Source organism: Caenorhabditis remanei, chromosome IV, assembly GCF_010183535.1.
Source record: "Caenorhabditis remanei strain PX506 chromosome IV, whole genome shotgun sequence".
In the NCBI taxonomy this organism is placed as follows: Eukaryota; Metazoa; Nematoda; class Chromadorea; order Rhabditida; family Rhabditidae; genus Caenorhabditis; species Caenorhabditis remanei.
In genome coordinates this window covers 12,442,748-12,575,410 of record NC_071331.1, presented here as the reverse complement: position 1 = coordinate 12,575,410, position 132,663 = coordinate 12,442,748, and the positions used below count along the sequence as shown (strand labels likewise).

The 132,663-nt window shown below is 37.2% G+C and overlaps 23 protein-coding genes across 23 annotated transcripts; 12 read left to right on the top strand and 11 right to left on the bottom strand.

Moving 5' to 3' along the window:
* Window positions 1-16,618: 16,618 nt before the first annotated feature.
* GCK72_013568 (uncharacterized protein) lies at window positions 16,619-20,457 on the top strand (the record flags this gene model as incomplete). The annotated part of the gene is made up of 9 exons (XM_053729894.1): window positions 16,619-16,820; window positions 17,001-17,308; window positions 18,212-18,352; window positions 18,486-18,596; window positions 18,811-19,053; window positions 19,214-19,396; window positions 19,586-19,839; window positions 19,883-20,012; window positions 20,236-20,457. 9 exons carry the CDS (start codon window positions 16,619-16,621, stop codon window positions 20,455-20,457), a joined length of 1,794 nt encoding a protein of 597 aa, XP_053584666.1.
* Window positions 20,458-27,429: 6,972 nt separating this feature from the next.
* GCK72_013567 (uncharacterized protein) lies at window positions 27,430-32,231 on the bottom strand (the record flags this gene model as incomplete). Its single annotated transcript, XM_053729893.1, has 8 exons — window positions 27,430-27,582; window positions 29,445-29,582; window positions 30,020-30,222; window positions 30,379-30,593; window positions 31,015-31,272; window positions 31,406-31,728; window positions 31,776-31,876; window positions 32,174-32,231. The coding sequence occupies 8 exons, from the start codon at window positions 32,229-32,231 to the stop codon at window positions 27,430-27,432; spliced, it is 1,449 nt and encodes a 482-aa protein (XP_053584665.1).
* A 6,894-nt stretch (window positions 32,232-39,125) lies between these two features.
* Window positions 39,126-41,655, bottom strand: GCK72_013566 (uncharacterized protein; the record flags this gene model as incomplete). Its single annotated transcript, XM_003089361.2, has 8 exons — window positions 39,126-39,182; window positions 39,231-39,347; window positions 39,395-39,489; window positions 39,538-39,627; window positions 39,673-39,823; window positions 39,929-40,678; window positions 40,725-41,290; window positions 41,343-41,655. 8 exons carry the CDS (start codon window positions 41,653-41,655, stop codon window positions 39,126-39,128), a joined length of 2,139 nt encoding a protein of 712 aa, XP_003089409.1.
* Window positions 41,656-42,327: 672 nt separating this feature from the next.
* GCK72_013565 (uncharacterized protein) lies at window positions 42,328-45,929 on the top strand (the record flags this gene model as incomplete). Its single annotated transcript, XM_003101332.2, has 11 exons — window positions 42,328-42,396; window positions 42,449-42,574; window positions 42,620-42,680; window positions 42,729-42,775; window positions 42,822-42,927; window positions 42,981-43,069; window positions 43,117-43,482; window positions 43,526-43,642; window positions 44,591-44,736; window positions 44,783-45,498; window positions 45,808-45,929. The coding sequence occupies 11 exons, from the start codon at window positions 42,328-42,330 to the stop codon at window positions 45,927-45,929; spliced, it is 1,965 nt and encodes a 654-aa protein (XP_003101380.2).
* A 12,891-nt stretch (window positions 45,930-58,820) lies between these two features.
* Window positions 58,821-72,286, top strand: GCK72_013564 (uncharacterized protein; the record flags this gene model as incomplete). Its single annotated transcript, XM_003101273.2, has 8 exons — window positions 58,821-58,943; window positions 63,097-63,295; window positions 68,540-68,643; window positions 68,919-69,093; window positions 69,748-70,114; window positions 70,189-70,880; window positions 71,009-71,925; window positions 72,101-72,286. 8 exons carry the CDS (start codon window positions 58,821-58,823, stop codon window positions 72,284-72,286), a joined length of 2,763 nt encoding a protein of 920 aa, XP_003101321.2.
* Window positions 72,287-74,043: 1,757 nt separating this feature from the next.
* On the top strand, window positions 74,044-74,561 carry GCK72_013563 (uncharacterized protein; the record flags this gene model as incomplete). Its single annotated transcript, XM_003101349.2, has 3 exons — window positions 74,044-74,203; window positions 74,251-74,355; window positions 74,425-74,561. 3 exons carry the CDS (start codon window positions 74,044-74,046, stop codon window positions 74,559-74,561), a joined length of 402 nt encoding a protein of 133 aa, XP_003101397.2.
* A 427-nt stretch (window positions 74,562-74,988) lies between these two features.
* GCK72_013562 (uncharacterized protein) lies at window positions 74,989-76,249 on the top strand (the record flags this gene model as incomplete). The annotated part of the gene is made up of 4 exons (XM_003090237.2): window positions 74,989-75,309; window positions 75,352-75,758; window positions 75,960-76,147; window positions 76,194-76,249. The coding sequence occupies 4 exons, from the start codon at window positions 74,989-74,991 to the stop codon at window positions 76,247-76,249; spliced, it is 972 nt and encodes a 323-aa protein (XP_003090285.2).
* Window positions 76,250-76,948: 699 nt separating this feature from the next.
* Window positions 76,949-78,178, top strand: GCK72_013561 (uncharacterized protein; the record flags this gene model as incomplete). The annotated part of the gene is made up of 5 exons (XM_053729892.1): window positions 76,949-77,272; window positions 77,317-77,765; window positions 77,827-77,907; window positions 77,969-78,006; window positions 78,054-78,178. The coding sequence occupies 5 exons, from the start codon at window positions 76,949-76,951 to the stop codon at window positions 78,176-78,178; spliced, it is 1,017 nt and encodes a 338-aa protein (XP_053584664.1).
* An 863-nt stretch (window positions 78,179-79,041) lies between these two features.
* Window positions 79,042-83,929, bottom strand: GCK72_013560 (uncharacterized protein; the record flags this gene model as incomplete). Its single annotated transcript, XM_003101327.2, has 18 exons — window positions 79,042-79,322; window positions 79,406-79,522; window positions 79,627-79,700; window positions 79,824-79,915; window positions 80,091-80,165; window positions 80,256-80,576; window positions 80,714-80,836; window positions 80,884-81,000; window positions 81,051-81,156; window positions 81,205-81,282; window positions 81,455-81,749; window positions 81,800-81,968; window positions 82,181-82,430; window positions 82,570-82,710; window positions 82,874-83,034; window positions 83,088-83,204; window positions 83,249-83,435; window positions 83,613-83,929. 18 exons carry the CDS (start codon window positions 83,927-83,929, stop codon window positions 79,042-79,044), a joined length of 3,021 nt encoding a protein of 1,006 aa, XP_003101375.2.
* Window positions 83,930-99,150: 15,221 nt separating this feature from the next.
* GCK72_013559 (uncharacterized protein) lies at window positions 99,151-100,480 on the top strand (the record flags this gene model as incomplete). The annotated part of the gene is made up of 6 exons (XM_003101386.2): window positions 99,151-99,258; window positions 99,316-99,438; window positions 99,566-99,802; window positions 100,044-100,136; window positions 100,185-100,259; window positions 100,316-100,480. 6 exons carry the CDS (start codon window positions 99,151-99,153, stop codon window positions 100,478-100,480), a joined length of 801 nt encoding a protein of 266 aa, XP_003101434.2.
* A 306-nt stretch (window positions 100,481-100,786) lies between these two features.
* GCK72_013558 (uncharacterized protein) lies at window positions 100,787-101,924 on the bottom strand (the record flags this gene model as incomplete). The annotated part of the gene is made up of 3 exons (XM_003101267.2): window positions 100,787-101,121; window positions 101,174-101,797; window positions 101,846-101,924. The coding sequence occupies 3 exons, from the start codon at window positions 101,922-101,924 to the stop codon at window positions 100,787-100,789; spliced, it is 1,038 nt and encodes a 345-aa protein (XP_003101315.2).
* A 617-nt stretch (window positions 101,925-102,541) lies between these two features.
* On the bottom strand, window positions 102,542-104,613 carry GCK72_013557 (uncharacterized protein; the record flags this gene model as incomplete). Its single annotated transcript, XM_053729891.1, has 7 exons — window positions 102,542-102,664; window positions 102,726-103,322; window positions 103,370-103,555; window positions 103,617-103,738; window positions 103,835-103,992; window positions 104,088-104,206; window positions 104,554-104,613. The coding sequence occupies 7 exons, from the start codon at window positions 104,611-104,613 to the stop codon at window positions 102,542-102,544; spliced, it is 1,365 nt and encodes a 454-aa protein (XP_053584663.1).
* Window positions 104,614-106,424: 1,811 nt separating this feature from the next.
* On the top strand, window positions 106,425-107,523 carry GCK72_013556 (uncharacterized protein; the record flags this gene model as incomplete). Its single annotated transcript, XM_003088143.2, has 3 exons — window positions 106,425-106,503; window positions 106,552-107,175; window positions 107,228-107,523. The coding sequence occupies 3 exons, from the start codon at window positions 106,425-106,427 to the stop codon at window positions 107,521-107,523; spliced, it is 999 nt and encodes a 332-aa protein (XP_003088191.2).
* Window positions 107,524-108,812: 1,289 nt separating this feature from the next.
* Window positions 108,813-109,166, bottom strand: GCK72_013555 (uncharacterized protein; the record flags this gene model as incomplete). Its single annotated transcript, XM_053729890.1, has 1 exon — window positions 108,813-109,166. One exon carries the CDS (start codon window positions 109,164-109,166, stop codon window positions 108,813-108,815), a length of 354 nt encoding a protein of 117 aa, XP_053584662.1.
* Window positions 109,167-109,587: 421 nt separating this feature from the next.
* Window positions 109,588-111,402, bottom strand: GCK72_013554 (uncharacterized protein; the record flags this gene model as incomplete). Its single annotated transcript, XM_053729889.1, has 6 exons — window positions 109,588-109,795; window positions 109,969-110,048; window positions 110,095-110,277; window positions 110,327-110,389; window positions 110,652-110,792; window positions 111,328-111,402. 6 exons carry the CDS (start codon window positions 111,400-111,402, stop codon window positions 109,588-109,590), a joined length of 750 nt encoding a protein of 249 aa, XP_053584661.1.
* Window positions 111,403-115,728: 4,326 nt separating this feature from the next.
* Window positions 115,729-116,232, bottom strand: GCK72_013553 (uncharacterized protein; the record flags this gene model as incomplete). The annotated part of the gene is made up of 3 exons (XM_003101294.2): window positions 115,729-115,831; window positions 115,994-116,090; window positions 116,136-116,232. 3 exons carry the CDS (start codon window positions 116,230-116,232, stop codon window positions 115,729-115,731), a joined length of 297 nt encoding a protein of 98 aa, XP_003101342.1.
* Window positions 116,233-116,403: 171 nt separating this feature from the next.
* On the bottom strand, window positions 116,404-116,947 carry GCK72_013552 (uncharacterized protein; the record flags this gene model as incomplete). Its single annotated transcript, XM_003101286.2, has 4 exons — window positions 116,404-116,474; window positions 116,519-116,637; window positions 116,683-116,755; window positions 116,806-116,947. 4 exons carry the CDS (start codon window positions 116,945-116,947, stop codon window positions 116,404-116,406), a joined length of 405 nt encoding a protein of 134 aa, XP_003101334.2.
* Window positions 116,948-117,315: 368 nt separating this feature from the next.
* GCK72_013551 (uncharacterized protein) lies at window positions 117,316-119,016 on the bottom strand (the record flags this gene model as incomplete). The annotated part of the gene is made up of 9 exons (XM_003101338.2): window positions 117,316-117,396; window positions 117,445-117,531; window positions 117,577-117,672; window positions 117,727-118,377; window positions 118,422-118,522; window positions 118,569-118,683; window positions 118,733-118,810; window positions 118,859-118,935; window positions 118,992-119,016. The coding sequence occupies 9 exons, from the start codon at window positions 119,014-119,016 to the stop codon at window positions 117,316-117,318; spliced, it is 1,311 nt and encodes a 436-aa protein (XP_003101386.2).
* Window positions 119,017-119,259: 243 nt separating this feature from the next.
* On the top strand, window positions 119,260-120,160 carry GCK72_013550 (uncharacterized protein; the record flags this gene model as incomplete). Its single annotated transcript, XM_003101380.2, has 3 exons — window positions 119,260-119,376; window positions 119,642-119,860; window positions 119,972-120,160. 3 exons carry the CDS (start codon window positions 119,260-119,262, stop codon window positions 120,158-120,160), a joined length of 525 nt encoding a protein of 174 aa, XP_003101428.1.
* A 1,550-nt stretch (window positions 120,161-121,710) lies between these two features.
* On the top strand, window positions 121,711-122,707 carry GCK72_013549 (uncharacterized protein; the record flags this gene model as incomplete). Its single annotated transcript, XM_003101277.2, has 3 exons — window positions 121,711-121,890; window positions 122,004-122,530; window positions 122,584-122,707. 3 exons carry the CDS (start codon window positions 121,711-121,713, stop codon window positions 122,705-122,707), a joined length of 831 nt encoding a protein of 276 aa, XP_003101325.1.
* Window positions 122,708-123,187: 480 nt separating this feature from the next.
* GCK72_013548 (uncharacterized protein) lies at window positions 123,188-123,643 on the top strand (the record flags this gene model as incomplete). Its single annotated transcript, XM_003101352.2, has 2 exons — window positions 123,188-123,268; window positions 123,497-123,643. 2 exons carry the CDS (start codon window positions 123,188-123,190, stop codon window positions 123,641-123,643), a joined length of 228 nt encoding a protein of 75 aa, XP_003101400.2.
* Window positions 123,644-125,047: 1,404 nt separating this feature from the next.
* Window positions 125,048-126,174, top strand: GCK72_013547 (uncharacterized protein; the record flags this gene model as incomplete). Its single annotated transcript, XM_003101291.2, has 4 exons — window positions 125,048-125,312; window positions 125,524-125,665; window positions 125,716-126,042; window positions 126,090-126,174. 4 exons carry the CDS (start codon window positions 125,048-125,050, stop codon window positions 126,172-126,174), a joined length of 819 nt encoding a protein of 272 aa, XP_003101339.1.
* A 272-nt stretch (window positions 126,175-126,446) lies between these two features.
* Window positions 126,447-130,546, bottom strand: GCK72_013546 (uncharacterized protein; the record flags this gene model as incomplete). The annotated part of the gene is made up of 13 exons (XM_053729888.1): window positions 126,447-126,612; window positions 126,669-127,101; window positions 127,202-127,258; window positions 127,304-127,543; window positions 127,596-128,087; window positions 128,172-128,706; window positions 128,756-128,930; window positions 128,975-129,507; window positions 129,555-129,878; window positions 129,928-130,077; window positions 130,124-130,204; window positions 130,254-130,307; window positions 130,364-130,546. 13 exons carry the CDS (start codon window positions 130,544-130,546, stop codon window positions 126,447-126,449), a joined length of 3,423 nt encoding a protein of 1,140 aa, XP_053584660.1.
* Window positions 130,547-132,663: the final 2,117 nt, after the last annotated feature.

Here is a 132,663-nt window from a genome sequence, read left to right as displayed (position 1 = left end):
CAACAATATTCATAAATGAAATGGTAAGTGATGAGAAGAAAGATCGAATGGTAATTAGATGAGAGAGAAGATGTTTTTGTATTCTCAAGGAAACAGGTGTGAATTGAATAAACAATATGGTTTCAGGTAACTGAGAAGGTGATATTCACACCTTCACGAACTCTGAGAAAGTACTGTTTCAGTTTGGGAATGAGTTGGTGGATGCGTCGACGAGGATAGTTGGAGATTCCTTTTTTCCTTTAACGCAAAACTATCCTAGATCAGAACTAATGTACATGTCACGTTAATGATTAAAAAAAACGTTTGCCACAGGACTCACAGAATCCAATGAGCTCAAAAATCAGAGCTATACGGTCAGTGGGTCATGAGATATGAGCAAGTTCTGATATATTCAAGCACTGATCAGACAGAACATCAAAACCACTAAAGAAACAGGACTCAAATTCAGAGGGAATCTAGGAGCGAGTCGTAATTCAGAACCTGATATATTTCTTATGATAAGAAATATTGTAATCAAAAATAGGAAGAGCACTGAAAAGTTGTTGTCAACAATGAATTACTACTACAGAATTTTAAGAAATGGTTATGGACCAAATGAGAATGGCTGGTTTCACAAACGCAGAGATACAAAACTCGAAAACGCAACCCCACTAATACAATAACCACTCACTCACCCCAATTTCCAGGAACTGTTTGACAAAGAAATGTGTGGGAATGTACACAAATCAACAAGAACACAACTAAATGAGTTACTCAACAAACAAACAAACAAACAATCCAGTTACTGAAAACAATTAGAGAGGGAATTCTATTAGAACTTTGGTTTACTGTTACGCAAAAGTTATAAAATCATGAAGGGCTCGGAGTTTCAGTGCCATGAATTGCATAAGTGTATATTGCTTTTTCTTACTTTAACCTTGCGTGAGTTTCCAGCAATCAATGATTTACTGTTACCTAAAACTCACAGGCTACTAGACAATGTGCTAAAAAGAAGCACTGCTGACCAGTTTGAGATTTGAGATCCTGACCTGGATCCAAAAATCTCATCATTTTTTAACATTTATATCTCCATGAACACCCTCTCCAGACCACCAGATCATCAGATCATCAATTCAGCTCCACCCTCTCCCATTCACCTTTTGAAATCTCTGTTTCCCTTTCTTAATCTCTTCAAAATCCTTTAGTTTTTGATGCACGCCACGTGCCTTTCAATTGACGTGGACAGATAAAAAGTGGAAAGTTTCGTGTGATTGTTTGTGTGTTTTTGAATGCCAAAACATTGGGATTAACCCAGCTATCAAATAATTATCTCACTTTTCTTCCAACACAACACGCTAGAAGATAAAAAAAAGGATAATCCTTGAGAGGGTGGTGGTGAGCAAGAGATTTGTGAATGGGGGGATATGGGGAGGCGATTGCGTCAAACATCTTGTGAGTAAGGATAAGACAAAGAGAAGACGATGAACTTGTGGAAGTAAACAAATGTATTCATATGGAATTTGGGATGGTGATCTTACAAATGTTTCATAAAAACAATGAGTGTCTGGAACTAGAATACTGTGTGCGTCCTCGAGATTTGGAGATTTCAAGGACAGAAGGTTTAGAATCTTAATGATAGAGACATTACGAAATGTGAATAAGTTTGATTCTCAAAACAGTAAAGGTTGATTTTGTGATAGTTGGAATTTTTCTATTCAGAAGTCAAGCAAGATTTGATACTCATATTCAGTACATATGCATTCAGAATTTGACTTGTCAGGAAAATTATGCACAAAAATTGTTTACTGTAGAAAGGACTTCCTAAGCTTGATCAGAATACCGTACAATCAATGCAAAGTGAAACAGAAAAAATGATGGTCTTTCCGGCGGACACTATACCTCAAACTTGAATCAAGAAAAATATAGAAAAAAAACTTAAAATTCTAAATTTACAGTTGCAGAAATCTGATTACAGCCATCAGTTGAAGATTATGGTCTATCAGTTGAAGATTATGGTCTGTTTAAAAAGTTTGAGCATGAGCTAACAAGAAAAAAGTGATAATATATTCAAAAGGTCCATAATTTCCAAAAATTTTCAAAACCAATGGCGGGAAACCGTTCAAATTCATTCACCAGACCGTATGTCCTTCGAGACTGACACCTCCTCTTCGTCTGGTAACTAACAAGTTTCTCGATGCCAGAAGAAACAAAAAAGAATCTTCAGCCGGGAAAAGACAACACGAAACCTCATCTATCAAGTTGTTTACTTCTCCCCAAAGGTCATCACATCTCTCTCGTCCGCGTAACCCCAAATGAAAGAGCACAATGAACGTAGTGACGCAGAGAAAATGAGACAATGAAACGATATTCTGTTGTCAACAAAAATCGAGAAGGATGACACAAACAAGAGTAGGAAAAGACAAAAAGATGCAAACTTCTTCCAGTGTATCCTCTCGAGTGTGTGGGGGTGTGACGTGGCAGACAGACAGAAAGAAACAAGAGAAGACAACAGCTGTCATCTTGAGATGTCGTCGTTTGTAGAGAAAAACGTTTTGGTGGAAGTGGTGGCCTTGTAAAAATGGGGTAAATGGAGAATGGTGTGTACTTTTTAAAAGTGCATTCTGTCTGGAGACGACGATATATTTCGAAACATTAACGAAAGTGAATGACCTACGTACCCAGATGTGCCTAGTAGTACCTAACAACTTGATGACAAATAACAACGTTCCGCAACAAAAAAAGAATAATTAGAACGTCTAGACAGTAATACTATGAGATATATGGAAAGAGAGGATAATTGAATTTTCAGAAAGATCAAGAAAACAATAACAAGTACAGTAATCCATCTCTTAATAAGTGTCGATGAGAAGCGTTCAAAAATCCATTTCCTCACATGATTCATCTTATCACCTTCGCTTTTCGAGTGTCGTCGAAAGCCAGAAAAAAGTTCTGAAACTAGATAAAAGTGATAAATTGAAGAAATGGGAAGAACAGGAATTTGTTTGTGATGCGGATCGCGCTTGGATACAAAACCCCAGGCACGGGATGCAGAAATTGAGGAGGAACGAAAAAAAAGGAGTGTGACAAGATACGGGAGGTGGATGGACACTTTGGATGGATACGGGAACATTGATGGAGTGTGACTTTTATGGAAAAATCAACAATTGAGTTACAGTTTCAGATGGAGGTGAGATCAGAATGTGGTTTTTAACAAGGGATCGATGAGAAAAAGCAATTACTAGAAAATCTGAGTTCTTCTCTGAGGAAGGGTTGATTAGAACATTTTCCGACAGGATATGATAAGAAAAAGTATCCTGATCTTGAAAAAAATTCAGATTCTTTAATATCAAAATCAAAAAAGATACTGTTTCAGACACTAAACAAAGCTCTCAGATATCTCGGCAGAATTAATAAATGGACATAATTTCCTGTGCACGACTGTACTGCAAGAATCCAAGTAAGAAGACTGAAACTTCTTCTTCCTTTTCCCACTCTCTCTCTCCAAAAACTGAAAAACAAGGAGAATTCCTGGAATCACAAGTACCATAATTCGCTTAGCAGCTCCCAAAGCCTCAATACCGTAATCTTGCAGATCATCACTTCCCCATTCAAATCTTTATAAACTCTCACAAAAACACAACACCTCTTTTCAGCAATCTATCATCAAAAATCATTGGATTCATAAAAAAGTACATCAAAGTCACACGTCCTTTTGCGGATGACGCGCGGATTGAGAAAAGTGGGCGGGATTTGATGGGAAAAAGCGGAGAAGCCAGAAATTGTGGGTCATCCGTTCCGAATGTTTGCCGAATGAACAACAACAAGAGAGAAATAAAAAAAATATAGGTAGGAAAGGGGGGAAGTTTGAGGAAAAGAGGATCGGAAAAAAGTATGAATAAACAAATCGAAACAGAATATAAACACAGGCAAATATTAAATTTTAGGGAGGAAGTTATGATAACATCAGAGGGGAAAGTTCGAAGTTTATTTTGGTAGACTACTAATGGCACTGTTTGCTTTTTAAGGACTGGAAATGAAGGATAGGAAAAGTTAAAGTTAACTTTGGAGGAGATTCTCTGAAACTTTTGGAATGGAGGTTTGATATATGATTTTGAGATATGTACACTACAGCCCATATCAATCATTTTTGATGATTTCAAAACTTCGAATAGGACCTTGAATCTTCAAAAGTGTACCTGGTACCCCAGACATGTCATCTCTCTCTCTTTTTTGTCACCGTTTCAATTATTTCTCCTTCCTCTACAATGACTTTCTCTCACTCGTTTCGTTCTATTTTCTTTTCGGGTATCAATCAGCTGACCCTGTGGAGTGGCAGCAAAAAGACAAACACGTGAAGTTTCGAATTGAGAGTGACAAATTTACGAAACAAAATAGATAGGATGATAGGACGGAAAAAAGACAACAACGACACTGAAAACAAGGAGAGAGGGGAGAATTGACAACAGGTGACCTAGACACCTGGCACCGTGCCAGATATCTTATCAGCTGATGATCAATAGGGGTTAAGTTTATCAACAAAACACAAACACGTCAAAGTTCTCGGTTTTTGAAGGGTCTGTTTACAGGGTTCCCGGAGGGATTTGGGATGAATCAACAAGGGAGATATGTAGCATCAAAAGTAGAAAATATTACTGTTACAGATACTAAATTTTTCGTCTGAGCTCAATGGTATTTCACTACACACTTATAGCTATTGAAACCAGAATTTAAACATAATTATTACGCATCTGGAACAGTCAGCTAAGAAAGTTCGAAAGGAAGTGATAATCGGAAACTATTCCTAACTCACACTACATATATGAAACAAGGATCTCTGTGGGCCACCCCTTCTTCCAGAAGCTTTTGTATTTTACGGCATTGAAACGTAATCTACTAGACGATTCTTATTAAAAAATTTCTGGAGATGTCCTCTTATCGTGCCGCGAGGAATAATTACTAGTTCAGAAACTTCTGTTCACAATCAATTCATGGTCCCAAACCGCTTCCTCTTCTCTCAATGGCTCTAATCTGCTCCAATCTAATCTGTGTCACGTACAATCATAGAGTTCACAGAGTTCACATTTTTCAAAATACAGTTTCAATATGTTGCCAGATTTGCTCTGAGAATACAATCTCTTGGTTACTAATGAAATCACTTGTAACCAAAAAGAAAGTTAACGTTCGAAAGTTAGTCCCTTTCTAAATTTCAAATAATTTTAGGTAGACACAGTGCGAATCGGCCGAAAAAAAAGAAGAAAAAATTGAAGAATCAACTACGGCAAAGTGCATGTCAACAGACACCTCCATCGACACATACACACACTCCGTCGTCTCTGTGATAAAGAAAGATGACTCGATGATCACTCCAAGAGGAGTAGAAGTAGACAGTTGGTTAGTAACTACGGGGCAAGGTAGATCACAAGATGCTCAATTTTAGAAGAGATTGAAGAAGAGGTCACGAGAGAAAAAGAGAAAGTACTTATGGAGAAGATCATAAGAAAAAAAAGGAGTACTGTAGGTGGGAGTAGGAGTAAATAAATGGAAACAATTGGATCGATAAGAAAACTAAATAAACTGATGATTATATGTAGGACAACAATTCCGATTGACAGGTTATTAAACGAAATGACTAGTTAGATAAACAAAAAAACGGAGTTGCAAAAAATGAATTTGAAGAAAATATTTACAGTTTCAAGTTTACCTTATGGAAAACCAGCAAGCTTTCAAATGGTTTCGCATGCGGCACTAAAAGTTGATTTTTCATCGCTTCTATTATTTCAGTACGAGAACCGATCAGAACTGGGAACAAATTGAGTTGTTTACAGGTCACTTTGAGTGTTTAATTACAAAATTTCTGAATCAAAACATTCCTACTGTAGATCCGAGGTTAGAAGAGAACAAAAAGATCCTGAAATAAGGTGGACACAGGTGTTGATCACTGAAAAACTGCATTTTTTCTTTTCAATTAATACAGATCTCTAGTAGATGTTTATACGAGAATAGAAGCTCATGAAACATTGTACCATGCTCGAAACCAATCAACAATATAAATTATAAAAATACATAGGGAGAGCTGGTAAACAGTATAAATGTATATAGTTATTTGTTACCAGAGCTCAATCGAAAATAGAAAAATGAAAAGAATAATAGAGTCAACTGTTTCACGAACGGGATAGCGGGAGAAATTGTAACGATAATGTTGGAATTGAATTAAAGTAAGGGAACCGATTGCAGTGAGTTCAGGAAATTAGTTGTAAGAATCGAGGTCAATCAAAAACGGAAAATTTTTCGTGAAGAATCCATTCTAGAGTTTTAATTTGGAAATCCTTTTTAGGTTGACATTGGATAAAGGGAGATCACTCACTATCAGAAAAGAAATGGTGCATGGGTAGGGCATCTAACTGGTATCCAGCTAGGTAAGGCGTGAGAAAAGTACTAGAAACTTCTTGGACAATTGGCATTAGGACCAAAAACTCAGGAACAACTCGAAATCAATTTGATCTAACTTTCTGTTTCAAGTCGTTGATTTATATGAGATTCTACAAAGAGATCGTTTGAAAACTCTTTTTTGCCTTAAATAAATTGAGCGATCTTAGGTAGAATCTGATAAAAATCGGAATTTCAACCAACTTTCATTCGCCTATCTCAAGTTCTTGTATCTATCCATCTTCTTCTAAACGTCTATCCTAACTCGAATCCTACTGTATCCCGTAGATCAGAAGCTCGTTTTCCAGATAAACATGAAAGAGCACAAAAAGAGAAAAATAAAAACTGGAACGCTCTCTCTCTCTCTCGTTTTCTGAAAGAGACGTTCCTGTTGTGATGCTGTGTTGTTGTTGCCATTTTTCTCTTCATCTTTCGACGACATCTCGCTCGCCGTGTACGGAAAAGAGAGAAGGTATTTTCGTTTTTTTTGTCTATTGAAAGAAAACTGAAAACCTCTCCTCTCATGGGGTAGTTTTCCAGTGGTAGACAGTTAGGAGAGCGAGTCAGAGCCACACTTTTTGTGTATGTGGACATAGAGACAAAAAATGGAAAACAAAATAACAAAAAATCGAGAGAGAGGTTCTTCTCTGGAATTTTTGGGTTGATCCAGAGATTTAGAGATAATAGAACAACAAGAGACGGAGAGAGAACGGAGAGAGAACGGAAATATTTGGCAGTTTAGGATATAAACACCCGCTCCCTCAATACCAAAATTAAACACAAATAACCTTGTTTTTTTCTTCTGTTTTTTGTGGATTTCGTCTATTTGTTTGGAGTTGATGAGGAGGAGGAGGAGAAGATGATGGGATGATGGTGTGTTTCAGATTGAAATGGACAACACATACTACTGAAAATAAAAAGAAAAACAGAACAAAACAAAACAAGGAACTAACAACATATGTGTGTGGCACACTGAAAACACAAAGGACTACGGTAGGTCACGGGCATTTGTAGACGAAAAGTAAACAGTTTGTGAGGTTGGATAGGAGGTGGAGATGAGAGAAAGGGGGTAAAATTGAATAGGGAGGCTACGGTAAGAATCGAGGAATTTGTGGAAAAAAAGTGCAGGAATCGATGTGTAATTGCTGCTTCGAGATATATGTAACTATCGAAACTGTGATCTCAAATATATAGATGTGTCAATCTCTCAAAAATTATCTGCAAAGTTTAGTTATCGGTAGAGGACGCCTAATAATTGCGAATGAATTGAAACTTTAATAGGCGGAGCATGTAAAAAAGATTCTCTGAAAACTGTCTCTCCTTTTTGTTTGGTAGCTTTGAATCCATAATTAGATGGTCAACGATGTTGAATGGGGACCGGTTGAGCCTCAGACTCATCTCACAATCAGCATCGAAAAGATAGGAGTCGATTTTGATTCCTGTTTCAAATGAGTCATGTTTTTTGAGTTAGTTTTACTGTTTATTAGATGCTACCGAAATTCGTATTTTTCTCCCATAATTACTTGAATCCGCAGGTTGGCAGCATGGTATATCGTATCGCAGAGTTTCTATTAAAAATTTTTCTTGACCATTAAAAATCCGAGCCTATCGTTGTCAGGGATCGTATCTTAAAATCTATAATATCTGCTAGGTCAGCCCAACGTCCATGATCGTAACTCCACTTCTCAGACTACTTCATAAACAGAACAGTGTTCTGAAAAGTTGCAAAACCAGACATCTCCTGGAAATCAGCATTTTTCAGTTTGCAGCTCAAATGACCCGGAAGAAGACCGCCCATTCCAATTCTCTCCTTTTTCAGCCAAGTGAGTCAATCTCCGAAGTGATGACGTGGCAACGGAAACGAAAAAGGGAACGACAATTCAGGCAGAGAGAGAGGGACAACTCACAGATCGTCGTCGCGCGAAAGAGAGACTGAAAGTGGAGATCACGAGTTGTTTTTATTATTTTGTTATTCTTTTTTTTTGAGACACACATTGCTACGAGTGTTCCGCGTGCCTCATCTCCTCTCTCGGTGTCCCCAGTCAGTCTGTTTTCATGTTTTGGAAAAGAGAGAAAATTCAGTCTGTGTGGACGACGACGACGATGGCATTGGAGAAAATAGGAAATAGAAAAATAGGAAAACATCTCCACAAAAAAATACGCGCAGAATAAAAAAATACACACACAGATACATACAAAACATAGGAAAATAAGAGATAGAGGATACACAACTACCGTAACCCGAAGAGAGAGAAAGGGATGGAGCTGATAAGGACAACAAGACTAATCAGAAGAGTTTCTGAAACATTTTCAGCAGAGACGGAGCATAGGAACACAACTTCTGGAGCACTCCTCTGAAGTGTCTGAGCTCAACGAACTAAAAAACCGAAATAAGAATTCGTGATTTGATAATCGCCAGACAGCCTTCGAAAGACAGGTGCAAAAATCAATTTGATAGGAATATAAATGTGTGTGTATTGACAAAAGAAATAACATCAAGAGTGAGAGTAAGAATATGAGTAAGTACTTGCTCTGTGATCATATTCATATATTAGAAGAACACTTGACAAGTAGATACTGTCTGATTTCCATGGAGTATAAATTCAAAAAATTGAAAAAAAAACTCTGGGAAATTTTTAATTATTCCTAGTAAAGCGTACTAAAAGTTTCAAAAATCGAACAAGAAATATGATGTAAGAGAACTCAAAGAGTTCCTTGTTTAGATTTAAAAAAATTAATTTTCAGGATTTTTGCTGTTTCTAAGAAATTACTAAAGGTTTTATCAGGGAAAGGGATGCAGTCGGGTTGAACGAGCTATAGGAAAGTGAATGAATGAATAAACTTTCAAATTTAAATTAATATGAGATCTCGACTAACAGTTTTCCAAATTAAAAAATTAGATGGCATTCAGATAAAGTTTCTTCTGAATTGTCTAAAAACAATGCGATCGCAAACTTATTATATTATTGAAACAGGATTGAATTAACTGAGAAACGAGAACCTCACAAACTTTTGAGAGTATCGTAATTGCAGAATAATTCTAATTTTGCGTAAGTTACATACTGTTCCATATCTTGATCACAGCAGATTTTGATAATTTAATCTCCTCAATCTGATCTAGTTTAAATTTCAAAAAGTCAGTTTCCGAAAAGAAAGAGCTAAAGATGGATCGTCATCAGACTCAAACAGAAGATACTTGAGTTTTCAATGGAGAAGAGGGAAGTCGTAAGCAAAAATAAAAGAGAAAAAAGGAACACAGAAAAGGAAAACACAATAACAGACAGACAAAAAACAACTTGGGTTTGTGTTTTTTGTGTGTTTTTAACTGACTTACCTCGATTAAAAGTTTTGAAAGACAAGTTGGAACAGATGGAGAATTCATAAGAGATTGATGCATTTGAAGGAATTGTTGGACTGTTTGAAGTGGATCAATCTTCAATTCATGACTCACTCCACCAGGAAGATTCGAAGCTGGACGGTTTGGACGAGGATTTTGGAAAAATCCGAATGCAGATGACGGTCCAGTGGATTCACATGATGATGATAAGGGACCAGATGAACCAGAGAATCTTTTGAGATTCGAGTCACTACAAGTCTTGTGAATTCCAGATCGAAGTTCAGAAGCAATTAGAGGTCTGAAGCTTCTTCTGAGAGGAGTCGTCTTCAGATTCTGCATATCAATTTCCATTTTCATCTCCTCCATGTCTTCTTCCTCTTCTTCATGCACAACATCAATTTGTTCTTCTTCATCTTCCGCCAATAAATGATTATTGTGACTTGTTGGAGAAGTTACTGTAGATGATGAAGACATGTGTTGAGCTGGGGTTAACGGAGGTGTTTGGATGTAGAATGGCATGTCAATTGGTGTGTTAAGATGTTCTGAAAATATGAGATGATGCAACGTAGGAAGAAACATCAGAATGAAATGAAAAGTATCAAATATAGGTATAGCAACAGAAAAATCTGGATTTGATATCACGAATAATTCTGGAATAATAGGAGATATGTTTTGAATAACTAAAACAAATTTTTATAGTTCAGAAATAAGGATAATAAGAAAGAAAACTATTTTTATTCTCTGATTTACTAGTTAGCCAAAAGTAGATTTTTGTTTCGTAAACAGTCTTCGATGGATTCGAATGATATCACTTTTTGATTTTATATAAATCAATTTCTCAGGAATATGAGAAATTTATGTTAGACTCACAACCAGCAATTGTTATGATAATTGTAATGTCTCAAGGACTTATTGAGCCGTAGAATCACTAAAACGTCAAATTTAAATGAAATTATTTTTCGGGAGACTGTCACAAAAAACAATGGTGATAAAACTTTGGAGGTTAATTTGAGTTTCATTTGAAACGTTTAGAGTCAAAATCAGTGAAACAAATTTGTTGGAAGAAAGATTGGCAATAATTGGCTTCCAACCGTTCGGAATAAACAATATAATGAAACAGTAAGCTTCTAAAAAGTAGGTTTCATCGAATATCCAATTGAAATGGGGAATCATGTAAATCTATGAATCCAATGGATCCTTTAGTAATTGTTAAATCAAGAAAAATGCCAAGAATGAGAGAACAATGAGACTATATTTGAGAAACTGTAAGAACTGGTCATTAAATAGAAAAAAAACAGCTGATAAATGAGAGTCAACTGACTTATTTCGTATAAATCGTAATCTAGAACAAAAACTCGTGGATTTCAAGAAAAGATTTACGATCATGATTCAATTGATAATACCTAAATCTTATGAAAAAATAAGAAATAAAAAACAAAAACAACAATACAACAAGTTGGGAAAACTTTGAAGTTTCAGAAAAGAGACTTCTGGAAACTTTTGTTTTCAAAACAAAAAAGGATATTCGGATAAAGAAAAAACTCGTGAATTCTGATGGAACATGTTTACCCTATCAGAGAAAAAGTCAATTACTCCTTCATTTTTATTTCGACAGGTGTCTGACGGTCTCTTGTTCAACCATTAGAAACAAATATTAGGTAATGTTGTTTACGAGAGAAAGAAACTTTTGTTTTACCGTTTTGTCGGGAATCATATCACATGAGGTCACTTGACAACTTTTGGGTTTTTAGGGAATTGAAAGAAAATACTGGAAAAAGTGGAAAGTCGTGACTTTTCAAAAAGAGCCTTCGTTCCTAAAGAAAAAGTGCAAAAGTCCGACGGGCTCATTCAAAAAGTCCAACGACTTCTGGGAGTCTGCCTATTTTCTTTTTCAGATTCTGTCTACTAACCAATGCTCATTTTCAGATGATAACCAGATGAAGACTACTTACACCCAAAACAAGAAAGTCCTTAACAAAAATGTTGCGTAAGAGAAAAGAAGAGACAGAGAGAGGAGTAGATTGGGCACTCCAAGAGAGTAGAAAAAGAGAGAAATGGGCGGAGCCTGTCGGTTTTTTTCGTCTGTCATGCAGTTCTGTCTCTGCGTCTCTTCGCCTTTCCAGCCTCTCGTTTCGACGTCCCGTGTTTTCAGTTTTCAGAACACACATGGCTTGGCCGACGGACTGGCAAGGCCTAAAAGTGCAGACCAGTGTCTGAATGTCTGCGTCTCTCTTTCTCTTGTCTGTCTCTAACTGTCAGTGGTGGTCTCTCATCTGACGACAACGACGACCTCCTGCTTGTGTATTCTGTGTTTTCTTTTTTCTTTCCTCGTTCTTCTCTCGCTTCCTCGCTTCCTGATGATGCTTTTTTCCAGAGAAAATAGGGAAAAGAACGAGAAAAAAACGGAGAAAGAGAAAAAGGAATGTCTGAAAAAGGAGCAGAGTGCAATGTGACTCATGGCGCCGTCGCGGCGGCGTCGGCTTTGAATATTTTCTTGTTTTCTTTTCGCTTCTGGAGCACCGGAGATCATCGAATAGAACTTGGGCAATGCCGTCTGAATATTAGTTTCAGTTTCTCAGAACGTGCCAGTGATCACGTCGAGCTGACGAATATTTAAAATTCTTTTAAGCATTCTTAATATGTCTGTTAGAATGTTGATCTGGAAAAACAGATATCAAAAGTTTGAAACTTTTTTTAGGACCATTGATGATGATTCCTAGAAAAGAAGGTGCCGGAGTACTCAGGAAATCTGGAAATACAGCAACATATTATGGATCTCCGAAATTCTGAAATTGAAAAAGGAATCAACGTGATCAGCCAAAGTATTTTTAATGAACTATTAAAACAGCTGGATTCATATCGAACGACACTTAAATAAATATGTTTCATCAAGTTATGAAATATCAAAGTTATTCGAACAATCTTGTTTATGTTTTCATTGGATATGTTAGTTGTCTGAAAAATATCAATAAATTGTGTTCGAAGCACGAAAATCGTAAAAATTTGCATGTTGTTTTTTTAGTGTTCAAATGATAATTTGTTCTTCAGAGCTTCTGATGAAACAGAGCGCTGAGCTCAAAATGAAACAAAATGGGGCGAATTTATGATCCGCCATCAATTACTAAGGCGCTTTATTGGTTAATGAGGCACTTCCGTTTCTAAAGTTTCTTGGTGAATCTGACATTTTTGTTATAGCAATTTGCTGTTTCTCCGAATCTACATTTTCCATAAATAATTCAGAACCAGTCTTCTGATCTTAGTTCCAACAAATATCCTCATTTCCCCATCCAGAAAATGCCCTTGTAACCCTGAAAGTGCAACCCAATTCTGTCATTTGTCAACTCTTTAACTCAACCAACAATCAACTCTTCCCCCATAAAATCTCTCACACTCTCTCTAAATCTTTCTCTCTTTCAGTCCCAGCTGAGAGTTGTCCTTTTCCGATCAAAGTCCTTTCATCGTCTCCATCTCATGAATGTGTCTATGTATACAAAAACAGACAGAAAAGAGACGCCAAAAAAACGATAAATGTTGATTTTTCGACTGTCTATTTTACTCTTTTTCTACTCCTGAATTCAGTTTCCCTCCGCCACAAAAAGTGCAAATTCAGGACTACTCTTGCATTCTTTTCCCTCATTTCTTCCTCTGACAATCCGTTCTTTTGTGTGTATATTGTGAGGCAAAAGACAACCACAACGAGTTTTTTGTTTCGTCGAAAAAAGAAATGAAGTACGGTAGGTGACAGAGGAATCATATGGAACAGGACTAGAGAGAGGGCAGGTTTCATGCAAATTAGGTGAGAGATATCAGCCATCTGTTCGCGTGAGAAAGAAGGTCTGGATTCAGAAATGAGATGAAGTGACGGTGATTAGTCAGCTGAACTTTGGACACACACATGATTCGCTTTTTTCCGATTTAGAGATCAGAGAAAGATCAAGAATTCAGGGAAATCCGGTGGGAACCTGGTGGGTGAGATTGCTCGAATCAACAAGCTGGGTGGCTGGAAAACGGAAATAAACAACGTCAATTTATGTGGAGAAAATAAAATGACTCTTGGAAAAAATGAATGAAAACAAAAAGTGCAGGATAATAAAAAAGGGAAATAACAACTGAAATATAAAATCTAGGAGGGGGAAATAGTTACTGTTTCGCAGGTGTTTCATAGATTTTGGTAACTTTAATTTTTTGATATAGTATGATAAAGTACGGTAGCCAATTTTCGAAAGTTAGGAACTAAGATTGGAGAAACCTTTTTCCTTCGAAAATCGATTGGAAAATCGACTTCGGCGACTTTTTTTGGAATCTAGTTTCAGTTTTATATCAGTGCCATCTTCAAGACAGTTTTACTTCTGTCTTCTCTGGTTTTTTATCACTTTGAAGTTTCAAAATCGTCTATTCTATACACCTCCAAACGAATCTTAATCTGATCTGGGGAATCAATAACCTCTTCCAAGAAACAGACCAAACTTAAAAAGAAATTCTGAAACCGATTCCAATGACTCATAATTAAAATCCAAAACTTAAATAACATGGACTTCCGATCTTTCTGGGAAACGGAACTGATCATCCTGATATCTGGAAAAATGTTCTTTTCCACATCAGTTTTGTCGATTTGAATATCCGTTTAAGTATCTTAAGTTCTGAGAACCACCATATTTGCTAAGGCATTTCCTTTCCGTTTTTATGTTGGAGTCCTAAAAACTATTCGGGACGGAAGAGGGGGAAAATGATTACTTCAAAGAGGATTTATGATTGGAGATTCAGGTTTTCAGGACCTCTAATCAATTCCACTTCTTCTCTTGTCCCAACTTTTCTTCTTCTTCTTCTTTGACCATGTTTTGCAATTCTAAAGAGCCTTACTCACACGGGAAAAGCTCTCAAATGTCACTTGTTGTTGTTTACAATCTTCTTTTTTCCCTTCTTTTCCTTCTTTTTTCCAGCATTTTCTTCTCTAAACAATGAGAGAATACGTGAGGAATCGAAGAGGACCCAGAGAGAATTATTTCAATGCCTCAGAAATTCCATTGTACTTTGAGATTTCAGAATGGAATTTCGAATGAAACTATAGATAGAAAAGGGGGATTATGATGATTAAAAGGTGAACAACTAATGAAAAGATTAGGATTTCAGTTATAAATACATCTGGAGTGTCGACACTTTCTATTTTTTATTTATTACGAAATTGCACTTTTAAAAGCGAAGGATGACTTGAACTTTGTTGGTTTCTAGCAGTGTAGAATGGGAAAAAGTACTAGGAAAATGATGAAAAGTGAAAAAGATATGAGGAGGAGTACTGAAAGTGAGAGAAGAGAGCGAAAAAGTGCAGATAGGGGTCGGATTTTGAGAACGAAGAAGCAGAAAGGCAGTTGCAAGGTTCTGAAACATTGTACGGAAGTAATGTAATGGAAATGGAATTGATGAAACAGTAATTTGTTAAATCCTGAGGTCATTGAAGCTTGGAGTATTTTCTTTTTTTTCCGATTTGGGTAGTCTGACCGATTCATCTTAAAACTTCCAGTCATATTGGATAGAAAATGTTAAAGAAACTTATTTGACCATTCAATATTACGAAAGAGTATATTGAAAATCCTGCAAACGAAACGAGTCTGATAAAGTTTCCTGCGCGGAGGTAACTCGAACCAGCTGAATGAAAAAAGTAGATATTGAGTTATAGTGGATCTCAATGCAAATCTTAGAATTGTCAGTTATCCTTCCAAGGTTCGCCTGATTCTTTACAAATGGCACCCACGAATTCATAGGCTTTTCCTTTCCAAACAAAATTCCAAAAAGAAACATTTTGAGCTTTCAAACTACAGAAACATTGGCGAATCACGATGAACATACACCTTCTCAAGTACTATCTTTTTCCTTTGTTAGTTTCAATCTTTGCTCCGTCGACTCATTGGATATTCTTGTTGCGAAAAAGCAATCCGCCCCGTGATTCGAATATCCGTTCGAAAACCATATTGACCATGTGTAGATTGAGTTTCGGAAAAAGAAAATATATGTAGGTTTGACCGGACTAGAAAGATCTCTAAAAAGGATCGGAATCGTAAAGGCAACCAAATCAGATTGTTCTCAAAACCGAATAAATCATTAACCCCTTGCTGAAAAGTGGAAATTTTGAAACAGTAATGTTTTTGTTCGTAAAAAATGTGATTTTTTCACACATTCTTGTTGACTTTTCAGCATCAGAATCTGGAAAAGTTCAATGATTCCGTGTTTCATTACTTACAAAATATACAGAAATTTTGTTTGTTTCTTATAATAATCAAGTTTCAGCTGTCTTTTACGGCTTAGTCACCGATTGTTCTTATTTGAGAAGGCACTTTGCTCGTTTAGTTTCTCAATAAATGACCACCACCACAAACTTTTTCCATCATCATTTTGTCTGTCTTCGTTTGTCTATTTACCTCATTTCAAGTGGTCACTCCATGCTACTGATTCGGGAAAACCTAAGATAAAAAAACAAGGAAAAATAATCTGAACACAAACAGTTTCTCTCTGCTTCTCCCACGCTTCATCCCATTTTCTTCATCATTTTTCTCCTTTTTCTTATTCGAGAGAAAACGGTAACTTAATATTTGCTTGCTCGACGAAAACGGAAATGAAAGTTCTCTCAAGTACCGGTACCTCTGAGGTCACAACACTAGACAAACTCTCACACCCTCTCGAATCTCAATCGGACTGACTGCTGCTGACCATCCGAATTGAAACTGAAGAAGAAGAACTGTTCAGTGTCTTGAAATGAAGCTACTCTTCCTCGTTTTACTCGTTTTCCGGTTAGGTTTCAGTTGGCCCCATCACATTATTCCGCTTTCTTTTGATCTTTTATTCAAACTCCCAATTCATGAATTCAATGGTTTCACCGGTTCGATGGTTCTCCATTTCAATCTTTCATCTCTTTCTGATAATATTACTTTGGATGCTGTCGATCTTCATTCATTCCGGAATATTTCTTTGATTCGATCATCTGATTTGACGGAACCTTCGTTGAAATCAATCAAGATTCTCAAAGAGACCGTCGAATTCAAATTCGAGAAATCTCTGTTTCCAGGACAATATTTGTTGACAATTGGTGAGTTATTCGTTAATTAAATCTAATAAATAGTTTATTAAAATCACTGAAAACATGAATAAATTTCAAACAATCAAGTTTGAATGACTCATCATTTGGAAAATTCTGAGAAATTCTGTTTCACGAATTCTAGGCCATAAATTCAAGTTTTTTTTTTGCTGAATACAACATTTATCTTAGGTGAATACAATGGTCGCATCGGAAATGCATCAGAAGGACTTTTCGAGCGACGTCGCCCACTTCTCTACACTACTCACCTTCAACCAAATCATGCTCGAAGACTATTCCCATGCATCGATCATCCAGCTGTCAAAGCTCTATTCCGCTTATCAATTGTTCATCCAACTGATACAGTTGCTCAGTCGAATACAATTGCAATGGATGTTCATGTGGAGAATCGGAAATGGCAGAGGACAATCTTCCAGGCGACACCACTGCTTCCAGCGTACTTGGTTGCGTTTTCAGTGATGCCTGATACGAATTTGCAGGTGTGTTCCCTTTTTCCAAAGGGGTTGCGAGTTGGAGAAGAGTGCAACAGTTTTTCAGCAAGTTTATGAAAATCGCTAAGTTGTATTACTAAGTTTTGGGAAGGTTTCCAATCTATTAAACCTACTGAAGCACAATACTCCACAAAGTGAGTACATCTCACAGACCACGAAACTATTACTGTTTCGATGTCAACTTATCATCATGGTCACTAGTTATTTTCCAGAAGTTGTATAGGAGAGGTTTAAAAAGGTTATTCTCGTAATTCGTTATCACTTGCATAGTCTTGGAATATGATTACCCCTTTTAATAGAACAAGAAAGCGACGCATTGAAACAGTTATTTTTCATTTTTCAAGGGAAAACTACAATTCTTACTTTCAGTTTTCACCCTATTCCACAGTGAAAATTCTCCCAAAAAATCAAGAAAACAACTAGCGTTGTGTATACAAATAATACTACAAGTGAGTAAAAACAAAAGGTGTTTTTGTGTTTTTTGAATGAGTAATCAATGCTTATTCAAAATAAAAACAAAAACAAGAGAGAGAAAGAAAACAAAAATAAGGAGTATTTGCATGGATCCATTTTCCTTTTTGTTTATTTACTTTTGCTCCACAAAACTCGTGGCATTACTACACATAAACATAACACTTTCAAAGGTTTTTGGAGATTAAAAGGGACCAAGGTATCAGGATCTGGAAGAGATATTAGACAAGAGCGATTAAGTTGAAAATTTCAGAAATCAGATTTGAATCAAGGGTCTGCTTCAACCAAACGATTCGTGTTACAGTCTGGTTTCAGATTCTATTTAAAAATCCTTTTTAAAAACTAACAATAACTATAAGGAGCATAGCTTTACCAGATCTCTATCAAACGTCTACAAAACCGAATTTTTCTGAATTTCAGCTATCCCGTCAAACATCATTTGGAGTGACTGTTCGTGTCAATGGAGAGTCTCGTGGAATCGTACTTCGTGTATTGGATTGTGCTCTTGCTAGTTTCGAGATTTTGGCGGGATTAATTGATGTTCCATTGCCACTGAATAAAGTCAGTTTGTTGCGACAATAATTTGCATGTATTTAATGTTTCAGCTTGCTTTTTAAATCACTTTTCATTCACTACTTTTTTAGTGTTTCGTGAAGAGTTCCATATTCACGTTACTATTAATCCAAATTTCCAGATCGATTTCATTCTTGTTCCGGATTACGATGGCGGAATGGAAAACTGGGGACACGTTACAGTTTCGGAGACACTTGCCACTTCTGGGGATGATGCTCATCTCATTTATTTGGTATGTATTTAGAAAAAACAGTTTTTTGTTGATAATTTTCATTAATTCAATAACTGTGTATTTGTGGAGGTTAAAAAAATTTTTTAGAGTAGTTAACAACCTCATCGAGTTTTGTGGCATACTCATAATCAGAGCTAGAAACAGAAATTTCCATAATCCAATAATTTCCAAAATTTTATATAGGGAACCTGATCTCAATTCTTATAATTCTCAGATTGCCCACGAAATAGCTCATCATTGGATTGGAAATCGTGCGACAATCGATTCGTGGAATTGGATTTGTCTTCAAGAAGATCTTGCTGATTGGATGGCATTGAAAGCAGTCAAAGCATTGTTGACTGATGAGATCAGACTGCAAAGGTTCCAATTGGCACAATATGTCGAAATCCAGTTGGTTGAAGACTTTTTGAGTCCAGGGCATTCATTGTATATGCCTTCAAAGATCAATCAGGAATTGGTTAGTTTTGCCTTCATTAGTTGTAATGAAACCTTCTCGGAGCCTTCAGTCTTGTGTACAATCTGAAACAGTTTTTTATTAGTTTTCACATTTTTGAAATTGCTGAATCCGATCCCTCATGAATTCCATCACGAATTCTATCAACAAACAACTTTTTTAGATCAATCGTCACTGTTACCTGAAAGGAGTTGTCCTTCTGGACACACTGGAATCAGTTGTCGGAGAACAATTCATGTATTCAGTCATCAAATCACTAGTTGCATCTCATTCAACATTCAATTTGACAACATTCACTTCATATTTTGATCAGATTCGTGTGGATCGAAATGCGACTGTTGGACAGGTTAGTTCAGTTTCACTCGAATATGAAAATAAGGGTCTAGCAAGAGCTGCTGACAGATAAATAAAATACAGAAACTTGCAGTTTCTAGAAACGTCTGAAACTGTAAAGTTTGTTTAAAGAATACAGAGGGCTTCTACTTACTTGTATCTCGATTTAACTTCATTTTGAAACTGAAAATAATTATTTCAGATCTACGAATACTGGTATACAACTGGAGGATATCCATCAATTCTTGTTGAAAACAATGGCCCATCATCTCGTCTCCAACAACTCTCCAGACCACTCTGGCCTCTTAAAATGACATCAACTCTTTCGATTCCTCAATTTGTTTTCTCTGAATCCATCGTCTTCGCTTCTGAATCCGCTCCTCTTCTTGTGAATTTAAACTTCACTTCTTTCATGAGAGTCAACTATGATTCACTCACATGGACTGCTATTTTCAAGTGAGTTATTCGATCTGGTGTCAATTGTCATCGCTGTTTTCAGATACATGTTCGAAGAGCCCGAGCTGTTTTCAGCAGTTGGACGAGCTCAATTGGTATCCGATTTCTGTTTTTTCTATGCAAATGATGGTGTGGAGAATGGAGTGATTCTGAAAGAGGCTGTGGTGGATATGGTCAGTTTTTATGGGGAAAAGGGAACAGAAAATTCAAAAAATATTATGTTTCAATGCTATGATTTGAAGCTGTGCAAGTTTTCGCCAGAGTAAACAAACAAGTTAGTAAATTAATTCACCAATTGCTCATTTCAAGAAAGTTTCAATAGTTTCCATAACGAATCACTCAACAACGAAAATCGTATTCCTGTTCATCATTTTTAAAAGTCTAAATAATTTCCAGGTCTACTCGAAACCGGAGTTCTTCGAATTGTGTGATTGGAATCTATACTGGTGTCATTCTCGATCCGATCAATCACTTTTCTCCCAAATCGTTCGTAGTCTGGCCCTCCGTTTCTCTTCTGCCACATTCGAATCTTCATCTGCATTCGGATGTAAAAATGGAATGGCTGCCAGGAATATGAATCAATTTTGTGAGAAAATATTTGGAAGGAAGTGCATTTAATTCCTTCATTCCATTTCCGTTTTTCTTTTCATTTCCCATGCATCTCACTAGCGAATCTAGTCAAAACATCCAGTTGAAACTGTTCAATTACCGGTCTTATCTCTTTCAGTTTTCTGTTTCAAACTCATTTTATTTGTGCCATTTTTGAATAAAATATTTATTTATATATTCGTATAGAAGAAGGTAATGAAGACGTCAAAGCAGATACACATCGTAAAATCCACGTTAGGTAACTATGAAAACTTTTTGTTTTTCAGAGCCGAACCAGCATTTTTGTGACATTTAGTTCTGTGAAAACTCGATTAGAAAAAAATGTTTCAACTGGGCTCATCATTCTGTTCTAAACAGTTTATTGCATTAAAAATCTGAAAATAAAACTGAAACACTTCGAGAACAATTCTTCTTTGAGGAGTCATTTTCGATAAACTCCCCAGTATGATTTAATATCCTCCATATTGTTGTCAGAATATTCTCGTCAAAAAAAGAAGCACTTCGACCTGTAAAACCAATTAGCACCAAACAACATTCAAAAAGTGAGTCTCAAACATTCGCCTGGTTGCCACCGGCTAACTCCGCGATTTATCTGATAAGATCGCGGTGTTCGCGAGTGCCAAGCAGTCAAAAGGGACCTTGATTGGGAGAAGTTTACTGAAAACGGAATGCCGACATGCAAGAAAAGTATGTTCTGTTTCACACATAGCTCATCTCAAACGATATTATTCGTTTCTGTTGGACCTTCTGTAAGCTGTGGTTATGCAGAGAAACTATCCCCCGATGATCTATTCATTAGAAATAATATTATCACAGAGGGTTGGTCTAGATCTTGAATGGTTCAAATGACACAGTTTTCAGTTCAGGTCAGATAATAATAAGAATTGCAGTCACTGTAGACTTCACGAACCCTCAAGTTGCAGAATGGAAGCGTGACCTGCCGAGCCGGCTAGATTAGGTTGCCACACTTGATATTTCTCTATTTCATCCAGTGTCGAAATTTCTTCTTTCAGAAACCAACTATGACTTCTTAGACCGACTCATCCTAAACCATTTGACCCCCTTCATACCTCTACCTGTCTCTCTACAAATGTCCAAAACTACCATCTTTTCCTCTCTTTTCCGTCCTCAATTTTTATTTCGTTTTCCCTCTTTTCCCTCCGTATTTGGTATGAAATGCCGCGTCGCTCCCCCCGTGTCCCTTCATCTTCTTCTACTGCGCACGCACCATACATAGAATGATATTTGTCGGTTGCCGACGCCTCGAAATGCAAACACCTTTTTCCCTCTCTTTTTCCTATTTATACTGGTTACGGCGATGGTTGCTGAGGAGGCCCGAATTCGTTGTTTATGCAGGTGTATTTGTGATTCAGGACGAATGATTTGTTATGAATTGATTGTAGAAAATGATGAGACGACAAGAAGAAGAATTCTTGATAAGAGAATTCAAGAATGAAACTGCGCTTGAAAACCGATTGAAAAGAAGACGTGTGCGATGCGTCAGGTTCCACTCAAACACGATGAAAAGATAAGATCTCGGTCGCTCTTTTTCGAAATTCGGTAATGAAAAGGAAGGAATGGAGTGAAATGAGATGACACTTTCAGGGAAATAAATTGGAAAAAAGATAATGTCAGGTTGCGAAACGGGGTCATATTCAGATCAGTTGGTTTGAAAATCACATCGTGACAGTTGGAAGTGTACCAAGCAGGTTCTGCACGAATCTGAGTTCCGAATAGAGTAACTATTTTAACTGTTTCACAGTCTGCATATGCTCCTACTTGGGTTTAGGACACAATCTGATACCCTTCACTTCGTTGAAATTCGGAATCTCCGAAGATGTTTCAGTATCAAGTCGGGTATCTTGGTGGTTTCTACCATTCCAAAAAGCCGAAGTCTTCCAATAAAAGGATGTCTGAATACTGACCCAGAGAAGATTATGTTCTCTAATGAATTTCTTGCTGAAATACATCAAAAGCAAAAACGAGAAGAGATATGAACCCGTAAAATCACTCTGTTTGGAAGTCATAAGTTCCTCGGCGAGTTCTACGGATTCAACAAGCTACCAAATCGTCGAATTCGATTTTAAAACAGAGGGCATTCTGTATGAAATCCACTATTTCACTTTTTTTGTCCCCACAAAAAGCAGAATAGATTTCCAACACGTGGTAGTGCAGCTCCATTCAACACCCTCTTTGTTCCCTCCAGAAATTCCACCACAGATCAACACATTTTCGTATCGTATTCAGAATCAAAAGATATATTACCATTATTCTAGTCGAGTCACCATCACATACAAAAACCCCGCTCAAATGTCTCTTTGTTTCCCTTCTCCTCCGGAATTTGACCGGAGACCTCGGAGCGGTTCGATTCGATTGCTAATGCGAAAATTACCAGTCTCTCTTCGGGGTCTTTCTCTCGCTTTCTTCATCTTCTCAAGTGTCTCTACGATCGGAATAAAGTGAGGGAAATACGAAGAAGAAGAGGTAGAAGGCGCCGATGTCCTCGAAGACAACAGAATGAAAAGATTGGCGCACGGAAGAGACAGAAGAGTTGACCCGTGGATTTGAAGGTATAGAGTATGAAAATCTGATAGTGAGCTCGTCTAGATGAAGCTGTTTCAGTTTAAGAAAACAATGCTCCAGGTACAGCATTGGGTGCGTTAGTGGTACAGATTTCTGATGATATTTAAAAATCTTTGAACTAGTATGTCAGAACATGAAATAATGTAAGAGATGGTTTTACATATCTTTTCAGAACCTTCTGAAACAAAAAAGTAAAAATATGGCTATGTGTAAGATTGTTCACCCAGAAGCTTTTTCTGATTTGAAAATCGGTAGAATTCGTCTCCTGGCTTCATTTTCTATAATTCCGATTCGATATTTGGTAGTGTCATCTATTTTATCTTTCCAACTTTTCAGTTTTCGAAATTCAACGTTCAGAGTTCTTTATAAAATAAACTATATTCATAACCTAAGTTTTTCTGTTTCGACACTTTGAAATAATGGAAAACATTTCCCAACATCCACTGTGTCGTCTATTTGGACCCCTTTATCCCAGGACCTCTATTTTCCTTCACCTCAAAACCAATTCATCCCAGTCTTTTCCCCTTTTCTGACTTGATATTGTCAGACTTGTCACGGGCCGGGCCGGGCCGAAATCAGAAAAAAATCTCGGCCCGTTTTGAAACATTTTTTCAAAAAATTTCTTGTTTTTCAACTTTTTTTTGGAAATTTTTTGAAATTTTTTGAACTTTTTTGAAAAAAGTATAGTTTTTGAATAAACATTTAAAATTGAATCAAAATGTGAATATGTATGATAATCAAAGCATTTTTACTCTTTTTTTTCGAAAAATTTCAAAAAAAAATTGGTAAAAATGGGTACCCATTTTTGAATCCGGGCCGACCGGGCCGGGCCGGGCCAAGAGAAATTTCGGCCCGGCCCGGCCCGGCCAAGAAAAATCTCGGCCCGGCCCGGCCCGGGGGCCCGGCCCGGGCCGGCCCGATTTTTGACAAGTCTGGATATTGTTGTGGATTATTTCCCAATCCGTCTACGAACTCTTCTTCTCATCCATCTCTAACTACCGTAATCCTTTTCCCTCTTCAATTCAGAATACAATTCGAAGTCAATAACAAGGTCAGTAATATTGTCGTCATCGTTCTGTCGTCTCTTTTTCCTTTTTCTAATTGGATCCAATCAGAATGGAGCCAATAACTTTTTAGGGAGAAAGAGAAAAAGAAGAGTGAGAGAGTACAGAGAATGACCGTATTTGAAGTGAAAAGTGCATGGCTAATGGCTCGGAATCGAATGGTCATGGGAAAGGCGCCTTCATTTGAATCACAAAGAAAAAGGTTATGCAAAAAAAGAGAGAGAGAATTGAGTCATTCTACTCACTAAAGGTGATCCTTTGTTCAAAGAGAAAGGGAGATTCATTTGAATACTTGTTAGCTGGGGCAGAGAGAAAGTTGTAATGAACATTTGAGCTTTGAAACGCTCGTGGTTCTATGCAGAATTAGAACAGTTTTCTCGATTTCTTGGAGTTTAGGACCGCGCTTGGATTGTGTAAAATTGCAACTGGAGAATATTCGATAACCACTTGAAACATAAAACTTTTTTCCATTTTGGAATGGAGTGTGCTTACTGTTTCGAAATGCCATGTTAAAACTTAAGTATCGCTATTGAGTTTAATTGCCAAACTTTAACCACATTGACGATTTAAAAAAAAAAGGATCGAACGAGTTCATGCTGATTCGAACTTCCATTCCGGAGATTTCAGATTCAACCATTCCCAAAGAATAGGTCATCTGCTCCGGTCCCAATGATGCAGAGAAATTCAAATAGAACTCTTGTATCATAAGTTACTTCATCCGTGAATATTCTCCTGGGAAGAACCATTGAATGTGGCTCATCCTGGATTATGAAGCTCGCATATCATACATATTTCCAGAGAAAAGCCATCCGATTTCAACGGATTCTGAGATAATGGCACGTCTGTTAAAAATCCTGCCGCGATTTCACAAGAGAAGAATTCAGAACTACGTCTTAAGAATTCAGTCAATTTTTAAAGACTCAAATCACGAAGGTCTTCCTGCTGACTCCTCTAGACAACTAATCCCTTCCAGTTCTCACATACATCTCGTGTCCCATCCTACCAACAAGAAGTCACCCCAGTGCTTCCCAGTATTAGCAGAAATATCCACGAATCTACCCCCAGAATCACCTACCAATATTCTCAATATCTCACCACTGTCCGCTATGGTACCGCATGATCCGCGGTCTGTCGCAATGCATCCGTGAATTCATGCAGTGCCATTGCGAACAAGATAGGATTCTTTCCAGAGTCTCGCCAGTATTTTTCAGATGAATACAAAAAAAGAATACTGACGGAATGACGGTCGACATCAGAGACAACACAGGCAAACGAATGACTGTATGAGGACTAAAAGAGGTGGAGAGAGAGGAGGCGCCAGAGAGAAGCAAGCTCCGCCCACTTTTCTTTTTTTCTCTGTAAGAGATGGGCGGAACTGTCTCTCTACTCTCTCTCTTCTCTGTCCTTCCTCGGTCTTTCGATTTCGAAAATTGTCGATTCGATTGGAGTAGAAGGAAGAGAGAAGTAGGAGGAGGGACGGGGAATGAGGAGACGATTTTCCATTGTTCTGTGTGCATTTGAAATACTGTCGAGGTCGTTGCGAAGTGAGAGAATGTTGTGAATTGAGAGAATTCAGATGAATGAAGAGAGAGCGACAATTACACCATCCGAAGAGGTCGGATTGAAAATGAACACATTGAGTTTTGAGAGAGATTTGAATCCGTTCTGGAGGAGACGACGGAGGAAATGAACTAGGAGAATTTCAGACGAGAACCGAATCGGGATGAAATATATAATTAACCATGGACGCTAGGATTCAAGGAATCGTGTGCACTTTATGAAAGCGAAGGCTCAGTTAATAGGACAACCCGACGAAGTGAAGAATCTGGAAACTCTCGAACAATTCTGTATTCTGTTTTCTGAGAGGTTACAGTGAAGAAAACTGAGATTATCACGATCGGTCAAGTCGGTCCATGTCGACCGCTATTCGACCGCAAGCCTAGTGAGTCTGGAAGTCATCGAACTGAATGTAATCCTGCCAGATATCTCCCTCATAAAAATCCGTAGTGATCTGGTAGAAGATTCAAATACGCACACGTGAAGCACACGTTTTCAATTATCCAACACAAATGAGTACCATGAAACAGTACTTGTCGAGGAATAATGCTCAATTTATTCAAAGACAACGATGGACCAAACTTAAAATCCCATGTCTCATGACTCTCATCTCTTCCAGATTATGAATCCCTTGAAACAGCAAACATCAGATTCCCAATTGAGCGAATACTTTCGAAAGAGTCATAATTCGTCTCTCAACAGTGAGCTAAATCAGATTTTCTGTGATCTCCGCCACTGTGATTTCCCTTTCGGACGAGAGGTTACTGTACCGCAATCAAAAAGGTACGGAATAACATATAATTTACTATTCCGACTACACAAATTTAAACCTTACAGTGGTCCGAGTAATTTCTTTCTATGGAATCCCAATTTCAGTAGGAAACCGCTCTAAACCTTCATTGAAATCATTGAACGCGGAACCAAGTCAGATAAAAAGAGACGATTTTCAGAAGAATCACCTTCTCTTTTACTGTTTCAAAAGATTATTTAATTGAAATTAGATTCTTTTACATACAGCAACTCCCACCACAATCACAGCCCCAAACACCAAGACTCACCTCTCTCCGGAATAAAACGCCGATTTCGAATATGTCGAATGTCTTGAATGAGCCCTCTCGAGAAATCCTTTTGCTCCAAAAGAGGGCGGAGCTTCTTATCATGAAGAGATTATTAGAGTCTCTCCGGATTATCTCCTCCTCTCAATCTCCACCTCCTCACATTCAATCAGCTCGATTATTGAAGACGAAGAAGGAGAGAGTGAGGAGAGATTAGTGGTGTCTCTATGTCAGGATACAAGAACAAGAACAGGATAATATGTATTCAAAATGTCAGGATAAGTTTAGCAATGATAACAGTGATAACCATGAAATACAAGGCACTAATTGTGAGTGTGTGGGAAAAAATCAATCAAAATCCTAGAAGAGTACTTATTCTACATGAAAAATCGGGGGCGAGAAGAGATCTCATGGAATCCCAAATTATATATTATACACAAGAAAGATAAAGAAAGTCACAGAGAATTTGACAAAAAAAAACAGAACAAAAAACGGATTTGTTGGGATCACAGATGGGCATTGAAAAGAGCAACCGAAACAAAAAGTGGTTTTTGGGTTTGATGATGTGCATTTCACAGTATTAGAAAGGGGACGAATCGATTCAGAAAACTGTTTTCGATGTGAGTGAAGGGATGGAAATTAAAAATAAACCCATTTGAAGTGGAGAATGAGGTAAAAAATGTGAATGGGGGGAAGGAAACAATAAAACATCTATTCTAAATCTAGAAAAAGAAATCATGAAGAAGCGTCTGTCGTTTGTGTTCCGCACGGTGCATATGTGCTTCCAGAGCTCCACGAGCTGTTCCATCGGCTCTTTCGACGGCCCACGCGAGCTCTTCGACCTCCTTTTCCAGTTGGGCTTGTTGGTATTCGAACTGAAAAAAGTTAACTTCAGATCTTTCATATTTTAAAAACTTTGCGGTTTGATCTTTGTTTTACTGAATTTGAATATGATTCATGTCTAGACAGTATACATTCAAGGTTGTTCGTGTTGTCTTGAAACTTCAAAGAGACATTCATCCTTGAAAATTTCTTCTTCTTCGAGACAAGGACGTCTACAAAAGAAAGGGCATTCAAATTTGCAGAGTCGTCTACAAGCTTCTCGAGACACGCGGTAAGAACGAGGAATAGGAAAAATTAACTTGAATTTTCGATAGTGGGCACTCTATCTGGTGGTATTCTGATTATCATTATTCCTACGTGTTCCTTGTTTTCCATTCCCATTCCAGTTGATCTACTAATCCTCTATCTCCTCCATATTATCGTGGACACCTCATGTACTCTAGTAATATAAATGAGACTTCTTCTCCTTCTTTTTCTTCTTCTCACACATATAGTAGAAGTCCATTAATCAGGAAAACGAGAGAATATCCTAAAGTCTTTCACACCCTCTCATCCTCTCTTACTTTTTCTTCTTCAACTAATCCGCCCGTGTCTCTGAAATCCCCTGCGCGCAGATTCGGCCAGATTTTGTAGTCGTCGATTCGAAATAAAGCGAGAAAGTTAGAGACGAGGAGGGAGCGAGAGCCGGATTATCGCCGGTATATTCGTAGATTTTGGGCAAACACGGGTATACGATGGATCGGATCAAAAAGAGAGGATAATGAGGGAGAGATTTACAGATTTATTATTGAAGTGGATGATTATGAAGGTGTTGTTCTAGTTGATGGAAGGGATGAGAAGGATATTGGGTGGGGGATATTCGAGATGTCCAAAGTATACTTCTAATATTTTGAGCATGAATATCCGATCACACAATGTAAGCTGCCTGGTTTTGTGGATGAAGAAATCGAGCTTTATATCTAACTACAGTAATCAGAGGGTACGATGTAGCTAGAAATGTGTTTGCCTGACGAACTATGATTATGGAGAAGTTGGATATTCACCCGAAAAAAGCTGTTCATACCAGGGACCATCCACGAAATATTCGATATTTCTCTTCGGCAATGAGTTTAATTACAACTTAAAGCCATTGTGTCAATATCTGCCTGAGCATACTAAAAAGACACTTTTGACTTATCTTCCACCATTCCATGGTTTCTACAGTACTCCCAACGTCCGCCGATTTCGTCGTTCATAAATCATCGCAATTCATAAATCTCTCATTCGAAACTTCCGCCAGTTTCACGAATCATCAATCAAATAATCAGTATTCTCTTCTCAAGAGAAAACTGGCTTCTTTCTCTTCTTCACATACCACCCACCGAGTTAACTGACGGCACCATACTGTGAGCGGTCTCTACCCGAAAGAAGAATGAATTCTCTTCAAAAAGTGACACTTTGAAACTGATACATTTCTTGATTCATGGAAGATTTCTGAATTCAGGGGTTTCTATTCTGATAGATATCTAGTCAATGACGCAGATTGTTTTCCACTCCATCTTTCTCAAAATTCCATTTTTGAGTCAGTCATCGGTAACAAGAAATACAATTTTGAAATGAGAAATCGGGAGAATTGTATATTTCTGTCTGGATACGAATGAGTATTTAGAGGTGGTTTGACGTCGACGACCACGCAATACATACAAATACGCTCGGCGTCGTTGACGATGTCTTCGGGGTACTTCAAATCATCGATTGGACACTTTTAAACGAGAAATGTTGCCGGAAACTCTCAGAACCCGTGTCAAGAGATTTAAGTTCAAAGTAAGAGTTGAACTCTCAGAACAAACAGAAAATGACGAGGGATCCAACTCAACCATCTCGAATTTTCAGATTTTCAAAGTCAAAATCTCACCAAATTCTTTCGTGGGCCGGCACTGAGATAGTAGGCAAACGGATAGGTGTACTGTAACGTGTATCGACATTTCGTAAGCAAAGACACTGATTTGTGAAGATACTGCCAATCGATCCATGTACCGTTGTGCTCATTTACCTGAAAAACGCTACATTTATTTCTGATTCAATGGATTGATTAATAGACTGATCAAGAGAAGCAGTAGAATTGATCTGAGTGGAATTATTACTAAGGGTCGATGAAACTGTTTTTCTTCTTATTGTACTACACGAATCGACGTTTACTGATGATTTAAATTCTTAATATACCGTTAAACTGAATTACAACGGCATGCCGTTATATTTTTCAACAGCTTCACAGATAAATTCTGTGCTTTCAGGAACTCATAAATGTTCAACGGAAAAACTTTTTTGAACGCTTTTCACAGATCCCGTTCTATTATAGATACCGTTATAATACAATTTTTACGGTAATCTGATTTCGGAGATATAAGCAGTTTTTCAATTCAAATCGTTATGACAAGCTCTCCAACATAAAAACTTTCGTTCCATTTGAAATTCGGTTCTTTCTCTCACCTTATCATCAATCTTCTTCCTGATTTTATCTCTCAATTCTTCTTCCATTTTTAACGATTTCGAGTGATTTTCGAATCTCTCGAAGTAATGAAGATACTTTTCCAGAGCTCTTCTTGCTTTCACGTGATTTGCTTCAGCGGCGACCGACGGATTCTCTTTGTATCGACTACATTCGTAATATTCGCTTCCATGACTTTTCCAGTCTGAAGAATGAACTTTCTAACGAGTGAAAAAGACGGAAAAGAAAGTTAATCAGACTGAACAAGTCATAAGCGTTAAGGAAAATGATGTCGCTAAACTCGTTTTTTGAAATTTGAACTGTTACAGTATAATGTTTATTTTATTTGAAACCAACTCACCACCAAAACACATCCAACAGAAATGATGTCGACACCGTGTACATTGGATATGATTACAGCCTCCAGCCTTCTCGATACAACTATGACATTGTGGACAATCTTTAGTGTGTGCACTGATATAATTCGCAGTTTCACTGTCATCCGCACACTTTGTCATCCACTGACGAATGGTATCACATGAAGTTGGAGCATGGTAGTCGGCACCACATTTCACGCTGAAAATTATGATGGGGTTAGGATGATTTAGGGTATAATTATATAAGAGTGATTTTAGAAACCAAAACTAATAAGAAGGTTGTTGTTAAAAGAGATCGAGCGAACTTTTTCATTAGAGCTTGTATTTTCCCTATGAACCATCAAGAAATGAAATTCCAAAGAATTTTTAACACAGCCATTCCGTTTTACAGGAACCGAAAGCTTTTCAGAACTATGATTCACTTTTTGAAAGTTACAATTCACAGAATGAACGAAACCACTACGGCTTTCATTCTCGGATCCTTGCTGATAGCCATAACTTTGTCCAAAGAGAGATTTTCCTATTTTTGGAGTATCACGAACACAACAATTTTTCCGCATTACTGGTCTCTTTTTGACGATTGTGCTCTTTCTATGCCAATTTTTAGAAGAAAAACTCACCAAAACGATGTATGACACGACAGACAGGTTACTCTTTTCGGTTTTATTTCTGTCGATCGAATAATCACTTGACAATCATTTCCGACACAGAACTTCAGATGAGGATGAGAATTGACCATATCTCGGAGCAGAAATCGTTCATATTTCAGTTTGAGTGCATTTGATGACTTGATGATTTTAAGAACGAATTCAGCTGGTGCGTAAACTTCACAATTTGACTCCATACATTCTATTCGGGCAGCAACTCCTTCCGATAGTCTGGAAAATGAGATTTGTGCTTCTGAAATAAAAAAATGAAAATGTTCCATTACTCTTTTGAGAATTTGGAAACACTTGGCATCGAATTGAATCTAAATTTGGGTTAATAAAAAATGAAGAAAAAATAAATTACCTTGATTCGATATGACTTTTCCAGCAATGTTCACAAAAACAGTGTCCACACGACAAATGTGGCAATTCTGAGTATCCATCCATCGCGCATACACTACAGTATCCTTTTGCAATTGATGTCGCTGTTGCAGACAGTTTTCTTCTTGGTTCTGGTCGTGCATCAATATGACTTCTCCTCATAAACTCCGTTCGATCCTGGCGAAAATGTTTGACGATTTTCTCGACGTCCCATTGATTTGCTTCTAAAAGTATTCTAGCAAATTTCTCGTTTACTGGAACTCGTGATACAAGTGAATTGACCCCGTCAGTGAATACCCGTTCAACCTGAAAACAAGAAAGAAGTTATTTCACAAAAAGGAAAGAATACTCACCTGATTAACATTGAGACACTCGTAATCGGCTTCTTCTGAATGCGTCGGTGTTACTGCCACGTCATCGGCGGCGTCGACGTCTGCTTCGTTGTAATAGTCTTCTGGAAAAATGCATATATGAATTATGAAAAACTTTGAATTTTGAAAAAAGTGTTTTATTTCGGAATTTCTGGGAACAATGTCAGCACAGTTTCAGTTCAACCGATTAGTTCAAAAATTTTTTTGAACAATTGAAAACACGATTTTTCAGATTTCTCTTCGGAAATTTTTTTAACTATTCATTTTTCTTACTTTTGGACATGAAAAAATTGTTTTTCGATTATGTTTCGTCAGCAAAATAATTTTTTTAAGTGTAGTTAGGCGCATTTATTCATTTTTCAGCTCAATAAAACACTCACCGTCTCCATAACCACCGTAGTCGTCGCCGGACGTGCAGCTCATGTCTTCATCGTCCATTTCTGTGTGTCTGGAAATAAAATTATAGACTGGTGAAGAAATCAGGAGACCGTGAAAATAAATAAGGAGAAAACCAAAGGGTAAACATGACTTTTCTCAAATGAATAACAAAATTATAAACTCAGAAATTGTCAACATCAAGTGATACTTTTCAGCTGCTTTTTATTTTCTTCAAATTAAAAAAGTATACAAAGTGGTAGGTGAAGAAAAGAAAGCAAAAAAATGCGTCTAACCGGCAATTATTACAGCAGACCCGAGGCTTGCGAACCTGCAGTTTTCATCGTCTGCGTCTCAACAGTCTATAATATTGTCTCGCCTATTTGTTTCCTGCGCGTTCATTCCTTCACCTCCAAAAATTGAAATAAAGCGAAAGGAGAGAGGGTTTCCGGTTGGAATGCCACGTTATAGGATGAATGATGATAGGTATGGAAACAAAAGAGACGGAGAGAAACGAAAAAAAACGAAGTGTCTGAGATCGGATTTGTTGTCATGGATACTCTTTCGGCTAAGCTGCATTTTTCGTTTTTCGAGATTCAGAAAGAAGAAATTGAAAGCAGTGAGCGGCAAGAAATAATGAGGAAAAATAATGACCAGAAGAAAAGTGAAATGCGTAGAAATATTTGCATTCGATCTCTGGTCATCAATGATCTGAAGCAGTCATATTCGAATCCTTCATTCATTAACAATGATACAATGTGTCACTGGGAAACGTGATACTTTCTTGGCTGGAAATATGAGGAGTGCAGAAAAAGTACTAATGGGGGATAGGGTGGATCTTTCAAAAAGAACAAGAAGGATCACAAAAAACATCTCGAATCTCAAGAGGCAGTGTTTCTGACACATGAAATATTCATAAGCAGAAATTGAAGGGGAACGTGTAATTTTAGCACGTAATTGAGTATTTGAGAGAGAAAGAAACATCTCGAAACTGATGTATATTTGTTGTTCAAAACCCAGATTTGTTTACTAGCAAAACGAGTGATTTAACAAACATCGAAAATTACATCTCACCTAATTTTCGAGATTTTAGAATTTGAATCTTTAGTTTCTCGCGGGCGTTGTTTGGATTTAGGTATAAAATTTCAGACTGATTGTGAGGGCCTTTTTATGGTTGATTGAATAATTATAGAAATATTTACAGTTTGAAACTAGATCTGAAATTTATAGTTTCCGAATCGCGAGCTCTAATAAAGTTCATAAAACCATAACATGTCTCCATCTCTCTCCGCCAAAGTCTATCAGATTCGAACAGTCTCTAAATCAAAAGAATAATTGTATACACACTCACTACATCTATATTTCGATCACGGGTCTTCGGGTAGGGCGGAAAGGAAAACGAAGCAAAAGAAAGGGAAGAGTGAATGAGTGAGTGCGGAGAGAAAGGACGAATTGATCGGTCGCCGGGGACAAGTTGAAGAAGAAAAAGACGATGAAGAAGGAGAACACTGGCGGCCGCGGCCGGGCTTTTCCCCAAGTTTTCTGATTTTAGGTCTCAAGTGTTCGTAGTAATGCTCGCTTGTGAATGCATACTTACACATACATTTTCAAGACTTTTTCTTTTTCTCTTTTTTTCATTTCTCGCTCTTTTTTTGAGTTGTCGAAAAAGATAGCGTTAAGAAAATGAAAGACGCAGAGTGGACGGAGAGAGTAAAGAGAGACAATGTTTTGACAGCTTTCGGTGTATATATGTGTATGTGTGTGTGCCTGAAGAGAAATAAGAAAAAGAAAACACGTGAGAATCTTTGGTGACGTTGGAAAAGAAGAAGACGAAGACAGAATAAAAAACATGAGAGAAGAGAAGCAACCGAGGAGAGAGAGAGAAGAAGAAAACGAAGAGAATTTACATCATTTTAATGAAAAATTTATTTGAAAAGTGAAAGATTTTAGTGAGTTTAGTGTGTTTTTAGTCTCTGTGTGCATATTTGTGCATTTTGAGAAGTGCGAACCAAGTTTCAAAAGAAGAACTTTTCGATCACACTTTTACACCTTGTGATGATAAGAGAACTCTTATCTTTTAATTGGGTTTTAGAAACCTGAAACCGGTAGAAAACGGCAACTGTTACCGGTCGGCACGTAATGAAACTGGAAAGACAAAAACCTATCAAAAACTTTTTCATTTTGGGTTCAGAGAGAATAGTACTTGTCACTGAAGTCACAGAACAAAGACTGATTATTAGAAAGACAGATTCGGGATCCGTAAAATACTATAAAACTTTTTGGGTGGGATAGGGGACACGTAATAAAAAAATTGCAGGAAAATATGAGATTGGCGGTGGGGAAGAGAAAAGAGATCTAGTTGGGAAATTCGAAGATCTTAGAATACAAATTTCAATTAAAACTGTGGCGGGTCGATAGGTAAAGCAAAGACCGAGTGAAAACAGAACAAAATGACTGAAAACTGGTGGGAAGAGAAATGATAATTGTACAGATGATAAAGGGACGATTTACTGGATGGGGGGGTTCAGAAAATATGATAACACAATCGAAATCGGTATAAGAGAGGGAACAAAAGGGACATAAACAGCTAGATGTTCTTTTTGATAAATAGAACTTGAGTGACGAAAGTCATCGGCTCGGTGAACTCTCCCCTTATCTCAATATGAGCATTTCCAGGAACGACCAAACTTTTTTCGCATTTACTGTTTTCAATACAGTAATACCGACATCCAGGTGAGCTGAATGGCGTCATTTCAATCAATCCAATGTCGGCATCGTTGGCGGTTAGACCTTCGCCTTGGCGAAGTAGACTGAAAATTGAAAATAAGACAAACAAATTTAAGGTTTATTTAACTCACGTTAACTTTTCAATCATGATTCCATCGTCACTACGTACATGTTTGAACACTGGAAGAGCATATCCATCCGGTACATTTGCCTGATACTCAATCTCAACACGGAACAAAGCTACAACAAGGCGACCTTGTTGTTCAGTGACAAGCTTCTGAAACTTCTGATGTCTCAATTTCAGATTTTTCAAATCTGCGATGGGAATTTTTGTATCGACTTCAAGCCCATTACGAATGCCGACACCTAGTGGTGAGAAGAGACACGCAAGTACTTGATGTGTTCCGTCACCAAGATTTCGTACGTTGTTAATAGGTGATGCGCGAAGTGTGTGAGGATACGTGAGATCCACTGAAAATATGGCAAGTTAGTAAGCGAAAAGCGAACAGAAAACATACAATGAATCTTCCATCTCGAATTCATCCGACTTGCTAACATCTCATTGACTTCTGTCTTCAAAAATCTCTCCATCGACTCACTGGTTAGTCGCACCATTTCAAGAAGATTCTGGTAGTACTTCTTATATCTGTGAGTAGAACCAATGTTTCCATCGATCCAAATTTTCAAATAATCTTGGAGTCGATAGACTTGTTTTGTAGGCATATGAGTGGCGAGCGCATTAATGTCAAGACCTCCAATCGACATATAAGATGGAATTCTTTGCAAATTTCCATGTTGAACAGCTAGAATATGCATAACATCTACCATGTAATCACCTTCAATTTCTTCTTGAATGCCGATAGGTTTATCGAATTCGAAGAAGAGACGCTTTTGACATTCAGCACCGGATCTCATACATTGGAAATACACATCGTCACGGAATGGACCATCATCTGTAAATCAACTATGTCATCTAACTATTTTCTGCGGAACTCACCTCCTCGAACACCTTGAAAACAACGTCCTGACGTCTCCAAAAATCTCAATCTACTGGGAACTAATTCCAAAAACAATCGCACCCAAGTACATTTTCTATGATTCAGGCTGCATATATGTTCTTGTTCTCGGACACCTCCCAATGTGTTCGACTCATCAGATTCCATCAATTGCGTTCCTTTCGGATCGGCGTTCCATTTACGGTGTCTACAGTAGGTAATGATCATGATGATTGCAGCGTATCGATGAGAGTCGAACGATTCGCCGGCGAATCCAGAGAGAAAAATCTTCTTGAAACGAATATTGTCATCTCGGGAGTATGCAGTAACCAAAAGTTCCATGAGTTTCTTGAAATTCTTGTGATAGCGAACTTTGCCTTGAAGGACTTGTTTCATTTTCAGCAGATTCTCTTTAACGATTTCATCAAAAAGAATATTCTCTTCTTGCTCTGACGATAATACTTTCTTTCCTCCCAACCATGGTTCAGTCGGATAGACTCTGATAATTGGCGCCGGTACATCGCTCTCCACTCTCACAGAACGTTCGTAGTTCTTCCCGAAAATCTCCAAGTCAGCCTTACTATTGAAGAATTCATTGAGCCCTCCTTCTGACTGACAACGACGGAACTTTCGAAGATTCAGAGCGTGTGAAAATGAACGGGAAACACGTTGTACTTTGATCTTTTTCGGATACTTTTTTAGTTTGTTCTCTAGAGCTTCCAGTTCTTCTTCTGCTTCCTGAAACTTTAGTCGTTTAAAGAACGCATTTGAGTCTCACGTACCTGAATCTTTTTATCGAGATTGGCGTCTACAAGTTCAACGAAATCACTATCTTGAGATGGTGTGCATGTAGAAATTCTGCTGCTTTCACTGTCTGATAGTATCGCTGAAGCCTCAGAATTTATAATTTCGTACTCCCCATCCGCCGTTCTCTTCATTTTTATTCTGATCGGTTCTGCAGTAGAAGTAGAAGAGCTCGATGATTCAGCTTGAACTTTTGGCGGTTCCATAATCGCTGGACTCAATCTCCCAACAGTAGAAGTCCCAGAAGTGGATTCAGGACTCAAACTGTTCGATTGAGTGACTTGAACGGTTTTCTTCTGAATACGCGGAGTATGCTCATCGAGTGGTTTGATTCCAGGAAGAGCATTTCCGGTTTTCTTAAACTGTCAAAAGTTGAAAATGAAAAGAAGAACGATGAACTGACCTCCTTATCACTATCCGCGAAATCTTTCGAAGTTCTGGTAGAAGTGACCATTTGTGAGGTGCTGGGCGAGTTGTTGTTTTCCGTTTCATCCAAGACCTGGATTATGTTTCTGATGGTTAGAATTTGATCTACTCAGGCCTTTTTACGGAAACCGTACTCAGAGAAAATATAGTTTATGGGCCTATTAGCTGACGGTGAGAAACTTATAAAAACAAGATCAGTTGTAGAGAAGTCAGAACGAAAGGTATTTTGATCTCCGTTAATATACACACAAAGTAGCCACCTACCACTGTAACAATTTCTTTTGGAGGTGAAGGCTCTGGTGAACTTTCTATAATTATTTTTTTCTTTGGAATTCTGAAATCATCGGGAGAATCTTCTTTCGACTTTTCCTTATTCTTCTTCTTCCTTTTCAAAATTGCTTCTGGATCCTCTGGCGTCACCATTCGCTCTCTTGGCTTCTCCTTGTTCTTCTCTTTTTCTACTTCATCTCTGTTCGCTAGTTGTTGTTTTTTTAGTTTTTTCTCTTGAACCTCCTCTGATGTCATCAGATATTTGTAGCCGATTACTTTCTCCGAGGCCAATCCAAGATTTCTCCAAACAGCACTACCGTATTTCTTTTCAAACTTCTGATGGCCATGAGGCATGCTGTGCTCATCCTTAAACTTTTGAAGTGCTGCACAATTTTTAACATTAGACTCAGGTTCCCAGGTTCTTTCTTCTATGGGGAAACCTTTCCAGTGTACCTGTAATATGACACTGAGGATTTCAACCAAAGTTCACATTTATTTACCAAATATGCATATTTTGAATGTTTCGATCGGCCTTCCTCAATCGAAGCAGGCGTAAATTTCGCGTTAGACGCGAGTGCTTCCTCTAGAAGCCGTTCAAAATCTTTCCGTTTCAAAACGGCTTCAACTTCGTATTCTACTTCTTCATCCTCCGACATCTGGAAATGAACGTTTTAACAGTATTCAAATAGAGGTAGGAAATAGTTAAGAAGGTTGAGAAGTAAACAAAAAATACATAGTTTTTATTGATGAAAAGATGCATATAACCCAGATCGAAGAAGTTTGTACCGTTCTATACAGTTATGAACATATTCGCGTTCTCGCGCCAGAAAGTATTCCTGTGTCTGGGGACTCGAACATTTTAACGCGGGAAAGCGACCTCAATAGTTGCAAACGGTATGTTTTTTGAAATGTACAGTTTGCTCGAATGTGAGAACTCCTTAACAAACACACAACTAAAAAAGTTGAAGTATTTAACTTTTAATTTTTTTCGAATGTCGCTGTCGTCGCGACCAAGGCTGTCGCACGGCCGGCCGCGGCCCTCGGCTTTTAGGGCCGCCGAGGCCGCGGATCAACCAAATGGGCTGAATTTTTGTACATCGACTAATCTTTTGGCCCTCTACAAGGCCGCCTGAAAAAGCGAAAATTTTCCATGGCTGGGAACTGAGATATAGAATCGGGCCACGGCCTTTTTGACAGCCTTGGTCGCAACACAATGAGAATGCCCGATGAGATCAATTTTTTCTAGCAGATTAAAACAGATGGTTCTGCAGGAAAGAAAAGTTTCAAAATATATGAAAATAAGAAAAAAAAAATGAGGGAAACACTCAAAATATGGGGGAACAATCTGGGTAGAAGCAACAGATTGAGAAAATAGAAAGGAAATATTTGATTAATTTTGCACATCGAACAATTTTATTTATACCTTCTTCCTTTTGTCAACATTTCTTTTAAAAGCAACAAAAAATCTAGAAACTACCAAACACCGTGATTTTTTGAAGAGCACATGGGTTAAATCAATTCAATGGGACAGAAGATGGACTGAGATCATAAGAAGCGGGTAGTTACCGAACTAGAATTATCATCGAGGTGAAAAAAAGGCTAATAATGAATATGAATAAATAGCGATTGGGAAACAAAAATTGAATTGATCATAAATAAAATAGATCCTAATCTACATTGTATATAAAACAGCTGAATATTGTGTCGTTGGAAGTGGTGTACTCGGTTTACCATTTCACCAAACTTGTGTCTCTCGTACTTCACTTATGATAACGCTGGCTTGTTGAAGGGCCTGGAAAGTATACATCATTCACAATCAATCTGATAACAATATGCTCACCTTCATCGTCTCGAGAGTATCTCGTCTTCTCTGTGCCATATCTTCAGTTTCAGCCAACAAATCGTCCATTTCGTCTGGTTTGTACAACTGCCGCACGAGTTCGGATTGCAAATTGTCCTATAAAAAAGTTAGCGTTTATATCTAGAAAGATGAGGTCAACCAACCCTGACAAAGTTCACAAGCAACGCCATAATCGCTTTCGGCACGCTATCTTGGATGTTTTTGCGGACGATAATGAAGTAGTTTCGGATGAGACGTTCTGAAGAAATAGGTGATAAGGTTACCTTTTATGAGTTAAGGAACCAACCGATAATGGCAACATCTCTCTGTTCGCGACTTGTGAGTTTTCTTCCCAATTGAGTCTCTGGAACTTCTGGCAAAAAGTTAGCGGATTGCTCTGAAACAATTTATTTGTAAAATTGGAAATATTTCGAACGCTCACTTTCTTGTGGAGAAGACTTGTTGCTAGTGGATGTGTTTCCGAATAATCCAAGGAAACCAGATCCAGCCGAAGTACGTGGATTTTGCTGTTGTTGCTGTTGGAGGGCGGCGTTGAGGTCGACTCCGTTGATTCCGGGAACCGGAGCAATTTGCTGTAACTTTTCAATCGGTCAAAAACTAGACGAAGGAACTAAAAATTTAATGGCTTTCGTTAATTCATACAAGGCTCAAACCCAAACTACTCTATCACTCCCCACCTGTTCTCCATGAGCACTGACCGCCCGTTCTCCAGTAGATGCGTGTCGATTCCGACTGCGACCATGTCGATCTTCCAATGACAATTCCTCTTTCAGCAAAGTCACCAGATTGGCTTCGGTGAATTCTGGATGTTTAGTGTTGATGTAGGCAAGTTCAATAGCAACGAGATTCTCAACCAATTCATTTGTTGGTTTCAGACGTTCCTTCAGAACTCCACTGATAACCTCGTTAATTTTATCGTAAAGTCTTGGGAATCGGATCATTTCTTGTTGAGTAGTGAATCCACAGTGTTGAACCATTCTTTGCATTTCCTCGTGAACTAACTCAACACATCTCAAAGAAGGTTCTTCAAGTCTTTGAATTTGTCTTTTGACAAGCAATTCGAATGAAACTTCAGGAACAAAAAGTGCCGGTCTTGGTCCCGTCGCATTCCTTATCGCTGTCAAAATGTCCAACTGCGTGAGGTTTTCAAGAGGATTGACCAACTCCAATGATCTTCCGAAAGTATCATGGAAGATATAGCATATGCGGGCACCCCCACAAAGTTCTGTAGTTTCAATATTGCGAGAAGTTCCTTCAATTGTCGATGTGTAAGCAGTGGCAAAGCGGGTTATGATTTGGAGAAGTGTTCTGTTTTTGTCTTCAACTGGTTCTCCAAAAGCGACAAGATCCGATTGACACTGAGCGTTCATAATCGAAACACGGGCTTTGAGAGCTGGGAGACAGTTTCGAATGTGATGCATGAGAAGCTGAAATAAATGTGATTATCAAAGTTCGATAAAAGTATTCACTAACCATATTCAAACGTTTCGCAAGATAATGTGTTCCATTTCTGCTGGCCAATGTTGGATATTTCTTTTGCATGAAACTCTGCTCGTCTTTCACTGCGTCCACAATCGCTTTATTATCGAGAATATTCTGTTGTGAACGATTGACAACTCCAATGATTCCTAACTTCACAGGGATAACTTTTCCCATCAAAACATCCATAGCGTCAGTTCCCTGATCCATCAAATCTAATTTCGTGAGAACGGCCAACGTCCTCTGACCTCCCGCATCTACTTCTCTGGCAAGTTTTATTGGCTCAGATGTGGCGAAATCTTGATTAGCTGGTGTTACTGCGAGAATGATAGAAGAAGGGTTGGAAATGTAGTGAAGAATCATGTCTCTGATTTGCTCTTCAATGTTGGCTGGCTGATCTCCGACTGGAATTTTTGTGATTCCTGGCAGATCGACTAGAGAAAGAGAGACAACACGATGTGAGTATATTTTCAAACTGATCGGTAGCAGAGAGATGCCTTTATTCACGCCAGTAACTCGGTCAGTTTCGTCTTCAATCTCTTTTCGGACAGCGTCGAAATCTGAAAAAAAGTGTAATTGATTTTCAGGTTCTCCATCTTTTTACAGTCTTACCTGTGAAAACTTTTGATCCTGTATGCTCGAACATAGCCCAATCATCAGTGAGTAGTGTACCATTAGTCCGTCTTCTCTTGGATTCTTCATCTAAGGCAACATGATTGAGTTGAAGAATCAAAGGCCTCCGAGTCACGATTCCGGTTCCACGAGGCAGGAAATCACGGCCGACAAGATTCTCAAGAACTGATGATTTTCCAGCAGACTGTGATCCTACGACTACGATTTGTGGCAATTGAATTTGATCTTCCTTCCGACCTAGAGTGGCAAATACATCTTGTAATTTATTGACTACAGGAATGAGATTTTCCATCTGTAAGAATATAAAGTTTGAATGTGGTCAAGAACAGATGGGAGTGCTTTTAAAATGAGAGATTCATGATATTTTTTAGGGTTGAAAAAAAAAGAATGATGTGAGGAAAGTTGCGAAACAAAAGTGACGAGGATGAAAAAGACAAAGAACAACTGCCACCAGCGGAGACATTGAAAACAGTGCGTTTGGACGCAGTTTCTTCCCGATCAGTGATAACAAGTGATAAAATAAACGCGAACAGACACTGAAAAAGGTGCATTTGATCTTTGATTGACTGGGAACGCTCACTTTTATATCATCTTTTCAATCCCACCACTTACTCATTTTTTCAGTGAGAGAATGTCAACTTTCGGGAGTTTATTGATAAATTTTGCATCATTCTACGTAGTTTGTTCCGTAGAGTGACACAAATACTTTTCCTTTTCAAAATATGAGAACGAAAAAGAAAAAATGGGAGGAATTAGAACAGTTTTAAGAGATCAGCCTGATATCCGATATTTCCGCTGTCTCAAAAATTTTTTTGAGCAGTCCGCAACTTTCGTCACGTCTTATTGCAGACAAAACACCAGACTTGACGACAAATCGCGCTCTTTTTTTCTGGAGCTTCAACAAACTTTCAACAAGATTTCTATTGAAGGAATTAGACCGAAAGGTCGTAATTTTCTTTTGGAAATGGATCCCGTTGGATTCCGATCAGTTATTTACAATGCCTGTGAAACGGGACAACTGCAAAGAATTCGGGTGAGTCATTTGATTAAAACATTAAAATTGATTTTACACTCTTCGAATTCAGATTTTTATGGCCAACAAAGTAGACGATAAGAACTGGATTCACGAAGTTCTCAATTCCAGTGGACTCGAACGATATCCGATTGTGATAGCGGCGAGAAACGGTCACGTTGCTGTAGTTGAGTATCTGGTAAGTTTTTAAAAAAATTTTATCTCTGAATTCGTGTATTTTTAGTTGACTGTGGGCGCTGATCCATCGGTTCGAGGAACCGTCGAATTTGACAATGACCAGATACGTAAGTTCTATTCATTCAATATCGAAAAGCTAATAAAATTTAATTCAGTGGGAACACCTCCTCTCTGGGCTGCTTCTGCCGCCGGCCACCTTGCAGTGAGTTTTCATTTTTACTTCTCTGATATCTGGATATTATTTTTAGATAGTAAAACTTCTAGTGGAAACGGGAAAAGCTGATGTAAATCAAGCGACAAACACTCAAAGTACTCCATTGAGAGGTGCATGTTACGACGGACATTTAGACATCGGTAAAGAAATTATTTTAATTTCATAATAATAATAATGAATGAGTAATTTTCAGTGAAATATCTCCTCGAAAAGGGTGCAGACCCCCACATTCCAAATCGACACGGTCATACATGTCTCATGATATCAGCTTATCGTAACAAAGTGAGTGATATTTTATTCACAACGTTCATTTGTATTTTTGTTTTTAGGTTGAAGTTGTGAAAGAGCTTCTAAAAAACGATATAGATGTGAACTGTCAAACCGAAAGAGGTAATACAGCTCTTCACGACGCCGCTGAAAGTGGAAACGTCGAAGTTGTGAAAATTCTTTTGAGCCACGGAGCAATATTGAAGAAAGATCATCAAGGAGTTGATCCACTGATGGGATCAGCACTCTCAGGATATCCTGAAGTTCTGAACCTTCTTGCTGATGAAGCTTCTTCTTCAATCCCTCGAAGAGATGCGTTGAAACTTCTTGGAAGTACATACCTTGATAAGAAAATGGATGCGATGTCAGCCATGGCCTGTTGGAGACAAGCGATTGAAGTTCCATTGCATTCCGACGAAATGAAATTTGTAAGTTTGAACCTTTAAATCAAAAGTTTAAAAGTTATTTTAGGTTCACGAACTTGAGACGTTCTTCGAACCGCTTGCAGTATATGAATATCAAGAAGAAGCTCAAACTATGAACCAAATCGAATTACTCGATGGAAACATTGAAGCTCAAAGAATGCAGGTTGGTCCCTCGCTTTTTTTTTGCATCTCAAATGTCGGCATTTTTGAAAAGGATTATTATAAAAGGAGTCCTTGTGTTGTTTTTATTCCAAATCTGAATCTCTTTTCTCCTCACACTATTTCTCCCCCTTTTCACACTCTCAATTGGCTGGTAGGTAAAATGTTTTCGGTTTTCCGGTCAATTAACAGTACGGGGTACTCACTTAATTGGTCCCTCCACGCGGGTTTCCCACTCGTTTTTCTTAGATTTGTCGGGGCGGAAGCCAAGTGTTTCAAGTGATGTTCTTCACCCGATTGGCGGCAAAACCCCGTTCACATGAATCTCAAAATGAGCTCATTTCCTCGAAGAAAGAGATCACGCAATCCGAAGAGACGCATACGTTCAGAAATGGCTACTAATGAGTGTGACACGCAACAATGTCTCTCTTTGAAACGGAGCAGGATGTGTCAGTTGATTTACGACAATTGGGCATTCTGAGCATCACTGGCGGCAGTTCAAACGTGTCTCTTTCTTCTATTCAATGAAGATTTAGAGTGTATGAACACGAGGCGCAGTTGCATAACTGAACGGAAGTCGCTGTGTAATGGGGTAATCAGTTCACTCTTTTTGTTTGGAACTCGCCGACTTTTGAGCTAACCGAAATCAAAAAAAAACTGCTGGAACTTCGTAACATTTTTTGAGAATCCCTTGTGTCTGATTCATTGATTTTTCCTTCCCCCTTCATAACCCATTCATAAGATTTGCTACCGTGTATCCACATTACGTCACCCGTTTTCTTCTTGAAGAGCCATTCAAGGACACTCTTGATAGTCATGGAGAGTGTATGCGTAATCTGTCTTTGCCTATCATCTATCTGAAGACAAATCAAACAAATTGAGTTATCTGATCTTATTGAGTGATTGAGAATAAGCGACAGGTGGCCACTTTTTAAAATTATTTATTTTTTAGTCCCTTGTGATTCGAGAGCGAATTCTCGGAGGAGCCCACACCGATGTTCACTACTACCTCCGATTCCGCGGAGCGGTTTATTGTGATATGGGACAAATGAACCGATGTTACGAACTGTGGAAACATGCGCTGAAATTACAGCAAAGGTAGGAAATCTTTAGTCAATATTTCATCAAATTTTTATGGTTTCAGTCACTTTGCGCCTCTTTACTTCGGTACAGTAACCACTCTTCAATCGTTCCAAGAGACTTTCTCAATGACTCTCAACGACTATGTGAACAATCATCATGCGAATATCAACCTTCGAGTCAAATCCACCTGGGTGAAATACGTTTTCGATCAAGTCTGTGAGGAAATGGAACGAGCTGCTGAATGGAAAGGAGCGGCACTTCTTGAAGATACCGAATGCTGTGGAAAAGACAAGTGCCAGCATTCTACGGTAACATCGGAATTCAAGAAGCTGGTCGTAATCGCTGTACACTTGATGAATGTCCTCGAACGTATCTCACTCCCTTCTGCACGTGGCGATGAAGTTGGTGACGACAAAACACTATCGTTGAATATACCAAGACTTGTCAAAGTATGCAGAAAGCTTCGTGTTCCGCTTCTGCATTATGCTCTCGAAGAGAAGACGCCAGATCAAAATACTTCCGATTTGGGACTTCCAAAAGCAGCAGTTCTTGAACAACTTCTTGAACATGATTTGGATGTAAACGCTGCCGATGATGAGATGAATACTCCGATGCATTTAGTTCTTGGAGCCAATGAATTCCGGAAAAGTTTAGTCAGAGCTCTTCTGAATTACGGCACCTGGATATTCGCTCGAAATAAGAAGGGACAAGTTGTTTACGCAATGATGCATGAGTTGGCAAGTACTGAGTCGATCAGTTTCGATGATATGCGTCTCGGTGAGTTTTCTGCTCTATTCTATCGGTAGATTTCAATCATTCCACTCAACTTTAATTCAATTCTCTCCCATTTTATTTCTAACTCCTTCTTTTATAATCAAGTTATTCATATTCCCACAATTCGAAGCTCTAGGCGTTCAAAACCTCCGAACAACTAATCACTCTCAATTATGCGTTTCCCCTTCTTTCCCCTCCATCCAGTTGTGGAATAATGTGTGAATAGGATTAGAACTCTTTTAAAGGTGCATGAGATTACTCAACTACATTCTCCTCCTCTTATTCCAAATGACTTATTTTCTTTCTTTTCAGGCCGTCATGTTACTCTCCTCGGATTGGCTTCCAACGCAATGAGAGTTCGATACGATGGAATGTTTGATGGTGTTGAGAAGGATTTCCCACTGGAATTACGCAGATTTTATTTAGCACATTAGACTCGCCTGTACTACTTTTCTTCTGTTTTTTCATTCAATTTAGACACTAGTTACTGTACACTTTCTCATTGTTTCAGCTTCCTCCGGTGCTAACCTGTGGCATTTTTTGTACTTTTCTTTCATTTCATTTTCAAAGTTGCTTCACACTTTAATAACCGTAATCTCTACCCCCTTATCCAAACCTTTAGTCCTTTCATCGCTCAATGAGAATAATTTGATACTGGTAGAAATGCACCCCTTTACCTGTCCCCAAATATTTTTCTTTTAATAATTTGCCAATTTTTCGAATATCGTCGTGTAATAAAACATTATGTAAGATCCAGATTAGTGTGTCGATTGAGATAAGAATCTAAAGCTCTACATTCATAAGTTTATGGGACCCTGGAGAGAGGATAAGAATGGGTCTCATTGTAGTTTTGGAGAAGAGGAAGTATTGTGGATCTGGATTTAGGAAGTAGCTTTTTGGTTTGTAATTTTAGTTGTGAAAGATTATGATTTTGAGAGTTTAGTTCCTTGATTATATAATAACGTTAATTTCAATAGTTCATCTACGTTCGAAGTCTCTTATTTCGGACGAATTGGTTGTAAATTTCTGATGAGGAATGTCATTGGATGCTAGTTTTCAATGTGTCGGACTCTTGGCGTTAAAATTATCAGACTTGTCACGGGCCGGGCCGAAATCAGGAAAAATTTTGGCCCGGCCCGGCTCTTTTGAAACATTTTGAGTTTTTGATTTTTTTTTGGAAATTTTAGGAAAAATGTGAATATGTATGATAATTTAAGCATTTTTACTCTATTTTTTCGAAAAATTTCAAATAAAATTTGGTAAAAATGGGTACCCATTTTTTGAAATCAGGAAAAATTTTGGCCCGGCCCGGCCCGAGGCCCGGCCCGGGCCGGCCCGATTTTTGACAAGTCTGAAAATTATAATTTCATTTAGAAAATAACTGTTTCAAAAAGTTTTGTTAATGACCTCCGAATGAAACCTTCCATGCTTTTATCCTTCAATTATCATTGCTTTTTTAGGAAATTAATTTTCTTTCCGATTCGTAAACCAGCGAATCCGGATCGTCGCCATCCTGTACCGTCCATAACATTGCTACTGTTTCTACGACGTGACTTTTCAAAATCTGCAAAGTTTTACCAATTGGACTTGGCTCTTGACCTGCTTACAAACCAATTTTTAACTGTTTTAATCATCTGATATTTGGATATTCAGGTCTTTCTGAATCCAATTTTTTGAACAAATGCTCACTGTTTCAAATTGTTTTAATATTAAACTAGAGATACATTACGACAATCCTGTTAGTTATTGATACCACTATCCAAAACATCATGTATTTCCGTCTGATCTCTTCTGTCTTCACTTTCTATCTTTTTCAAAAACTCTCAGTTGTCTTTTCGAAACCTCTGAAACTCCTAAAACATTATTTACAACCCAAACATTTGTCTTCTCTCTGATCACTTACCTTCTTCCATTTGTTCCAATCTCTTTTTCATCTTTTTCTCTTTCTTCCATCACCTTGGACGACTAAACAGAACTCACCTGAAGATGAAAAGTGGGCGGAGTCAAGAAGTGATGGGTAGTGGAACGAAAGGGTCCCCAGGTGATGATGATGATAGATAAAGAGAAAGAGAAGACTCGAAAGAGATTGACATTTTTCTAAAAGATCCGTGAAAAATAACAGAAGAAATAATGGAAGGTTTCACCACAGACATTCTCCCGACTTTTTTTTGAAAACAATTTCAGAATTGTTTGTTTATATTTGCCCTCGAAACGTTTTTCTCCTCTTGAGATCTTCTTCTTCAAGAGTCTTCTGAATTCTTCGTTTCCCACCTTCTGTATTATTATTGTGTATACAAATGATTAACTGATACACCCATTATGACCGAAAATTATTCATTCTCCGTTTTATGTGATAACGGTTTACTCTTCGATTTTATGTTCACTTTCCACTTAATGACCAATTTGGGAGACAAGCGTGCAAAATTCTTTCATTTTTATTTGTATCGTCTTCTTTTAAAGAAATAGATGGAAATATCAAATTTAAGGTCTCGTAAAGAAAAAAGAGGAGACGGGAAATAAGGCGTGTACTACTGAGAATTTGATAGGAAATCCAATAACTCGTTGTCTCTTTTTTCGGCTTTTTATTCTAAAAAAAGAGAAAGAGATACGCTAGTTTTTTGAATGTTGTTTTGTTGATGGTCTATGAGAATCCATGTTTCACAGCTGATTTTTTCCATGTTTTCATTAAAATTCACTAGAAATCTTTCTGCTTAAAATATATTCGTGTTTCAGTAAATTTATTTTACCAACAAGAACTGCTGTTATCGTTTGAAGTTACTATATTTAAAAACTGTTAATAAAACGGCACCTTCTACATGCTCAAAGTTCACCACTACCATTCTCCTGGTCATTTTCCATGATTCTAATTAAAATCAACTTGATTAGTATAGCATTTAGAATAGCAAACAAAATGACCAGAAAAGTTGTTTAGTGAACATTTAAGAGTCTCAAAAACACCCTAAACTTCTCTGGAAGACAGTTGAAAAATATAACGGCATGCCATCGTAATATTACGGTATATGAAATCTTTTTAGTGAAAATAGTAATTAGCATGTCCCACCCTAACAATCCGATTCAGTGATTCGACATAATAATTGAAAAATAAATATGGTTTTTGTACACTGTTCAAAACAGAAAAACCCACAAATCTACCCAATTTTCACACTGATATAAATATTTCTTTGATCTCGTTTATATATTCTAAAAGGTAATAACTTTTTTCCTTTTCCTAGAAGCTATACTCTAATTTACATATCGACAATTCTCACCCTTTGATGAAAAAAGTTTGTACAGTAACCCTTTGATCTTGGCTCGCTTACTTTCTTCCCCATAAACTATCTTTGTTATGCTAATTTCAAGTTTTTGAGCCAAGCCGGGATGCTTTCATCTTTCTTTTTCTATCAGACAAACATTACTGTTTCTTGATGGTGACATGATGACACGTTTTGGATGATTATCACGATTATGTCTACACGAGAATCTCTCTAATACACCGACAAGTACTTTTTTTAGTTTGACCATCAACATGACTTTTTTCTGAAGTTTCCAGCCAGCTCTCTGCCAATTTGTGACGGACCTTCCCTTCTCTGACATCTGGTTTTTATTACAAGAATCGCCTCTCTCTTTTCTTGTTCTCATGTCCGCCCCGATCCTATTTATATGTCCTCCACACTTTTCTTTCCCCCGGGATTTTTCAATTTTAATTTTTTGTCTCTTCTCTCAACTTTTTTTTCAATTCAGATGGATGTACCCGATGTAGAAGAGAGTGATTCAAATGGAGACGCAGCATACAGCGATTACTTTCTGGATTACAAATCAAGTGAGTTTATTCTAGGATTAGTGTCCCTTCCCACTCTTCATTCTTCAGAAAAAAGTCAAGGACTATTTCCTTTGTTAGTATGCCATACCTGCCCGGCAGGGGTGCTATTAGAGTAAATATTAAAAAAGGTATCTAGAGTGAAGGGGGGTCAGTTAGTTGTTTGGTATTAGTGTCATTTGGAGTGATATCTAGAAGTGGTAATGACACTTTTTCGGTGGTTTGTAAACATTGAGAAGTTTATTCTAGACTCATTGAGAGTCTTGGTGGGAAATCTCTGAAATTCAAAGAGTCTCCGAATTAGACAGTTTCTAGATTCTTCCAATTCAGTTTGGAAAATTAAATACATTTTCCAGTTTCATGGCGTTTCGAAATCTGAAAGTTTTTTTGTTTGGTCGAAAAAGTTAGATATCTTTTCGCCTTTTTATGAGTTTTTTAATTTTCGATGATAAACATGTTTCAATTACAGTTTCCCATTCATTAAGCCGACTGAAACAGTTAATTTTGAAGTTCGAAAATAAGTATTCAAACTAAAATCATTTTCCTGATGAAAAGTCAGAGAATAGACTAGAATGAAATGTTCTGTTATAACTTAAACAAGTTTTTTACAAATCTCTTCAATCTTTTCGAACCATTCAAAGATAGTTTTCAGTTTCCTATTGGAAGTGTAAACTAACACTAAAAATCTTTAGAAAATCTGATCTGTTCAATTATTTATGGAAAAACTTAACTGATATGAGAGTTGAGACCAGATCAAATGTGATCAAATTGAGCTCCTCACTGAATTTACTGCTGTGGTAAACCGACTGAAACAGAACACGCTGATAAAATGTATGTTTCAATATCTATGAATATTCCTAATGGAATCTTGCAGCCACTTCGAATCAAGTTTTGATTTGAAACATTATCAATTGTCCTGCGGTTTGTCTGAATTTCAAAACATCATTCGTGTTTCGAGATTACTGTTAACTTTCATGCGAAAAATATGTGACTTCTGGTACGAAATCTTTTTTCGCTTTGATTTCACTTGGGAAGATCTAAATGTTATATCAGGGTACTTCTTCCGGTTGCTTTTGCTTTCTAGTTAACATTTACAACTGATCGTTTGAAAAAATTGTGTTATTCAACAGGGTCTCAGTAGGGCAACAACCTGGAAACATGAACTCCGTTGCCCCGAATGATCGTTTCTGTTTAGTTTTTCTACGATAGTTACGTATTTAGTTGGCTGCGTAGTGTTGCACCTGTCCACCTGTCCACTCACTTTCTTCATCCAACTTTGAAATCAGATAGATTCCGTTAAACAGCTCCCGACGTCCTGTACGTCCCCCATTTTCATGATCAGGACATCCCTTTCCGTTCTTCTTTCTTTCAATCTTACAAACTCCATTCAATTCATCATCAATCCTTCAAATCCCCCTTTCTCTTTTTTCCGTTCCCGCAAGGTGTCCCATCTCCTTAAGACACACGTGCCGCCACTTAATCCCTCCCGAAGTTCCCGCCAGAAGAAGAAGAAGTCCCTTCTTCACCAGTTGCTCTCTCTGTTGTTTTTGTGTCTTCACCTTTTCCTCCTCCTTCTTCACCGCAAAAACCATTCACACCAGTAGAGTAGATAGGAGCACGGGTGACTGGACAACTTCCCCCTCGTCTCAATGATTTTTGCCGCCAAATGATATTGTTGTAACATTTCCTGAGTCAATCGACTACAATGATGATGATGACGACGTGAGGCGGTATTCTTTTTTGATGGAGCCCCTACCTTTACCTCCAATGTCAAATGTCAATCAGAAGCTCGTCCCAATGTTGTTCTTTTATTAAACTTTACATATCATCAGACAGGTAGAGAAACATGTTGTACTAACACAAACTTTGTTTTATGGGTCATAGATCCATCTTGATGGGAGAAGTGGTTGGGGTTGTAAAATGAATAAAGTGATATGGTTGGGTTAATGTAGGATCAACATTGTGTCAGTTGCTCAGTTTGAGAATCACTTTGTGTTTTATATGTAGTTAATGTAATGCCTTGTTACAGAGTAAGTTTGTACACTCAAAATCTAATACAGATCTAGTTGGCGCAGTAGATCTAGGAAATTCGGTCATAATCCATGACAATGAAGACTTGAGATATGAACCTCAGTTTCAGAAAAGAGTTATTCGATTTTGTACAGTCTGAGACATTAACTTTTTTGAAATTTGCGGTTTCAGTAAGAGCTGAAGTACAAATTACCATCGGTTGGGTAATGCGTTGACCTAGTAATCCCGTGTTGATGAGTTTGTACTTGTCAGTGTTTGGTTGTTTTTAATATGACTATTTATCTAGAAAAACATTACTCTTGATCTCAGGAGACATTTGTTCCTTGTTCATGGAAAAGTCTTTTGAATCATAGAAGTTCCTTTTAAGTAAGTTTCGTCACCCTTGCTCTGATGTTCCCAATAATTTTCAACGCTTGTATACTTTTTTATCCCTAAAATTACATTTCTACATTCCATTTGTTTATTATTGTCATGTTATTCTCTTCTGGTGCTTCTGAACTTCTTTTCCACCCATCCGTCCCCTCCATTTCTTCCAAAAATACTAGCTCAAAATTGTTATTCTCTGGAATCTCTCGATTTTCCCCGCTCTTCCAAATTTCAAAACGAGCAGTTGGTTCAGTAGTCATTCGCCAGTCTTCGGGTGTGATTTTTATGATGAATCGGCGGTTTTTGTTGGCAACCGACGAAAATAATCATGATGATGATGGAGGAGAGTGTGGCAATTGGTGTGGGAAGAGCATGAAAAACCAAAAAATAGGAAAAGACGTCAATAGGTGGAAGAAGACGAAAAGTGTAAAAATTATTAGTGGAAACAATGATCAGACGGGAGGAGAGAAAAGAGGAGGTGTAAAATATAGTTTCAGGGAGCAAAAAACGCACCCATTTTGTCAGCAAATAGATTATACAACTATAATCACTTCTATAGAAACGTGGATCACATAAAACTGTTTTGAAACAGAAAAGAAGTGAAATGGTTTCCAGGAAAACATCTATATCTTCAGAATTTTCCACTTTCAGAAATTTCTTGTAAAAGTTCCAACTGATGCATAGAAATGACCTTCATTAGATGGTCCCAGAAAAATGAAATGTTAAAAAAACAGAAACCCTGTCATGAGCCAATCGAAAAAGCAAAACCGTATACATGAATAATTTGAAACAGTTCACATTCCACCCGTATTTCTCCTCCCCCCTTCCCCCTTCGTCACCGACAAATAATGATGCTCATAATTACGGTCTCTCTGTTACTGTCATCATTATTTTCGAGACAATACGACATAAATAAAGAGAGAGAGAAAGACATAGTCCATATTCGACTACCAGCAGATGTTGTTGCTTCTTCTCCGTTTTCTCCCTTATTCGAATTACACCATCTACCATATTTTACAGACTGTCTAATATGGTATGACACATTAAATATCACCATGATTCGATTAAATAGTTTCTTTTCAATATATGTATCCCTCGACTGCTTCTCCCTCCCTTCTTCTTCAACTGTTTTTTATCTAACGAACAGTAAATTTTTAAAATGAAATAGGTTGACCTTCCTCCTCGTCGTCACTTTTATTGTTTATAGACGAATCGAGTCATCATGTCTTTTTAGAGGACAAAAAGAGCCAGCCGCGTCATTTATATTCGGGTTTTATTTCATTTCCATGCATAGTTTTATGGGTTCGATTTCAAAAAAAAATTTGGGTGAACTGGGAAAGTGCAGATAGATAAAGATTTGAACTGTTTCAAGGAGGCTGGTCAATTAATATTAGATAGACGAAATTCTAAATTCTCATTGACCCTTTGAAACAGATGTAGAGTAATCTGGGGTTCTTCTCTAAATCCTTACTCCTGCATGTCAGTTACTGTATTTACAATATTCCATGAGTCATGCTAGTTTATAAAGTTTCCATAATTTTTCAAATAAGTGAAATTATATTTTTGAAATCTAATAAATATACAGTTTCGGTACATGCAAAAAAATCTTGCCGCACTTCATGTTTTTATTGACTAAATTCTGACTGATCCAAATTCTCATAGCTGGGAAGAATTCGAAGACACACCAACTCTAGAAGCTCTCCAACCATTCCCAACTCCTGAAACGGCAACCTTTTGAAACCTTTCAACCATTTCAAACTTCCTCGAAATTCAACTACTTTCCCAACCTTCTTCCGTCTTCCGTCTTCTTCTTCTTCTTCTTGTCGTCCTTCCGGTCGTAACCATATACGTAATACATCTTGAATAAACACCGAAAACCTCCATTTACACGACCTTCAGATGAAAAGAAAGCAACAATTCTCTTTCGGATGATACGGTTGCCAGGCTGTCTTCTCTCTTAAAACATCTGTCGCATTATTCTATGAATTTTCGTCTTCTGTTTCCTTTTTTCATGATTGAAATCTCTTTTCCAGTTGGAATGAACAAACAGAGAAATAGAAAACCCATAAAATACACTGAATATATGGGAAGAGAAGGATTGAGGAAAAAGGGGATACCAATCTATTGTTTTTTTTGGATTTCGATTTCATCCTGTTTCGATTCCCTTTGCGGCACTTTTCTATTTTCTCCCGAATCTCTTCTCTTCGAATTCTATCTCACTTCATGTACCTCTATGAGACCCCACAGTCCGGTAAAGACGTTTTCAATATCTCATTACCGCACAACATTTTACGAGCGTAACTAATTGCCGACAGTTCGCTCGACAAAAAAAAGAGAAAGAAGAAAAGAAGAGATGGGTCTTTTTTCTTGGTTTTAGGTTTCTGAATTACGACGAGAACGGTTTCAAATCGTTCTCAAGTTTGGAGTGATACCTTATTTTGTACTAAAATGCTCCTGTTCGGGCTGAAATAATATCCTGATGGCTTCGGTTTTGTCAAGAAACATTTGGAACATGGGAATCAAAATCTCCTAAGTTATCAGTTTTCTGCGAACTCATTTTGTCAAATGGACTATTTGAAACTGTAATTTTAGCGGTTTCAGCTACGCATTTTCAACATTTTCTCACTTCTGAACAACTTCATCGTAGAAATCCATAATTTCCACAAAAATTGGAACAAAGTCGCGAAGTTTTCCATTTTGAGCAACTGAACAAATAACTACGAAAAGCGAAAAAGTGAAGTTTTCATTGTGAGATTCTAGAATTAGATAGAAAAATGAATAGAAGACCCACTCTTTTAATTCAATTTTCAAAGGAGTTTTTTTTGGAAGTTGAGAGTGTTTTTTGTTTTCTTGAAAATATTTGCTCGATTTCGGCTAATCAGCAGTGAAACAATCTCTGTAAAAATGAAATTATGGATAGGAAAAAGAAATAAATTCTGATGATCTTTTCAGTCTTTCAAATGAACTTCTCTCCTGGAATTCGTTATCACCACCATTGATTGATATGTCTCACAAATATCAGTAAAAACTATCTGGCTCAATAATAAATGACCTTGAAACATAACATTTTCAGCGATACCACTGGCATTCCATAGTTGTGGTTTTCAGGGTTTCCCCAGAAGTTATCATTCAGTATCGCAATTATTAAAATTAGCTCCAAGCGGTGTGACAATTCTTGAATACCCGGTTTCAGAATGATTTCATATAAAGTTTAAAGATCACTTTTTTATTCTTGCTGAGCTTGTTCGAATCCTCAAAATTCTCCTGTTATCTTCTGTACCCTCCAATTTCATACCGCCCATATCATCTATTCTCTTCTCCCTTTCCCTCCAATAACCCCATTCACCTCCTCTGTTCTAATAACTACCGTTTCCTTTTGACACCTGCCTGCAAATACCCTTTCCTTACCATCTGTCAAGAATCATCCCTTCCCTCTTATTTTTCTCTCAAGCGACTCCCCCACCCCCAGACGACATCAGTTCTAGAGGATGTTTTGGGAAAACACAGACTGTCCACGCAATTAGGCGGAAATTGAAAAAAAGAAAAGAGACAAACGGTGTGCAAATCCGCTTAACACGTCATACTAATAAAAAAATAGGGTGGGGAAATGGAATTGAGGCTTAATAGGTAATAAGCGGTGAGATCAGAAGAATGGTAGGCGGGGAAAAATGATTGGAGGTGGGTTAAAAAGGACGATTTTCACGTAAGTGTTCATTTTTGGGTTTAGATGAGATACATTGACTTCACTTTCTAAAATAGGCTTGAGGAGTTGTTGTCCGATTTTTTTCGCATATTTTGATCCAATAAATTTTCGTCATTTTGAGTCCCACTCATTGAGTTTTTTACCGTTTCGTGTCTGTGCCTTAATCTAATTTTCCTTTCTGTCTAGTTCAATCATAAAAACCGTCCAATCTTGAAAACCTGAAAGTAGTTTATCACACCTAACAGGGCTCCTCCGTTCCTTGCTCCACACCGTTTCTGGTCGTTCCAGAATCTGTTGACTTTCGTTTCGAGCTCTTCTTTCTCCTCTAAAAGTATTCCATTTTTCTTTTTTTTCCTTCCCAAATTCTTCTACTCCTTCTTGCCTGTCCCTCTGGAAAAGCTCTTTCAAAAGATTTTCCGAACAGATAAGAATAGAGACGAAATGTGTCTCCGGGATTAAAAGTTGTTCCATTTTTCTATTCTTCCTTTCTCTCTCTTTTTGACTTTCAACTTTTGAATATTTATATGTACGAAATCGAAACTTTTGTCTACTCTAAAGGAGAGGTGACAGTGACACAACAACCTACCCTTCCGCAAGAAAAAATTGAAAAATTCAGTGCTGAAAGGTGTTATGCAAATGGGGGAAAAGAGAGAGGTGTTTACCCATCTAGACCACCTACTGTGCCCGACAATTTGTCTCTTTTCTTTTCTTTTTTTTCTACAAATCGCTTCCAAGAGAAGGCTTTTTTGTCTTTCGGAAGTTGTTACCTGGAAGAGAAAAAGGGTGCGACATGATTGATTTGAGAAAAGGCGGAAAACTCTGTTGTTCGGATGGAAATGGAAGAAATCATGTTTACTGAAATTGAGTTCAAGAGTCATAAAATCTGAAATTAAGCTAGTGGTACGGTTTTGAGTGGATACTCTAGAGTTTAAGCAGAAAATCCCATGTGATTGTCTAATTATTTTCTCTGCATGATCACTTCAGTGATCCTATCTTATGGACGTTTATTTGAAAAGATTGTGTCATCTATTGAAAAAAAACTGTAAGTCAGCCTACCTGTAACATGAGACTCACATTCCAAAAACTTCACTGAGACGGTATCTCATTTTCCGCATAGAGCAGTCGACTGAGATTCAAATAGTTTTTACAATTAATTACGGTTTCATGAAACATTGAACCAGTTCATCAAATTGATTTCCTATTGAAGCAGCCCCTAACTTTTCTGCATATAATTGTTTCTTTTTATCCCACTTCCAATCAGTAACGCGGGAATACTCTCAACCTATTCTGCTTGTTTCCATCAACCTATTACTCATCTCTATTTGCAACTCTTTGTTTTTTTGGTCTATTTAGAAAAGGCAATGGTAGAAAAAGGGGAAACAAAACATGGATCTTTTGATTCCTTTCTTGCTGTTGACTGGTTATACTAATGCCGTTTTGTGCTAGAAAAAGGAGTTTTTCAAGTTGTTCAATTTTTGAGAGAAAATACAAAAACCGATTCGAAAAGTGTTTCTCGAAAATCTTCAATTTGTTTCTATTTTTAACATCTTTTCGTATTATTTTTCAATTCTCAAAAATTCACATCATCACATTCTTCTTCTTCTTTCATTTTTTCGTATCATGAGACCCTCTGGTTCCCTTGGCTCCATTCTTCAAGTAAGTGCTCCCTCCGATCCATCATCAAAAATTTCTCCCCGAACGTTTTTTTATCCATTTTTTCGATCTCTCTCCAGAAGCAAAAAGTGGGCGGATGCAAGAAAATGGGTGGCCACTGAGTCTCGTTTTTCAAACAGAAAACTCTTTTCTCTTTCCCGTTCCAACTCGACTCCGCCCACTCGTTGACATGAGAGAAAAAGGGCGGGACGGAAGAGAGAAAGGGATGGGCCTCTCTTGCGCATCTCTTTGGTCCCTTATCTCTTTGTTTTTGTAGTACTATTGAGGGGGAAGGACCACTTGTTGATATACTTTGACTTTTTTTACTGTTTCTGAATACTTTCATATTTTTCGATAACTGATTGTAACAATAGTACATGCAGTTTTGGAGTATTTCTCTGCTTCAATACCAATTTATTATTCAAAAACATTTATTCTTCCGTTGAAAAGGCTTTTTCTGACCGCTGATTTAATTTTTTTATGTTCCAAGCTTCTTGACACCAAATTCCAAACTTTTGCAAATTGCTCCTGGAGATTCAGAGACTTCCATTGTTGATAAGGTACTGATTGTGAGAACTTTTACTCCAACGATTATCTGTTTCAGAAATTGTAGATACCTAGAAAATAATTTCAAGCCTCAATAACGATATAAATCAATTTTGATCATTTATTGAATTAATTGAATCTCATCAATTCTGGCTTTTTACTCAATCGTTATCTGCAAATCTTCGTAGTCATAATTGCCCGAATCTCTTACCTGCTGAAGCTGATAGTAAATTTGTTCGAAATCTCATGTTTGGATTCTGTTCTGAGACAGGCTAAGCTTCACAATTTATTATTTTCGTATAATGTCCCATCTGTTTTTTTTTGTTAGAAAAGTACAGGCTCCAGTAATTGTACACTTTATCAATTTAAAACTTGTTATGAATTAATTATTTCTGATTAACTTCTCAGAAAATGTAGAACAAATCATATTTGAAGCTTCTGATAGCAATCCAACCCAACCCTTTTCTTCTGAATCACTTTCCCCTCCCAATTGCACTTTCTGCCTGAACTCATTTGACCCCAATCAAATTCTTGTTCTTTTATGTAATCTGTTCATTGCGCAACTCACTCTAACTATAACTAATAACCCATTTTCCCTTTCATTCAGCCTTTTTGACTTCCAAAAAACTGTACCGCCCTTTCACTCTCTCTTTCTAATATCAAATGAAATCTGAGATGCTCTCTCTTGAAGAGAGACTGCTCCACAGCTGTGTCACCGCTTTCTCTTTCCATGACCGATTATCGTCCTTTTCGCTTTTCGCAACAGAATCTCTCACCTTTTCTCCTCGTTTTTCTTTTGACTGGTCCCGTCCTTTTTTCTCTAATTAGTCATTCACATTTTCTATTCGGAAACCGCCGGAAGCCTCCTTTTTTTCTATAGAAACCGAGCAGAAAAGTCACACATCCATTCGGTGACTTTTTTGGAGAAAGTTCACTGTTTTACGATTCTGCTATATTTTCGAAAGGCTCTCAAAACCTATTAGAACATTTTTGATGAAGATCAGATCATTTGAAAAAAAGTAGCAAAAACCAGTTTTCAATGCTTCGAACCATCATTATTTGTATTTATACATTCAAAATAATATCTTGTTTAAACCAAAATTACAATCAGGACCCACCAACTCACCGAACTTAGCCCAGCCTTGTTTCTCTTTCAAATTCGAATTTTAATCTGTTCTTATCTCAAAATCAATCATCTTTTTTTCAGTAATGGACGAAATCACAATCACATCACAACCAAAATCCGGTTATGTAATTCGAAACAAGCCCCTGAATCTTCAATGTCGAGCCAATCACGCCACCAAAATTCGCTTCAAATGTAGCTCGAAATGGGTGAGTCTTTGAGAGTTTGTCTATTTGATTTTATTGAGTTAACCCGAATTTACTTCTCGTTTCCTTCCTCCAACCAATCCCGATAGTTGTTTTACTACGGGATATGGTAGCTCTCTGATTTCGTAACTTTTCCCCTTTTTTCCATCTAAACATTCTGTAAAATGTGTCCCCAAAGATTGAGGACCTCCTATTGGAATGACTAAGCGTGCCGCCAAAAGTCAAAAAGTCATCGCTTTTTGTGTTTGCCCATCCCTCCCCTTCGGTTTATCTTTATCACCTTTCCGCACATATTAGTCTAATTCTTTTCCCTTTCCTTACAATAATATTTGATTTGAAGATTATGTAAATCGACCCATCGATAGAAAACTTCATTTCCTGTTCACTCATTTCGGAAGGTAGTTCATTTCAAAAGAGATAGTAAAAAGCGGAAAAAGAAGAAGAAAGATAGAGAAAGACTCTCCTCGGGTAATGAACATTTTATGATGAGTAGAAAAGAAAGGAACGAAATGAAAAGGTTTATGACAAACGGGCGCAGCGGTCAGGTAGGCAGACTGAATTGAAGGGCGAAGTTAGAAAATCAGTTGACTGGAGGGAAATTAGGAAATATGTAGGAGACGTATTCAGATGAATTTAAAATTGTTACTGTTGCAAGAGTTTGATTAAATAGGGGAGTTTGATATGAATCTGATGGACGACTGCTATTATGAATTCATTTTTTCACTATTATGAATTCATTTTTTTCTATGCATGAGAAGACCGCGCCGCACACATGCGGCGACCACGCCAACTCCCATTTTAACGCTGCGTTCCATTTTTGAACACTGTCGCAAAAAATGGGCGTGGCCGCCGCGTGTGTGCGGCGCGGTCTTCTCATGCACAGAAAAAATTGAATTCATAATACTACTTTTAAAAACTCCAAAAAAGACTTTGGAAGATAAAGAAATATGAAAAATGCAGTTCCAACGAAGTTATTAGTTTTAGGTTCGTGACAATGATTTAGCTCCAAGCAATGGTAGATCAGTGCAGACCGAAAATTTCTTTGTTCAGTGGAATCAGAAATTCTAACTTTCACAGTTGAATTCGGTCTCAACTTTTGTAATCTCTATTTTCTATAAGTCCCTCTGTTTGCATCTGGTTCAGGATTTATGACCATTCCATTTCTAGAAAAACAATAACTTTAAAAAAGTTTTTATCGCATCCTGTTGATTTTCACTCACCCACTTTCACTTTTTTCCGTTTTAAAGTTCTCAAAACTTTCCCGGTTCACTGCAAATCTGTTCCCATCGGTCACGAGCCGACACGAACCCCATTCCATTAGATTACAAGTACATCCAGCCTATGGAGCATCTTTTTGTGTCCTCTCTCCGACAAATCTTCTCCTACATTATAAATGTGTTTTGTCACTTCAATCAACACATATATACACTTTCGATCATTTTCATCTGGAGTCATCTCTCTCTCTAAACACATCTGGAAACTGTTTACACTTTCGAAGCAACAAAAACGTGTGCAAAGTGTCAAGAATATGTATACAAACCACCTCGGTGTGTGTCCATTCAATGCAACATGTGTTCCAGGAAGAACTGGAAGAAAGAAGAGGGAAAAGATGAATGAGAAGGCCTTGGATAGGTGAATTAAAGGAGAGAATAGGCTCAGTGGATCATGAAAAACACTTGAGAAAGGGCTGAGACTTTTTGGGGTGCCGCGTATTCTTTTACTGAATATGGCTGTTGAGGCAAACAGTCAATAAGAAAAAATGTATAGGTAGTTTGATTTTTATTCAATTGAGTTGTGTTTTACATGAATTTATTTCACTGCATTGAATCCGTGACCACTGAAAAGAAGAATATCCGACATTTTTTAAAGTATTGCTATGAAACGGTAAAATTTTAACAAGCTCCAAATTTCTTGAATATCCTCTGTAGAGCTCAACTACTCTTGTTTTATATAACATTACCTACAAACTTTCTCCGTTTTTGATTTGATTTGAAAATACTGCTTGAAACCGTTTTAGGAGAGCAACCGTATATCTAAATGTGATTTTGATAGATAAATATTATATTTTCTCTCTCTGGAGAGTATGATTAGATAAATACTTTTTTCAACTACTAGTTTCTTGAATCTTCATATCGAGTGTAACTGTGTTTTGAAATCATAAAAGTTGGTTCATCATTTCTAGATGCAAATATTTTTCGCACATAGAAAGCTTCTTCGAATTTTTCACTGTTTCATAAAACTTTCAAGAATAATGTTTCCATGAATGAACGATGGGGAATTTGTTCTATCTCCATATTCACATTCGATTAGTCATGCTAACCTGTGGCTTTTATTTCAAGTCAAAAATTATATGATTGTCTTGTCTCGAACTATTTTTTAACTCACTCAAACTAATGTCAATCAGAAACTGAAACACCTATCGTTCCCTTATCCCTGTTCTCTCATTTCTGTATATTTCCATGTAATGATTATGCGGGTATTATTGTCAAATGATCTACTCATCTCTTTCCATCTCTTTCTCTCCATACTTTGTCGATGATTATGTTGATGACCTGTCTCTGTTTCTCTTCCTCTGATTCTCCTGTCCCATCCAATTCATTTCTTGTGTCCGTTCAGATAGAAACAGAGAGAAAGACAAGCGATTTGCATACGAACAATACTCAACGGGAGATTCTTCATTTCCTTTCATTTTCACCTCCCTTTTTGAGTTTTTCATTCGAAAAGTTGAATGTAACAGAGAAAAGAAGAGATTATTAGGTTGAGATGATACGGTTCACAAGATTTTTGGGTCGTTTGGGTATTCGAGGGATGAATGGGATGGAGATTACTGTTTCATATACAGGACTTCAAAAATTGGGATGATCAGAAGATTCAATTTTGAAAGATTCAATTTTGAGATAGAAAAATACCATTTGTCACAACTTATAACAAAAACTCGTTCCCATTAAAATCACTGTTTTCATTCCATTCCTCTTAAAATTTCACAAATTTTTGTAATATAAGACACATTAATCAACAAAAAAACCCCCCATGAAAAATCCGCGTCCGTTTCAAATTTTTGGACTCATCACTCTAAAAGCTCAGTCTTCATCCCCTCCCGAAACCAGTGAACCAATCCTAATTGTGTCAATTTCTTCTCTGACCCCTCCCCCCCCCTTCCCCTATCCCAATACCTCTTTTTCCATGTCCTTTCCCTCTATTTCTATATTTCTCAAATTCCCATCTACATGTATTTTTTCAAAATTAGTCATATACCGTTTTCTATCACTTAGTCACTGTTTACCCAATTAGTAATCTGTTCACAACGGGAGTTGAGTAGACACCAACCCTGAATTCCTTGAGGTTTCATTCTTCATTGCTCTCCAATTCGGCATTCATACACCTCATAAATCAAAGTGAAATGAGTCGGGAATTCGGATTGGCTCTTTGCTTTTTCTCTTGTGCTCAACCTTTTTTTCTGTGCTCGTAGTTCTGATGATGTATCGCTTTTTTCTTTGAAGAATGGAGGGTGGATTGGGTTATGTTTTTGGGCTGAGTTGTAGAGTTATTACTTTTTAAAAGATTTATTTTAGAGATGACTCCGGGTTTTTGATATTGAATGGCTTTTACATAGAACTACCGCTCGAATCTTCTGAAATTAAACTGAAAAAGATTCTATGTAAGACAAATCCGAAGAACATATAAACTTCTTTCAATACATTTTTCTCAAGTCTAGATTTTTTAAGCCTTTCACGATACAGGGAAAAATATTTTTGCTATTCTCTTTCTTCCTTTCTTTCTGGTCATTTTTTAATATTTCTTGCTTTATTGTTTATCAAATTCTTTATTGCCCTTTCACCGAACTCTGAAAGTCAGTAATCAGAACTGTGTTCAATCCGTCGTTACGATGAACTAATTCATATCTCTTATCAATTTCTCAAAAATATTCTCCCCGATTTCCCATTTCTCTGCCATCTTTTTACAAATAAAAACACACATGGACGATTTGAAAGGAGCAAGAAAATAAAAAGGAAACCTTATAATTATCCTTCGCCGACCACTCCCTCAACTAGAACCAGAAGCAAAACTAAAACAAAACATACTAAAAACTAAACATTCCGTTTTACTATTCCTCATTCCCATTTCTGGTTTCTTCTCTAAATATTCAAATTTGCAGATCGACGACTCTCGAATAGAAAAGCTCATCGGAACTGACTCGACATCTGGAGTTGGATTCGTTGAAGCATCTGTTGATATTTCTCGAATCGACGTCGACACTTCTGCACACATTGACGCATTCCAGTGTCAGTGTTACGCTTCTGGAGACGACGATCAGGACGTTGTGGCTTCTGACGTGGCGACAGTTCATCTCGCATGTGAGTTTTATGTTGAATTTGGGATTAATCCATACTTCGGAGTAGCTTTAGGAACTGAACAAGGTGTTTGTTGAGAATCTGAAACAGTGAATTTTTTGAGAATTGAGTTGCTCTTTGTAATCAAATATTTAGTGCAATTGATTTTGAAACCTGTTGGCTAGCATTCTTTAGAATTTTCAATCCACACTCAAAATTTTCATTTTTCTCCCTAAAACATTATATTCTTCTGGTTTGAATCAGTACGACTTCTCAAGTGCTGATAGGTGTGAAACCTGTCTGATTTATGCACAAGTTGACATCTGACCCATCGCTGTCCCATCCTCTCCATATCTCTCGTTAGTACGTTCAAACCTTCTCTATTCTCCTCCTCTTTCCTCTCACCTGATTAATAGCTAAATGTTTGTTGTGAGATGTGTCTGCGTATCTCCGATTCAAATTGTCTATCATCGGCATGCCAACTCTTCTGGTGATTTATCCGAGTACCTGACTGCGCAGGAAGACACCCAAAGAACACCAGTTGGCGTGTCGTCTTTTGTGCATTGAAGCTTCTTTATTTAATTTTTGACTTTCCATTTTCATTTAGGAAATTTGTTCTCTTTTTAGATTTGCGAAAGCTCTTTGTATTGTGGATCGTGCTAATACAGTGTTTGCCTAGTTTATAAATCTAACAAAAATTTCCAATACATTGACTCTACTTGAAACTTTTTCAAACTGTGAATATTCTCGAAAGATATTAAGCCGTTGACAGACTTCAGCCTTTCTCGTTTCAGAAAACTTTCAAAATTTGTCAACCACTTTTGTACTTTCTGCTCTTTCCCCGACCATTTCCTCCAATATTTTTCCTTCTCCTTGTGCCCGTCGCCGAGCTAATTGAATTTTTTTGTACTACATACTACCAACAAGTTTGTCTGCGTCTCTATTCTTATATTTTGTTTCCAAAAAGTGGAAGAATACTGTTCTGAAGTTTTGTATAGCAGACAAAATTGTCCATTACGTTTCTTTTTTCGTTTAGAAATAGTGCCTAGTTGGTATGTTGATGGGTAGAATCACTACCCAAAATGAGATTTTTCTGTTTCTGATAGTTATCTTGTGGGATCAGTAATCTCTATAGGAGCTGGACATGTCAAATTACCCACTGGAATTTTAGTTAGTCTTTTTCTGAAAAATCCTATCACGTTGAAGTTTTCCCTCAAAGATAAGTTTCATTCGTTGACCGTAAACATCACAACTTTTGTAATCACAATAATTTATGTCCTTCCATGTCCGTTTTCTCCGGTCATAAAGCCGCCATGGCCGTGTCAAAAGTTATGAGAAGATAGTAATCATTCTGCCATTCCATTCCATGTTCTCCTCCCTTTTTCGTCTCTCCAAGATGACCCAATGGCCGTATAAAAGATTGCGCAATTGATAAAACAGAGAGGGGAACGGGGGGTCTCCGAGAAGAGATCACACTAGAATTGATGTATCTACTATCTGTGCGCATCTTTACATGCACTTTTCCATTTTCGAAAAGAAATTTGCATACAATTGTGCGGTCGCCAAGAGATTCTCCAGGGGATTCGAAGAAGAAGAAGGACTGAATGGGGATATTCAGAATGTGCTCATCTGTTTAGTATTTACTACTAGAGTTTTTTTTGTTGATCTCTTCATTTAATTTGTTTATAATGAGATTTGTTTAGATTATCTTCCAGATCTCCCGCATATTACTGTGTTTACTTACTCAATGGGAAACTATTTTAGAAGGGGGAAAGGTTAGATGGTGTATCTGGGAACAGGCCACGTTCAAACACAGCGAAAACGTAGTTTTTTTATTTAAAAAAAAGATTTGACATAATCTTGAAACGTTAATTTAAGATGCTTGGACTTTTTTTCAGTTTGCATAATAATTTTTGAAAAATTCATTCGATTTTAAAACGCTACCGAAAGCTCTGGAACCTAGAAACTCCTTTTTTCATTCTTCTCAGTAAGGCGGACCTAATCAAGCCTATTTTGCATTTGGATGGACAATGAACATGTTCTAAATTTTCACCAAATTTTGAAGTCAACTCTCTCAAAATGACATTTTTTCTCCACAAATTTCTCTGCAAATCTCTAAATTTGTGAATTAGATCAAGAAGTGATTGGGAATAACAGCTTATCTAACAGAAAACTGACTCTTCCATTGTTGAAGACAGCACATTGAAACCGTAACTTTTTTCAAAAAGTTTATATTTGAAAACTTGCTCCCCTAGCCTAAAAACTTTGCCACCTCATCATGACCTATCCATATTTGCTACCATTTTTGTTACTATTTACCCACCCCATTAATTGCTCGTTTCTCTGTCGATCATATCTGACATTCCCTCTATTTTCCCATGTCAACTGTTTTGTTTTCTCTTGAGAGGTGTCCTCTTCTCCTCCTCCTAAAACTTTATGACAGGTAGCATGTGCATTTATCCTCCTGAATACAAGAAGTGTCTTGATTCATCTAAATGTTTTGGTAATAACCTCTCCTCCTCCTTCCTGACCGTGTCCTTTTTCTCTCTCTTCCTCTCATTTGCCCGCCCACTCTACTCCACTCATCTCCACCACAATGACACCCAGACACCAACGGTGGCGGTATTCTTCACGCCTCTTTTGTTTCTCTTTTTGTGGATCGTTTTTTGGATGAAAGAGTACAGGTGTTGTTCTTCGGCATTTCCTTTTAGCAGTTTTTTGTTGAAGTTTGGTTTTGTAGGTTTTCCTTTTGGAGGTAGCCGCCCAGTGGGTGGCCGTTAAGGTGGTTATGATTTGTTTTAAGAATGTCATTCGTAGTGAGAGCATCGTTATCCCGCTTCTGATCTTTGCATGAGAATATTATTTACAGTTGTCGGTCTTTTTTTGAGTGATCGGCTTTGATATCGAGTCTTCCTTGAATCCGTATCAAAGAAAAATTGAGGTACTCATTTTATTCTCACATAAACTTTTCTTTTGTTTAAAATGTAAAACAACTAATATATTAATGAATCAAACAAAGACTGATAAATAAGTAATTTCTGAAATAGTAATAAAAATCACCTCAAAAAAATGTTTAAAAAAGTTAAATAACGCTGCCATGAGATATTCGAAAAACTATCGAGTACCTATCATCACTCGAACTCTCAAATAGGAGTTTTGAAATAGACACCGAAACTTTTGATTCTACTTTCATTCCGAACTCTCTCACACAATTTCCATAATCCCCTTCTCTTCTTGGTCTCCTCCCACTTTTTCTCCTCTTCTTCACATTATTTTCCATCCGAATTTAGCCTACGTTCCAAATGACTTTTGCCTTCTTTTCCATGATACTTTCATTTCGAACACACGGCAGACGCCAGTGGAAGAAGAAGAAGCTCAAGTTACTTTTCCTTCTTCAGGGGAAGAAGTCAAAACGAACAAATATAGTACTCTCGGGTGGGGTGTTCAATATTCAATGAACATGCATCTTGTTTCTCGGCGCAAGTGTTTGACACATATGTCCATCCGTTTTGGTTATTATTATGCATTGTAATTTCCGTCGTCAGGGAGCATCTCGGGCCTTTTTGGCTCTTCGGAGGGTATATTTATTTCAAATGAATCTATATGATATGTGTGTTTATACCGCTTTTAGGCTTACCTTTTCTCTCCAAAAAGAGCCGCCTCCCTCCCTATTTGCCTCCATATCGGACCCTTCCTTCCTCTTTTCCTGGTTAAGGTTAGGTTGATACAGCAGCCTCTCCTATTCGTACTCTATGACATGATAAGTCAACAAATATGTTTTGTGGTGACACCAGCTAGTACCACCAAAACGTAATAGAGAGAGCAGTTACATATTTGAATAGTCCCATTCACACCATAGTCTTTCTATCCAAAAGTTGTGTATCTATTATGTAATAATGATAACGGGTCAACTCACTGTTTCAAGGAAATCATAAAACTTGTATTGGTAGATAAGGGTCACTAACTAAGATGTCTTCGTGGAAAATTTCAGAGTAAATATTTAGTCCATTACTGATGAGACCATTATAGCTAATAATTTTCCTGACTCAACTTAATTTCTTGAAACAGTAACTTAATCTTTCCATGTTTTCCAAATCCACCCTTGAACATATATTTCAATTTATGAATGTCATTGTATTCCTTCCGCAAGTGTAAGTGTTGCCAATTACCCACACTTCCTTCTGAATCCAACCTATTCTTCTTATTGTTTGAACTCACCACCATACACACTTTGTCGCCTTATTTGTCTATTGGTGACGGAAATTCGCGATTCGGATTCACTTCATGAAATGGGTGGAAAAGTTAGGAAATTTGAGAATTCATGAGTGAAAAAATGGGTAAAGTTTTACTTTTAAGGATTTCATTTACAATTGGAATGTAAGCTTCTAGATATTGAATTCCTCCACTGTTGCAAATTATTAAACATTAATCTTGGTTAGCCGAGCAACGAAGTCTCAAAAACAGTTCCAAATTTTCCTGGTTCTTCTTCAACTAGTATTTTACTGTTTCATATTAATTATATATTCGCTAACTTCAGAAAACCCGCTGGTCTACTCAAAATTTCTGGCCTATTAAAATAGTTGAAGCCCTTGTTTCCTGTTCAAAAAATAATTAATGCCTACGAATCGACAGGTGCAGATAAATGGGCTTCTGAATATCTATCAACATTCTAATTACCCACCTTCTTATCCTAATCTCCCTATTCGTTTTTTTTTGTGGTTTCACAAGTTTTGTACCTTAAATACCGGATGCTATCTGATATTAGAAAACGACTGAGTTACCCAACACCAATTTCCGTTGCAACGTCATATCCATTCCCATATGTTCCCATACAAAGAAAAGAAAAAAGAGATTTTAATCTACCTAACAACCGTACCCACGTCATTACCACCATCATCATCGCTCACCCACCCTCACCCACAACTCGGTAATCCGTTTTATCTAGATTGTTGAATGTTCCGGACTCTATGAATGTTGCGTAACTCTGTCTGTCAACAATTAGACTTTCTTAGTACCCCCAACCAACAAGTCTAACGAGGTCTTCTCCCAAAGAAACCACTTCAAAACCTTGAATGCTCAACCCAATCAGGCCCGATTTCTGTGATGCTTTTTGAAAAGGGACGGACTTTATGTTGTATAGCTAGAATTAAATTGAATATTTGGGAACGAAGGGGGAACGGGGACCTGAAAATGATTGTTTCGTTTAAATTCTTCCTTATCTTTTCCCTTATCAATCATTATCACACTTGGTGAGGTTCTATTTTTCAGATATGAGGAAGCACTTTCTCAAATTACCCGTCGCTCAACGGGTACAAGAAGGAACGACACTTCAACTTCCCTGCCAGGCTCCAGAATCTGATCCGAAAGCAGAGGTAAGCAATTTCACGTTTTTATTTTCTCTTGTTTCAAAATCAAAACCTTCCACATGTTTCTACTACAACTAGCAGGTGTGCGGGAAAAGTGAAATCTGAGAAACATCTGGTCAAATAGACAATGTAATTTGGAAAAGGGTGGATAGGAAGAGAGTTAATGAGCCAAGTGTCTTGTCTAGAGAATATTATGTAATTCCATTATTCCTCTTCCTCATCCCATGTGACGCAACAAAGTGTGATTATAATTCTTCAAGAGAACATCAATTTACTTGCAGCTCACCTGGTACAAAGATGGTGTCGTTGTTCAAGCAGATGCCAATGTTATCAGAGCATCAGATGGCAGTCTAATTATGTCAGCAGCCAGGTTATCGGACAGTGGAAATTATACATGTGAAGCGACGAATGTCGCCAATTCAAGGAAAACAGATCCAGTGGAAGTTCAGATTTATGGTATGTCGTTCAGTACATTTTCAAAATTCTCCTTGCCGTTTAGTTCTACAAAACCGTTGTAACCAGTTTCCATGATATTTGAAAAGATGTAGTTCCAAAAAGTCTAGCGGCCTTCACACCCCATTTCCCAAACCCATTCCCACTTCACACTTTTCGACTATGAAATTGAGTACCTAACTCTATGTTACATACGTTTTCTTGGGGTCTCTCTCTTTCATATAAAATAGATCATAAAGAGAAGTTGAACAAGAAGTGGAAGCATCCTGAAGACAATGTTATGTAATTGTGACTCCGATTGAGAAAAAAAAGAAAAGAGGGAACGGGTGCAAAACGACCTGAAGGGGCGGCACATCTCAAAAGAGATACTGAAGCAGAAGAACACACCGACACGCTATTACATAAGTTGGTCTGTTTGGCAGATGACTCGTGTCTTCTCTCTTTTTACCTTCTTCTCTTTGTTGTGGAGTCATTGTCACCTTTTATTGAGACTGTTTACTGGATAATATACAATCTAGGAGGGACAGTATATGACTTTTGTTTGTTATGGGAGGTCGAATAGGGGTCCAATGAAATAAAGAATACAAATTTCGGTTTCTCATTACAAAAATCCTTGTTCTTCTAAGATTCTTAAAATATACCAAAATTCAATTTCAGTCGACGGTGGTTGGTCTGAATGGACCCCGTGGATCGGAACGTGTCACGTCGATTGTCCACTTCTCCGTCAACACGCTCATCGAATCCGTGATCCACATGACGTTTTGCCACACCAGAGACGAACAAGAACCTGTAATAATCCGGCACCTCTAAACGGTGGAGAGTACTGTAAAGGTGAAGAAGAGATGACGAGGAATTGTAAAGTTCCGTGTAAACTTGATGGAGGATGGAGTTCATGGAGTGAATGGAGTGCTTGTTCATCGAGTTGTCATCGATACAGAACGAGAGCATGCACAGTTCCACCACCTATGAATGGAGGAGCACCTTGTTTTGGAGATGATTTAATGACACAAGAGTGTCCAGCACAGTAAGTTCTAGAATCTTTTCACATATATTTTTGGGGAGTTTGATGATTCCATAATTTCAATTTCATGTTTTCAGACTTTGCACAGCCGACACCTCACGAATTGTTATCAGCGACACAGCCGTCTACGGAACAGTTGCTTCAATATTCATCGTCGCCTCCTTCATCCTCGCTATTCTTGCCATGTTTTGTTGTAAACGAGGCGGTGGAAAGAAGAGGAAATCGTCGAAACCTTTGAAAATGACACCTGAGAAAGCTGGTGGTATCTACTATTCTGAACCTCCGGGTGTTCGACGTCTCCTACTGGAACATCAACATGGAACACTTCTAGGAGAGAAGATATCATCTTGTTCTCAATACTTTGAACCACCGCCTCCTCTGCCTCATTCGACTACATTAAGATCTGGAAAAAGTGCATTTAGTGGATATTCATCGACAAGGAATGCCGGATCAAGAGCAGCTTTAATTCAAGAATGCAGTTCGAGTAGTTCAGGATCTGGAGGGAAGCGTACAATACTCAGAACTTCAAGCTCCAATTGCTCGGACGATGATAATTATGCAACTCTTTACGATTATATGGAAGACAAAAGTGTACTTGGATTAGACACTTCTCAGAATATTGTTGCTGCACAAATTGATAGTAATGGAGCGAGATTGTCGTTGTCGAAAAGTGGAGCAAGACTAATAGTCCCTGAGCTGGCAGTTGAAGGAGAGAAAATGATGTATTTGGCAGTGTCGGATACATTGAGTGATCAACCACATCTTCCACGTGAGTCACTGTTTTGTAGAAATAATTGGAAAACACACCACTATGTATGAACATTAAACACATTTTCAATTTTTGTAAATTATATATTTGAAACAGAAAAAATGTATTAACTGTTTTAATTTTTTCAGCAATCGAATCAGCCCTGTCCCCAGTCATCGTTATCGGACAATGCGACGTCTCCATGTCTTCTCATGATAATATTCTCCGCCGTCCCGTTGTTGTCTCATTCCGTCATTGTGCCTCCACATTCCCACGTGATAACTGGCAGTTCACACTGTATGCAGATGAGGGAACTGGTTGGCAAAAGGCTGTAACAATTGGAGAAGAGAACTTGAATACCAATATGTTTGTGCAATTTGAACAACCTGGAAAGAAGAATGATGGATTCGGATGGTGTCACGTGATGACTTACTCTCTGGCGAGACTCATGTTGGCTGGACATCCGAGGAGAAACTCATTGAGTGCTGCGAAGAGAGTTCATCTTGCTGTATTCGGACCAATGGATATGTCAGCTTACCGAAGATCTTTTGAGTTGAGAGTTTATTGTGTTCCGGAGACAGGAGCAGCTATGGAAAGTGTCTGGAAACAAGAAGATGGATCTAGACTTCTTTGTGAATCCAACGATTTCATTCTTAACGAGAAAGGAAATCTCTGCATTTGTATTGAAGACGTCGTTCCCGGATACTCATGTGAAGGACCCGAAGTTGTTGAGATCTCTGAAACCCAACACAGATGGGTTGCTCAAAATGGACTGCACTGCTCTCTAAAATTCCGGCCGAAAGAAACGAATCCTCCACCGTTTTCCACAAGAGTAATTGTCTATCAAAAGGCAAGCTCGACAGAACCAATGGTGATGGAAGTGAGTAATGAGCCAGAATTATATGATGCAACGAGTGAAGAAAGAGAGAAGGGATCAGTTTGTGTCGAGTTCCGTTTGCCTTTTGGAGTGAAGGATGAGTTGGCAAGACTGTTGGATATGCCAAATGAATCACATTCTGATTGGAGAGGATTAGCGAAGAAGCTGCATTATGATCGATACTTACAGGTGAAAATGAAATTTAGTTTTGAAAGAATTAGGAACAATCCAAAAAAAGTTCCTGTGATTTATCAAAGTATTTTGAAACTGTATATGATTGAAGTTAAAGAACATCAGTTGGTAATAAATAATTTTTGAGACTTCATTTCAGTAATCTGCAAGCCTATAATTTATTTTATTCCAGTTCTTTGCCTCATTCCCTGACTGCTCTCCAACTTCTCTCCTCCTGGATCTCTGGGAAGCCTCATGTTCTGGATCTGCTCGTGCCGTGCCAGATCTTCTTCAAACTCTCCGTGTCATGGGACGACCTGATGCTGTTATGATTCTCGAGAGATTTCTGTCAGCATTCCCTCAAATTGTGTCTCCGTAGTTCCAACATTTTAAAAGAAACTCTGTAGATTCTACGTCGTTTTTCTATGGGTATCATCAGTTTCAAGTGACATTTTGTGTCTCTCTATCTATTTTTTTGCTCCATTTTTCTCTAAAACCGGTATCGTTGCCTGCCCCCAATGCCTCCATGATTATGTTCTATGAACTTATTAATCGTCTTGTCTGTAATTATTTTTTGATGTTGATTCTGGTCCATCGGTGTATGTTATATTCGGTCGAATAAATTTGTATTTTTCTTTGAAGAGTTCTTGCGTTATTTAAATTTTTAAATTTTTAAATTTTTAAAACTAGAGTGACTAGAAGTATACATGTTCGCTACACTTTTAGTTCAGTGACTTCAAAAAGAGACCACCCAGAATACTCCGTGGGAGACCACTTGACTTTTCCGAGTGGTTCCAACTCTTCCTCTTCTTCTTCTTCTTCTACCCGTTTTCATCTCTTCTAAACTTCTCTAATTCCAATGGAACGATTGAAATCAAAAGTCGCCGAGAGCAAGTGTGTCGTAACATTTCTCTCTGATTATCTTCGTCTTCTTCACTATTTCTTCCACTAGAAAAGTCGCCTGGGGGATTAGAAGATGTCAAAGAAGAAGAAGAAGACGTCGGTGACTGAAGAGAAGTCCCCGGACCCTAATCAATTCGGAATAAGTGTCTTTCGAAATATTTATTTTTATGGAAATTTTATATTGGGAAGGGTTTGGGTTTGGTTTATGAGGGACCTGTACAGATTCAAAAAGAAACTGAAATTTGACAGAGGACTACGGTAGGAATGCCGAGAGCTGAGACTTTACGGGTAGGGATGCTACCTCAGAGCAGGTGGTATGCCTGACAACTGTAGTCTAATTAAAAAGTATCGATAGTTTTCAGCACTTGCTCACAATTCTTTGCTCTCCCATGGATAGATCCAAACCAACTCAATTCTAATAAAAAACCATTATTCACAGCGAAAGTTTTCAGATCTTTCCCAAACTTCCAGATCTCTCAACTAAAAAAAAGTCCGATGGGATGCAGCTAATAAGAACCGCCGAAATGAAAAATGAAGATTCTGAAAATAAAATAACTCTTTCAAACTGTATCGGGTTTTTCATCTTGTTAACTCAAGATGTTTATCATAACTTCAATCTGTCTCCTCCACTCCAACTCCACTCATTTTTCAATTGAGTCAACTTTTCAGTTTCAAAAACTCATTAATTATGTCAACTGGTTCATTTCTTGTTCCTTCTCATCTTCTTTCTCCCTCTTATCTCAATTTCCAATCGGTCCTCCACTTTGAACACTCATAAATCTTTGTCCCCTCTTGTCAAGAGAGCACACCAAAGATGGCGCAATGAAAGAAGGCATTCCGATAGATGGAACGAAGAGAGAAAATGATGAATTGAGAGTTTAGAAACAAGAAGAAAAAGGAAGAGAAATCAGGAAATTGAAAGAGAGAAATGAGTTTATGAGGAACGAAACAATTGAATAGGGAATTAAAAGTTAGGAATAGGGGAACGGAATCAAGAGGGACTTTTTGAAAGTTTGTAGCCAACTTTATTTGACTTCAGTGATTCATTCATCAAACTTTTGTACTTCATCACTCTTCATATCCTTGTCATCATTTTTCCTGACGAAATTCGCCTCCAAAATCGACAGTGGCTTCTGTTATGACAGCTGAGAAAACATTCATTGTCATCCACTATCCGCTCGTTTTTGTGTTCTTCCCACTTTCATTTCTCAAATAAACTGACAGAAACTAGCCATGAAACTCGTTCCTCTCACCTTTTTATTATTATTTTTATGTGTTTTTGATTCGTGTCTAGCTCAATTGATATCTCAACAAGAGCTCCTTGGAACTCAAGTTCAGGGAAGATATCAATATATTTGTGGGTCTGATCCATATAGATTCTACTCGGAATTTCGTAAGTTCAGGGGGTTTCTTAATGAATTTGAGTTAATTATATTCCAGCCTGCAACATGTATCCAGTTTGTATAAATGGAGGATTCAAAATCAATGTTGGATGCACTGCAGATTATCAATGCACACCTTACAGCTCGAATTCTGTTTGTGTTAGTAAGTGAATTCTTCTGATTTTCGAAACATTCGAAACTCTTTTCATTTGAAAAATCCATTTTATTTCAGACAATTGCTGTTGTACTGTTCCGAGAATTATCGGATCTGGGATTGTCACAACTACACGAAGATTCCTCGACGATTCCGCGTCAATTTTTAATTCTTTTTATGTCATTGTGACTGTCGCAGCTGTTTTATTGTTATGAACTTCCATTTTCGCATTTTAATCATTTAAATATTCCTAAAATTAGATAAACGGGTTACAATATCTCCCTTTTAGCGTTTTGTGGTTTTTCTAGAGCTTTTTTCTGTGAAAAATTATTTTCAGGTTACGGTATTCGCATCAGAGCGCACTTGCAAACTGACGACAACCCAAAAAAATTTCCGACATTTTTCTTCTATTTTCCGATGCTTTGCATTCAATTTCTTTGTCTTTCTTTGCAATTCATTCTTTTCTGAAAACGTAAAAATATGTTTGCTTTTTTACAGAAGTTTGGAAAAAGCGTACACCAAAAGTTGATGGATAAACGTTCGGAAAATTTTGATCTATATCGCCCGGGAAATATCGATTTCTAGCCCTGCTTGCTTATTTCAATGCAGGATTGAACATTTTGTTCATTTGCCTGTGTCGAAATGGGACAAGTCACATATTTTCCGAAGGCAGCTCAAGAAGTTAGCACATTAATCACATTCTACTCGATAATTTTGATGTTGGGCAATGGAATTTTCGATTCATCTGATCCATTCTATGTTCCACGTTTGTTCCTTCAATTTGCGTTCGCAAGCAGTTGCGTGTTCACATTTTTCAAATCATTGATGGTGTGTCATGACAAGATTCGAAAAACTGGAAACCGGGAGAAATACAGAAGAGATTATCTGACTGGATGTTTCGGAATGATTCTTGCCATCTACACCGCATTCATTTACATGTGTTACAATCAATTTCAGCTTCTGGTGAGTTTTATTTTTTAATTAAAGAATGATTTCATATTTCAGACGTCATCATTCCTCTTCTTTGCATGCAACTACATTTCCATCTTGTTTTACTTAACGTTCATTCGAGATTGCGAATCGAAATGTAGAGTGAGACCAGTGAAAGGACATCTCATTGCGATGATCGCTTTATTCCATGTTATTGGACTGATTACGACTTACAACTTGCTCATTTTACGTGGTTTCCCACACTATGGAGGAGTTCTTCTCGCAATCCAAGTGATGTATTCATTCGAGCTGACTCTCCTTATTCCAACTTTTTTTGCTGTTTTGATGAATCGCATTGAAATTCCTATCAAAAGCACAGTTATCAAAACAGGAGAAGTGGGAACAATGCGTGAATTGAGGTCATTCGACGGAGATGGAGTCAGCTATACATCAGTCGATGAGACCGGAGAATCCGCGTTGATGTGAGTTTCAAAGAAGTTTGATGGCCGTAAAAGTCATGAAAATGCGAATCGCGAAGCGTCAGTGCTATGAAAAACTGAAAAAATCTAAGTCGTTCTTCTCAATCAGTTTCTTTTGTTTTGTATAGCCACTGAATCAGAACAGTGACAACCTGTTGCACGCGAGAACAGTTTTTTTGTTGTCAATGTTATTTTTTTTTTCAGGTCGGAAACAGGTGCAGAGTGTGAAATCTGTATGGTGAAATACGATAGAGCAGTCGAGAAGCACACTCCTCGAATTCTGATCAAATGCGGACACACAATGTGCCAAGGTTGCATCGGAAATTTATTAGAATACAACAGTCATCAAGACGTTTGCTGTCCATTCTGCCAACAAGTCACTGTTGTGAACGGTATGTTGAATGTCGAATAATAGATTTTTACTGTTACAATTTTCAGGAGGTTCCGCCAGCTATCTTCCGAAAAATTACGGAATGCTGAAGTTAATTCGTTAATGACGACGAATACATGCACCGAGACTTCAAATATTAGACTTTTGTCACCGGCGGGTTGAGAATAACATTAAATTCCTCTTTTATCGCTTTCTTCTTTGAGAAACACGTTCCGGGAAGCTTCTCCCCAATTATTTTTCACTTTTGAGCATTCTGCTTTAATAAACTTGTACTATTTTATTTTTCTATATCATTGTTATTTCTACTCAGTACATTTTCCGTCTGCCGAAAATACTTTTTTGTTTCTTTCATCTAAATCTCGTCTCAAAAAGCCCGTCTTCAAAGTTCGAGATGACTAAACATATTATTAATTTCACTGTCTCCCAGTCTCCGAAAAAGAACTGCAGGGAAATTTTTTATCCACTCTCATAAAACCAAAATTTTGAAGAAGTTTCAGGTCTACCACTGGATTTCTTCAATGTTTTGCTAAAAGTTCTAAAAATCAAAAAAAATTAGGAAATTTGAAAGTAGATCAAACATTTCCTTGCTGTTCTTTTTCGGAGACTGGGAGACAGTGCATTTAAAAAATTAAAAAGAGAGTAAACCCACATGCCACTGTTTTACTCAATGATCTTCTTTTTGATCTTCCGAAAGTTTTCAATTTTTGTTTTGCAGGTAGATCAAATTTTTTGAAGGAGTTCCGATGTGTTCTCATTCGAAACGACGTGTTCATTACGTTCTTCTGTTCTCTCTGTTTTTAAAATGGGAGGTCTCCATCTTACTGAAATCTCTCACCACTTTAACTTATTCATAACAATCTCCATCACTCTATTCCTATTCTCATTCGGTGGCTTCGATTTCAAATCGAAATATCACTGGCGTATATTTTATGCGACTCTTTTCACGATTTCATTGATTTCCTGCCTCATTGGAATACTCAAAAGTTGGACGATTTGTCGCAATGACAAAAATCAAGCAGGAGTGCTGGAAAGATGCAAACGAGATTATACGATCGGCAGTGGAAGTCTGCTCCTCTTCGCATGCATCCCCTATTTTGTCATTTGCTACTTTCATTTCAACATTAAGGTAAATGTTCAAAAATCTTCGAGTTGTAAAATTCATATTTCCAGATTGCTCTCTACGTCTTCTTCGTATTCAACATCTCCTCCGTCGTACTCCATTACGCATTCATTTCGAAACTCAAACGTCTGTGTAGACTGAAATACAAACGATCTCATTGTGTCATCGCTACCTGTTTCCATTTGCTCGTTTTGATTTCAATTTTCACGTTCAAAGTGGTTTTTGACAGGCAGATTGCCTTTGTGATCCTCTGCTTTCAACTCACCTTTTTATATGCTCTGATTTTCAACACAATCACATTATGGACGATACTCGGAAATCGCATCGAGCTTATGAATATTGAAATGAGAATCATTGAAAACGGTGAAGCAGGAGATGATCGTACTCCGATGGGCACAAATGTTAGAGAACGGGATTCATCACAGACAGGAGCAGAAAATGTGCATGAAGTCTGTTGCAGTGAAATCGATGAGACTTCTTCAAGAGAAATTGGTACACAGTGAGTGGTTAGACTTTTTTGATAAAAATTTGTGAAAATTCCGAATTTTGATTTATTTCAGAGCGACTTGTTTGAAGTGTGACCTCTGTATGTTGGAATACGACAGAACAATCCAACAACAAACTCCACTCATTCCGACATCGTGTGGACACGTTCTTTGCCACAAATGTATCGATATAATTATGAATCAATACGATCAACAGCATTTTTATTGCCCATTCTGCCAATCTTGTGGTTAATGGTGAGTGGCTCTGCGTTTGTCACTATATGAAAATTATTTTCATTCAGGAGACCTTGCCCAAATTCCACAAAATCACTGCAACTCATTCGTTAAACGAAGATCAAGAAGCTCAAAGCAATTCAAATTCATCAAATATTCTCACAGCGTCACGAATACGCATTTCCAAATATAACATTTATTGCTCTTTTCTAATTACAAATCCTTTACATGTTGACATAGTTTTCTAAAACCGTTCGTGATTTCTTCTAGAATTTTCAATACTTAATAAATGATTCTCCGAATTCTATTCCCACATTCAAACAAAGTCCCCGAAAGAAATCGATGCTCAGTGAGTTTCTTCGTAAACCCAGCTTTCAATCTTTTTCTATGTCCTTGTTCTCCAAATTCGCGTTGTTTGTTACTGACTATCTGGATTGGAGTGCGAGATCTGCATGCTGAATTACGACGGAACAGTCCAGAAACAAACTCCGCGTATTCTGATCAAATGCGGACACGTTGTTGATGGTGAGTTGTGAAAATGAAAGGAAATTTGAATCTGTATAACAAATTACAGGAGGCGATGTCACCAAGTTGCCCAAGAATTACGGAATTCTGAGACTGGTACAGTAAGTAGCAATGGAAATACCAAAGCAATCCGAACAAATATGCATATTGAATCGCCTTCATACATTCCATCCATTCTGATTATATGATTTATTGCTTTTTATCAGTTGTAAAACACACTCTCTGCCATTTTACAAGCTGTTATAGTTTTAATAACCCCTTCTCTTGTTTCGAATTCGAGTTCTATTAAATCAGCTTTTCCAATAACCACCACTTTTTCGACTTTAATAAAACTTTCTATAACAAATCGTCAATGAAAAATGCAAAATTATGAAATAATTTATGTTATGAAAATTCAAAAACACCGAAATTCACAATAAACAAGGAGCAAGAGATCCTAAAGGCACTGGAAGAATGAGAAAAAGATTCATAGAATCAGATGAACCCGTTTAAAATGAAAAGAGATAAATGAATAGAGAAAGTGAAGAGAAATCAAAGGAAAGTCGAGTGTGTATCTGCAGCGATTTCCTCTAAAATCAAATCGACTTGATGAGATTCAGCAAGACTTGCTCTGCTTTTAGTCGTGTCTTGTCGAATCATTGAACTTTTTGGTTCATCTGTGTAACTTCTTGGTGGAATATGAGCAACTGATGCTCCATTTGCAATGGCGCCAACTGTGTGAACACTGCTCGGACGACGGCGACGAATCTCTTCACTGCTCTCGTTATTATTGTTGTTGTTGAGCAATTTGTCTTGAAGTGATAGCTTTTTTACTGTAAAACATTAAGATTTTTTCATTTTTTCACCCAAAAATATCTACTATAAATCTGAAACTATTGTGAAGAATAAAACTCACCTAAATCATTCTTGTCACTAATTGGTAAACTCGCAGCCAACTGCTCAATTACATGCGGAGGGATCGCTCGAGTTTGCGGTAGTCCCGGAGCGTTGCTCGTGTGAGAACTCTCCTCTGCTGAAAATATTTCCAGGGTCAGACTCATTCATATCAGTTTTCAGAATTTCATTCAATTAGTGAATCAAACTTTTCAATCAGTTTCGTCGTTTCAGAAAACTCACTACTGGGTTTATAGGATTGATTGGAAGACATCGGTTGATATGAGTTGCATCCATCGGGGTTGTAGGTCAATTGGCTAGAAAAAGGAACACCATGCGGGTATTTTGGAAAGAGAGATAAGGATTCAAGTCTCAGAGAGTCATGCCTTTTTTCATATCAAAAAGGGATGAGTTGAGGGGAAGAATCACAGCAAACCTACCTCATAAACCTCATTTGTTGATTGACAAGACGTCCGACGGCTGATTGACGGGTACGAACGTTTTTGTATGGTTGGAATAGAACGATGTAGACCTGGAAAGAGAATTAAATTAGAACTGTTAGAACTGTTCTCACAACGAAAATAATAGTTTTGTTGGAATGTTATGGAAAACTTAAAACTGGAAAATTGTTTATATTTAAATTTGTAGAGAAGTTCGAGCTCATCTCAATTGAACCTCATTGACCCAAAGACTTTTATAAAACTTACTTTCGGAGCGAAGAAACAGATGAGCGCCACTGTTCCAGATAGGGAAATACACATACAGAGTGAAGTGATTTGAATCTGAAAAACATTAATTTTTATTCTGTTTCACATGATTTGAAAAAGAGGCGTTTTAATTACCACTTCTATCGCAGCAAAGCAATAACTCACCCTAAAATCACTCTGTGTCGCAAAATAGATGGGTCCAAATGCCAGCCATAGAATACACGTGGAATACATAGTGAACCCGATATGCCTCGTCTCATTGAAATTCTCTGGTATCTTCCTCGTTTTGAATGCATAAACTGTACAGGCAACAATCAGAAGAATATTGTAGAGGAGGGAGATCAAAAGATGAGATGTTGTTGCTTTACAAGTCAATACAGCTTCAGTTCTCGACGGGAAAACAATCATTGTTCCGGGTGGATCGAAGAATAACCAAACGAATGTTCCAATGAGTTGAACAGAGACTATACCCATACAGATACCGACCTGAAAGCGAGTAATTGGCATCGAGAGGAACTTCAGACTGCAGAGAGGGACTATATTTGTTTAATCAGGAATTCGTGAAACACCAAACGGTTTCAAATGAGTTGACATCATTTTGAAATGATTTTCAAATATCTTACCTGTGCTTTTGGAGTGATGAACCTCGGTCTTTGTGCCGAATCTGGCTTAAAAACTCTAGCTAATCTGTTGGTTTTTGTGATGATTGCTGCATAAATGGCTGACATTGAGAGACCCATTAGAATCTGTAAACACGTTATAGTTATTTCTAAGTGATTCGGTTATCTCTTACTCTAGTCAACGAACAGGTGATAACTGTCGGCTGAGAGACCAAGAAAAACGTGAGAACGTAACACATTCCGATTCCAGACATCATACAATAACACAGTTCTCTCCCTGATGCCATTATCTGGAATTTGATAAACATTTTTTAAAAATACGATCTCAGTTGATAGATACCACTGGTGTATTCGAGAATTTGAGGAAAACTGAAATCACGAAGATAGTTGAAGCAATGCCAAGAGTGGAGAAGGCAGCGGGGATGAGAGACCAAGTAGTATCCCATCTGGAAGAAAATAGGGTAAGATTTAGTGGAGAAGGATATGAAACTAACTGCATAGAGACGGGAGGAATCGGTACACAAAAGTGGAGTGTTCTATCCGGAACCATTCCAATGGCACATTCTTCGCAGCTGAAACAAGTGATTTTTAACCAATGATATTTATGTAGAAAAGATGAACTTTCCGGATTATTAGGGAATATGTAAATATTTTTAATTTCAGGAAATAAAATTCCCTTTCATACAAAATATTTATAGTGCTTCGTTTGCAGGAAAGTTCAAACTTTTTCAAACGATTTCTCACCTAGTTTCATTATGAATACTCGTAGAAGTATCACATGGAATACACGCCCAACAACATGTTTGATCCTGATATGCTCTGTAATGTCCTCTCGGACAATCCGTCGAACACACACTCATTGGTCTTTCTCCGTGTGCTGTCTTGAATGCATGTCTGATTTTCTCAACTTCAACCGACAAGAAATCATCAGTTGATCTCCATTTTCCAACTTTCTGATATATTCCATTCATATCCAGTTGAAATACATCATATCGTCCGATACCGTCTCCATTTGCATCGATTAGAGCTGGCTCATTTTCTGAAATTTTATTAAATGAGTTTTGAAGTTTAGTGCTTTGAATGATTTACTGTTGAGTGACATATTCCGATAATATCTCTGAAGTCGTTCCCCTCGAAATCCAGATTGAGCCAATGAGCACTTGTGGAATGGAGTCTTTCCACAATCGTCCTCAATGTACATTGAGATGGCTTTTGCAATGATTTTGACAGTGTCGACAACGAATGGAACATATGATTCCTGAAAACTAGTGTGAAATATTTCATTCAATTCTTTGAGATTATCGAAAAACTGTTAAAACCAGAATTATTCATATAGCTTTTGATTGTGATAAGGCTGAATATTGAAACTGTATCTTCTTTTTGTTGAATTTTTGAAAGTTTTCAGTTTCAATAACGCCAAGAATTAAAACATTTCAAATATTAACGTTCTTTTTGTTCCTCTACACCAACCTGCTTTAATGTCACATTGACCATATCAAAACAGTCTCCAAATGTTTTGATATCTTCCGTGGCCGAACATCCCAGATACTCGAAGAACTCTTCCAGAAAAACGAATCCCTTAGGAGACAACGATCGGAAGTATTCCAGATATCCAGTCTCTTCTCTAACCATCGGAGCAATTGTGATGGCTCCGTATGTTCGATGCTCCAGACCACGGACAACTGACTGTTTGATTCCCCATGAATCAGAGGCGACGAACCTGAAAACTATTTCTGTTTCAGAAAGTTGATTCGAGATGACGAGTTTATTTTATTTTTGTTCGGAATATATCTCTATAAGAATTCAAGTTTTTAAGCAGATGCGTTGAGAAAATAGTTGCACTTTAAAACTCAACCAACCAAAAATGTCTATCCAATTCTGTATGTCCTTCAGCAACCAAAAGATCCAGTGTCTTGAGAAGTCGTTTCAAATTATCTTCATCCACAAACATCACTACTCCACGTGCTTTTCGAGTTCGGTGCATTCGGATCAGAAGGTCTCTGAAATATCAATGAGTTTTTTAAGCTGGTTGATAGTTCTTTTTGAAAGGACAATTCTCAACAAAAAAACTGTTTCGGAGTGTTGTCAAATCTAAATGGAATCGGATTCACATCAGTACATGGTTATTAGGTTTCACACAAACGTTCTAATTTCTATTCTCACCTAAAATTCTTCTCCGTCCACCGTCTGGATATCTTCTGAACATCTCCATCAATACATATTCCATTCTCAGCTGCTGCAGCTCGAAACGAGTCCATTCCCCTCTCTCCGTATGACCCAGTATCAGCAATTGCATGAACATAAGTCCACTCCAAAGCTCCAATCTGAAAATTCTCAAAATAGAAGCTGAAACCATAAAAGAAAGGGATTAACACACCACTCTTGCCATTACTTGAGCTTGCAGATTATCAGGAGGAACTACTCGAGAAAAGAATGCAAATCTTGGCTTTTCACTCAACTCAGCTCCCGTCGAACTGTAGCTCACTTGGGGGATCTGAATGGAAGAATTTCGTTTTTATCTGAAGAAATCATGTCTACCTTGAATAACTGCAACATGGATGCAACCATCACACTGACTTGACTTCCAGCTGCTCCAACAACTGCAACGACTGGTTGTCTTGTGTATGATCCAGTTGATCCATCTGCACATGTCACTCCATCTCCATTCGACATTACAGATTTTATGAATTCCAGAGTTTGTTCTAGAGCATAACTGTCGACGGAACTGAAAGAAGTTTAGTGAATTGAAATTATGAATAAGGAACAGAAAATACATCAAACTTGTAAAGGTAAATCTCGAAATTCTATTGTTTGTGATTCTGAGTAACGGAGAAAATGTTACTGTTTCACAAACTAAATGTGTACTAACTTTTCCTTGACAGCCAATAATCTCTCTACTTACCACGTATCCAAAATCTGTGCTCCCAAACTTGCTTGTGGCAGTAATTGTCTGTCTCGATTTACTTTTTCCAGTGCAAACAACATCGCCACCATCCTCTGAACTCCTTGATCTGCTTTGATCTTTCCACACTGATGTGACGCATTTCTTCCAGCTTCATGAATCGGGAACAACCCTCCTAACACAATTTGTCCGGGTACTGTCACTTGTTTGACTGATGAAATAATAGGAAGAACATATAGAAATATAATTAGAATCTGAAGAATTGATGAGGAATATCGCTGCACCAGCCGAGGTGTGTAGAGCGACGCGCATGTCATATCCGGACAAGCGACGACGCGTTTCTGATGTTTTGAAGGCTCTCCGTTTTGAGAATTTTGACAAATTGATGGTATCTGGAAATGTGGGGTTTGATTAGTGGAAATACAATTAAAGTGTGAGTGTGAAAAAGAATGAAACTGGTGAAGCTTCAAAATATCATAAATTTCAAAATTTTACGAAACGGTTTTTAAATAGAGAAGAACACAATTAGAGACTGGATCAATCGAAGTCAAAGAATTTCGGAAACTGTATTTTTAGGGAACTACTCTTGAAGGAGATCGTACAAATATCAATTGTCTATTTAGTTATTCAAACGAAACAGATAAATCTAGAAAACTACCTACGTTAAAAAAATTATTTGGAAATAATGAAACTGGGTCTTTGAAAAGAAAAAAGAAAAAAGTGCAACAAACTTTTAAAACTGACAATTTCAAAATCAGAAAAGTTGAATATTTAGAAACCGTTCTCGATTATATTAGAAAAAATATCTGTAAATATTTCAATCTCTTTCTCCGTCCTATCGATATTACGACTACTAAAAGTTCCAATAAAGTTCAAGATTCCTTTAAAAAGAAAAAAAAGAGAAAAGGAGATAAATGTCAAAAGAATGAAAGTAAATCTTCGTCTGAAAGAAAGTAAACATGGCGGCTAGTGAGCTAAGAAATCGGAATCGAGATTACCATAAATTATTTAGGACGAATTATTTAGAGAAGGCCTTTTTCTTCTCCTTTTTTTTCTCTTTGTATGTGTAACTGGATAAATATGTATGGGGGTGTAATGGACATTTGAAGATTTTTGGACCAAGACGGCCACTTTTATGACAACACAGATCATAGTCTATTCATGAATATAATGGTAAAATAAATGGAGAAAAGATTAGAAAAAGAAGGGGAAGGGGCTTCGACGACTTTTCGGAGAATACGGGAGGAATACCAAAATAACAGAAAATTTATCAAGAAAACAATTCGATCATCAGGCAAGTGCGCGCTACAAAAGTTCTAATTAATTACTTCTAAATAATATTTTGAAACAGTGATTTCGAAAAAAAACTTATTTTTCCAGCCGTCGCATCTCCTTTTTTTCGAAAACGTTTTAACCACAAAATATCTGAAAATGATTCACTGACCCGGATGATCTACATCATCTTATCCCCTTTTTTCTTTTTCTGAACAAAATGATATCGGATTCGGAAAAGAAGAGGAAGAAGACGTCAGTAGTAGTAAACTTCAGAATACAAAAGATTATATGATTCAAAACAAAAAATACATTGATGAACGATCAAGAAGCAATTGGATTGATTTCTGGAAATGTTGATGTGGTATAGGAAGTTGGAGAAAGAGACATTTATGAGGATGAGAAATGGGTGTGGCGTCCAGAAGCATAGGTAAAGCTCAATACCAGAATCTTTCAATTTCGAGTGAGGACTTCGCCAGCTTTATGTCAGTTGCAAAACCATATAAATGTCTAGCTAAAAGACGCGATACCCGTATCCAGAATCTCTTTCCCGAATGACCCCTTCACTTCGTCATAAATATGTACGTATTCCTCATATTCTCAGAAATAAAAAAACTGCGGATGTGCATTAAGATTAACATGAAAATATTGAACTTCCTTCCGATTACAAAGAAGACTTTGGAAAGGGGATTAAAGTTAAAAAAGGAAGTGAAAACTATAGAGAAAGAGCGAATGACGGAGTGGCAACAATGAAAGAAAGATTGAAAATAGGATCTGAACAGTAATTTATGTGAGAGATTTCTACCAAATGTTTTTTCGGGGACTGCGGAGCATGGTTTCTCTATGATTCCTAATTGCAGGTCGGGCTTTCAACGTTTTGTTTCAATTAATATTTAAGAACGGGCGTTTTTTGGACATTTTTTCTGACTGAACAGTAACTAATTCATAAGACTTATGGTTCCACCAACTTTTCTCTGTATCCAAATCGAAAAGAGCGATTTCCGTACCGATGATAATTGTGCTGTTCCAAGCAACTTTTAAATAAAGTCTGCAAGTAACAGTGTATTAATCTCTAAATTTTCTTTACTTTTTGAAAAATTTGTTTAAAAAAAAGAATGACTAATTCTGAAATCCTTTTGTTTTTTTTCTACTCAATCCCATTATTAAAAATGTCCAGTGAAAATGAAAAAACGCCGATCGTCCTCCAATTATAGTGTCTGGGAGAGAATTGGGTCTAGACTTGAATGATATGGAGATTCAGATTTTGGAGAAGAAGAATCATCATTCATTTCAAAGAAAAAAGACAAAACCTAAATCACTACTCCAAAAAAGGTCTAATGTTAAAAAAGAAGATTGAGAGGAGGCCTGAGAGGGAGGGGACACAAACTGCTAATCTAAATCGACAAGTTGGATGGACAGGAGCATCCGATGAGGGGAGAGATTAGGCCAAAAAATATCAGGGAATGTGTATTTGACTTTCTGAATCTCTCCACTCTATTTTCTTTTTTTTTGGAATGGAAGATTAGTATTTAAAGAGAAAAAACGGGGAAAAAGAAAGATAGCTTTTCTTGCTGATTCTGCTGTTGGAGGCGACTGGAATAGAAGAAAAAATCAAATCGGAAAATGATGAGAGAAGATTAGATAGAATACGTGGAAAGTGGAAAGAGAGAGCTAGTGGAAATAGAAAGGAATCGAGATTTCTGGAATGGACTAAGACCAAAATGGAAATAGATTAAGATCACTGGATTTGGAAAAAAAAGAGAGAAAGATTGAAACTTTCAACAAAATGTAGAATAAATCTACTGTATGAAACTGAACATAATACGCGTTAAGAATTAATGGAATTAATTAAAATCCAATTGTTCTAGATTTTCAACTTTTCATTATTCATACAGTGCGACAATTTCAAGCGAACTAGAGAATCACAACCTTTACGGTATTTCAATAAGTTTTTGAATCCGTGATAAATTTGAGAAAAGGCTTTAAGAGACAATGTCTCGCTCAAGCCACCAGGTCATGTTACACATAAACCAAAGTGATCCGTTTTGGCTGATTTCTTGATATGTTAGTACCACAAGAATTCTAAGAATTTTATACCATACCAGATTAGGCTCCGCCCCCTTTGAACTACCGAAACGATCGATTGAAGTTGAAAAATGAAAATTTTTCTATCGAGAGATAGGATCAAAATCTCTTCAGAAATGAATTGCCAGCCTAATTTGGTGCATTTTACAAGATAACTACTTTTTCTAGCTCGCCTGCATCATAGAAAAAAAATCACTTTTTTGAAAAAATTGTCTATTTTTTCATGTTTTTTGGATTTTTCGGGTGGTCGAAGTACTGTGGTCCGAAGTAAATTTATGATGGTAAGATACATATTTGTGTTGGCTTTCTGAAAATATAAAGATTTTCCCCAGATTACACTGTCTAGGTGAGTTATGATCAAAAAAGTGACAAAATTTGATGCTTTTCAACGTACCCCCCTCCATGGTAAAAAACGGCTGGGTGACGAAAATCGAAAACGTCTCCGATTCGAGTTATTCAGAGTTAGAATAGTGCTCACACAACTTTTCAGACAATTCTGGCTATGTTTCAGTGAGTTACAGACACCTCCTCCATTTTTTCGAGCCAAAAAGTTTGAGCTCTCGTAACTTTCCAGATTATGACTCAAAGTTTATGAAGCTTTGAGAAAGTAATGAAAAATATTTCAAAAACACGAATGACTAGCTAAAAGTTGATTATAAGAAAGAATTCTGCCGTTTTATGCGCCAGAATATCTCCCTATCGTATACCCATGAAGCTATCAGATATGAAATGAAACGAAAGTTGAACCAAACGACAAAACTTGAAATTTATTTATTCATTTGCGTTTTTGTAATGTATTTCACTACTTTCCCAAAGTATCTTAAACTTTGAGTCATAAACTGGAAAGCTACGAGAGCTCAAACTTTTTGGCTCGAAAAAATGGAGGAGGTGTCTGTAACTCACTGAAACATGGCTAGAATTGTCTGAAAATTTGTGTGAATATTATTTTAATTTCAAATAATTCAAATAAAAAATAGTTTTGATTTTCGTCACCCAGCCGTTTTTTACCATGGAGGGGGGTACGTTGAAAAGCATCAAATTTCGTCCCTTTTTTGATCATAACTCACCTAGACAGTGTAATCTGGGGAAAATCTTTATATTTTCAGAAAGCCAACACAAATATGTATCTTACCATCATAAATTTACTTTGGACCACAGTACTTCGACCACCCGAAAAATCCAAAAAACATGAAAAAATAGACAATTTTTTCAAAAAAGTGATTTTTTCTCTATGATGCAGGCAAGCTAGAAAAAAGTAGTTATCTTGTAAAATGCACCAAATTAGGCTGGCAATTCATTTCTGAAGAGATTTTGATCCTATCTCTCGATAGAAAAATTTTCATTTTTCAACTTCAATCGATTGTTTTGGTAGGTCAAAGGGGGCGGAGCCTAATCGGGTATAGTACAAAATTCTTAGAATTTCTAGGGTAGTAACATATCAAAGAATCAGCCGAAACGGATCACTTTGGTTTATGTGTAACATGACCTGTAGGCCTATGCTCGAGCCAGTCAGAGATTGTCTCTTAATTATTTTTCTGTTTTAGAAGATACACAGGTGTGGAAGAATTTTGAAACTTAGATCCTTGCAGAGTCACTTGGATGAAGTAAACTTAGAAAAAAAACTTGTTGATTTCAGGGCCGACCTAAATTCAATAAGTCAATTAACATGGCAACATTTTCCAAAAGTTCTAATTTCTGTCTTGTTGATTCCTCTAGTTGATAACTGTAAATCCAGGGAAGAAACTCAAAATAAATTTAAAAGAATGATTAAAAACCGTTCCAAACAATTCACAATGTATCGAAAACCCCTTATTTTAAAAGAATGCCTAAATGAGACCCGGAAATTCCCAAATAATCTGAAATTCAAGTGCAAAAAACCCGCTTAACTAGTTGTTGACAAGTTGTAAAAAAGATGAGATGAGGGGAAGAGTGGTGTCGAACATATATCCAACAAACAAACAGGAAAAGAAATGACAATGAGTGAGAAAATAAAGAAGAAGAAAAGTGGGGTTTTTGTGGTTTTGAGTAGTAGTAATAGTAGTAGAAATAGTAATAAGATGAAGAGAAAATAGTCTTCTAAAAGCATTTTTTGCAGTTCCGTGTAACTTAGAAGTTTGATCAGTTTCAGACCAAAAATACTTCATCTATCTCATGAAGATGCTCTAAAAAATCTGAAAACGATGGGAATATCGTTTTGAGATATGCATGGTTGTGACGGAATGAAGAAAGAAGTGGAACGTGTCACACTACACAAATCTGTTTTCAGAACGGAAAAAGGAAAAATAAAGAAGGCGGAGAACGGGCGATTAAAAAAAAAAGAAGAACAAGAAGAAAAACAAGAAGATTTGCAGTTAATAAAGGGCTAATTTCCATGATCTATTCCAACTTATGAAACCTTTTAGAACTTATCTGATGTAGTTCTGAAAGCATTTAGAGATATATGGACAGAGGAGGTGATGATCCTACAAAAATAAGATATGTTTCAGAAAAGAGAATGTCTGGAAGACAACTTTTTTCTGTTATTCATAAGATATGAATATTGCTCGAATGAGATATGATCGACATCGATATTTTCGGTTTCTCATTTTCTATTAGACAACCAATTGTGATTCACAGATGCTTCAGGTATTTTCGGAATTCTGTTTGACTTTATATGAAATGAGCCAGTGTTTCTCAAAGTTCTCTAATTCTTAGCAGTCCCTCCAGTTTTTGAGTGTCAAAAGTGAAATTCAAATATGTTGGTGGAACTTCTTATTAACACTTGACTTTTAAAGAAGTGGTGAAAGAACTCGAAATAAAATGACACTAGAATTAATATTTAATCTTTTCTATTTGAAACCCGTTCGTTTGTTGTTGGAATAACTTTCAGTTTAAGAAAAATGGTAGATGGAGCAACAACGAGTTACAATTTTCTGATAAGTCATCTTTCAAATAAAGATTCACTTCATCTACGTAGATCGAAGATCTTTCATATCTCACGGTTTTAAACATTTTCCACGTGTGAACGATTCTATTTAAGAAATTTTACAATGATATCTATTTGCTTGGAAAAAGAAAATCCGTAAAATCGAATTGCTACCCTTGGCAGTGATATTAACCAAAAACAATTAACTCCCTCTCTCTCTCCGATCTTGTTGAAATTTACAATATCTCAGTATACTCTGTCCGATCTTGCCAAAAAACAAAAAAATGCCAAAAAAGAGAAAAGCTGAAAAAGACAGAAAAAAATTCCAGTTCTCTCGACAAAAAGTTTTGTCAACTTCATTTTTCTCTCGTTTTTCAAATTCATCTCTGAATAGAAATTGGAACAAAAAAGTGAGTGGAAAGTGGTGTGAAAACAATAAAAAAATAGACAAAAAGTGGGAGGGAGCACCAATAATCCATGGTGTTTTGGGTGGGTCCTCCCAACCACCCCCATCAAAAAACGAGTGAGAGAGGACACTCTCTCGATGATGAAGTGCTTATTGCCACTTGCTCATTCCATTGAACTGAAAACGAATCGGTCGACACAGATAGACTAAAAAAAGAAAGTTTGGGTTGAGAAGGGGGTCCGTAGTCTCCCAAACATAACACTCAGTGATGGAAAAAGAAAGAAATAAAGTGAGTCTCCCGTCAACTTGGTGGGTACCGGAAATCCCCGCCAAATGCCGTCACAAACCGACCCTAATTTTTTGCACAAACCGAGAATAGAGTTGAGACGAAAAATGGAAGAAGACGACCAGCTGATTTTGAAGAATTTGAATAGCATTGTTTGTGTATTCTCTTCTTTTTTAAAGATTACCAGGGGCATCCCTCCATGATTTTTTTGTCTTCCATTTTCGGAAAAGATTAAAATTGAGTAGTTCAGAGAGCAGAGAAAACGAGAATGTAGTCGAACGACGCTGTTGCTTTTTGAACTTTCAATTAATTTCCGTTTCAATGCATTTACAAAGTTTCATAAACAGTTTGGAACTTGTTAAAGGTGCAATGTTGGGTGAGCAAATAGCCTCTAATTTAATTTAAAAAAAAATAAAACTAAACTCGGAACTCATAATTCACAGTGTTGCTCATGAACTAACATCGAGATTAAGATTGTTTCCGAATGGATTTTATCAACAAAAAATCATTCTTATCAAATTAAGAAGACATTTTAATACAGAAAGATATGAGTTTCAGAAATTAACAGAAGACAACTTTACTTGTACTGAAAACGGGAACAAGAACTGTTTTGAAAGTAAACTCGGTAAAATTATCAAAAAAAACCATAGCTGTATTCTCGAAATCCAGTCCATGACTCTTAAGAAATACGGAACAAAGAATAAAAATTTCTTCCGTTTCAAAAAACTATATTGATTTTCTTAGCTATTACAGTTTATTCAATTAGAGCTACTTACTTTCATTATAGAAAATCCGCACCATTTAAACACTCGGAGTTGTGTTTTGAAAACGAAAAAAACTAATGAATAGTTTGAAATGTACTCGAAATGCTGAGTGATAACTGCTGATTATTACGTCAGTATTGTTTGAATTGAGACTGAAGAGAAAAGGGAATTGAGAAGGAATAAGAAGAAGAGGGGATACCTGGAAAACAATAAAGCATGACTCTTCTAGACAAGCTAATTGACAAGATAATGCTGATGACAGAAGTCAATTGGGAATTGACACGAGTCAAAAAAGAAACGGAAGACACAGCGGAGGAATGGTTGATGGATCTTTTTATCTGAAAATCTTGAAACGGAAGAGTTTATAAATTAGGCTGCAATCCTAGATTTCTGATTTCCAACTCAAGAAAAAACGTAGTTCTAGAGATCACACGTAGAGCGTTTTTCTTTCATTTCTCACACTCCTCACTCAAAAAAATAAACTTCCCGCGGTGACGATCATAGTGAGTATTTGAAATCAAAAACTGAATAAATGAATACTGATTCATGGGAGAGAAAGAGTGCAACGATATGCAAATTAGGAAGAAGAAGAGGTGTTCTTTCAATGGTTGAATGAACAAATATATTAGAAATTGGATGAGTTCACACTTTTTGCGAAGCTCGGAGGAGGTTTGTGTTTTGAAACAAAATGAAATTAAGCATTGAGGAGATATTGCGACTTCTCGATTCATTTATCAGAAAAACCGTTAATTATTCGTTTTTTCTTCGTTTTTTTCTAATTAATGAATCGAGGGGAAAAACGTCTTTCCGTACGTGAGTAGCCTCATAAGAAAAACTGATAAATATCTACGATTCTTCATGACAAATATACGGTTTTAACTGAAATGGTCGTTTGCTAGGCCGAGACATTAAGAAGATCCAACGAGTTAGAACATCCTTAATATTCGATTATAGTCTTTGAATAATCCAATGGGAAGTCATTGGTAATTTGACACGGAAACAACTGGAGGGAATGTTTAACCAGAGTAAACTTCAATATAAGAAGTTTCGGAAACATTATTGAAGTTTCGGAATACCCATGCTTTGATGATGGACTGCCCTATAGATCAAGAAAAAATGGATTGCTAGAAACCGAAAATCCGAAGATGCACGTAAGTGACTGAAAACTGCTATTCGTATCACCATAAATATCACAGTCAATCAGCTTATCATCATCTAAAACACGCGTTTCTCGAGGGTTCAATTTCCGGTGTGTCTCTTCTTCTTCTCCTTTTTCTGTCTTATTCATTTTTTCGAGAAGTTGGAAATGTTACGTGACTCATTGATAGACGAGCTGAATTTAAGTGATGAGACGTTGAGTAAGTGAACTTTAAACATAAATATGAAACAGAAACAAATGGTTTCAGGATGTTAGAGAAATTGGGCCCGTGCATGAAGCTTTTGTAACGCTTTTGTAAAAATTTGCAGATAATTCAATATTTCATGAAACAGTAAAACAATTTATCACATTAAAGAAATGTCTGCTAATTCTCAGTATGAACAAAATTCCGAAATGAAGTCCATTCCGTTTCAGACTGCCATAAAAATAAAATCCAGAGAACAGGATTCTCAGTTCCGTCAGAAAAATAAGAGAAAAGAGAGAAATAAAAGTGATAAAAGTGTTTTTAGTTTTGGCACCATCTCATCGGATTTTCCAACTGAAAATCGGAATTGGCTCCTCTGCAATGAAATTCAAAACCCCTCGTTTCTTCCTCTTTCTCTATCTTTTTTCTACAACAACCCCAAAAGAGACGACAGAAAAAACTGAAGGCGTGAAGGCCTTCTGGAGACTTCAGATTGACGACGTCGATGTCCTGCTCCAGGAAGAGAAGGGGAGGGAAATTCGACACTTTTTTTAATGGGAAAGAGAAGGGGTGTCTTCCATACCCAGATGACCCAAAGTGGAAGTAGAAGAGTCATTCAGGAAGGAGAAAAAAGAAGAAAATGGAAGGAGATAGTTTGAGTGTTTTTTACTCCTTCTTGAAGAGAAAAATAGAGGAAAACAGCAACAATATCCAGTTCGTGATAGTTTTCTTTCATCCGATTCCTATCAGTTTTCGGTTCAATAGAGACTGTCACTATGTATGCTTCTGACGAAACCTGACAATACTGTTGATGAAAGATTTCCTATTCAAATATCCTATTCAATCCTATTCAATCATCAATAGTTAGATCTAAAATTCAACTTTTCATGAGTCACAGAAACTGTATGTTCAGCATATTGATTCGAAAAAGTTATGTTTCAGACAAGGATCAAAAAAGTGTACTACAATTCGTAGTATTTCTATAACGTAGGCATGATGAGAGGCAATTGTGTTTTCACCGAATATGTTCAGCTTCTGGAATTTCAATTCCCTCATTCTCGAAACCGATGTTCCCAAAGGTTGGAATTTTGAGAAACTTAAAGCTTGCACGTTTTGAGGATGGGCTCCGGTAGCAGACGTTTCGATAGAAACGTTGTATTTTCCAGTTCTTCTCTCAGTTCTAATTGTCTGTTTTGACTATCGTGCTTTTTAGATTCTCTGAAAAAGTGAGAACACTGAGGTAAAGTTGAAACCTTCAGAGAGGTAACAAGATACCTGTGAGGCTGCTTGAGAACCAGCGTTAAAAGTTTTTTTAAACTGAAAACTATTTTATCTGCACTGATTTTCAAGTTTTACCCAATTATGATTAACAGTATATGAATGCATTGACAATTGTACGTGGCAGTATTGGAGAAGAAGATACAGTTATATCCTATTTAACTGAAACGGGAAAATTTATGTTGTCTATAGAAACCATACTCATCAGAATTTCAATTTTTCTGAAACCGTAACACATTGAATAAGCCTACTTTACAAATATGTGGTCATTAATGTATCAAAAAACAACTAATAATAATGTCTGCTGGAAAAAAAGCTGAGCAAGTAGGCGGTCAATGAAGGAAAACGAAGGGAAAGACTCTTCTATTGTTCAATGTCATTCGCTCGGAAATCTGCCCCCATTCCCCACTTTTTCTCCGGACACATTCCTTCATCCAGTACCAATTTTTGGATAGATTCACTCTCGAAGCAGAAACTAGAAAAAGTAGAGAATACTGGATGGACTGCTGAGGTCATCTTTTTGTGTGCATACGAAGAAGGAAGTGGAAGAACAAAGAAGAAGTAGAAGGTATCAGATTATTTCGTTTCGGAACTGGAAAAATAACGATTCATAACCTAAGAAAAACATAGGTAAGATTACTGTCTGAAACGAGAATAAAGTGTCAAGTTGACCTACAAGAGGGAAAAATGAGAGGAATAGTAAAGCGGATATCGTCAGGAAGATGAGATTAGCCGATTTGAAGAGCTGAAACGGACAAATCTTTGATCTGAAAATAGGATATGGGGAGGCTCAGATTATGATGTGAAAGTGGATTATTTTTAGAACAGTTCTGGAACTTTTTGAATATGGACACTAGAGATTCATAAAATAAGTGGAAGAAGGAATAATTTCGAGTTATCAATTCATCCAGAATCTATGATTCTTATATTGAAGAAATGAAATTTAGAAAACACAGTAGGCCATAACAATTATATCTTTTCAAGAACGGACACGGGATCGGCCATGAGTAGAAATAGAAAACCGTGAGTAATCTGGCAGCACTTTCGATGCATCTTTGAAAATTAAACCTAAAGGCAAAATTACTTTGCTAAAGTCACATAGTCATCCGATTTGAAATCATTTGACGATTTACTAAACTAAAATGTTCTAGCTATAATAGTTTACATTTATAAATTACAGTTGTTTTGCTGATGAAACCAAAGAAAAAATCCCGAAATGTAAACCTATCAGCGCTTGATAATTTTAACGCTAATTCAAAACAGAGAGACGTTATCTAAAGTTAACAGCGTTTGAAACAACCCTATTGGAGTGCACCAGACCTTCTACAAATCAGTATTCCAGATATAGACATAGTTTGTGTTTCAACTGTGAAACCGAGTACTTTTATCCAAATTCAACCTCATTAGATGATTATGAAGTACGCAGTCAGAACACTCTTTGATCTCGGAGGAATTCTAAATTGACTAGAACTTTCGAAGCAATAACATCAAAATTACAAAACACAAAACTTAACAAAAAAGGAAAAAGGGTGTGAAAATTCGGGGAGAAAAAATAGAAAAAGGCGAATATATATTGTGTACTTTGAAACATCTCAAGAGGGAGGTCTCTCTCTCGGGAAGCACTCAAAAGAGTGTTGAAAGAAGATGAAAATGATAAATGATGAGATGAAAAAATGAGAAATGTCTAGAAGGAAAACGATGATTGATAAGTTGGAACGAGCTTGTTCTCGCCCCATTTTTCACCAATTTCTATTCAAATTTCTTCAACTTTTCCTCTATTTTTTCTTCTTCAATATCTTCAATATCACATACTCTATTTTTGTTTCTTTTTCTATTCATCTCAATTTCTTTGACCATGATAATGGGGGCAGACAAATGACAAAAAACCAGAAAAAGACGACCAAAAAAGTGAACATTGAGCTTGTCGCAGAAGTAAAAAGGAATGGGAAAATGCGATTTAGGAGAGAAAAATTATACAATTATTTCAGACGACGAAGAAGAAGAGAGTGAGAAAAATGGGGGTGCAGATGGCAAAAAAACAACACCAATCTCTGTACAGAAAAGTGAAAAAATAGACGGAAAATGGAACAAAGTTTGAGGATTTTTGAATGGAAATTTATTAGAAAAACACTGCCTCATTGTTCAAAGCGAATAGTTAGAACTTAACCTAGTGGTATACGGTACTTCTGAAACAGTAGTAAGAAATTATAGGCTTCTGATGGTGGGTAAACTTAAAGTTTTTATATAATTCAACTTTGGACATTATTCAAATTTAAAGAGTTTTTTTAAAATTTATGGGTTTAACTACCTATTATTGTTGTAATTTAGTTTAATATTTTGTTTTATTCTGAAACAGAAACTTTCTGCAGTGACATAATTTGAGGAGGAAAATTACAGATTTTGAAAAATGTTTCACTTAGAGTGTTGCGGAATGACTATTTCGCCGTTGAAGGGATTCATGAGGTAGCCGTGAAACAGTAATTTTGTTTTTCTAAAGACTTGATATCTCTTGTTTATTAGACTCTGAATAACATCCGAGCGGTCATCAGAGCTCTCTCGTGTAGGGACTTTTTTGCGGTCATATGATGTCGGAATGAAAATTCATGAACTCTGGAAAATCAAAAAACCAATAATAACCGGAACCAATAATTTACCAATTTACCAAAAACAAGAAATGTATTGCTCAACTTACTCGTGTCAACTTTTTGACTCCCTTCTGGAACAGTAAATTACTTTTAGGGAGATTGAAAAAATTTATGTCTTCACGACTTTCTGTTTCAAAATTTCCAATTATTTTCCCAAAATTTCAATTTTTAATTTCATAAACCATCCACCAATAAATTGTTGATGAGGGCACCATTCACATGAAACATTCACCGACTCATATTCGTTTTTAATTTAAATTTTTTGCGATGAAGTGAATAACAAATAACTGTCATAACCCAATACGAGCAATAATCGGGACAAATGACTCTAATACACCAAACTACAAACTACATATATGGAGATGTATCATAGGAAGTAAAGGTGTTTTCTGCAAAAGCAACTCGGTGTGAAGTGAGAAAAAACGAAAGGAATTAGTAGGAATGGACATCACAAAAACATGGACAGGAGAGAGGGAAAGAAGAGCAACAAGACGATAATTGAGGAGAATTAGTGATGAAGTAAAGGAAAAGGAAGAAAAAAGTAGAGAAGATAGAGGAGGTAAGAGATTTTGAAAGTTGTGATTTGCAGGAATAGACTCTGTTTCAGAATATAGTAATATGTACTCGATGAATTTAAAACCCTTAGTTTAAGACTGTCTTGGTATTGGTCTGTTTTTAGTTAGCAGGCAAATTGATGTTTTATATTGTTACTCAGCAGTTTCATCAAAGAAAGCAAGTTTCGACTAACAGATCCTAGTTGCCACGAATAATTTCTACCAGATCTGAAACAGAAAGTATAACTTTCAGAATCTGAAAATATCCGCCTCTTTCTCGACGCATCCATTCCTCCAACCCCCTCTAAAAGTATAATCGTGTTATCACAAACATCTAAAGAAGGGGGAAAACCGGAAAGAGAAAAATCTCTTTTCTCCTTCCTCTTCTCCTATTTTTCCAGAAACTTTCCTTCTTCCAATGTCGTCTTCTTCCTGGACGCATTATGCTAATTTATTCGATTTGTGCCATGGTTAATGTATTAAGAAAAAACAAGAAGAGCATTACGCGATGAACTAACTTTTTGTCCCGTGATTTGCATCAAAAAAATGAGGGTTGAATTAGAAAACTTCGGGGTTTCAAGAACTAAGAAAGAAGTGTTGGAAAATTAGATTGCAAGGATATCAGGACTTATTGAAACATGGTTTTTTGACAAATCTACTTTGAGTCAAAACAAGAGTTGAATTAAAATTCCTAACTTTTGTTTCTGAAATGTCGCGTTGTCGTCTTCCCCTCTTATGAAGTTCGATGTAAAAATCTGTGAAATCCTCAGAAACTGTCACTTTATCAATTCTCCCACGGATTCATCTCCAAATGCTCTTCCATCTATTCCCAAATGCTCCCACATTGCACTTTGTTTCCCACACGGATAACACCAAAAAACTGATTGAAATTCACGACTCAAACCCGTTTTCTCTCTCATTTCTCCTTTTGTTCATTCGTTTCCTCCAATTATTATAGTACAAATACAGTAGGAGGAGGTGGCGAAATAAGGCAATTGAGTTCCCTCCCAACAGATCATAAGTGTGTAAACTCTCATCTCGGGTGCTCAAATTCGCACATCTCAAGTCTCTGCGTCTCCTCGATTTGTGTACTCTCTCGTCGAGCTTCTCTTACCAAATACAGTGCTTGAGGAGAAAGAGAAAGAGAAAAAGAGAAACGAATTCTTATTTTGGATCGGAAAAGAAAGCAGAGACTCCTCCTATTTTCAATTGTTTCTGTGCCGCGTTCTCATCGAATTTCAATAATAAAACTATTTTCATTTCAACTCGTCTTCTTGTTTATTTTTGATTTCGGCTTCTGTTTCGAATAAATTTCAATTTTGATTTGATTTCAGATTATAATATTGGGATGAGGGTAAGTTTACTATTAGTTTTCGCCGTTTTAGGACAACAGTTTCAAGTCACTTTCACGTATTTCTGGAATGAAGAGTCGGTGGTCAATCAGAGGTAAATTAATGAATCCGATATTCAACCAGTGTAGTGATTGAAGTTTAAGAAAAAGTAACCTCCTTGAATCACAAAGTGTTCAAAATTTTTGAAGAATTGAAGGCGCGTGCATCTATTGCCCAATGATCGACTAGAAGTTTGAATACCGAAATGTAATTTCTGAAACAGTGAGAATATTATTTCCACCAACACAGTTAGAATTTCTTTGGAAATGAGACGAAAAAAATCGGGTGTTGGTAGTCGAATTCATTAGTGTTTCTGCTTGGACAAAAACGCCGAATCACCTACGAACCTCATCTGGAATAGCACATTTCGATCTCGTATTTCTTTTCAAGATTAACCTTACTAGTATATCCGTTGTGAAATGTCATTGATATTTTAAGTCAAATTGACGGAAAATTCGTTTAAAATCAGTGAGAAAGAGAATGTAAACCCTCAATCATTGTGGCAGAACACAATTCCGAAACCTTGAGAACCACTCGAAACGGTAATAATGAAATTCCAGACCATCCCCATCACCCAACGGCAACACTCCCTCGAACCTCGGCTGTTTCATGTGTACTCAACTACTCTCCGTAACTAAACATCGCGTTGGACTCTCTGAAAATCAGCTTCGAAACCAACTTTATGAGAAATGTCGAGTGCTTCCATCCGTTTTCAAGGTGCCCAAATAATTTAGATTCTGAATTTTGAAATCTCGATGTTAGGAAAATTTACAGGAGCAGTGCTTCGCGTTTGTGGAGACGTCACTTCCAGAGATCTACTACTCGATTAATTACGATTTATCGTCAAAAGATGTTTGTGTGAGAATGAATTTCTGTGATGAGACGAATCCGTTTGCGGTGAGTTTCAGAAAGGGGAATTCATTAGATATCAAGTTATAAAAGTTTGATATTGAAACTGACTTTGAATCAGTGATCACAATAATCAGAATCGGATTTGTTTTGTAAATATTCCGTTTTGATCCAGGTCGGCGGCCCCCTCCCACCAATTGAAGCATCCACACAGTACCCAGAAGAAGAAATCGAAGAAATCGAACTGCCAACGACAACAACAAGAAGACGTACTACAACAACTACAGTACCCCCGACGACTACGACTCGTGCAACAACCACAACAACTCCAAGACCACCACCTCCCCCTCCAGTTATTCCAGAAAGAAGAGAAGAGCATACGGATAGAATTGGACACAAGAATGTTTTGGAAGTAAGTTTGAGTTACTTTTTGAATCTGTAGATTCTGTAGATATGCAGATAGCCGGTTTAAGAAATTTTCTGTTTCAAAAATCAAGTGGATCGGTTGAACGTTTCAAATGTGCATTCCTTTTTTTATTCCATAATTATTTTCAAAATAAAGTTGAAGCGGTTTACACCAATGCTAGAAAAGATGAACTGCATCACAATGACATTTTTATTGAATAAATATTGATTCCATTTCTCCATTTCAGATTCTCATTCCACCACCTCTCCGAGCAAAATATGTTTCTCGTAACACAATTGTCGAAACTTCGAGAGAAAAAGTTCCAGAAAAAGAAGAAGTTGTGAGTGAATCCTATCTTAAAAATCTTTGTTTACATGAATGTTTTCAGGATGAGAAACGTCTGACATGTGCATTCTGTGAGCGAATGTTGGAGAATGCGAAGAATTATGCAGTCACTTCAAAAGTAAGTTATTTAAAATTTGATGACTTCTTCAAAACTTAAAATCAATATCTTTCCAGACAGACATAACCTCATTTGCCAACACGGCATGTGCATCACTTCCGAAGGGAAGAACTTCTGATCAATGCTATCAAATGGCTGATAAAAAGATTGCAGAACTAGCAAAATTTGTGGATCAACAAGTGGTCGATGCGTTGTGGTGTGCCGAGTTGAATCGGTGTTGACGAGGAAAAGAGAAGAGAGAACCCCTTTAATTTCTAACAAGACAAAATGAAGATTTCTAATTTATTATTTTTAGGTTTATGACACACAGACAGACAAGATAAGGTTGAAAAGAAAAACAGAAAACAATATTATGCAACAACTGTAAATTCAATGGTAATTTAAAAGTTCACTCGAGTATTGGTGGCGAATTTGAAATATTCAGACAGATTTGATAGCTGACTGCATTTTCAGCATTTCAACAGAGCATTATTTCCTGGACGGAATTGTAAATTTCTTTTTGATGCCGTTTCTTTCTTAGAATTATACTATTGGTTTTGAATATTTTCTTTTCTATTGTTACAATCCATATTAACTTTCGAACCAAACTCTTCAACTGGTTGCTCTCTGTTTTTCTTCAGTATATCCATTGAAGACTTTCTTGATTCTTTTTTCATTTTCAGAAAATCACGAACAGTCAAAGCCTTCTCTTCTTCTTTTACTTCTTCGTTCACTTCGTTCTTGTTCTCCTGTTTCTTGACTTTTCCCTTTTTGATCGAGTTCTTTCCAACACTCTCTTCAACTCTCTTGACTGCATCATTTGAAAGATACGGTTTCAGGAAACTCAAGTCCACTGGAGTTTCTGATTTCTTTATAGTTTTTGCTGAAAAGAAAATTGCTCGATTAAGTTTTCTATGGTAAAAAGGGATACTTACCCTTTTTTGGAATCGTCTTCGAGCATTTATTATTGCCCTTCTCCGCCGAATTTTGTTGTTGTTTTTTCAACAATGCTGTCATAACTTCTTCAAAAGCGAAGAAATGAGCCTTGTGCGGTTCTTCATTCGAACTCAATCGTCGAATATATTCCTTTTGATACTTGGATCGATCGATATCATTGAATCTCTTATACATAATCCATTGCGCTGGTTCCACTATTTTCAGTGCTTTCTTTGGATTCGTCATCATCAATTCTCTCTTATTCTCAATAATCTTTTGAACCATTTCGGTTCCTGCCGAAATCATTTCCATTGCGGTCAACTGAGATTCATATTCCTTTAATTTCCTCTCATGCTCCTCTTCTTGTTGATTGTAATCCTCATCATCTTGGACATAAACACAATATTGGAAAAATCCATACCAATTGTAATACACCATTCCCTCTTTCTCATGAATAAGTTGAGGGAAATGCTTCTCAACAAGCTCTTTACAAATGTCCTCAAAGTTCTCAGGAATATTTGAACCTGTCTCCAAATACCACGCAAGTTCTCTCATTTTAATTTTGTTTGAATTGAATAATTCAAGAGCGATTTCCACGGGAACATGTTTGTAGTTTTCTGGCTCTAAAAAATAAATAAATTTGGATTAGGATTAGGTAAATAAACACTTACGTTGCCAGAATTCATAAATTTTCTCAAGGACTGAGTTAGATAGTTTTGGATTTGAAGTAGAAAGAATCGACTGATTCATTTTCTAATTCGTGAGTGAAAAGGAAGAAGACTAACAAGATAACTATAGACGGGAAGAGTGAGAGTGGATCTATATTTTTCGAAAATAGTAAATGGCGGGAATGACAGATGTGAGATGTGAAGACGAACTATGCTGCGTCGCGTTTCCATTACAGATTCCAGTAGCGCGGTCGACAATTAGCGAAATTGATTCTCCACAAAAACATTAAGATTTAAACAAATAAGTAAAGAAATATGTGAATACAGTGAAACCAAAAAAGAGTGAGTCGTAAAATCTGATTCAAAAAATTTCAATCTGGGATAACAAATATTAGATCCTTTTCGAAACAATTATATTATTCTGTATTCGAGAGATAAAACCTGCCAGACGGCTGTCACTAATTCCCCATCTAATTTTCGAATTTTTCGGTTACAATTTCTGAAGATTTGAAGTTTCAATTTGCGAATTACAATGATATTTGTTTTCCATCATTCAAAACCATTTCAGAGTCGCATTTTAATGAAGAATCTTTGAGAAGACGCCTCTCATTATGCAGGTTAGGATATAGATTTTTTTTCAAAATATGTTTGTTTTAAAACTTTTGCGTAAACATCTTCATTCTCTCTACAACAAATAAATCACTTTTCACTCTTTTTCGCCTTCTTGTTTCGATGTCTCGTCGAGCAACTGAAGGTGACCATTCCATTGTTTTCCGATAGAATCGTGAGATCTCCCATATCCGGAAACCGTTTCACGTTCATCTGAAGATGAAGTATATTAGATGAAGAACAATTACAACACTTTTGAAACAGTTTGTTTTACCTGGATCTTCTTTTTCGGTTTCTTCTCCTCAACAACCACCACCGGAGGTTCTTTGTTTGTCACTTCCTTCTTTTCCTCAACTACTTTCTTTTCTTCTATCTTTGTAGGAGGATCCTCCTTTTTCGGTTCATCCTTTTTCGGTTCTTCCTTCTTTTCTTCCTTCTTTTCTTCTTTCTTTTCTTCTATATGCTTAGGAGGATCCTCTTTTTTCGGTTCTTCTTTCTTCAGAACTTCTTCTTCTTTTTTCGGTGGTTCTTCCTTTTTAATTTCTTCTTCTTTCTTCAGTTCCTCTACTTTCTTGATCTCTTCAACCTTTGGCGGAGGCTCTTCTAACTTCTTCACGACTTCTTCAACCTTTGGCTCTTCTTTTTTCGGTTCCTCCGGTTTCACCTCTTCTAATTTCTTCACTTCTTCCACTTTCTTAACCTCTTCTTCTTTTTTCGGTTCTTCTGGAACTTTTTCTGGAATTTTCTCTGGAATTTTCTCCGGAACAATCTCTTCTATTGGTTTCACAGGTGGTGGTTCTACTGGCATTTCTTGTTTTCTCTCTGGTGAACTATCTCTTTGAGTTGATCCTTGTGATGCCAGTGATTCTTTCTACAAGTTCAAATATTTAAATAAGAAAATATACATTTAAAAAATACCGATGAATGCAAATCCCGTGGATGAGTGAGACAATCTTGATCCGTACGATCATTCGCATCTCCTCTCTCACGAATTGCTGGAGCTTCTTGAGCAGTTTGTAATTCAGCGCATTGCTTCTTGGCAGTTGGATTACGAATGATTCGCTCATCATATCGGACTGGATAGTACTCGGCTGATGGAATTTCCTGGAGTGAGGCGTGTTTGTTTTAGTAAGTTCAAAATATATATCTAATTTTCAGCACTCACCCATTTCACAGCAACTTTCTTCTCAACTTTATCCGACCATTTCTTGGATTTATCTTCTCCTTTCTTTTTCTCAGGTTCATTAGATATTGATTTGGATTTGGATTTCGTCTTCTCAACAGATTCTGGAAATATTTTCTCAATGGTTGTTCAGGAACGCATCAATAACTTTCTCACTGTTAGATTTCAAATCAAAAACCCAAATAAATTTCTAAACCCACCTTTAACCAATCCAACCGTTGCCTTCTGTTTAACTTCTGGTCTCTTCCTTTGCATTTTTTCAATCATCTTCTGATCCTCACCATTCCACATATGTTTACCTCTGTTCATTGGACGGAAATCTTCCCCTTTCAGTATATCAATTCTCGTTGTCGCAATTCTGAAATTTCCTACATTGTGCGGAAAACCAACTACGAATCAAAAGTAACAAAACAAGTAGCCGTATTGAAACAGAAAAATATATGAAAAACGAACAAATCCTGATTCGAAGTTTGAGTGAGATCACGTTGAAAAGCGACTTCAATGCTCAATATGGAGTCATTTGTCTGTTCAAGCCACGCTGCTACTGATCCAATGACTACTTCTTGAGTTAACTGAAAATGGAAATGTTGTGTTCAGTTTCAGATTATTTTCGAAAAAGATATCTACGTATGGTACTTCCACTCACCTCGGCATTATGAATTTCAGTCATTTCACTTGTTGATATGCCGCCGAAAAGAAAACAAAATAATAAGAATGAACGTTTTTTGGTTGTTTGATTATTTTTCTGATTCATCGCGTGAAGAAATTGAAGAAACATACGTGAATTAATGTTTTCGGCGTTTGGAATCTGTAGGATACGGTGGTAAACGTTGTTAGAAATGTAGACATACCCTCCGCCAGAACCATTTTTGATAATTTCAGTCTCATAATTGATATTCCCAGAGTCTTCTACAGTAACCTGACAGACGTCTGTCTTGATGTCAACCCATTCCAATGGTCCATAATGTCGCTCAAACATACGGCTAGTCGCTTCTCGGGGGATCTCTCCACCCTTCCACACCTAATTTATTGATTCCTTATTTTCTTCCATCCAACTCCTCTGGCGCTTTCATGACATGGTGTTTTCTATCATCAGTGCAGCACCAATGCTTATTTTCTATCAAGTTTTGGCGTATTCTATAGCTTATCCATTTCATGGAAAATTTGTAACAAAAGATGGATTGATGTGGGAACTCATCATACTTCCATTTATTTTGTCCCCGTGTCTTCTGGGTTCACCGATTGAAAAAATAAGTGTAACAGACACACTTCTTTTTGGAATGACACAAAGTTCTTTTTTATGCAATCTGTTCATGTTCATTCAGTTTAATTTCGGATGGGTGAGTTTCAAAATTCTTAATTTTTATTGATAATTTTAGACTAATTTTTCTTGATTACAGGGAATCAACTATGCAAGATTGATGGCTTTCATGTTCTCCACATATTCTTTGATCAGATTTTTCTACTTTGAAACTATTCTGATTCCGAAGTTTCCAATCAAAACCAATTGGTTATCAATTGCAATCATCACTCTATCTTTCACATTAATTGGATATTTATCGCTTCCCTATTGTGTAAGTTCCAGTAGAAACATCACAAATTTATACTGATTAGGTTTATGTTTAAATATATTTTTCTTCGACAATGATATTAGCTTGGTACATTTCTTACAACTGCGCTCCACCGAAATGCCCTCTTTTTTCTGTGTCTCTCAATTTCGCACACAATTTTCTTCGATTTCGGTAGAGCGCGGTTGTAAGAAGTGTGTCGAGCTAATAAATATCGAGAATTCAGTTAATGAATCTCATTTAAACTCCATAAAGCTTTTGTTTTAATTAAAATACTTCTGATAGGCAGACTTATTTATTTTGACATCATTTCTATTTCGGAAGCAAGCGTTTTTTTTTCATAAATTTAATAGAAAACATGATATTTATGTAAATCACTCGTTTTGGGTTTTTGCAGTTATCTATTAGTGTTTCCTATAAGCTAAAAGTTGATGTAATTAAATGTGGGAAATCATCCTTTCAAACAAAATAAAAATTTTCAGACGAATTTAATGCTGTTTCTACACTTTTATGTGTATCTTCTGTCCATCGAAACTTCAACATGGTACTTCACTGAAGAATTCCGATTATTTTGCAAACCCCGGCATCATTGTTCTGCTTTCAATAAGGCTTATTTCATAACTGTTCATCGCAATAAATAATTCATTCATTCTTTTTCTTTGAAGATCATATCATTTCTGAATAAACCCATGTCTGTTTAAAATTTCAAAATGTTCCTAGAATCCCACATCATTTGCCATCAAACCGCGGAATGAAAGAACTCTTCTATTTAGATGCTTGGAATTCTGAAAGTAAATTGAATCCATCTGACGCCTTGAAACATGATTATCTTTTTTCATGAGTTTTAGAAAAATCGCTTCAGATTTATGCTTCAGAATAAGTATGCAATATTTTACGTTAGTACCAGTATTCTAATGTACGCCGCCTGCAATCTCATCCAGCTGACCTCTCTCCTTAGAACCAATATTCTTGCTCAAACCTTCTTCTTTATAATTTCGGACAGTCTGTATTGACAGCCGCCTGGCATGTTTCCCCTTTCTCTAATTGGTGAGCGCGCTCCACTGGAATCTGTAACATTGGCGGTTTTCAAACGGAGCATCGTTCGTCTTCACATCTCACATCTGTCCTTCCCGCCATTTACTATTTTCGAAAAATATAGATTCACTCTTCCCGTCTCTAGTCATCTTGTTAGTCTTCTTCCTTTTCATTCACGAATTAGAAAATGAATAAGTCTATTATTTCTACTTCAAATACAAAATTATCTACTTCAATCCTAGAGAAAATTCATGAATTCTGGCAACGTAAGTGCTTGTTTACCTAATCCTAATCCAAATTTATTTATTTTTTAGAACCAGAAAACTACAAACATGTTCCCGTGGAAATCGCTCTTGAATTGTTTAATTCAAACAAAATTAAAATGAGAGAACTCGCGTGGTATTTGGAGACAGGTTCAAATATTCCTGAGAATTTCGAGGAAATTTGTAAAGAGCTTGTTGAGAAGCATTTCCCTCAACTTATTCACGAGAAAGAAGGAATGGTGTATTACAATTGGTATGGATTTTTCCAATATTGCGTTTATGTCCAAGATGATGACGATTACAATCAACAAGAAGAGGAGCATGAGAGGAAATTGAAGGAATATGAATCTCAGTTGACAGCAATGGAAATGATTTCGGCAGGAACCGAAATGGTTCAAAAGATTATTGAGAATAAGAGAGAATTGATGATGACGAATCCAAAGAAGGCACTGAAAATAGTGGAACCAGCTCAATGGATAATGTATAAGAGATTCAATGATATCGATCGATCCAAGTATCAAAAGGAATACATTCGACTATTGAGTTCGAATGAAGACCCAAGCACGGCTCATTTTTTGGCTTTTGAAGAAGTTATGACAGCATTGTTGAAAAAACAGAAGCAAGATTTGATTGAGAAGGAAAATAATAAATGCTCGAAGACTATTTCTAAAAAACGTAGGTGCCCCTTCTTACCATAGAAAACTCAATCGATCAATTTTCTTTTCAGCAAAAACTACAAAGAAATCAGAAACTCCAGTGGACTTGAGTTTTCTGAAACCGTATCTTTCAAATGATGCAGTCAAGAGAGTTGAAGAGAGTGTTGGAAAGAACTCGAGTAAGAAGGGAAAAGTCAAGAAACAGGAGCACAAGAATGAAATGAACGAAGAAGAAAAAGAAGAAGTTTTGACAGTTCGAGATTTTCTGAAAATGAAAAAAGAATCAAGAAAATCTTCAATGGATATACTGAAGGAACACAGAGAGCAACCATCTGAAGAGTTTGATTCGAAAATCCTGTTCTGTTGATATGCTGAGAATGCTGACAGCTATCAAATCTGTCTGAAAATTTCCAAATTCGTCACCGATACTCCAGTGAACTTTTAAATTACCATTGAATTTACAGTTGTTGCATAATCTTGTTTTCTGTTTTCATTTCCAACCTTATCTTATTTGTCTGTGTGCCATAAACATATAAATAATAAATTAGAAATCTTCATTTTGTCATGTTATTAATTAAAGGGGTTTTCTCTTCTCTTTTCCTCTCGTCAACACCGATTCAACTCGGCACACCACAACGCATCGACCACTTGTTGATCCACAAACTTTGCCAGTTCTGCAATCTTTTTATCAGCCATTAGATAGCATTGATCAGAAGTTCTTCCCTTCGGAAGTGTTTACGAACTGTTCCCGGTTTTTTTTCGAAAAACACCAAGAACCCTAGGCTTACAAATTAATGAAAACATTCAGAAACTTGCATTTTGAAGATCAAAATCGAAATTTCAAACTTTTTTCAAAGCAGGATTTGAGATTGAATAAAATTTTAATCGCGGTTAAAAATCGTTTTATTTATGAAATTTAACAGTTATCCACAAAAATAGGTTTCAAAAGAAGACAGCTGTTATTATTTCTGCTATCAGTCCTGCATATTCCGATCATCCAAGGAGCAAGAACAACTACCAGGTAATATTTCTTTTTCATTATTTTACGGAATTTAACTTTCTGAGGCAGTTCTTTCTTTTTTCCAGGAGTTCAAATCATGGAATAGGAGAACTACGCGAAGACGAAATCGAAACAAAAAGATCTGAAAAGAAGAGGATTTTGAAACTAGAAAATAAAAATTAGAGATCATGAAGGTTTATTGAAGACGAGTGAACGAAAACCGACGAGATAACTGGAGTTGGAGTCACAAATAAAACGAGAAAAGCGGGAGAAAATATCACAGTAGAAGGGAAGAGGCACACGACCATCACAGAAGTGAAAATTTGACGAGTGGAAAAATTTGAAAGGTGAGTTTGAGTGAATAGGACCAAAAGTATGGAAAAGAAAAGGAGTTGGGAGGAGTCTAGCGGATAATCTGGAGTCGAAAACTGGGTGCTATTTGAAGATGTTTCCCTTGAGCGAAATCCCATTCGATAGTGATTCTGAAAATGTTCGATTGACTATTTTATTTTTTCCAAAACTCGAAACTCACTCAACTGACATCGCATCAAGCACACCATGTTTCTGAAGATCAGCAACTGTATATCCTCCTCCTCCCATCATCACTCCTTCCATGACTTCTCTAACAATATCGCGAGATTTGAATTGTTTTCCAATTACGTAATATGTACATCTTTCTTGCATTTCAGCCATCCCTTCTTCAAGCACAGCTTCACATTCGAACCACCGAGATCTTCATCAAAGTTGTCCACATTGATTTTCCATGCCGATCCGAACTCGCTCATCTTTCTGACTAGTTCAATGACCCGATGAAGTGGAGAACCGAAACGGACGATGGATTCTCCCTTTTCGGTTGGAGCGACAACGTGCTGAGTAACACGGCAGTTTTGAATGCTAGAAGATAATCCAGAGTACTTGGTCACAACTTCTCCGATCGTTTTCATGTCGATTTCTGTTGGACATCGAGCGAGTGATGTGGCGACTTCGGAGCGTTCGAAGACAATTTCCATGACCAATTGTTTGAACGAGTTTTGAATCACGATTAAAATTTTAATCCAATCTCAGATCCCACTTTGATCTTCAAATGAAAAAAGTTTGAAATTTTAATTTTGATCTTCAGAATGCAAGTTTCTGAAAGTTTTCAGAAATTTGTAAGTCTAGGGTTCTTGGTGTTTTTCAAAAAAAAGAAACCGGAAATAGTTCGACAACTATTTTGAAGGACAAAAGGTTTTTTAATATCTTTGACAATATCAACTACGCACAAACAAATTATGTCGTCTGTTGAATGTGACCTAGTTTTAGATTGAAATCAAGTGATATTGTAATAATTTTGAGAATTACTGCATCAAAATCTGCTCAAAATATTTTTCATACCATACCCTGCATTTCATGAAAGTGCGAAAGCAATGAAACTTCAAAACTATTTTTTTATTACATAAGAAAATTCAAGTACTGAGACAAATCGGGCTGAGCTAGCAATGGGTTTGGAGGAAATAAGAGGGGGTATGTTGGGTTGAGAAGAGGAAAAAGAGACGGTTGGAGAACTGGTGGTTGTGGTGACAACTGGAAAAGTTGAGACGGGATAGCTGGTCGTTTCAGAAGAGAAGCGTATCCGAGGTCAGGTGTGGAGAGTGTTGAGCTGAAAATGAGGCTAATTGAAGGAATTATGAAGGAATCGTTTTCCAAATGACCATCGAAATGAGTCCATGAATCAATTTTTCTAAATGAAGCTTGAAACAGTAAATTATCAATTCCAACAACTGTTTTCTTTCTAATTGAACAAGATCTACATCCATCTTTTAAATGACTAACCTCTCTTCATTCATCGGTCTTTTTCTTTTTCTTCCAAGAGTATCCGGACGCGCCCAGCTCACTGAAATCGATTTTCCGTTCTGAAAAGTCCCAATTTCAAAAAACAAATTTGAAAAGTCTACATACTAAAACAGTTCCATCCATCTCTGTGATCTTTTTCTGAGCATTCGCTCTAGTGTCAAAAAGAACGAAACCGTATCCATCAGCCACGTGGCACTGAACAACGCCATCAGTGACTCCACCGAATGCTTGAAAGAGTTCAGTGTCTGACATTTCACGATTAATTCCACGCACGAACACGTTGGAGATCTGAAAATAATTGGATGTACGAGAATGAATCTGGGAGTGAAATTCTCACATTGCTCATGACATTATCCGCAGGTTTTGGCTCTCGTTTGGCGAAGTTGACTTTCGTGAAGAGCTGAAATTACGAGTTTCAGATTAGACAAAACCAACTAGAATCAAAAGAAGTGAAAGGGATAACATAAGTATTTGTATCATTACGAGTTGAATCAGATCAATAATTGCAGAATCTAGATGGATCAAATAATTAATCAGAGCATTTTTCTCAAACCTTTTATAGCCTAGAAGGCATCCTTTGGTTGCTGAAATGGTATGACGCTTTTGAATTAAAACGATAAACTATGCAGCTGTAATTTTCTCTAAAAAAGAGAAGAACGTACCGCTGAAAACTTGGCCATGAGAACACTGGCCTCCGCAGGGTTGCGACATTGAACGAATGCAAATCCTCGATGTCTCCGAGATCCATTCTCCACGATTTCGATGTTCACTTCAAATGGAGCAGCTGATTGGGAGATTAGGGCCTGTAATTAGAAGGTGATGGTAACGACAGTATTATGTTGGTATATTCTATTTCATTACCGCCTTAACATTCCGTTTAGGTAGGGATTACTGTAGCAAGATGAGGTTTTAGTATTGCATTCAATAATTGTCTCGTATCATGAATCCCAATAGAGGCGTTCGAATAAAGCAATAAATTGTGAAAATTACTTTTAGTTTTCTAATCAGATACCCTGAAATCTCTCCAAGGAGTTACTAGGTTATTGTTGTTATGCGGAAACATTTTCAGAATATCAAAACTCCTTTGAGGCTCACATCACTATTGTTTCAACTACAACTCGGCAAGATAGTACGCCGGTTCCGGTTACAATGCAGATTTCGATTCAACCTACAATTATTTTTTCGCTTCTACCCAACACTTGTTACGAATCAATAAACTAATAAACTAACCTATAATTTTACATGTCCTTCTTTTTCTACCACCACCTCTCCCCCTTCTCTTTTGAATCATATTTCTCCCATTTCCAACCCTTCCTATCCGATTACATACACACTTACCCGAATTTGGTCACTGCTCAAGTTCGTCGAGAATCCACCAACGTAGAGTCGATCACAAAAGTTGTCCGGAATCATTCTAGATGAAGCATTCGAATGATGGAAGAGTGTTAGTTAGGAAGGGAAAATGGGAATGAGACTGGGTGGTTTAGACGGAGGATTGCGTGATAACTTGCTCCATTTAACGAGAAAGAGAGGACCTTGGAAACACCTTCAACACCTTGGAATATTTGATTGAACACGAACGAATACAAACTTACCCAGAGGAGTTTTTGGAAAGAAGAAAATAAGAAAAAGAGTGGAAAGATGAAGAAGAAGAGAAGAAGAAGACCAGCCTGAAAATGGAAAATTTAGAAAGAAGACTAAAGGCAAAAAGGTGTTGCTATAGGGAAAAGAAGGGAATGAGGAGGCAGAAGAACAAACACCTCGTCCCCTCTTCTCTCGCCAGGGCGTTTGTACCTCCAATTATGTCCAACCTTTTGTCTTTGGACCACCCCATTGTTTCCGAAATCTGAGGTTTTCAAGACTGAAAAACGTGGGATATTGGGAAGAGTTTGAGATTGTGAAAACTGTTTCGTCGCGCATTGATGCTGGAATCTACGTACAGAAGTTCAATTCACAGCTAAATTTGTATAACTTCCTCGTCTGATCCACGGAATAACAGTTTCGAAAATTCGGTTAACAAGAGTTGAAAAATTTAATCCCGTTTCAGAAAAACTATGACTATATCACCTCTCTCTGCTTGATTGGTTCGACCATTCTATATCAACTGATGTTCGTTTTTGAGAGCAACAGACAGAAATATTGAAAAACTATTCTGTTTCGCAATATTTTGAATTCATTGATTGTTTCTAAAGAAACATTCCAAGAGCAACACAAGTTCATTTTTCAAAAACAATTTGAATCAGGGAAAGCGAGAAAGAATAGTCAATTAGTTATTCAAATGACTGATCTGACTACTTTTTAAAATGGCTCTGATTACTTTTTTGGCGAAAGATTATTTGTGAATGTAAGAAAATAAAAATCAACTGTATTAATGAATTTAGAACAATTGGTTTGACGAATTACTCAACAAGCAGCATTTGTGGCAAACAAATTCTCATAATTATCATTCGATTTTTCTGGGGAGGACTACCTCATAGAAACTATCTGTTTATGTTTAAAATTATGCAGTCAATGAGATGCCAATACTTCCAAATTGAATAGGAAAACTCACCGGACTCCTGCTTTAATCGTCACTGTAAATAGAGCGTTTCCTTCTTCGAACCAATCTTTCCTCTTCCAATCCAATCGATGTCTCACCAAACCAAATCTCCTATAAAAGAAATTAACATAACAATTGATAAGAGACTATCGATACTTTTGTCATGTAAATGATCATGATCAACCACAAAAGAAGAAGAGACCATCCAAGACGGCATATCTGTAGTTCTCTTTCTTCTGCACTGCTCCCTATCACTGATTTCGACAGGGAAGGCATCCTTTTGGTTGGTGGAGGAATTCTGGAAAACGGAAAGAAGTTGAATTGAAGAAAAGTGAATGGGGAAAGAATATGGAGGAAAGTGAGCAAAGTACTGGATTATTCAGTCACCCCAATTATCAAAGAGAGTTGACTAAGTGAAAATAAAAATGTATTCTTTGAAATTTCTTAACGTCGAATCTTTTTCATCTAACCTAGATAAAAATGAGAAAGGTAGACTATCTCGAGAGGCAAAACATGCAAAATTACTGTTCCAATTTTATATGTTTTCGATAGAGTCTGAAATGTTCTTATTGCAAGAGCGGTAATCTCCGATGATGTATACAAACATTGAATAAAATACTAGAGTTGATACTAAGTCTCATTTTTTACGAAGTCTGTTTCAAGAACATTTTAATTAAATCAAAGGGGATCTGAGATCCCTGTGTCTAGCAAAAAAGAAAAGAGAGGAAACTTCTTATTAACGAACATGAGAATATGACAATATATATCCAGAGAACATGAAACGGTACTTCATTAGAATTTCTGGGACGTCTGCTGGGTTTCAAGATTCGGACTTGATGATTTGGTAATTGGCCTTAGTAGTAAATAGCTAAACTTTCACAATGACATGTATTCTTCATGAAAATTTCAGAATATAAAAAAGTCAAAAACGTCCGCAGTTTGTTTCTCAACTTTCCAAACGTTCCAAAAGATTCAATTAACTAAAATGGGATTAACTTGAATAACAGAGAGAAAAAAAGAGAATTCAAGTATTGACTGAAGCTTCAGAATGTTTCGAACTTGAATTGTCACACCAGAACACTCAATATTTAATTCAAGAAAACCTCCTCCGCAACTCTTTCAGTCAAAAAGAGAAGGAAGAATCAATGTTGAGTGCCACTTGGAATATGTTATTTTCAATGCTCCGAGAAACTGAAAAACCGGAAATAGGACATCCATCCGGCAGCAGACACTGACATCTCTCTGATTATTACAGCAGAGATGGCAAGAAACGAAGAAGAACGAATGGATGTACATCTTCTTCTTCTTCTTCAGAAGACCTCTCCTACGAATAAGAAAAGGCTCTGAATTGAATTATCGGCTCCAAAAAGAACCGAAGAAGCAAAAAAAGAAGAAGAAAAAAGAAAACGGATATACATACATAAACATATGTTTAAAGAAAAAAAGAAGAGCTCCAAAAAGATATGGAAATGAGTGAAAAACGGGAGAAAAGGGCTACATTTTGGAGACGACAGAATAAGGGCATTAATTATAGGGAAGAGAGAAAACAAAGGAATTCTCGAAATGATCGATCATTAGGAGATGATCTTTGAGTTGGAAATAGATAAATCCACGTCACATCGGGAGGGAAGAAAAGTCGTCTGAAGGGAAATGAGATGAGATCAAAAAGTAGGGATACACTTTCGAGCTTTTCGAGGTTTTTTGAACTTTTACTCGAATTTTCTTTTCTGTTTCCAAATAGGCTTTAGATAATTTTTGTCATTACCAATTGATCCCTTCATATGAAGTGTTTGGAAAGGAAATAGAGACTGATTGATTATTCGGTTTGATCACTTACAAATATAGTTTGAGATCTTTAACAGTTCCTGAGTTCGAGAAAAAAATTAGGTTGGGCCACTTTTGAAAATGTCTTCATGATGAAACTTATGATCATCTGGGATAATGAGATAATCAATTAGGCGGATCAATGGACCTCTTTGATTGTCTCTTGAAACAGTGAATTTAAAAAAAAAAAAAAGAGTTCGACGAACGTGCTCTCGATATATAAAAACAATTTATCTTGAGAATGTGCTGAATGCTCACAGGAAGCATGTTATGACTCCGTGAAGTGTCCCATTTCCATTTCCCAAGATAGGAGAATTACCTGGAAACGATGCACTTTGTAGAGTCTAGCTCCATTTTAGAATTTAGCGTGTTCTTCTCGTATGCATCAAAGTTCCGAAAATAGTTTATAATCTCATTTATATCAAAAAACAATATACATAGTGACCGAAAAAAGTTATTTTGCATTATCAGAATTTGAAAACATTGTTTGCAAACTGAACCCCGTTTCAGTACCGTTTTATATTGGGTCAGTTCTAAAACGATGAATCTTTAAGCAGTAGAGGAATGATAATTTTAAGTTTCAAAAAACAGTATTCAACCCAGTTTCAAACACGTTCAGAGTTATTAAAAACCTACTGTTAAAACTAGGCAATATAGAGATGAGTTCGGTTTTTCTTGTTACTGACCGGGTCGTGATGCAAAATAACGAACAATTTCAATTGAAAAACAAAGAAAAAGAAATTCCTTGAATTTCAGATTCTTTCATAAATACTAAAAGAAGGAGAAGAAGAAGCTCTTTCACTCAATTCTTCACTTCAAAAGTAGCTTCTGAAAGTGACAGCTGCTAATCAAACGAAGGAGAAACGAATCAAGTTAATTCGAAGAAACGAGAAGTTTTTCATTCTTTTTTCATCACACATCAATCAGGTTGTACTACTAGAAGACGTCGTCAGAAAGAGAAAAGTACGTGAATAAAAAGAAAATTGGAGTCACAAAAGTTTTCGGAGACTTCCAGTGGCGATATTCAATTGGTTTTCTTATTTTCTCCTGGAGGAGAGCAGAGTTTAAATTCAATTAACCGTTGCACTATTCTTGACTTTTTGAAGTTGGAAGAAGACAGAGAAAATGGACGAAAAGAATCAAAAATTCAAAAGTGTTTCCAAGTGAAAAGTGAGTTGTTAGAGAGAATCCTGGAATTTCGGATCAAATTACTCAAACGATGTTATTCTTTTTGTGTGATTTTTGAGAGGTTATTGAGAACTTTTTAATGTCTGAAAGTTGACTTTAACATCCTTATGTATATAAGTTTCTGCATTTATTCGTGCTAACAAAGTCGTAATAAAACTAATAAAATATTCAAAAAATAGAAAACAAGATTATGAAGAATTGCTGTTCGACTCCTCTGTGCAGATAGCGTGTGCGACGAACTCTTTCTCACAGTCCAATCCGCGGGGTGTTGTTTTTGATGCATTGAAGCATCTGCAATGAGACATATTTAGAATAATTCGGTGATCTTACAGATTCGGAAGCTTCGGAACATTTCGACAGATTCGTCCTTTTTTCTGCTAATTTTCCATATAAATACAATATTTTTCATATAAAAATCCTTTGTTTTTCTTCAAATGTCCAACATAAACTTACACAAGCGCCTGCCTAATCAAGTAACCGCATCGATGAGCGAGTGCAGAATGAAGACAAGTACAATCAATATTGATGCGTCCATCCGGATATACTGATTCTAAAAATTATTTTGCTTGACTAACGAGTTAAATGTCCAAAATACCTGGTTCCTCAAATGGCTCAAAGTATCGCCTGTATTCCATTTTCACGGATTTGAAGAATTCTTCTCGTCCCATTTTTAGAATCTCTTCCTTCGCCATATTGCTGAATCTGATATTACATTTTTAGAGAGGTGTTGGGTGAATACGGTTAATAAGAAATAGATGAACTGGAAAAATCCTTCACACTTTCAAACTTAAAACAAAGCTTTAATAAAAAAAAGTTTATATAAAAACTACTAACAACTTCTACAAATTAAAACAAAAAGACAACTATTTTTCACTAATTTTGAGTTCTGTGGAATCTTCCGTCATCGCTTTCCGCATCTTTTCTCGTCGTTCATCTGGAAATCCGTCAATTAAATGATGGATTCAAGAAGGTTCGTACCACTCATATTCTGCATACAAGCCGCCCAATTCACAAATTGATTCGGACACTTTTCAGAGGGATCTCGTTTATCATCACTCTTCATACAAACGTACAATTCTCGAAAGTAGTTTCCACATCTGAAACCGGACAAAATAAATCAATTTCAGCATAATGAAGTATACCGATGTGCTACTAAAGATCCACCAGCCATACATGAGCATTGCCAATTAATTGACCCATCAGGGAGCGTTGGTCCTGAATTTATTGATTTTATATAATTTTGGATAATGTCAGTATTTGCATACCATTCGGTCTGTACTTTTCGATATTCTGCATTTCGAGAACCCATTCTGACTTGATCGGCTCTTCGAATTCTTCTTTCCGAATATACAATACCTCGTCTTTCAAGTGGCAATGAATTCGTCGGAAGAATGGAAAGAAGAACATCCGAAATTCGGAAAACAAATTTAGAAAAGAACTTCGAATTTTTCAGATAAGAGTCGATAGGCTCTGAATCCTATTCACATCACATAAAGAACTATGAATAAATTCCGAGATGCTTCATTGCAGATGAGAAGAAGAAGAGTTCAAAATTTTCGAAATACACAGAAGAGATGTAATAAATATATAGTCAATCGTACAAAGAATGAAACAAAACATGCTCTCGACGGTTTGATTGTTGAGATCGAGGGTAGATGTGGGGATTTCAGTGTAATTAAATTAGGAATTGGGAAAAGGAGAACGAATAGAGGGTAAATACACGAAATGATCGATGATAAATAATTATTTGAAGACTTTGTGATGCATTTGACGGTTTATGGGCACTTTTTATCGACAATGACCTTGCCAGTCTCATCGTACTCGGCTTTACTGACCCACATTTGTTGGAATGTTCCCTGGAAAATATACCGCTTGTATCAAGTTGTACATTGAATTAAACTGACCAATGATCCGAGAATAGATCCTCCAATCCATGCTCCGTACTTTCGTTCCTGAGGGGTTGGTGCTGCGAAGACACGAAGTTTTATCGTCTAAAATTCGCAATGTTTAACTATAAATTTTAGGATAGAAAATACCGGTGGACACTTCGTAGCGAGAGCGTAGTTGAGTCGTTCAGTGAATCCGAGAATCAACGAGTTTCCTCCTGTGACGGTGACGTTTGAGAACAATGTCTGGAATGTGTGGTATGGCGGAACGTTTTATAAACACTAATTCATGAAACTTACTGGTCTGATGTCGATATCAGCAAGATTGGCTGATGTTGCTGCCATTTGTGCCACTGTCATAAGTCCTTCTTTCTTTTGGTCAGTTTTGAGGTAGTTTATATCGAACAAACACTCTGGAAGCTTAATTCTCTCTGCTCCAAACTCTTTCGTGTATCCATTGGGGAACGCGTATGGTGTTGATGGAAGTTTTTCAACGTAATCCATGTCAATGTTGGTGTCACACAATTGAAGCATAGTCGCCGCCATATCTTCGAGAATCATCTTTTTCATAAACTTATCGTAGCTTGGAGTAACCTCTGGGAGATTCTTTTTCGGTGTCCATTTCGCTGGATCTCCCTCGCTGACTTCTTCTTTTCCAGCAATTTTGTATGTTGGTACCAAATCAACGTTCTGTTGTTCGAGCATATTAGCCAGTTGATCAGCGATCACATCACCACCAATCGGGCATTTAACAACAGCATGAGTGACTGCGTATCCATCGAAAACTGGAACAACCGAGGTTTGACTCGCTCCCGAATCAACCATCAATCCGTGAGTACGGCCTTGAGCAAAACAGGAGAGGACAACGTTCTTCGACAGATAATAGGCCGGAACTTGGAACTTTTCGAACATAAGCTCAGTGAGCTTTTCACGACGCCCACGGTCATTCCACTGAAATAAAAATAGGGCAATAGAGTTTAAAAACAAAAACTTACAGCGCTTTCAGAGAACAAAACTGGATGCTCAGATGGGTTCGAGTAGAGAATATTCTCGTATGAGTGCTCAACAATCTTTTCGAACAAATCCCAATCTTCGACTGAAATAAATTAATATTAAATCTTATCACATATATTTTTTCTTACTCAATCCTTCTTTCATGAAATTTTCCATAGTTGTTCTGGCTCGTGGCACAATAATTTTGGTAGTTCCAATGTAGAAGTTTTTCTCGCGTTTGGTTTGCACATTAGAATTGTCACCCTGAAATTGATTTGATACTTTCAACTTCTAAATATCTCAAAATACTTACTGTTTCCATAGCTTCATCTTTCTCGATAACATCATCGGGCAGAGACTCTTGAACAGCGATATATGATGGAATGTCTCCCTGAAGTCGATTTAGAATGTGAATATATTTTATTTATGCTTATTTTACCTTTGGATATTCCTCACCGGCAAATCCAACTCGGAAAGATTGAGATCCAGCGTCGAAAACCAATCCGCTGACTTCATCTGCAATTAATCAATATTAGAATCAAATAGTTTTCGAAAACAAATCTTTGACACACCTCCACCGTAGACTGCTCCGCTCATTTTTCTCTCTGAAATACACAATAAATGATTGAAATGATATGTGAATTGAATGAAAAGATTGAAAAAGAACGGCGAACGTTTTGAATTCTGCCAAAAAACGGGAAGTACGCCAACAAAATAACGAGTATCGCACCACCAACGCTCCTGGCGTACTTATCGATTTTTTGCTCCGATTTTGCATACTTCTCGATTTTTCCGTTTTTGTCAATTTTTTGTACAATAATCTATATACAAATTTTCAGAATGTCGCTGTCGCAGTGGAAACTCGATTACAGCTATTCTTCAAAGAATTGCCGTACTTCTGACAGCAACTTCAACCCGCCAGGATTTTACTCGTCAGCTGCAACAGTTCAGCACAGTGTGAGTGTTTTAACGCAACTCAAAATATAGCCAGTTGATTGATAAATAGTGAAATGAATGAATTGTTTCCTTTTTATAACCGGTATTCATTCGCTCGAGGAAATCGTTAAAACTGCCGAGTCCAGCCTGAAAAATATCAACAGGTCCTCGTGGACTTAGTAAAACACCGAATAAAAAAAACAATATGAAATACATGGTACTTTTGGAGAAAAAAACAACGAAATCGCTAGTCAATTTATTGTTTCCCAATTAATTTATTGTTCAGGCGGAAGCTGACCGATCTGCTGATCAACACGAACATCTTGCACGGAAGCGAGCATGGGATACTGCAATGGGACCAGCGAAGTCATTGCCGATGAACATGTTCATGATGTACATGGCCGGAGGCGGAGTGTCCATTTTCCCGATTATGATGGTCGGAATGATGCTTTTCAGGCCGTTGAAAGCCCTTTTCTCTGTCAACTCCACATTCAAACCACTTGAGGTAAGGATTTATTGAAAAACTTGTGCTTCAAATTAAAGCAACTGGATTTCTTCTTTAATTTGTTCTGAATTTAAGAAATTTGTGAATCTTACAAAATTAGAAATATTTCAGAGTCCTGCCACCGGAGCCATGATTCTTCACAAACTAATCTTCTGTCTCGGAAATCTCGGAGCGATCGGTCTTGCCATCTACAAAGTACACACAATGGGTCTACTTCCTAATACTCCATCGGATTGGCTTGAATTCATTCCACAACCGGGTCGTGCTCAATACTCGATAGTCGACGAAGTATTTCTCTGAAATGGTCTCATTTCTAACTGTCTAGTCACCCTCCATTCCCTTTCTTTCTCCCTTCCTGTGTGATCTTTTCTCTTTTCGATTGCAGTATAATAAGGATAATAATTTATATCATATTTCTATTCGTGAATCCCTCTCCCCTCTTATTTTCTGTGTATTCTACTAAAACTTCATTCGTACGAGATAAAACTCTAGAAAACAATCGTCCACTAGGGTTGCTCTTTTTTAATCATCAGTTTTTTTGTCACACCATTCGACTATAAGCAGAAATCACTGATAACACTCCCGGCAAAATAATAAAGAGCGCAAAGAATGACGAAGCATGTGAATGAAGCAGGAACGGAATGGAAGGAGAGATCAGTGATACTACGAAGATCACTGGTAACTTGGTGGGTTTTCAGAAAGAAGAACAATACATAGTCTTGCAAGACAGTCTACATTTTGAGATAAAAATGAGAAAATCAAGGTGGTGACCTCGGGAGAAAAACCCCTTTGAAGATTCGATCAAGGTTCTACGTACAGATTTATGGGTTTCGGAGAACGACTTTTTGAGAAATTCGAAGAAAATAGAAAGATTGATAATACACATTTTGTTGTAAGGATCAATAGATTAGTGTTATTCAAAAAATTTTCAAAGCTTGGTTTCAGAAGTTATTGATTTGAGCTGTTCCCGAAAGTGTAGCTGCAACCTTTATACTGACGATACGAGTCAATTTTAGTTTTTTGGTGGAGCACAGTGATAAAGTAAACGTCCGGTCAATATAAGTTGATAAGTAAGAAGAGGGAAAATCACATTCAACAGGTTTTTGATCTCAAACTATAGCAACTAAAGATCACGTCGAAACAGTACTTTTCCAGTGAAATCTGGAAAAGAATGAGAGAAATTTCAAGTTCTTGAATAATTTTGTTGTTATTTATAATCAGAATATCACTCGGGAGATAGGGATTGAAAATCAAGAGAAAAATCTAAACTGTTGTTCCTATCTATTCGAAGCTAAAAACTACAATTTTTGCGGTTTTATCTAGTTCACATTTGTTCTCTGTAAAAGGAAATTATTATTTTTTTGTTGCAAAACTCCAATATACTCTCTCAAAAAGCCGTTCAATTCTATTTTTCTTCGATTCTTTGACCGTACATTGTGTTCTGAATAGGTACTCCCTTCCCTCCAAAAACCTATAAACACATGTCTCTCTTCTCTCTTTCGCCCCACATAATTTCGAATTTCCAAAATCAATCTCCGCCTCTTTCTCTCTTTTTTCCAAAAAAAATCAGACCACCATTCGGCATCTTTTCTCTACTAAAAGAGACGCAGAATCGAAACGAAACGAGTATAAAAAGGAGGTAGAGATGACCGTGTTTTGTGACTACTTCTGGGGCTCACCGAGCATCTCCAAATGTTTGCTCTTTTCGCGTTTGTATCTTTTTCTCCTTCTTGTCTAGGAGAGTTGTGACATGTACTTTGTACCCAAAAAGAACTACCGTAATCACTTGGCTCCGCCTACCCATCTTTTGCTCGAAATTCCATTTCATTCATTCCCATTTTCCAGGTAAAATGCCATCTCTCCAGGGAGAAGTTTCCTTTTTCGAAGTGGCTACAACTGTTCCATTCAGTCATGAACTCTCCAAAAGACACATTGCACAAACTCAATGGCCAGCCTTCTGGATCTCCATGGCATACGTTGTCGTTATTTTTGGAATCAAAGCTGTCATGACTAACAAGAAACCATTTGATGTGAGTTGGAAACGCCTACTGTTTCAAGATGTTGACTTGAACTGAAAGTGTTCTTCGGATCTTAATTGACATTCTTATTGCTTTCTTAAAAACTTGAGCGTTCCTGATTTCAGTTGACGGGTCCTCTAAACTATTGGAATGCAGCACTTGCCATTTTCTCCACATTGGGATCCATTGCCACCTCCTTCGGACTTCTTCATGAATTCATCACCCGTGGATTCTTCGAGTCCTACATCCACATCGGAGACTTCTACAACGGTCTCTCTGGATTCTTCACTTGGCTCTTCGTCCTCTCGAAAGTTGCTGAATTCGGAGACACTCTCTTCATTGTTCTCCGTAAGAAGCCATTGATGTTCCTCCATTGGTATCATCATGTTCTCACAATGAACTACGCTTTCATGTCATTCGAAGCGAATCTTGGATTCAACACTTGGATTACATGGATGAACTTCTCTGTTCACTCTATCATGTACGGATATTACATGCTTCGTTCCTTCGGAGTCAAGATTCCAGCATGGATCGCCAGAAACATTACAACAATGCAAATCCTCCAGTTCATCATCACTCATTTCATTCTCTTCCATGTTGGATACTTGGCAGTCACTGGACAATCAGTTGATTCTACTCCAACTTACTATTGGTATGTTTATTTCAGCTTCTTTGTTTCCATAATCCAATCTTCCTCTTTTTCAGGTTCTGCCTTCTCATGGAGATCTCATACGTCATCTTATTCGGAAACTTCTATTACCAATCCTACATCAAGGGAGGTGGCAAGAAGTTCGCCGCCGAGAAGAAGACTGATAAGAAAGCTGAATAAAGAGGAATAGAAGCATTTGTGTCATTCGGGTTCGATTAGTAATTTAATTCCCATTACCTGTATTTATGAATAAATATTTGATACTGTAATATGCATATTAGTGGAACTGAAGTTAACAAGATGAAGGGGAAGGAAAGTCATAAATCATCAATCAAGAGCGTTTGGGTTCGATTAAACTATTGAACAATAGGAGAGGCTATTATGGAATTAAAAACTACCAGGAGAAACAGGGAAAGTTGGTTTCTTAGATTCTAAACAGAGGCGGTTCTGCTCGCTCGGTTGTTGTGAACTAAACGAATTGATACCAAACAGTTTCCCGATCCAACAGTCTTTTTCCCAACGTGAATCCTAAAAAAATCTCCAAAATTCTCAAATTCCATTCCGCCAATAATCCGTCCGTGTTCTAATTTTTGTCCTCATCCGAATCGTGGCTTCCAGTTCTTTCTTTAGTTCTCGCCCAAACGATTCTCAAAAATTCGAATGTTTTCGTTCAACATCAACGGAAAAGAAGACGAAAATCCAACAATCAACTTGATTCACAGTTCTTATTCAAGGGAAAAGGTGACATATTTCTAATGGAACAATTCAACAAAGTGTCGGGAAAATTAATATAAAATTGTGTAACTATTATGAAACGGATAAAAAATTGTCCGTTTCAACAACTAATTATAGACACTTAATTTTTGGTTTCTTTCAATACTGCTCTTTCTATTTTTAAAGTTAACTGTCGTTTCAAATAGTTTTCTTCAAAATGGATGAGACTACTACCCAAACTCCAAATATTTCCAGATGCTAACCCTAAACGGATCTCCAATCTGTTTCCTTCGTCCTGCACTATTCTATAATGTCGTTCGTGATCTACCAGAATTGCTCCGTTTGGCTCCATCTCCAGATGACCGTCTCGTTTCTTTACTCACCACTCAACAATCCGAATGATGTATATATTTCCTGTTACTTGGTTCCAAGACTCACTCTTTTTTTCATTGAAATGAAGTCATTTTTGATCAGAAATTATTGTTTTATCTTATCTCTTTTTTTCCCATTTTCATTTCCTCGAAACATGCAAAATCATCAGGAAATCGGGGTTATCTAATGCGGAATTCCGCATTCGATAAGGAGAAAATATGGTTTCAGGAACAAAGTATACAAGAATCATTGAGTTTACTTCGGAGGGAAGGGGGACACGTGGAGTCTCGGTTAGATGTAGGCTCCAAATGGGAAATTATGCAGGTGTACCTTATTCTTGATCTGGTTTTTTATGGATGGGGTTTATGGTTTTTGCTTCTTGATCATTCTTGTGCACAATTAATTCTGGATTGTTCTCTTTCTCTCATATCAGATATTCGAGCTACTCTTATTATAGAAGAGAAACTGAAATTTTATAAACCCACAGAAGCTAGAGACCGATAATTAGTCTAGAAGATGATATGAACTTTGAAGAAATCGAACCTTGCTACACAGTATCATAGTTTAACAATTTACTTGACCGAGTATGAATTTAGAACATCTCATTGCTGAAATCTTCTGTAAAATTGGCAGAGGGACGATCTTAAAAAGTCTAGTTCATCTTCGCAAATAATAAATCTGTTTCAGAAATAACATATATTTTCAAAAATATGCTTATTACCCAATAGTTTTCAGGGACGCTTAACAAGTCAATTGTTTCAAAAAAGTAAATTTTCTCGATTTTCAGTTTTTCACCTTTTAAATTATATGAATCATCTCCATATCAGAATACTCACTGCGGTCATCGAAATGATTCAATTGCTAATCTAAAAAAAGAAAGCGAAAAAGATCTTCCAAACATTGTGCAATGTTTTAGAATTTCTTCATATAAAGTTCCAATTAATTTTCAATTTGATTCTTTCAGAAATCCAAATGATTCTGCTAGTTTCCGTTCTGTGTTTTGCAACTCTGCATTTCCAATTTTCCATCCAGAAAACCATCACAGTACCATCAGAAATCACTCATCAATGCTCTTCATTTCTTATCACCTTTTTTTGTTTTGTTTTTTCTATAATTTTTCTTATAACAACACTTTTCGGCAATTTCCATTCAATCCTTCTGCATCAACCTAACTATACTCTTCCACTCTTCTTTTCCAGTTTTTACAATCTTGCAACTTATTTCTTTTTTCTCTCTTACTCTATTCACATGAAAATCATTCATCATGACATCGGACGATCGTGGCGTGAGAGCTCCTTGAATGACTGATTCCCCCCTTATCAGTATTGTCTCCGTCTAAAAGAGAATGGGGAGGAGAATTCCGAAACTTCTCTATAAAACCGTTCTCTTTTCCTAGTTCCAATTCGTTTCAGGACCTCTTTCCCCTCTCTAAAAATGATGGACCAAATCCTCGGAACCAATTTCACATATGAAGCAGCTAAGGAAGTTGCAAGAGATCTGGAAGGATTCTCTGCAAAGTTGGCAGTTGGTTATATTGCAACAATCTTTGGATTGAAGTACTATATGAAGGATCGGAAGGCATTCGATTTGAGTACTCCATTGAACATTTGGAATGGAATTCTCTCTTCATTCAGTCTTCTCGGATTCCTTTTCACGTTCCCAACTCTTTTATCAGTTATCAGAAAGGATGGATTCAGTCGTAAGTTTTTTGAAAATCTAGTTTTCTGTTTGTGGGTGTCTCTGCCAGTCTGCTGTTCATGTTAATAGTACTTTTGGAATATCTGAATTCGAAAAAATTATAAAAATTCACTTTTAAAAGTGAAAAATCCTTTCTTCTTTCCTGACAATTTCACAGCATCAATTTTCATTCGATAACCCACTCATTTGAAACCATAACAATAATTTTTCAGACACGTACTCTCATGTCTCTGAACTCTACACAGACAGCACTTCCGGATATTGGATCTTCCTCTGGGTCATCTCGAAAATTCCAGAACTTTTGGATACAGTATTCATTGTTCTCCGAAAGAGACCACTCATCTTCATGCATTGGTATTTGCCTATTCCAGATAAAACTCTCATTTTAACATTTCCTTTCCCAGGTATCATCACGCTCTCACCGGATACTACGCCCTCGTTTGCTATCATGAAGACGCTGTTCACATGGTTTGGGTTGTCTGGATGAACTATATCATTCACGCATTCATGTATGGATACTATCTTTTGAAATCTCTGAAAGTTCCAATCCCTCCATCCGTTGCTCAAGCTATTACTACTTCTCAAATGATCCAATTCGCAGTTGCCATCTTCGCTCAACTTCATGTCTCTTACAAACACTATATCGAGGGAATCGAAGGATTGGCTTATTCTTTCAGAGGGACTGCCATCGGATTCTTTATGCTTACCACTTATTTCTATCTTTGGATTCAGTGAGTCTATGATTCTCAATACTCAGATTCTAGAACAATATTTTCAGATTCTACAAGGAGCACTATCTCAAGGATGGAGGCAGAAAGTACAATTTGGCAAAGGATCAAACGAAAGCTAAGAAGGCTAACTAGATAATTTCATGAGCTTAAAATAAACGGGAATCTCTCAACCTAACGATATAAAAATTGAATTCATTTAAAACATGCGGCAATTGATAAAGACTTATAAAATACAAAAGAAGTACAAGGAGAAAAGAGAGCCGTGAATGAAAGAAAAAGAGATAGACAGGAAAACACTTGAAGATCATCATTATGCAGAACGGGGGAAAGAAAATTAAAACCGGTATTTGGAATGATATTGGTTAATGTTCTTGAGGTGAGAAAAGGCAAGAATGAATGGGAATTCAATTTTTGAGATTCATAAGGAATGTTCTGACAGTTGGACCTTCTGCTCCGTTGTTATCTTCTTGGAATCGTTGACTTTCATTTCGAATCGCGTTCCCAATTTGTTCAGGTGTCATTGTCCCGTTTTGTTTACGGAAGTGGTGGGAGTATTTTCGTAACGATATTCTGTAAATGTGAACATAAACGAGCCGGTTGATTATATTTGTCTATGGGCAACTTACGAATTGAGATCTGCTGCAACTGATACGGGTGCCATACGTGTAGTTACCATTGGATTCGCTCCCATCGGAATCGTTGCTGGAAGTGGAGTCGAAGAAGTCGTCGGATGATACCCATTGACTGTCGCCGCTACTCCATCCACCAACGCCCTACTATTTGCGACCGATGGCCTTTCCTGCCGTGTATTAGTAACCCCTACACTTCTCTCTAATGCATTTGAAGGCGCTGGAGCATGAGGTGGAGGTAAGCAAACGGTCGGAGCAGCAAGTGGTGGAGTGTTGCTGGCTGGTCTGGTTACGTTGCTGAAACTTCGATAATCTACCGGCGGTGGTCCCGATGAAGTGGCACGTTGACTTTGGTATGGAACTGTTGGCGTTGGCGGATTGATTGGTGTATCAATTTTCGATGGAGGTGGCCATTGACGTGTAGGAAACGCTGTAATCGAGGATAGGATGAGAAACACCACACGACATAAATAAGAAAGCAGCTTATGAGAAATAGTTGGAAGACTATCACAACTAAAAAAGTGACTTACCACCTGGATCTCCAGGAAGAAGATTCTTCTCGCGGTTTCTTTCTTCTGCCCACAAAGCTGAAAAGGGAATATATAGTTTAAAAAACAACAATGGTTACATACCCATTGATAAATTGAATGGCATTACTCGACGACACAAATCAGTTCCCGCCACACCGTTTTTCTGATTTTGAATCGCGCGACTTGCGGGAGTTTGATAACTTTGAAGTGGGGTACGATGAGGAGGAAGTGGAGTGGAAATTGGTGGTAGAGGTGTCGATTTGAATGCTCCGTTCTCCTGATTATGCACAACATATGGTGTTGTTTGTTGAGCCACTCTTGAACGCATTCCTGCTGGGTAGTCTGAAAATTAATATATTAGATTTCTTCGCATTGAATGGATAAGTAGACTTACACGGTGCCTTCTGCTGTACACCATATGGATGTGGTCTGGAACCGATTGACGGTGTGCCAGAAGCTAGCGAAGCTGCTGGATATTTTGTTTGAGTGACTGCACCGTTCATAACGATTGGAGATGAGTTCGCTAACTTCTTGACCGGGTAAACTGTTTTGTTGGCGGACGGTGGAATAGGAGGCTTCATTGAATATTGTACACGGGTTGTTTGCTTGGAAACTGTTTTACCAGGTGGAACCAGAAGATGTCCATTCGACGGTGATGGAGTAACAGTGAGAGCTGATACTGCAGAGAGAGGTGTTGGCACAGTAGAAGTTGGTGGTTTCGTTGATTCCAAATTTGTGCTGAGCGTGGTTTTTTCGGGTTCTACGGACGGTGAAGGCGGCTCCAGAGAGGTTTTCGTATTTGACTTTCGCCTTCTTGGTTTTGGTGCTGGAATGGATGGTGGTGTTGCTTCGGATTTCAATGCTGGTTCATTTTCGCGACCTTGGACTGAAAGATGATGAATATGGTTCATGTCAAATGTTTTAGAAAAAGTTGTAATAAATGTGTGAATAAAAGTATTCCCACACTTACAGTGATCAATTATCTCACGTGCATAATCCTCGGGCGGAACCTCTTGTCCACGATCTTGCGGCACCCAAACATTTTGTCTACAGTCTTCTTCATTCGGATTCTCTTCAGTTTCATCAACATGTTCTTCTTCAATCGCATCGTGAGCTCGATGATTATCCCAACTGTCAAGTGTGATCGAGAGCTTTTTAGCTGGCGGAGGATGAGAAACCGGAGTGAAATGATGACCATTTTCTGCAATTTTCCGCTTGAAACCTGGAGTAGGAGGAGTTCTGTTCAGAATAGACGGTTGTGATGTGGACGGCATATGTGGTGATGTATGAGTTGGATTCACATAATATTTATCCATATTCTCTTTTTGTGGATTCACCGATCGCCTAGTCGGATGTACTCCTGTCCATAGTTTCTGTGGTGGCTCAAGAGCTTTTCGTGGAGAACGACTCATTTTTGGAGGAGTTCCAGTGGCCAACAGTTGCATCTCATCTGATTTCGGTGCTCTTCGTTTTCTTCTTCTTCCATCCTCGTGGACATCGTACGACTGTAAGAAAAAAATCAGCATTCCAGTATTACTACTTTCGAGAACTCACATGAAGCGTTGTCACCACGAATCTGTCGACAACTGTGTTATTCTCTTGTTGAATCGCAGTGTAAAACTGATTTCGTCCTTTCGTAGTTGTCAAATCGTACCTGATCGTGTCAGTGATGTGACGAGGATAACGAGAGAAAAGAAGGTCACCGGCATTTCGTAACTCATGCCCATGTCTGAAATAAATTCCATTTTTTCTTAACTTTTCAATAATTCTCACCTCTTGACCATTGACATCAGCCTTAATCCATACCAACTGTACTTCTCAAATGCCCATCTCAATGTTGCTGACCAATGGCACCACTCAACATACAATGGGAACATCAATTGATTGTAAATGTCCACTAGATATCTCCTATTGATCCATTTCCCATTAGAAAGTTGCCATCCTCGTTCAGATTCCTCCCAAACATCGAAAAAGCCGTGAATGTGGCGACCTGCCATATGAAACTGTAGGCATTCGTGAGCGTGTAGAACACCTCTTTTGAATCCTGGCTTCATCGGTCGACCGTTTGGACGGACATGCTTGAAGGCTTCCGTACATTCTACGTTAGCTTCCATGTATTTGTCGAGCAGATACCACCCACGACTAGGTAGATTTGGTGAGAAATATCCATCGTCTTCAACTTTAGGTAAGTCGAAATGTACTATCTGAACAACAGAATCCAATCTGAAGCTAATTTGCGTTGGTTGAATGTCTTTATCGTCTTGATAATAATCCAAGTCAGACAGCTCTAGTTCCTTCACTCGAATCTATAATTGCATCATGTTTAATATTATTTTAGAATTCTATAACTCACATTCCCATTGTTCTTGGTAACTTGTTTCAGCAACTTCTCATGCACAACAGTGAACTTGTTATCAGTGGTTTTAGAGAAATTAAACCTATGAATCGGTCGTAAATATTCATCCTCCAACACATTAAAGGGACCTTTGTACAGAACGTCTACACTAGGAGGAGGTGGTATCGGAACTTTTTCACGATCTTGTAGCCTAGTGACAGGCGATGGTGTTGTATGTTTACTTGGAGGGAACAAAGAACTCGTGGCAGCTGTTTCGATGACTTCATCTCCCTCTTTACCCCCTTTAGGAGGCAGTGGGCACTTGGATCGCGCAATGCTTTTCTGAAAAAGAATAGGATCAGTAAACTTTTGAAATAAATATATTAAATACCTTTACAAGATCCGTTGTTCTTGGATTCAAAAGGTTTTTACTATCGAGAACGTTCGTCCACCGATCATTTGAAAAATGTATACAATTACAAACGAGCTGGAAAAATTCTAATGCATCTTCCTTTTTCGTTTTGAATATTGGAATTTTTTTCTGCAAATTTCGATTTTAATTTAAAAAGTTATCTTTTAAAACTCACAAAATGGACTAGAAACTGCAGCCCTTCACACAATTCACCGAAAGTTGTACCGGATATTCTAGCGAGATCATTTAGAACAGTCTGAAAATTAGTACGGGTAAAATATTTATATAATTTGAAAAAAACTTACTTGATGACTTTTCAATATTTCTTTGAAGTTGACTCCTCGTAGTGAGCGTAATTCCTGGAAACAGAAGCGTTTTTCGAATTTCTTTTTAAGAAAAGAGCAATACAACTTACAGTTGAGTATTTAGTTTTAACTAATCGTCCACGTTGGTTTTCAGCACAAACTTCCCAGAGTGTTGGCGGTGTTTTTGAAAATAATTCATCAAATTTTCGAAGATTTTCATCGAGACGGCGTTGCGGACCTGTCGAAGTGGATGGCTCTTGCGGATCGACGCGAATTGGCTCGCGAAGCGGCATAATAAAACTGTAAATCAAATATTAGAGAAATAGATTACGTAGAAAGCAATTTTGAAGTCTTATTTAAGTTAAAAACAAAAAAGATCAAGTTTTCTGGGCCTAAAAACGTAACTTTGTTCGAAAAATTGGCATCATATGAGAGGTCAGTAAGTGCGCTCCCCCGCACAACAAAGAAAATCACAGTCTCCCACACGCGAAATGCGCAAGCGTTTTCACGAGAAAAGCGACGATCTGCGTCCTCAAATCTCTAACGCATGCAGAGGGAGCGCGTTTGCACTAAAATTAATCGGAAATGAAAAATTTTGGAAAAATGTCTCGTACAACGAGTAGACAACGAATTTCGAAACGGTAAAAAAAGAATAAGATAGAAGATGATCTGAACTATAATTTTGATAAAAATCTCAAACGAACAATATTCAGAACACGACTTATGGACAATTGAAAATGGCGTTGAAAGAATAGTGCGTTTGAAGGACATGTCTAATTTGGAATGAAAATTGTTTTTCTTTAGATAGATTCTCTGATATCTGAAATACTTCATAAAGTTAGAAATTTCCTAAAAATAAAACAATTTGTAATCCATGTAATGGGCAATAACGGTATTTAGCACCTTTTTGATGGTTTTGGTCTGGAAACAAAAAAAATCGAAAAAATAAAACGAAGCGATTGTAGAGGGTCCCGAAAGAAATATTTACCATTTTAGTTTGTTTGATTCCGTTCAGTACTCATTGAGTCATGATCATATCAAATTTCAGTTGAAAAAGTTGAAAAAACGTCATTTTTTCGGACTTTTTTCTATTTTTCAGCCGAATAAAAAATTTTCTCAAAAAAATAAAACGAAGGAAAAGTTTGAAATTTCAATGGGAATCTATTACTTTTTACATCTTGTGATTTCGTCCACTACAGATTGATTGATGATGCTTTTAAGTGTACCAACTTTCACCACTGATATTACTGTATGTAGAGAAAGTGATGCCAGAGGGCCAACTCTTTTTTGTTCTAAAACCCATAACTTTGACAAAAACGTAGATCAGGCATAAAACTTCACTTTTTCAGTTGACAACATTTTTGTACGAGACCTCCCTGAAAAGTTATGCTCCTCCTCCTATTTCAGTGCAATGCTGTGAGCTTGTCTATTGTGATAGACTGTAACTCGCTAGTACGCGTTTGTACAAAAAAGTTGTCAACTATGAAAATAAAGCCGTATACTTAATCTACGGTCCTAGTAAAAATTAACATCTCGCGACACGTATTTTATTCGTTATAAACTCCTAAAAACTTCCGAGTTTGACAGTGCATCACGGCTTCCCTGGTTGTCAGTATAAGCCAATTTTTAAAGGGTATGTAGATTAGACGTAGTGTTTCACTTTTGCAGTTGACAACTTTCTTGTATTTCTCTTCTCTGAAAAGTTATACTCCTCCATCGAATCCACCTAACTCTCCACGAGATTATGACTAAGTCGACTGTTTTAGATTGTAACTCGCTAGTAAGCGTCTGTAGAAAAAAGTCATCAACTAAAAAAGTGAAGCTATACACCTGATCTACATATCCCTCAAAAATTGGCTCCTTCTGACAATTAGTGCCGTCGTGATGCTCTATCAAACTTGGTAATTTTTATGAGTTCATAACGAGTAAAATAATTGTCCCAAGATGCTAATTTTTACTAGGGCCTTAGATCAGACATAGGGCTCCATTTTCACAGTTGACAACTTTTTTGTACAAATGCTTGCTTGCGAGTTACAGTCTCTCAAAGATCTTCTACAGAACAGTTGAATTTGGCTTGGCGGCGAGAGAGTGGAGAGTGCTAGAGAAAAATACAGTTTGCTTGCGCATTTCGCGTGTGGGAGACTGTGAAAATAATCGATTTTCCACGGTGATTTTCTCTGAACCACTTGGTTAGATTTCTAGGCCATCACATTGGCGGCCCCGAGCAAACCCGCTCCAATGCGCCGTTGAAATTTCTAGACCCTCAACTTTGGCTTTAATTTTCTAAAAATTTGATTAAAACAACCAGCAGGTTATTTGTAATGCCTCTTAAAAAAATTATGGAGAATTTTTAACAATAAGTTTCATACCATATGGCCGTCAGTTTCACAGTTTAATCCGCCAGTTACTT